Source organism: Culicoides brevitarsis, chromosome 1 (genome assembly GCF_036172545.1).
Source record: "Culicoides brevitarsis isolate CSIRO-B50_1 chromosome 1, AGI_CSIRO_Cbre_v1, whole genome shotgun sequence".
NCBI lineage: Eukaryota > Metazoa > Arthropoda > Insecta > Diptera > Ceratopogonidae > Culicoides > Culicoides brevitarsis.
The window spans coordinates 10,210,619-10,354,797 of record NC_087085.1 but is presented as its reverse complement, the minus strand read 5'-3'; the positions used below and the strand labels follow the sequence as shown (position 1 = coordinate 10,354,797).

Below are 144,179 nucleotides of genomic sequence, written 5' to 3'. Positions count from 1 at the left end.
GAAAATGGCAAATAAAAAAAAATAGAAAGAAAGAGATGAATGTGTCCGGAGATCGGGCACGTACACCGAAAAAAAAGCTACAACAGAATAACTAATGTACATCACAATTTTTGTACATTTTTTACACGCCATGCCAGCAAAATACCCCTATCTTGGCAGACGGCAAGACAATGTACAACGCTCGCTGCTTATCCTTGTGATTGGATTTGTATGAACAGACACGCAAGGATCTTATGTAACGAAATTTGCAAATGTATGCTAAAATCACTCGATTGAGTATAAATATTTAAAAAAGAGCCAAAGACGAGAAAAAAAAAGTTTATCAGACTCGACGTGAAGAAGACAATGGGAGTGACGTGAGTGCCAATGTGTTATTTCCTTCCTTCGGTTCTTCTTTTCTTCTTCTTTTGTCTCTTTTTCAAAGGAAATTTCCACGAAATTTGCACAAACGGACCCGGAGATATTTATGGGTGTTGCTGATTGATTGATTGGATAAAGTTGTGGGACAAATTAAAGTGCAAAAAGGAAAGAAAAGTGAAAATTTTATTGATTTTTCGTCTTTTCGAAAAAATGTCAATTTTTAATTTTTTTTTAATTAAAAAAAAATAGAATAAAAAATATATAAGTGTTGAAAATTGCAGAAAAACTCGAAAAAATATTATTTTTTATTTTAAAACTCATTAAAAAATTTAAAAAAATTAAACTAAAGAAGAAAATTGTGTTATTTAAAGAAAATTTAAAAAAAGTAAAATATTCAAAAAAAAAAAAAAAAAAACACATGAAATTATTTTATTTTTCAAATTTTAAAATTAAATTTTTAAAAAAATTCAAATTATAAAACTAAAATTATTAATTATTTTTATAAAATTATCTCAAAACTGCGAAGAAAAATTTAAATTAATTAATTGAAAATTTAATTTTAATTTAAAATTTATTTTTACGAACATTTATCAATTTATTAAATTTTTACAAAACAAAAAAAAATGAAAATTTGATAATATTTGTAAAAAATATTATTTTCTAAGATCAAAACAGTAAAATTTAATTAAATTAATCAATTAATTTAGTACTTTTTATTTTTTTTTAATATTTTTTCTATTTTTTTAAATTTATTTATTTTTTTCAATTTAAATTTTAAAAAATAATTTTAATTAAATTATTTTAATTTTTTGAATTTATTTTTTAATTAAATAAAAGTTAAATCAAAGAAATATTTAAAAAATTTGAAAATTCAATTATTTTGATTAAAACTCAATTTATGAAAAATTTTAAAATTAAAATTAATAATGTTACATAAAAAGCTGAAAAAATTAAATTTCCACGAAAAAATTCAAGTAATTAAAATAAAATCAAAAATAAAATAAAACATTCAAATCCTGTCCAGACAGACATCAAAAAATATGTCGCACTGCAACAAACTTTTTCCCAACAAAATTCAATTTTAAATCAGACAAGATGATGCTAAGCAAACACTCAAGACACACATTCAGCTGTTCTCTTGTAAAATGTGACAGATTGTGTAAAATCGATTTCTTTTTGTACATAATAAACTACCAGTAGCTGTTGTCGATCTTTTTTTCTTCCTCCTCCGCTTTATTTTCCTCCTCAGCTTATTTGTCATTTAGCTATAAATTTATACAAAATACCATCATTTTACAAATCCAATACACCTTTTATTGATCCTTTATTCACGAGAAACGAGAGATGGCAGAAAAAAGTATCGTGTTTAACATGCACGAATGACATTACAAAATAACTTTCTTTGTTTCATGCTCCATCATGAGCAGGAAGGCAGCAGCAGCAGCAGCTAATAATGTCGAAAGTTGTTCGAGAGAGAGAGAGAAAAACTGGATTTGCTTTGTCTTGTTTGTTGTGTGATTGATGAGCGAAATCTCGTCGTGCTTCCTGTCTAAAAATATCCCGTTCGCCCACGCGATAAATTTTTGCGATGAAATCGGGTTGTATGACGTTCGGATCATCATTCGGCAACGTCAGCAATGGAAACTCAGGGTGATTAATATTCAATGAGTGCGATGCAATTAGACATCAATTAGCCTGCAATATGTTGCATTTTATGGTCCAAATGATATAATTTAGCAATTGTGTCCACACTGCGTCTTGATACGTGTAATTTTCCGTTTATTTTACTGTCTCATAAACACCGAACCGACGATCGTCTCTTATTTATTGGGTCAAGCACTGCACACAACAATTACGGATATCTTTTGTATAATTATTGGAATGCTGCTTGTCGGATGTTTCAACACAAAAGACACAATTGAATTGCGTCAAGTTACGTGGGATGAGGTCAATATATCTAAATTATGTTTCCGCTTCTCTGGTTACTCCGAGATGGAAATGGTCGTTTTGACAATACACTGTCAAATAAATTAGGTTTCAATGATTTCCCGGTAACTTATATTTAAAGATATCCGACGTCGTCTTTGCTGTATAAAGGATTCCGAGAAATTGATAACTTCCTAGAAATGGCTTTTAACGAAAATAAATAAGACAAAAAATGTTTCTTAAAAATTTGTAATGGTAAAAATCTTGTGGTTTGAAAAGAAAGTAAATTGTACAAAATTAAAGGGTTAAATTTTTTTTAAAATTAATTTAAGGACTCGTTAATTTTCATGAAAATTATTTTTTTTTATTTTTCGATCTAATTTATTTTTTTTATCAAATATTTTATTTTATTTATTTTTTATTTTTATTTTTTTTAAGTTTATTTTAAATCAGATTTTTAAAAATTTATAAAAAAATAAAATTAATTTATTTAATATTTTAATTATTAATTTTTTTAAATTAATTTTTGTACGCGTGAAAAGTAAAATATTTTAAAATTTCATAAAAATTAAATTATTAATTTTTCGACTTGATTTAAACATTTTTCAAGTTAAATTTAATTTGAATAAAAATGTTAAATTTTAATAATTTTTTTCATGTTCAACTATTTGATTATTAAATATTTTATTCAATTTATAAAACAATTTATTTTATTTATAAAGATTTAAATAAATAAAATAAAATTTTTATTTAAAATAAAAATAATTTTTAAAAAATTAATATCTTTGAAAATTAATTTCTTTTTAATTATTTCTTTCGTTATGTCTTTCAAATAAAATTTTAATTCTTTAATTAAAAAAAATAAAAAAAAAAAAAATAAATATTTAAAAAATTAAAAAAATTAAAAAGTAAATTTAAAAATAATTTTTTAATAATTTAATAAATGATTTTATATTAAATATTAATTAATTAATTTTTTTTGTGTAAATAAATAATAGAAATTGACAAAAACATTTCTTTTTTGATTAAATATTATTAATTAACTTTTTTTTCAAATATTTTCTAAATTTTATAAATATTTAATATATTTATTAATTTTGACAAAGAAAAATTTTTCTAAAAAATTTCAACATGAATTTAAAAAAAAAAGCTAAAAAAAATATACAAAACTCATGAATTTTCGAACCACAGTGCAGAAAACAGCTACTTTTCTGACCCACATCAAAACGCATGTACTCAATGCCATATTTTATGTTGTCTGATTACATTATCGAAACACCTTTTTGTACAACTTTTTTCATCTTCATTCCGAGAAATGCGGCATCCAATCAACTAAAGCCCCCCGTTCGTCATTGACAAATATTAATAATAATTTTACCCATTTTTCTTTTCTTAATAAGAAAAACGAAACTTTTCATCACTTGTCATTTTCACAGAGAAAGAAATTTCGTTCTTTTATTCACATTTACACTTTTATTCCTAATAAGTTTTCTTTTTTTTTTCACAACGTGCCAATAAATCGAATTCTTACAATTTTCTGTTAAATTTTTCATTTTAATTAATTTTTTTATTTTTCTCTCATTTACTCACGAAATATTTTTTTTTAAAAAAAAGTCACTTCACAGTATTCGCTCAATTAATTTATTTCTGCATAAATATAAATTATTTTTACACAACCAACAAAAAAAGCAGTAAAATATTTTTTTTTTGCCTTTTTTATTACTTTATTTCGTTATTTACATTTGGTCGATTGGTTTTGATTTTTCTGCGAGTGTTTTTGCGCGATTTTGGCTCAACAACGGGAATTTGCACCGCATAAAAAGTAAATGTTGATTTACCTTTGTATCAATATAATAATATTTTTAATATCACCTGCGGTAAATTGTATTTCCAATCAATCGATGCGTGTGTTTGTCGAATGCTTTGAACCGTAAAGCGCGTTGTGTGACCGAAAAATGTTGACATATTTTTTCTGCTCACATTATATTATTCTTTGTTATCGACAACAACAACAGCATCATGCCAATAAAAATAACATAAATTTAGTCCATAATTAATATTCGGATGCAATAAATTTTTGTGTTGGCAGCGGTATTGTTGTGAAAATGTAACTTTTTTTTGCGGAATGACAAAAAAAAAATGCAAAAAATAAATAAAAATGTAGAAGAGGTAATTTTATATTAAATTATCCTCATTTAGCTGTTGTTCACTTGTCTCGCAATTTACCTGCTGGTTTATATTCCAAGTGAAGATGGTATCATTGTGATTATTTTTCTCTTCTTTATTTTTCCCACTTTTTAAAATTTTACAAGATTTCTTCGAGCAAACACACTCTTTTTTTGTCCGCATATAACTCTTCAACACAAAATGTGTACTTTTTTATTTATTTATCAAGGGAAAATTTTTTCTTGATTTTTCCCGGAAAAAATATTTTTCGCGTGCGTCTCGATGCAAAGTCCAGATACAACTGGATTTACAAGTAATTGTGGAGATTAGATGTAGTTTAAAGAACTGCCGTTCCAGCAGTAAAAAATTCAGGGGAGAAAATTTCATGCGAGATTTTTGAATTGAAATTTTCCCCGTGACGGTTGTTTTTGGAGCGCTTTCTGTGTGAGATTTGTCTTAATGTCCTCGTCGTTGGAAATGTAAAATGCCGATTCTGAGAGAGAAAATTAAAAAACATTGAGAGGACATGCGCAGAAGTGAGATAAATGAAAGATCCAACATATTTGTTTAGGGAAATTTTTCGATGGAAAGGAAATTTTTTCCCGATTAATTTCCCTTCTTATGCATGTCATCAACGTACACGAACGCCAAACATCCCATTTCGCAGGTAAATTAACAAATAATTGGTTCTTTCATTAAGTAAGCAGATTTTATCCAATTATTGTATCATTAAATTTGCCTTTATTGCCTTTTATTCAAGTCGAGAACGATCCTCACTTGACTACGAAATGAGAGTCTTCATTTTCTTACATTCAGGCCGTTACAATAGTTTTCTGTGAATCAAAAGAATAAATCAAGGAGGAAAAAATAATTGTAAAAATTATGACCAAAAGATCGAATTTCCGAGGTATTTAGCAATAAATAATTAAATTTTTCAATGTGTTTCAAAATAAAATAAAAGATTCATTAAGAAATCTAATCAAAAGTGTTAAATATCTCAAAAATTCGATAATTTTGGTCAAAATTTAAGAATTATAATTTTATTTTTTTTTCTTTAATTTAATTTAAAAAATTTTATTTTTTTTATTTTAATTGATTAATTTAATTTTTGTTTTTATTTATTTTTTTATTAAATTTATTCTTTTTAATTCAAAAAAAAAAAATAATTTTAAGAAGAAGATATTTTTTAATTTTATTTATTTTTTAATTTAAAATTAATTTAATTTAATTTAATTCTAATATGAATTTTTGTTTTTAATTTTTAAAAGCTTTTTTTCTGATTTTTTATTAAATATTTTAATTAAAAAAAAATATAGAAAATAGTCGTCTAAAGAACGACATACTATACCGCATTTCGATGTTATATATCTACGCTTTTTGTACTCCTCATTTTACAATTTCGTACTCCTCAAGTCACATTTTTGTACTCCTCATGACCCTTTAGAAATTTCATACACTTTCAAAACAAACCATGTCAAAGGATTTTTTTTTAAGTTTCAATTTTTGGAAGTTTTGAGTTAGAAAATGATTAAAAATGATAAATTAGAGCCCTCTGACAAATTTTTATTCATTTGGAGCAAGATTTGACAAAAATAGCTTTGACACGGTTTTTGACACAGTTTTTGACACAGTTTTTTTTGCTCTTGATTTAGTTTTCAAAACAAAACTATGTCAAAGAAAAAAATTTTTTTCAGTTTCAATTTTTTGGCAGTTTTGAGTTAAAAAATGATTAAAAATGATAAATTAGAGCCCTCTGACAAATTTTTATTCATTTGGAGCAAGATTTGACAAAAATAGCTTTGACACAGTTTTTGACACAGTTTTTTTGCTCTTGATTTAGTTTTCAAAACAAAACTATGTCAAAGAAAAAATTTTTTTTCAGTTTCAATTTTTTGGCAGTTTTGAGTTAGAAAATGATTAAAAATGATAAATTAGAGCCCTCTGACAAATTTTTACTCATTTGGAGCAAGATTTGACAAAAATAGCTTTGACACAGTTTTTGACACAGTTTTTTTTGCTCTTGATTTAGTTTTCAAAACAAAACTATGTCAAAGAAAAAATTTTGTTTCAGTTTCATGTTTTTTGCCAGTTTTGAGTTAGAAAATGATTAAAAATGATAAATTAGAGCCCTCTGACATATTTTTATCCATTTAGAGCAAGATTTGACAAAAATGGCTTTGACACAGTTTTTGACACAGTTTTTTTTGCTCTTGATTTAGTTTTCAAAACAAAACTATGTCAAAGAAAAAATTTTTTTTCAGTTTCAATTTTTTGGCAGTTTTGAGTTAGAAAATGATTAAAAATGATAAATTAGAGCCCTCTGACAAATTTTTAACCATTTGGAGCAAGATTTGACAAAAATGGCTTTGACACAGTTTTTGACACAGTTTTTTTTGCTCTTGATTTAGTTTTCAAAACAAAACTATGTCAAAGAAAAAATTTTTTTTCAGTTTCAATTTTTTGGCAGTTTTGAGTTATAAAATGATTAAAAATGATAAATTAGAGCCCTCTGACAAATTTTTAACCATTTGGAGCAAGATTTTACAAAAATGGCTTTGACACAGTTTTTGACACAGTTTTTTTTGCTCTTGATTTAGTTTTCAAAACAAAACTATGTCAAAGAAAAAATTTTTTTTCAGTTTCAATTTTTTTGCAGTTTTGAGTTATAAAATGATTAAAAATGATAAATTAGAGCCCTCTGACAAATTTTTAACCATTTGGAGCAAGATTTTACAAAAATGGCTTTGACACAGTTTTTGACACAGTTTTTTTTGCTCTTGATTTAGTTTTCAAAACAAAACTATGTCAAAGGATTTTTTTTCAATTTCATTTTTTTATGCCCAAAGACCCTTAGGGTACTCAAATAACTAAGAATTACTTACAAAAATTTTGGGGCACACCGGAACACACACAAACACGACAAGTCGAGTTTAATACCGCAATTTTTATTCTATCCATTTTTATTCTATCTATTTTATTCTTTTATTTTTATTCTATTTTTTTATTCTATCAGTTTTTTTTTAATTTGTTTATTTTTTTATTTAAGTTTAATATTTTAATTTAACTATTAAATTATAATTTAATAATATTTAAAATTAAATTTTAATTTCTAATTAGTTTTAATTTTATTAAAATATTTTTTTAATTTATAAAAATCTTTTTAAGGGAAGAAATATATTTTAATTTTTTTACGATTTTCACTAAATTTTATTTTTTTTATAATATTTTGCTTTTAAAAATTTTTGGATAAAAAAATTCATTTGGAATAGCTTTTCACAAGAAAGCCAAAAAAAAAAGAAATCAAATTTCCTGGCAAATCGTTCGATTGCTATCTTTCGTTTATTTCATGATTCGACGAAATTGATCGTATCTGGGAAATATTTATCTGAGTGTCGATGATGCGACATAAAACGACAAAATTTTTCAATGCATTCGAAAAGAGAGAGACTTTTGCTAAAATAATACTCGTCTACGGCAAAAGTGATCGAAAAATTTCTCGACTCAGTTCAGTTGATAGATTTTATTATTACTACCAGCAAGCATGGGGGACATATATTTTTGAGGAGAAAAGTATACGAGAAGAGTATCATGGGCAAAAACGTCTATTGGAGCGTATAAAATAACAATGTAAAGAGTTGACAAGACGACCTTTGTGATTTTAATGGATAGTGCATGTTATTTAACTGCCTATCTCACACAAAGTATTGAATTTAGAATATAAATTCTACCAACTTGGATCTCTCGAGATAAAAGCCACGGTTTGCTTCTCTTTCTCCCAAACACAGAGACAAAAAATTCTAACGAGACACTGCTCGGTCAGATGTGTGCTTTGATTTTAAACAGTATTTAATTTGTTCCTCGTTCCTCGAATGATCCGACATAAACAAAGTAACAAAGAGCACGAGAGTAAATGAATGCAAAAGTGTGTACCGCATGAACTTGTGACAAGTAAAATTAGGAAACACATTTCGGTCCTATCTATCCGTGTCTCTGCCATCAAATTGTCGTCATGCCATTTCGCTCGTTTCGTGTTTGTATCACTTTGGCAGCGTCTATTGTAGTGCAGTCAAGCGAGATGTTACCACTAGATAATATTTTATATCAAACCAGAATATCCGGAATAGAAATGTTCGTTTAAATGGCAAACCAATTTAGGATGCGATGCGATGTACGGAGCTGTGTGCTGAAAAAGAGACCAAAATCAAACATTTATTTCCTTTCCTTTTTTGGTAATTTAATTCTGCGTATTTTATTAAATGAATCGTTTTTACTTTTTTTTTTCGGCGAAATCTTTGAGAGCTTGCCTTGAGTACAATACGATGAGAGGTTTAAAAGAGAATAAAAAATCCCTTTTTAATTTGTTATGAGGAAAATTTGCTCACTTGTTTTGTCCTTGTGACTTTGTGGTTCATTAAAAAAATTACAAAATTAAATTTAAAAAAACAAAGTTAAAATTCGATTTAAAATCATATTGGTAAAATTTTCAAAAATTAGAAATTAATTGATTTTTTTCTGAATTCTAAAAAGTTTTTACTAAAAAATCGTTTGAGCGCATTTTGAAAAATATTTAAAATATTTGACTTAAAAATTTGAATTTAAGTTTATAAATCGAATTAATTAAAATATAAGAGAGTTTTACTTTTTAGAATATTTTACCATAGTTTTTAAAATTATTTTTTAAATTTTTATATCAAGTTATTTTTTTTCAAATTTTCTAAAGTATTTTGTTTAATTTTGTTTTTAGCAAATTTTTTAAAACTTTTTTGTAAAATTAATAAAATAATTTTATTTAGTCAATTTTTATTTACTATTAGGTTATAATTATTTATTTATTTATTTTTTTTATTTTAAAACATTTTTTAATAATTTTTTAAATTTTTATTTCTTTCTAAATTAATTTAATTTTATTTGAAAAGTAAAAAAATTTGAAATGAAAAAAAAAATAACATAAGATAAATAATTTAATTAATAATTTTAAAAACTGTGGTAAAAAATTCTAAAAAGTAAAATTCTCTTTAATTTTGATTAATTCGATATAAAAACTTAAATTGAAATTTTTATTTTGAATTTAAAAAAAAAAAAATTTTTTTTTTTTCAATCAAATTTTTTAAATTTAAGTTTAAGTCAAATATTTTAAAAATATTTAAATTAAAAATGCGCTCAAACGATTTTTTAGTAAAAACTTTTACAAAAAAAAATTCTTAAAGAGATCTTTTTAATGTTTGAAAGATTTCTTCGTAAATTGTTTAACAAAATAAACCCCTGACGATAAATATTTTGCAACAAAAACGAAGTATCCATCACAAGTGGGTTTCATCAGTTTCCAAGTATTTTTATTATTTATCAATAAGAATCAATTAAAGTATGAGGAGGGACCCTTTTCATATATATTTTCCATTTTTGCTCCATAAAAGAGACAAGTTTCACAAAAGAATTTCTCAAAAATTTCTGCTTGTTTATCTTTTCTTTACGAATATCAAAATAGTAACAATATTTGTAGTCACATTGTTATCATAAGTGATCCTGGTCTTTTGTTGAATATTTCATTCGCCTAAAAGGTATCTATTTCAATATATAATATGCCCGAAAAACACGAGGACATAAGCCTTCCTTTTTGTGCTTCATTTACAACCTGTTAAAATATTTAATTGAAGCCCACAACTTCACATAAAATAATCAAATAAATTATATTTTAGTCTCTTTTTCCCTCACATGCGATTTTTATTCTGTAAAGTGGCTCGCCTAAATATGTTGTAGGTTTCCATTAATAAAAAAAAAACCAGCAGCAGCAGAGGCAACGAACAAGAAAGAACTCCGTCGGTCGAGATAACCCACAAAATATTGTATGTTTGAACCAGATAACCCCAAAAGCATATATTTCAAATAAATTCAACTTACACAATCTGTTGCCCATCTTCATTCATTTATGCCCACACACACTCTCGAAAAGGCCGGCAGTATTTATGTGGTTAGTCGGAGTGCAACAGAGTGAAAATAATTCACTGATTATTTTCCATTTTTATGAGCATCGCATCACTCCCACGCCGCAGCAACGCCAGAAATAACAACACGAACCGCAAAAACTTTGATTTAATTAGTGTCTTATCCAAATCACATTAAAACTAACTCCGGGTCGGAATAAAAATGCCTAAACTACTTTCGTGTCACTCGGAGGATTAAATTTATTACGTTCCGTGTTTTCGGGTTGTGTTTAAACAATTTTCTCATGAATATATAATTAAAAAGATGACATGTTGCCACATACAGCTTGATGTTTTATTAAATTTCAATGCCATTAAAAGTCACTGAGATAATTTTAATAACTCAGGTGCAACGTTTCCTAAAAGTAAAAGTTTTGGATGAAACTTTTGGTTTAAAGAAAACATAAAATACTTACATGGTCTCGAGGATATTTTCAGTAAGGAAGCAAATCTTACCACTTCTTGCAACTTCCTTTTGTCCGGAAAATCCTGTTTAAATATGTGTAAAAATGTAAGTAAGCATCAGCAATCCGTTTAAAGTTGCCTTTTAGTAACGTAAACACACAAACTTTGAATACACTTTTACCGAAAATGAAATGAAGCGTCAACTTTTTCCTCTGTCTATGTGTTTTCTGTTATGGTTTTTGGATAAAAAGGGTCTCTTGTCTATACTACACTACCAAACGGGTGATATTGAGGATCATTATCGTTAAACAAAATTATGGTCGAAAAAATGATAAAATTACGTTACAGGAAAATTATCTTATTTGGGCAGTATGACAAGGGATGAAAAAATATATATTTAAATTGTTATTAAATTAGTTTTTGAAACTTATTTTTATTTTACATTAAATTTACGTTATCAGAAACATAGCGTACTATAATGAGGTTTTTCACAAAATTTTTAAAAAAATTGCAATTTTTTATTACATAACTTTTTATATTTTTTAATTATTTAACAAATTTTAATTTTTATACTTTTTATTTTTTTTTTTTAAAAAAAATTTAAAAATTATTTAAATTTTAAAAAAAAAAAATAAAATTAAAAATAAAAAATTTTTTTTTTTATTAAATTTATATTTAAAAAAAAAAACTAAAGTTTAAATTATAAATATAAAATTTGAAAAAAAATTATTTTACAAAAAAAATTAATTTTTGAGGTTTTTAATTATTTTTTTATTTCAATTTTTTAATTTAATAAATAATATTTTTTTTATTTTTTTTTTCATTTTATTTTTTTATTTTTTTTTGATAATTCAAGAAATCTTTACTTTATTTCTTTTTTAAATTATTATTTTAATAATTTAAACATTTTTTTTTATTTTATAACTTTATTAAATCTTACTTTCAAGCTTAATAAATAAAAATTTAATAACTTTTAGAAATTAATTTCTAAAAATTAAATAAAATTTTATTTATTTTTTTTTTATTTTTTTGAAAAAAAATCATTAATAAAAAAAACATAAATTTTTCAAATTTAAAAAAAAAAAATTTTTTTTTGTTATTTTCAAATAATTTTAAATAGGTACTATTTTTTTTTTTTTTTTTGAAAAACAAATTTTTCCATCAATTTTGTGAATTTTTATAAATTTTTCAAAATTTTAGTGATATTTTATACATTAACACACATTTCGTCTCCAATAATCGATTTTTAGCATTCATATTTTCTGCCCCTGGTTATGACGAAGGACAACTGAATAAATGATAATATGAATCAACAAAATGTAATGTAGTGAATTCTAATTTCCGTCTATACACATCATCGCATCGTTGATTGTTTTTTATGTTAGATCATCATTGCTGCTCATCCGTTTGCGTTATCATTGGCAAAATCTTCTCTGCCTTTTTTATGCTGTTTGCCCAAAAAGTTAATCTGTCCGCTGTCTCATCTACTTATGTAATAATGTGTCAAGATATGGTCACAAATACAAAGAAACGACGACGAAGACGAAGTATTCGTGACACAAAATCATCCCTCATCCCTCTCTGACCTACAGAAATGACTGGCTATATCTCAAAAATTATTATATTATGGCAGAAGGAAAAAAATGTACGCATCATCTTTGAGTTTTGTCGGTGTTCATCAGACAAACTAGGATGAAAGCACATGTCATTCAAGCTGTAATACTGTTTTCACACGAACGATTTCGAAGATGACTTTTTCTTATCAAAATTAATAGGATCAAAGCTATGCACATCACAGAGCCATGTCAAGGCGAGACGATGAGCTGAATTATTATTATTATGAAGCAGAAAATTGAGTCAATATCAAGATTTTTTGAGGAATATATATTGCAAATTTGCTTCTGTTCCATGCCAAAGCAGGTTTCCAATCAAAAATGATACTTGACAAAGTTATAAAATTAAGTCGTAAACGTCATTCATGCTTGAAAGTTATTTTACTTATCCACTTATTATGGATAACATTTTCTTGAAATAATGTACTAATAGCAGAATCTGCATAAAATCTACCTTCATTACGCCGTTCCTTCAAGTTTCTAATTAATTCCAAACTTTTTTCCTTTTTTTTAACAAAAAAAAAAACTGGAACGGAAATTTTTATCTCACGAGCGTATAAATTAACAAGGCCACTATTATAGCTTATCATTTTATTTAAAATACAGAAAGAAAAAAAATATCATCAAAACTTTTACTCTCTGTCTATGGTCTGGTTTGGTTACATCATGTTTATTTTAGAATTACAATCCAGTTTATAAATTGAAAAACTTTGTTTTATAAAATGATTTGTCAGCTGCACATTTTCACTTCGTACAGTTCCTCGTTTATTTTTTTTTTCAGGCAGAGGAAAACTAGGCAAAGAAGACAACAACAAAAAAAAAAAGCAGTATATAAAAAAATTTGTTTTATCGAATTAGTGGTTGAGGATTTCTTTGGAAAGTGCTATGATGAGGGATACAAACTTGACCTTGACCAGTTATGTCGTTCAAAATGTCGGCAGGAGTTCTCGATACGAGCTTAGGGTAAGTAAGTTTTGACCACATTTTAGTCAATGTGTACTTTGGAAATGCAACAACAGTGGCAGATTAGCAATAATTCCATGCATTTAACAGATAATCCGAGTTTTTACTTTTCATGCATTTCAGTTATGAAGCAGATGACATTTGAGAGGGTAGATGGATGTCTGTCTGTTTAAGGGACTTGAAATGAAAGTAAGTATTGAACGCCTGATTTAAAGCATTTTCTTATTTTAAACTACTAATCTATGTTATTTTTGAATTTTCCCATAATGGAAGCAGAAACAATAGAAATCTTTAAGCGAAGCCGAAAAATAACATGGGCTACCATCTCATAAGTGTGCTTCGGTTTGTTAGCAATGTTAAAAAGAAAAATACCGAGTAATGTCTCAAGAGCTATTTGGATGAAGAAATATACTTACTACTCAGAATTAATTCAGTTTACGCCTTAGTTTTGAAGTCCTTGAGCGATACTCGAAAAAAAAAAAACAAACGAAAAATCGGCTTAGATAAAGCATATGGTACTATTCTATTGGATTTCCAATTATAAACAAATTTAACTTACGATGATTTAAATGACATCATACCGAAATCTGACATATAAGGTCTAAAAAAGAATAACAAGCTCAAAAAATCAATGACAAATTTTACGACTTATAGTAAACTTTTGATCAAATTGAAATTGATAATCTGCACAAAAGAACCATTAATTTGTATACTACCGTCCTAAACTCATTCGTCTGGTAAATCAAAAAACTACAATATCTGCTCTATTGACATAAAATTACCGTTTAACATGATTTTTATCAAGAACAGGTTGTTAAACCTTCATTTTTTAAAAAATTATCTCATATAAACTGAAATTTTTAGAAAACACGCTCACGCCATCGACAATAAATAGTTTGACAAAAGGCTTTTCGCTGTGCATTTATTTATCAACCCATATACAAGCAATGCATAAAAACTTTTTTATATTTAAATAAATTTATGCCATGCAACTTTCGATGCACATCCCGACTTGCACATTTAACGCTTTTATATCTGATCTCATCGAAACTCGAAAGCTCTTAGCAGCGCAGTAAGTTGAAACTCTTGTTGTTACGATATGGCTTCCAATGTTTTTTCAATGCAAGAACAAAAAAGTGACGACAAGTTCCATGGCATGCACCGTAGAATCCATTCTTAATTCATTAATTTATATTTAAATTGACTTTATCTATGCACTATGGCATTTAATTTATTTACTTTTACACAAAAAAATTTGCATATATTTTAACATTTTTGTCATCGCCGAGTTGTTCGGAGTTGTGTGTAAACATACACATAAAATATGTATGAATATGAGTAAAAAGCTTTTTTAGTTTATTATTTAAAAACTGGAGCAAAATAAATTTTTGAGTGTGTGCTTATAAGCTTCGTTAAGTCACTCTTGCGCTCGCAAACTCGCAATCTAAACATGTGGATGGCATTTTGGCTGATAAAATGTGTATGTTGTTAAACAAAAATGTTACCGTTTTTATGCCATGCCATTGCTAGCGATAGCACGAACGACATTTGAGGAGCAACAATATTTTTGCGTAATATATTGAAAATGACTTTCTACGACGACGACAACGTATACGCTAATAATAATAATAAACTTAATATATAACATTCTAACTTGTGTGATATTTCATTAAATGCTTTACTTTTGCGTTCGTCGTGTTTAGTAACATATTTTTCGGGGAAAAAGAACGAAGCTGGCAAGAGAGATTGTAAGAGTCATAATAAATGTAATGAAGCATGCAACTAAAAGCAGATGTTTCGAGATTGTGCGCACATAAAAAAGTATCACGTTACACGAAATAAAGCACTACAAAAGATAGATTTCCAATTTGTCGAGAAAAGTCGAGAGCCAAGTGTTTCGGAGATCGACAGAAAGTCCTTTTTATCGTGATGTAAAAAATAATATATGAACAAAACATGTGCTCAAGATAAATGTCTCATCAGTACAATTTATATTCATCTCCTCACACACTGGAGAGTCATAGGTAGTAATATTTGATTTCAAACATCATCATGACAAAACATGTGCATTCCGTATTTCATCATTTTCTTATCTCTTTCTCCGTTATTTTATTCCCTTTATGCATGTGTTTGAGATAACTCCTCGAAGATTTATGCAACGAAGAATTAATGTCATCTGTGAGGATTTATTTGCAGATAGATAGCAACTTGCGTCGAGCGTAATGAATGTCAGATTAATTCCTCTGCAGTTCCACACATCACGCTCCTCCTCGTATGACTTGACAAGCTTTTATTGGTTTATTGTCCATTTGTTTCTATTTTGTTTATTGTCATTCGGAAAAATTTATTCATACGACTTGTTTAACGTTCCAGTCGTAAAATATAACATACGGTTGGCACACAAAAACTTTTAGTTTTCCTCTTTGTGCTTTTTTGTTATTAATCCAACAAGGTATAAAAACAACAACAACAACATAAGCTATGATAATAATAATAATAATAAGAGAATAGATTGCAAATCGATAAACACTTTTCATCCTAGATACGGCAAAATTCCATCTATGTAACATTTTTCATGCAAGTTCATACAGACACGTGGAAAAAATGTTGTTTGGTATATTTTCGCAGCCAAAAATCCGGTTTCATATTTAAATATGTGCAAAAATTTGTTATCTGAATCAATAAATGTCATAAACTGCCAGATGTGTCTCACTCTTTTTTTTAAGGATTGATTTAGTACATTTCACACAAAAAATATTTGTTGTGTTGAGTCCGTCAGATTTTTCTCTATTTTTGTTAAATTGATACAATTTACATTAAATTTTTGATTATTTTAATTTAAAAAAATTATACAAATAAAAAAAATTTAAAAAATATCTACAAAATTAAATTTGTTAAATTATTAATTATTATTTTTTTTTAATATTGTAAAAACATTGTTAAAAAAATTAATTAATTAGAAAAATATAAAAACAAAAAATATGAAGAAAATAAATATATTTTTGTAAAATTAATACAATTTAAATTTTATAAATTAAATTTAAATTTTGAATTTTTATATAATTTCATTTAAAAAAATTATACAAAAATTATTTTTTGTAATTTATAAAAAAAATATTGAAAAAAATCCACAAATTTGTTAAAGTAATAATAAATTTTTGTCAATTATTATCAAAAAAAAAAAAAATATATCGAATTAGAAAAATAATTAAAACTTAAATTAAACTTATAAATATAAAAAATTTAAGTTAATTAATTTTAATTTTCAATTTTATTTAATTGAAACAATTTTCAAATTATTAAATAATTAAAAATAAATTTATATTAATTAAATATAAATTTATTATTAAATTAGAAAAAATTAAAATAAATAAAAATTCACGGAAAATGTTTACGTTTTCATTAATAACTTAAATAAATTTTCTAATATTAAAAAAAAATAAAAATAAAATAAAATTTTTAATTCTCATTAAAAAAAATCATATTTTAAATAAATTTAATTTTTATTTAAATATTTAATAATTTTTTTTTTATATTAAGAAAACGAACTTAAAAAAATTTTTAATTTTTTAAAAAAATCTTCTAAAAAAAAAAATTAAAAATATATTTTATCACTTAAAAAAATGCGCTCAAGCCCAAAAAATAAAAAAAAAATCTCATATTTTTCTGTGTTGGTTGTCATAATAAATGTGAGTTTTCTTTTATTTTTTATCGTATATGACTTAGATTTTGTTTTATCTCGTAGGGTAGGTAAGTGTCGAAAATTTTTTGATGATGGAAGGAAATTCTATCAGATATCAGTCTGAAATGAGAGACGATTCCTAAAAGGAAATAGTTTTTACGTACCTTTTTTTTGTACCACACTTTCATTTAATTTTACAAATGCTCGGAAATTAATTCCATTTGGTTTGCTGGTTTGGTCCAAAAATTCATCCTAAAATAATATTAAATAAAAAAAATTTGTCAAAGGACATCCAGGTGTTTTTGGTAGTTTTATGATAGTTTTTTTTTGCATCACTTTGCAACACATTTAAACTTTTTTTTTTTTTTTGAGGAGACACATTAAATCCAACTTTTTATATTTTTTAATATTTTTTTTCTCGCTCGTCTTGCACTAATTTCATCCTCGCTTAAACAACAAACTTATTGCTACGTAAATTAAATTAAGTTCTTTATCTTGTCTCGCTCGCGCGGAATTTTCTTACTTCTTTCTTTACCATCAATTATGTTAATTTCCATGCAGAATTTAAAGTACACATAATGAAATAAAGATTTCTCTTTTTCTTTCTTTCTTCATTGTCGTTCTGTTGTTTGCAAGGACAAGGCAAATAATAGTGGCGCGTCGCTGTAAAATGTGTGAAAGAAGAAAAAATAAAGTAAACACTGAATTTTTCGTATTTTTAAGCCGCTCGCTAAATTTTGTATTTCAGCACTTGCAGCGGGATAAGACAACGAGATAAAGAAAATGTAACACCAAGCACTCATTAGCATATAAATTGGAACCAAATTAATATTCATTTAAATCAATGTGGTTGCGGTTGAGGATGTAATGACAAATAAACCCGAAAAAAAAGAGCCGAGAAAAAAGTTGCGATGAAAAAGATGAGATAATCAACCTTGATTTACTAAGTACATTGCAAATTTACATAAAACATAAAGACAAGCGAGATCTTAAACACAAATTGGAATGAGAAAACTTTTTTTTTCTCATTTTTTTCCATTTTTGTCGTCGTCGGAAAAGGTATACAAGAAACGTCTCACATAAAAATCCCATTAATATTTGTTTTGATGTTCTTAATCTGATGTTACGTAACTCAAAGTGGATTTGAAATTGCAACAGAGAGATCATTTTAAATGCAGATTATTTGTGTGAAAAGACGGAGCACGAGGAGAAATTATTATAAACATTAAAAAAATCTCTCTTGGTAAATGTATTTTATATTTTTTGTGTGAGCGACGATGCTGAACGACAAAGCGGATGATAAAAAAAAACTCGAGAAGAAATTGCTATAATTGTTTGTCGACTTCATCATTTTTCTTTATCGTTTCGTGGCTGCGATGAACTTTACGGAGGAAAAGTATTTATTTAGGATTAACGGAGCAGAGACACGTGTTTGTCGTTTACTTAGTACTTAGTAATTATTATGAGAGATTATCTTGCTTTTGCGGTTGGTGCAGTTAATGAACGAAATGATATTTCTTGAGGTAAGTTTGTTTGCCTTTTATGTCGATAAAGTTCGGTTTTGTTGCATGATTTATGAGAACAAACAAAAATTTCTTGTTAATCTGATGAAAGTTTATTGAAACTTTAATTTTTTCAAAGAAATTTTTCTCTTTATTCTCTTTATTCAATATGAACGTCATTTCAATTTCAGGAATTTAAAGAAACTTTTTTTTACAAATAAAAAATAATTTCTTTATAATTTATTGTTCAAATGACGTTCACATTGTTTTACAAAGAAATTTTTGACAAAGGACAAATTTCTGAAAAGAAACCCGTCTTTAGCAGTAATTTTCATTAAAAATTAAATTATAAAAATGCCACGTGGACATTCTCATTATACAATGATTTTTAAATGAATCATAAAATAACAAAAGGAAATGTAAAAAAAAAATTTTTTTCATTAAATAAATACATTCGTTTGAGCGCTTTTTAATTTTTTTTTTAAATCAAATTTTTATTAGTTTCAGTTTTAAATTAATTAATTAATAAAATTTAATTTAATTTTAATTAATTTAATTTAAATTAATAAAATATAAAAATAAATAAAATAAATTTAAATAATTTCAATTAAAAAAAATAAAATTAGGAATAAATTATTAATTTTTAAATTTTTTTTTATTATAAATTTAATTGAATTTTAAAAATTTAATTAAAATATTAAACGGTAAAACTGATGAAAAAATATTAATAAAATTATTTAATTTAATTCAATAAAATAAATTTAATTAAATATAAATTTGAATAAAATATATTTTTTGAAAAATTAAAAAAATAATTTTTAAATTAATTAAATTTTTTAAATATATTTTTTTAAATTTAAATAAATTTAAAATTAATTAAAAATTAAAAAGTTCTATAAATTATAATTTTTTAAATATTTTAAAAATAGTTAAATAATTTAATTTAATCAATTCAATATTTTTTAATTGAAATATTTAAAAAATTATAATTTATAAAACTAATTTATTTTTAATTAATTTTTAATTTATTTAAATTAAAAAAAATATTTGTAAATTTAAAAAATTAAAAATATAAATTACATTTTAAAAATATTTATGAAAAAATATAAAATAAAATTTAAAATTAAATAAATATTAAATTCAACAATTTAATATTTTTATTATTTAAATAAATAAATTTTTTAATATTATTTTTTTTAATATAAAATTTTAAAATATGGAAAAATATTTTTAACAAGTATTTTTTTTAATTCATATAAATTTCAGCAGAATACAGAATAAAATATTTAATTCACTGAACAAAAGAACACAACAAAAAAATTAATAATAATTTCACGCGTTTTTATCTTCATTATAATTTCCATAAATAGTCAAAGTTGTTCATTCAAAAATTCGGTTTCGCGGTCTCAACCTGAAATTTTTACTCTTTTCAAATAAACTTTTGTGTAAATTAATGAAAAACTTTTCCCTTTTTTGTTTTGAATTAAATATCGCCTTGCAACTCACACACACACACAACAACAACAAAGAAAAAAAAACAAAGCGCAAAAAAAAAAAAATAAAATATTATGACTATGCAAATTTCTTTCTTATTTATTTCGTCAATTGCCTTTTTGTTTATCATAATAAGCTAAAAAGATATCTCTCTACGGTATCCCCTGCAGAATTATGGCATTAGAAGAGAGAGGATGATATCTGATGGTAAGACAGCAATAAAAGAAAATGAAATTACTTTTGTCCGCAGCAACTACGGTGCAAAATCGAGCGGCGCTTCATAAAGGCGTAAAGTGAAGAAATTAACCAAAACCCATGAGAGACAAGAAAGAATGAAAGATTGAGACGAGAGATGTAGAAGAAACATACATTTGCGAGAAAAAAGGTTCAAACATTTTTATCTCTTTCTCCTTCTCCCGAGAAAGGAGAAATTTTTGCTACAATGCCTTTGCCCAGACATTGCCATAAATTTTATGTGTTTATAAAATAATGTGACAAACTTTTACAACCCCGAAAAACCTCTCTCTGGCACACTCCGGTCTCACACCCCAAAGACAATTATCTGAATTGTGAACCCTCATTATGTGAAACAATCTAGTATTTATTTAAATTAATTATAGCAAAAGGAGTAACAAACATTCTAACGAGATAAATTTGTTTATATTATCAGCACACAGCAAAAAAAAATATTCTCATGAGATAAATAATAATAAAATGAAATTTTCGGTGCTGCGATTTATTTTCTATACGTTGTAACGATAAAACTCAATTTAAACTTAATTTCCGTCTCTCATTATTTTTTTCCTTTTTTTAATTTTTTTTTTTAATTTTTTCGGGTATGCGAGAAAAGCAACATTTGGTGTCAATTTTTGCTAGTAACACGTGTTGAAAACTTTATTCTCAAGTTTTCTCCTTTTCATCGGAGATCAATTGTGGTTTGCAATCATTTTACGAAGAATATTTTAATTAAATTTGCCTTCAATTGAATTTTTGGGATGCGAATTAAAAGCCGGGCGTTTCCATGGAAAGACATGAGAATCACAAAATAAATGAATTTTGAGTGTTTTTCAGGAATTTATCCAATCCAAAATGGAAAATATGATAATAATTGACCAAATGTTTCGTATAAACAAATGAAAATATTGTGTGTGACCACAACAAACATTTAAATTTTAATATAAATAAAATGTCTATGCACTCCATATTCCGGAGTAACATACGAAACATTCAGCAGAATTCAAGAGATAAAATCTTTGTCTGTTCTTTACTTTTGTGTCATATTGACAAATATATATGAAACACATTTTAGCACTTTTGAAATTTTAATCTCACTCTGACTCGGCAAAAGTGTTGTTCAAGTGCATGGAAGAGTGCGTGCATTTAACTGACAATTTTTGGAAAGTTATTGATGGACTTGTTGTTTGCCTCGTTTATTGCTGAACTAAATAAAAAAATAATTTAATTTAATTAAATATATAATTTATTTATTATAAAAAACGTCAGAATGTGAAAATTTTAAAATTAGTAATTTTTTTAATTTTAAAATAAATGTTTAATTTTAATAAATTTTATAAAATAATGAAAAATTAAATAAAAAATTAAATTTTAAAATAAATAAATTTAATTTAATTTCATTAAAAATATAATTTTAAATTAACTAGAAATTCAATTTAATTAAAATTAATTTAATTAAATAAATTTAAGATTTTTTTAAATAAAATTAAATTTAATGAAAACAAAAAAAAATAATTAATTAATTAAAAAAAATAAAATTAAAATTAATTTAAAAAATGGGTTAATTACTTATTTAATTATTTACCTATTTAAATTAAATTAATTTATTAAATTTAAATTCAATTTTTATTTTTAAATTATTTTAAATTAAATTAAAAATAATTTAATTATAATTAATTTTTAATTTTGATTATTAATTTTTAAATAAATAATTATTTAAAAAATCAAATAAAACTTAAATTTATTTTTTTTAAATAAAAATACACATCCCAAAAATACAGAAAAAAATCTTAAAAGGAAGTAAAAACATTCTCGAGACACGTAAAATATTTATTTAACATTACAAATGTTTACACACTCTTTGAATAAATTACTAGTTACCTACACGAGCGAAAATTTGTTTCATCATCATCATAACCCTTCAAGATAAATTTTCCATGGAATAAATTTCAATTTGAATGCTACTTAATTTAATTATTTGAAAAAAAATATGAACTCGTGTTAATTATGTCAAAAATGAAAAAACGTCAGAAAAAAAATTTAATTGTGAATTTTTTTCATTTTTTTTTGTTTTTCTGTAAATATTCTGATGGTAATCAGTAAATAACTGATGGCTTTCGTTAATTAATTTCCTTTTTCTCGCCTTTTTATTTCCGTTTTTTACATCAATTTTTACATTTTATTTAATTTCACGTCGTGCCTCGACATTTTTTCCGCGAAATTCAACACCCGACAGCGTCAAAATTGTGATATTGGTGGACAATGATTGTGATTCCGTATCAACGTTCAAGTGAAAAAAAAAGGTTTTTGTGCTTTTGTTTGTCGAAAAATTAAAAACTTCTCAATTAAGCTTCTTTTGTCATGATATTTGCATTTGTGCGGGATCCTTTTTTTAGTTGAAGTGTGGCGGAATTGTGTAAATTTGATGAGTTTTTTTTTGTTAAACAGGAAATTGAATTGAAGAATAAATAATTAAAAGAAAAAACTTAGAGATCTAAAAAAAAAATGAATTAATATTTGGTTTTGTATGAATTTTGATAATTTTTGTTTAAAGTACTCATGATGGTTTAATTAATTTTTTTTTTAAATAAATAAAATTAAATAAATTAATTTAAATTAAAATAAATTTAAAATTTTAAATTAATTTAATTAAATTATTTTAATTACTTAACTAATTAATTATTTATTTAAATTAAATTTTTATCATTATCATAATAATTTTATTTTTCTAAAAATATTTTGATAAAAATTTAAAAAATTAATAAAATTAAAAAAAAAAAATCAATTATTTAACAAGAAAGAAAATATGAAATATTTTATTTAAAAATAAAAAAAAAATATCTAAAAATTAGCCAATTTGAAAACGAATTTTTAATTTATAAATAAATTTAATATTTTAATTAAAAAAATATATTTATTTTAATCAAAGTCAATGAAAAAAAATATTTTTTTAATCATTTAGTTTTTTTTTAGAATTTTTAGTCAAAAATAAAAAAAAATATTTAAATAGGTATGCATTATTAATTTTTAATTTTTAAAAATTTAAAACAGTAAAATCTCTTAAAATCAGTCAATATTTAGCAAATAATTATTACTTCCCCAATTATCCTCTTGTTTATTATTTTTTAAATGTATATTTCGACTAAATTTTAATGAGACTTAAATCTCAAGATTTCTCGAAATTTATTTTAAAATAATTTGCGGATTAATTTCAAAAACACTCGCATTTTGTTACAACGAACAAATATTTCAACCGCAATTATTGAGGATTAAACACTTAAATTTCAATTAATTTCACAAGCAAAACCATCATTACACAAAAATAAATATCGGATGAAATTTAATTCCATCATTTACAGCTGTACCAATTACAATTTCTGAGAAAAAAGTTTTTACGCAAAACATAAAAAAATATATCTAAACCAGTCTAGACATCGTTTCCAAGGTGAAAAATCTATTATTTTTAGATGTAAACTGATGCAACGTAACTGAAGTAACCTTATATTTATGAATCGAATGTCAGTCAAAATTTTCGTTGAATTGTTGGAGAATTTTTAGATGGTTACATAACAAAAATTCAAGTCGAGAAGCATTTCAATGAAAATTATTTTATATTTTTTAATTTAAAAAGGCGCTATTAAAAACTCTTTAACACCCGAATTTATTCATTATTTCATTCTTTCTCAATTTTTAAACACTAATCTCGCACTAAATTAGGATTACTTGAATTTTTGAGCATATTTTTGTTCGTCGTGTAACAAAAGAAAGGAGGAAAAAAATAATAACGACGCATAATTTAGTGTCCGAAAAAGAAAAAAAAAACATCTTTCGCTAAATTTTAAGAAGATAATTTCATGTAATATATTTTACTTTTATTCCTCTTCTCCTCGGGAATGTTTGCCCGTTTGCTCACTTTGCGCTAATTTGCTTGTGTATATATTTGCTTATACTTATTTTGACCAGTAATTTATATTTTTTTGTGTAAAAAAATAGCAACATCAGCCATTAAAGAGGGAGAGAAAAAAAAATAATAAAATAAAAAATTATCTACGTTAATAATTTAAGTTGAGCCATATAATAAAAATGTAATAAAAGGAATGTTTTGCTATTTTTTGCGTTCAGAACGGTTTTTTTTTGTTCTACAATTTCTATTGCTTCGCATTCTTTCCTGCTTTTGTACTGAAGGAGAAACATGGGCAATTAAAGCCTTAATGGTTGACGATTATTTAGTATTACAAACACACTCAACGTCGTCGACCATCGTCGGCACCGAGATAGATAGACTCGACGAGAAAAAGGCGCATGAGATGATAAATGCTTTGTACATTTTAATTCGCTGGAAAAAAGTGCATGTACCTCGGGACAAGTGAGTGAATGAGTTGAGACGGGAGGGTAATGTGGCATGATAATTGAAGGTCGTTTTATGTTGTGTTTGCCTCATTTTTCAATGCGGGACTCGAGAGTGATACATTGGAATTACTGGCAACGAAGAGAAAATTATAAATGACGTTGGAGTGCATTTGTTTTGCGATCTACGAGTGGTAAAGTGCTTGGATTTCATTTATCAAATTTAATTTAAAGTTAATTAAAATTGAGGTTTTAACTTGTCTGAGATGAATTTTTATTCACAAGAGAAAAAAAACATACGATAGATGGATGGAAATGTTTTTTTTTGAGAGAATTTAATTCCTCGGAAGGATTCATTTTAAATCAAAATTAGTTTTGAAAGTTTTCAGATTTATTTTGGATTTTTTTTTTAAATATTTTTATTAAAATAAATTTAAACTCATAAAAAACTATTTAATTAAAATTTATTTTACAAAAATTTTAGTAAATTTAAAAAAAATCAATTACATAAAATTTTAGTAAATTTTAAAAAAATCAATTAATTTATAAATAAATAAAATAAATAAAAATTTTTTTAGTAAATTAATTATAAAAAATTATTAAATTTAATTTTATTTATTTTTTTTTTTTCAAAATCAAATTTAATATTGTTTCTTAAAATAATTTTTTTAATATAAATTAATTTAAATAATAAATATAAATTTTTTTAAATAATAAATTAATAAAATAAGTAAAAAAAATAATATTAATTAAAAAATAATAAAGTTTAATTTTATTTATTTTTTTAATTTCAAATTTAACAATTTTTCTGAATTTTTAATGATTATTTTCGATCTTTTTTATAAATTAATTAAATGAAGGAATGAAAAAATTAATATTAATTAAATGAAATATATTCTTTTTTATATCATTAAAAAAAATTTAATCGATTTTTAATGAAATAAAAAGAAATAAAAAATAATGTTAAACTCTCCAAAAACGTTTCAAATTTAATTTAAAAAAAAATAAATAAAATAATAAAAAATAAATTACTAAAAAATTTTTCACACATAAATTTTGGTTTATTTTTTTATAAAAGTTTATTTGATATATTAAAATTATTTAATAAAAATTAATAACCAAACGTCAATTTTTTATTTAAAATAAATTAGGAATTTTAAGAAAATTCTTTTAAAATTATAAAATCTTTTTTAAATTAGAAAAAAATAATTTTTTAATGAATTTTATTATTTTTTTTTTATTTTTTGATGATTTAATTAAAAAATACTTCAATTCGAATAAAATAAAAAATTTTCATTTAAATTATTTTTTTTAAAAATACATTTGTCTTTCCTTTCTTCACATATATTTGACACGTGAAAAATAACATAAAAGCTTTTACAACAGCCATAAATTACTTTTCTCGTCGCATGCGATGATTATTCATGTTCGTGAAAGTTATTAAAAGTAACATAACATTCGCATTACAATTTTTAGTGCATTCGACGCAAGAAACATCAAGAATTCTGTCGGATTATTATTTGCATGTTCAAAATATTTTCGGCAAAACGATAATTACTTGCTCCCCTCTTCTTCAGCTTTTGTTTCAACCCGAAAAACGGAACGCTTAAGAAGAGCAATCAAAATATGATAAGAATAATTAAGCAAAATGGGGGCGAACAAACTCATCTTTTGTCTTATCTCGTTTTTCGTTTCGCGCGCGCAAATGCTCATTACGCAAATTGAAATAATGTACATCTTCATCGGCGTTGCGTTTTCGGGTACTTTTTCGGAATAATCATAATAATAAATAACAAAAACTAAGTTTCTTATCAAATATTTTCATGTCATCTCCGCTTCCAGTTATAATAAAAGATTTTGCTTGTTCATCATCATTAAGGAGCACAAATATTTACCGAGTTTATAGCATCACACATTCACAAAATTAAATGGATTTCGTGCACAACAAGCATATTTTATTTTAAAAAGACGAAGCATCCTCTCCTTCTGCCAGAAAAGAGAGAGATATGTTCGTGTTGTCAACTGTGAGCTACGTGGGAGCAGGTTTTCCCTTTGTTTGTTTGAAATATTTATTTTTAAATGAGTTTTCCTTATTTAATAATCATAATATGGAGAACAAATGTGGAGCATCATTGTTTGTATCCGGAACACGAAGTTTGTATGAAATTAATGGAAACAAATGATTTTTTGTGCATTTTGCATAATTTTAATGAGGTAAGGTGAGACTTTTATGCATTTCTTGATTCAATTTGATACAAAAATTAAATTTATTTTATTTTAAATAATTTTTGCAAAATTTTAAGAAAAATTGTTTTTTATATGCTTTTATGACTTATGTTCAATCTTTTTCTATTCAATTAAAAAAAAAATTTCAAAAATATAATATTTAAATTTTTATTTTGTAATTTTTATATTTTTGTGATATTTTAAATTAATTTAAAAAAAAATTACTTATGTTGAAAAAATAATTTAAAATAATATTTTTAAAAAATTTTTAGGAAAATAATTTTTTTGAAGAAATTTAATAATTTTTTTTTCTTTAAAAATATTAAATTAATATTTTTAGTTTTATTTGAAAAAATAAAATAATTAATAAAAAATAATATTGGAATAATAGCTGTCATTTTTATATTTTTTTTAATAAAATTAATTATTTTTTTTATCTTTTTCAAATTTAAAATAAATTTTTTTTTTTCAAATTTTGTAATTTAATTTTTATTTATTATTATTTTTTTATTTTTTTGATAAAAAAATTATTAAATTTACTAAAGTTTATATAATATTAAAAATAATTGCTATAAACAATAAAAATATGAATAAAAAATAATAATTAATTTTTAAATAATTATAAAATTTTAATTAAAAGTTAAATTTTTCCCATATCAATTTCCTTTAAAAATATTAAAAAGTTTCTTCAAAAATTCCTGTAATTAATTAATTCTCTCAGAAAAAAAGTTTCTTTCATTTCAAATTTTCCTATCCACTGATCTTTCCTCATTCACACACAAACACACACAAATTTCTCGTGTGTTTCACCGAATTTCCCACACCCACAGCGAAAACAATTAAACATCACACGCTCGACTTGAAGTGTGAAAATTGTGTATTGTTAGCTGAATCATTATTATTACAACTGTTGTTGTTCGGTTGGATAGATGGATGGATGGATGGTTGGCTTGCTCGCTTGCTTGTATGAACAATCGGAAATTACAAAGTAAACATTTCTCTTGAAACCTGTCATGTTTAAATAATAATGATGCCTTTGTCATTCGCACGACACACAGAATTGGAAAGTCTCCTTTGTTTGCGAACAAAAATGATTTTCGCCTGTGAAAGATCTCACCTGCCGATTGCAATGCGATACGAAAAAAAAATGAAAGAAAAATTACAAAAAAAAAAATCAAGTCGGAATTACTTGGTTCGATGACTTTGCAGAAAAAGCTTCGTTTTTGCCTCTTCATTTACCGCCTCGCAAAATTAAACCGTACCAACAAAATTTCATAATGACCGAGAAAGTTTTGTGTTTAGTGTTTTGTGTTCATTAAAATGATAAGAAAGAGGAAATTTTCTTCCATATCTAAATAATTCATTTGGAGAATGTGTGTGTGTGTGTGTGCTTGTTTGTACAAGTGCTCTTCAAGGCAGATTGTCTTATTATTATTTTTAGGGTATCGTTATTTTAAGAGGAAATTTTATGCAAACTAGTTTTGTTTTCAAGTTGTTGGAACACTTGAGAAACATAAGGAGAACGGCAAGAAGACGAACATGGAGCAGAGGAGTGTGTTGTGTTGATAATTAAAATGATTCTCGTATTTAGTTATAAAATTTACTGAAGCTCATTTGTGTTTTCTATTCACTGTAGCAAAAAGTTTGTGTCTCAAGAACTGAAAATATGAAAAGATTCATGCGAGTAAAATAAAATATTTAAAAAAAAAATATTAAAAATAAAAATTTTGTGAAAAATAAAAATTTGCTTAAAAATAAATCAAAAATAATTGATTTTAAACAAACGTTTTTTAAAAACTTTATTTATTTTATTTTTTTTTTTTTTTTGTATTATTTTCAATAAAATTTTTTAGGTACCTTGGTCAATAAATTCAAAGATTATATTAATTTGTTGAAAAATTTTAAAAATTCTGAAAAAAATGTTGAAAATTTTAATAAATAAATAAAAGTTTCTAATAAAAAAAAATACAAAAAGCAAGCTAAATCCTTAAAAATATTCACAAAGATTTTTTTTAATTTTTAGAATTTTAAATATTTTTAATCTTTTAACAATTTTTGTCAAAATTAAATCTAGTTTGAAAAAAAAAATTTTAAAAATTAAAAAAAAATAAATTAATTTAAGAATTTAGCTTGTTTTGTAAATTATTGAAAATAATAAAATTATTTTAATTTTTTAACCTTTATTTTATTTTATTTATTTATTTTTTTTTGTTTTTTGATTCAAATTGAATATTTAATATTTAAAACAATTAAAAAGCTTAGAAAATTAATATTAAAAAAAAGTTAAATTAATAAAACTCAAAATTTTTAATAATTTTTGAAAAAAATAAATTATTATAAGAAGCGTAAAATTGAACAAATTTTAATATTTTTATTTAAAAAATTGCAAAGAATTTTCACCAATTTTTTCTAATATTTTTTTTTTTTTTTAATTTTTTTAAAAAAATTTGCGAAACATTAGATTTTCACAGTTAAAGAAAAAAATTGTTAGTTGAATTTGCGGCTTGAATGAATGGCTTTCCAAATATTTTTTAACAATTTAACATTTTCAACGAAAACTTGATGCATTTAATTATTTTTTTTTTCTCTAAAACGAAAGTTGCTCGAATTCTCTGAAGCTCCATGGTCAATCTACTTCAAAATGTATCTTGGTAGCAATAACAATTCCTTTTTAGCTTATTTTTGCTCGTTAGTTTGTTGTTTGGGAGAAAAACAAACTTTTTCAAGTAAAGTACTTTGTTGAAGAATTTTTATTGCAATTTACCTGCCTTCTCAATGTTTTTTTTTCGACGTGCAACATTGCAGTCATAAAACATTAGAATAAACCGCTCTCAAAAAAAAAATAGCAAGACATGGAAACACACAGAGGAAAAGTTAAACACGTAAAGACCGATTTATTTATTTAGTTTTTCTTCGTTGTTGAGGACTTGGAATAAGAGAAAAGTCGTTTTGGTTGCCGTGACGTATCAAAAACCGTATTTAGATGTCCCATATGTCACTCAAGTAATATCATTTTTTCACATAATCTTTTCTTTGTTGCTTCACAATGGCATCCAATTTCAAACATTGTTCTTTTAGTCTTGTATTGTCTTTCTGTAGAGCCTCCAGCGTTGCATCTTTCTTCTCGATTGCCTTTTGAACTCTGTAAGAAGTATTTTTTTTGTGTATAAATAAATAGCAAAACACAAAAAAAAAAGCTCAGAGAGAGGAAAAAAAAAGGTAATTTATAAAGATAAGAGAAAAAAAGAACGGATAATGTTAAAAATCGTTTTCGAGTGTGGGTGTTGTATCGTTATAAAATATTGACTTAAGCAGACGGATTTGTATTTGAATTTAAGAAAACAAAAAAAAAATCGAACAAGAACAACAAAAAAATAATAATGAGCTGATGAGACAATTTATTTTACCTCGAGTATATCCGTTGAATTTCGGCATCTCGTCCTTCGCGCAGTGTTTTCAGCTCTTTTTCTATTTCCTTCCTGGCTTCGAGTCGAACATTTTCCTTTTCCTTCATGAAATCGTCGCACATCTGAATAAAAAAAACGAAGCAAAAGAGCATGTTTTACACTCACATTTGATTTGATGGCAGCAAAGATACCAAATATAAATCATTCGAATGAAAATGTGTTGATGAAAAGGAGCAATCGGAACCAGGGATGTATTAGAAGCTTAAGGCTTCAATTTTTTCAAGGATTATTTAAGGATATAATTAATTTTCTTATAAGATTTAAAAAAATATCTTCAAAATTTTACGTTTTTTTTAATATTTGTTTAAAAAAGTATTTTAAATCTTTTTTTTATTTAAATTAAATCTTTTTTTAATTATTTTTTTTTTATTTTAAATTATAATAAATAAATAAAATATGTTGAAATTCTTTTAAAAAATTATTAATTTTAAAAATTTAGACAAAAAATAAAGTTTTAATTTTACAAATATATTTTAATAAATATTTTTTACCCACTTTCATAAAAAATAAATTTAAATAAAATGAGAGAAAAAATTTTTTTAAAAAATCAGGCTTATTTAGGTAAATATTTAAAATATTTAGATAAATAAAAAATTTTTTAAAAAAAATTATAATAACTTAATAATTTTTGGATTTGCAAATATTCTTTAATTAAAGTAAGTTAAATTTTATGTTTTATAAGATTTTTCAAAACTTTAATTGTTTTTAAATTAAATTGATTTTGGTCGAAATACTAAAATATTAAAATACATAAAAAAAAATAAAAAAAAAAATAATATGAAAATTAAAATTATTTTTTTTCTTATCTCATAATATTTATTTTTTTTTTAATTTTTTTTTTTAAATATTTTAATTTTTTTTATTATTTTTTTTCAAAATTTTAATAATATTTTTTCCTCAAAAACTAAAAATATATTAATTTTTGAAAAAAAATCTAAAAAATTTAAGAAGTTTTTAAATGAAAGAAATTTCTCTGTCAGAAAATGCAATTATTGTGCCCCATTTCCTGCTTTTTCTTCCTCTTGTCACCCTGGCATGCCGTCAAAACACAAACTTTGCATGTTATGATATATCTATTGAAATTTTGGCTGACATCCAAATTGAAAACAGTATTATCTTTATGTATTCATGACAAAAGATTTATGATTTGTTCCTTTTGCTCCGACATCACCGCCCGACAAAACGGCAGGAAAATGCAACAGAATCGAAATATGTTGCACGTACACAAAAAAATCATCGATCGACCGAAAAAATTTTTTACCTTTTTGAAATGAGTTAATTGTGTGTCTAACTGCTTCACGGTCGCCTGCAAATTGGTGATATTCGCTTCACACTCCGCCAGACGTCCCTTACTCTCGATGTACTTTTCCTTCGTTTCGCTTTCCTGTTTTTCCAATTCTGCAATTTCCCGTTCGTACTTTTCCTTGACGCGACTGCGGAAGAATGAAACGAGATAAATGGGATGTAATTAAATAAAAATCAACAATACACGACGACGCGATGCGTGCAAAAGAGATGAGAGAATATAGTCATACTTCATTTTAATTTCAAACTCCTGCTGATTTTTTAATGCCTCGCCATCAACTTTCGCGATAATAGATTCAATTTGTCTGTCTCGCTCGGCTCTACTTTGTTGCCTGATATAATTCTCCCGTTCGCATTCACGCAATTTCATGCTTGTCTCGTACTCGCGTTTCCACACAGAAAAGTCTGTTTCAAATTGCTCCTCGAGTTTTTTCATATCGTTCTAAAAAAAAAAGAAAAAAAAATAAGTAAGAAAGACGACAAAAGAAAATGTGATAAAAATATCTTTTCTTAAAGAGGCGATTAAATTTAATATTTTCATTTTTTTATCACCCCCTCGTTTGGTATTTAAAATTATTAAAATTATTAAAATTATTAAAATTATTAAAATTATTAAAATTATTAAAATTATTAAAATTATTAAAATTATTAAAATTATTAAAATTATTAAAATTATTAAAATTATTAAAATTATTAAAATTATTAAAATTATTAAAATTATTAAAATTATTAAAATTATTAAAATTATTAAAATTATTAAAATTATTAAAATTATTAAAATTATTAAAATTATTAAAATTATTAAAATTATTAAAATTATTAAAATTATTAAAATTATTAAAATTATTAAAATTATTAAAATTATTAAAATTATTAAAATTATTAAAATTATTAAAATTATTAAAATTATTAAAATTATTAAAATTATTAAAATTATTAAAATTATTAAAATTATTAAAATTAAAAATTATTAAAATTATTAAAATTATTAAAATTATTAAAATTAAAAATTATTAAAATTATTAAAATTATTAAAATTATTAAAATTATTAAAATTATTAAAATTATTAAAATTATTAAAATTATTAAAATTATTAAAATTATTAAAATTATTAAAATTATTAAAATTATTAAAATTATTAAAATTATTAAAATTATTAAAATTATTAAAATTAAAAAATTAAAATTAAAATTAAAATTAAAATTAAAATTAAAATTAAAATTAAAATTAAAATTAAAATTAAAATTAAAATTAAAATTAAAATTAAAATTAAAATTAAAATTATATAAAAAAAATTCCCCTCCTCCTTTTCTTCATAAAATCCTTACCAAAAATGATAATATAAATTTTTTTCGCCTAAGGAAAAGAAACAATACACGAGAATTTTCTTAAAAATGCGTGAAACGTCGTTTCATAAACACCAAATTTAGGCAAACGAGAACGGCAAAAAAAAAATCTCAAGTCGCGCAAAGGGAAATTTAAATTTAATTAAGTTTAATAACCCATGACTGGTTGATTTCATTTCATATTTTCGCCAATTTAAATGAATTAAATTTGGCGTTGCTCTCGCGTGTTGTCGCCGCCGTTCTCGTTACAAACAAGTTAAAGACGCTTGTTATTGTTATGTTAAACATCTAAATGGGAAAAGATTTTAATTTATATAATAATGTGCCGTGATTTCCGTTTGCGCCTCGATGCTCCGCGCGCTCGCGACAAACAAAGGGGAATTAGCACGAAAAGAATTCGAATGTAAAATAATTGGGTCGTTCATTATCATTTTTTTTTTCGTGTGCGTTTCGTTACCTGATGTTTCAATTCTTTCTGCTTGAGCTTTTCCTTGAACTCGGCTTTGACGTGCTGGAGCAAATCCATGCTTTCGTTCTTCAATTTTTCACGACTCGCGTCATAATTGGACTTTTGCGTTTCGATGTCTTGCCCAATTTTTTGCTTCTCCTCTTCGAATTCTTTGATCAAACGGATTTTTTGTTGCTCGAATAATTTTCGCTCGTCCTCGAGTTGCTTTTCGAACCTTTTTCACGTGAAAAATTGTCTGTGATTTGCATGAAAATGGGAAAAAAGTGTAAATAACGTACCGTTCGACGATGGCGAGACGTTCTCGTTCAATAGCAGCTTCTCTGTCTTTGGCATAGGACTCTCGTATTTTCCGCTCTTCTTCGTCAAAACGTTGTTTCAGTTCGTCGGCCGAGTCAATGAGCTCCTTTTGATGCGTTTTCTTGAGATCAGCGATTTCCTTTTGGTGCTGCGTTTGCATTTTGTTGATTTCCATCTCCAATCCCTTCACTTTTTTTTTATTGCCGCACATTAAACAGAGATTGATAATTTTTTACGAGAATTACGGTCGAGGAATTTTAAATCGAAAAAAAAATGCTCCGTCTTACCTGTTAATTCCTTTATCTTCTTCGTATTGTCACGTACCCATCGTTCTCGACGTAACTTTTCGCCAGCCATTACCGTTTCCTTTGCACGTTCGATTTCGGTCTTTAGTTTGTGTTCCCACGCCTGATTCTGGCTATCCAAGCGACGTGTAGCCGCATTCACTTTCTCACAAAGGTTCGCCTTGTCTTTCAGCAGCTGCTCGATAAATGTTTGATGACGCTGCACAATGTCTTCATAATGCTTCTTTTGCTCGTTCAGGCGCTTTTGTGTGTTCTGCTTCTCGAGACGGACCGTTTTCATCTTTTCCGCACGAACATTCGACACGTGCTCCTTGCTCAGTTGTATTGCATTATTTAATTCATTTACTCGCAACGAGAGGTTAACTATTTTCCTGCATAATTGATGATTTGTTAGCATAAGTAGCTCGGAAACTCTGCGGAAAAACGAAAAAAAAAATGTGAAAGAAAATTACAAGTCATTGTCGAAAAAAGAAAAAAAAAATCAAATAATTTCTCAAAAGGCAACTTTAAATTTATTTTAAGTTTTTAATTTTATTTTTTTCCAAAAATTTTTATCTTATTTTTTAAAGGCAATAATACGAAAAATTTTTAACCAATTCGTTAAAATTTAACTATTTTTAATTAATTTAATTTTAAATCAATTATAATTTATTTAATTAAGAAAAAAAATAAATTTTCTTTATGTACCTTATTATAAATTTTTTAATTTCATAAAAAAAGTCAATATTATTTTTTAAAAAAATTAAATCATTTAATTTTAAAAATAAAAAAATAAACGAAAATTAAAAATAATAATTTAAAAATGAATAAAAGTTAATATTTTGAAAATTAATATTTTTTAACATAAACTAGTGATTTTTTAAAAATATTTTTAATTTTTTTTTTAAATTTTTTAAATAAAATAATTTTTTTAATAATTTTTAAAAAAATTCACTTCATAATTTTTTAATTGTTAATTTTATAAAAAAAATATATTAAATAATTCCAATATATATAAAAAAATATACATAACTTAAATTATTAAATAATTGAAAGAATTGTCAAAAACTTCAGAAAAATTTCAAAAATTAATCCTGATATTAACTTAATTTTAAAATAATTAATCAAAATTTTAAATTTATGAAAAAATAAATTAAATTATTTAAATTAATAAAAATTTAATTTAATTTAATTTTTTAATTAATTAATTAATTTTTAAAATAAAAAAAAATGTAAAATAAAATAAAAAAATATTAGACAAAAAATTTTTTTTAATTTTTAATATTTTGCCATTCAATTTATTTATTTATTTTTTTTTTTGAAGAACAAAAATTAAAATTTAAAAAGCCTTTTTTTTACATTTTTTTTTAAATTCAAAAAATGCGTTTAATTGAACAATGAATCGAAAAAAACACTTACTTTGGAATATCATCTGTTGAGTCAGGCTCAAAAATAAATTCCATCTCCGACGTGGCATCATCGCCCGTTATACGCCCATTTGACGTCTTCCGAATATTCTGCAACGTCTTTTCACATTTCGTATCTACCTCATCCAAGTAATGCAATATTTCGCTATGACATGGAAAAAATTTCAACTTTAATTTAAATTTGACGAGAAATTTTTTTTGTCATCGTCTCACCTCACTTTACTACTTTCCTTCGACGTGGTTGTCATTTTATCATCATCACTGATCATGGCACTATCTGGTGACTCGATTGTGTTCAAAATTGTATTCAATTTAAATTCGACATCTGTTTTCAGTGATTGGAATTCACCTGTGTGCAAAAAAAAAAATTAAATAACGTTCGCTTCAAGGAAAAAAAAATTGATAAATTTTACCTTTATTTCCTTTCTCATCTTCGATTTCCTTGATAACCGAGACAATTTCCTCGTAGGGCGAGTCCGTATCTAATCCGTCTTCGGTGCTGTAATTTCCCTCATCCTCCGATCGTCCCGTCGCTTTTTGCCACGCGTTCGTTCGTAAATTCAGGGATTTTGTGTCGCTCGTGTTGTTCGTGCCTCCGAGCAAACTTGCGGTATCGGAAAAGGCGTCGCTATCATGAATCGACATCCAACTCACCACTTTGTCGATTTCGAATTCGTCGATGCCCCGATCTTCCCGCAAGGCAGGCACAGATTTCGTCTTTCGCATCTTCGACGACGTCGAAATGGGGGCGGATTTAATTCGATTACTCGTCATTTTCGGCGGTTTTGTGTCTTTTTGCTTCTTTTTGTTGCTGCTCGTCGTTGTCCCGGTTTGCAGATCATTCAGTTTTTTCATCTGTTTCGGCGGCAAAAGTCGATTATCTTCGGCGGAATTTTTATTTTTGAGGTAATTTTTGAACGTAACGTTGTTCGTGGTCCCCGCAGAATCGGCGGCGTTACTGTTGGAATGCTTAATACTGAAGGCAGTGTTCGTTTTTATCGTATTTTCCTTCTCCCAGACGTTATTTAGACGCACAGCAAGCACTTTATTCGCATCGTCTTTCGGGATTGGCGAGTCGTTTGACGTGAGATCGTCCATTTTCGCATCGAGTTTCATGTCGTCGAACACGGGCCGCTTCGTGATTTCGTTATTCATGGACGACGATGTCTTCGAAACGCTCGAAATGGAGCTCGGGGAGTCTTTGCGCGTCGCATAAATGTCCGTTTTGTATGGCGAATCGGAAAAGTAGTCCCCAAAGTCGTCGCTGGCACGTGATTTTGTCGCGGAATACGGATTTTGCAGATGAATCGTTCGTAGTTCATGCAACTCCTTTTTATATTCTTCGACAATTTTATTGGCTTCTTCGCGTGCTTTCGACTCCATCCGAGCTTTTGCTAAATTTGAGTCGTATGTCAAGCTGCAACGCGACGAATTACAACATTTTGCATCAATTTCATCCGTTAGTGTCTCATCCGTGTCTATTTCTTCAACGCCCATCCCATGCAAATAATTTTCCGTCACCCTAGCCGTTACTGTTGAAGCAACACTCGAATACAAATCCCGATGCTGCAAATTATTCAGCGCTTGTGACGTCGCTGTTGACGGTCTTGGGGGCGCCGTCATTTTCGGCGAATCCGATAAACTTTTATCCGTGTCCTCGTAATCGCCGTCGCTGTAATCGACAATCTCGTAAACGTCATTCGTGCTGAACGAGACGCGACCCGGCAAATCCATGCTTTTGTTGTTGGGGGTTTTAATATTTTTCATTACCCACGATTGATACGACGATTGGTCCTTGTCGTCGGATTTTATTTCAGACTTTAAAATTCCTTTGTTTGTCGTAACAATTTTTGTTTCGTCACTTTTTGTGTTTTGTGATTTTTTCGCATATCGATTGTTGGTTAGTGATGAAGATGATGGCGATTCGGAAGATGTTTCACTTTCGTTGTGTTTTTCATTGCAACTTTTTATCAACGAGTGATTGTCATAATTGTCCTTTTTCACTTTGCTTTTGTTATCATCTTTTGTGGTAACAACACTCATTTTCGATTTAATGTTTTTCAGTTTTTTATCTATTCCACTTGATTTGCACTCAATGTCGGTCGTCGAGTCCCATTGATCGGTTGATTGATCTTCAGAACTCAATAAATTCAGGAGATTTGTTGATGTTGTGTATTTTTTCTGCGAAAATGTTAAATAAAAATTTCATTATTTTTGGTTGAATGGAGAAATTTAATGGAAATGTAGGACATTTTAATGATTTAAAGTGCTTTGAATTTTATTCTAAATAATTTTTAAAAAAAAAAACTTTTTCAATATAAAATTTTTAAAATTTTTCAAAAATTATAATTTTTATGAAAAATTTAATTAAAAGGTATCTTTAAAATTAATTATAATTTAAAATATATTATTTAATGTAAAAAAATTTGAATTAATTTTTAAAAAATAATTTTCTTCTAAATAATTTATTTAATATTTTTTTTTTTTATTTTTAAAATTAAAAATTTTAATTTAAGCTTAATTGATAAATATTTTTTTGTTTTCTCCCAAATATTTATTTTAAAATATTTTTTTTTTATTTTTTTTTAATAATTATTTTATTTAAAAAAGTGAAAATGAAGTATTAAAAAAGTTTCTTTTAAATTACAAAAATAATAATTTGACTTTCATTGAACAAATTTAGTAAAATTAAAATAAAAAATTAATTAATTTAATATAATTAATTAATTTTCAAAAAATATTTTTTTACTCATTTTTCTAAAATTTTTTTTTAAATAATAATTTTAATTAATTAATTCAATTATTTTTTTATTTTTTTTTTAAATATTTTTATTGAATATTTCGATTTTTTTTTAATTATTTTTTTAAAGGAATATTTAATATCGAGTATTTAAAATTTAAAAAAAAAGTTCAAATTTTAACAAAAAATATTAAAATGTTATTTTATCAAAATTAAAAATCAAAATTTTCTTACTTTTTCAGTATTTTTGTGCAAAATAATTAATTTAAATAATTTTTTTGAAGAAGAAAAAAAATTATTTCTCATAATTTTAATTATTTATGCTCAAAAATATGAAATTTTTTAAATATATTTTATTGAAAATTAAGTTTTCATAATTTTTTTAAAATTTTTTTCAAAATATTTTAAAATTTAATGAATTTCATAGCACTTTCAATTATTAAAAAAAAATCACAAAAATTACCTTTGTTGCTATTGTTGATCCACTCAAACTCGCAGAAGCGTCTTCAACTTTGCTATCTGCCGATAACGGTCTCTTTCCTTCGGTTTGTCGTCTTAAAAGCGAATTTTTCTTGTTTCTGCTGTGACTCCCGATGACATTCGCTGACCTCGGACGGTATTTACTGGATGCTCCCGCAGCGAGGTTTTGTTGTCGATTGCTGCCACAAATACTCGGTGGTTCGGAACGCGTTGCTAGGTTAATCTAAAAAGTCAAAACAAATTCGTTGGGGTAGTCAGGGTGCGTGTCTACCGTATTTCAGCACGTTTCATGGTGACGTGTATGCATGTGTTGTATGTGTGTGTGTGTGTGTTAAATGACGCGTAAATTACTTTTCAAACAAATCTCATTAAACAAAAAAAAATTCTTTTCGCGAAAAAAATTTTATAAAATTATTTTTGTGAATGAAATATTTTTTTGTGTGTGTTAAGAGGCTTACCTGCGAACCACGAAGACTCAAATTCATTTTTGGTAAATTATATTTTCCATTTGTGTGCTTTTTAATCCTTTAATTGTGAGTGGGTTTCACATTAATTTCATCTCTTTTTTTTGTTGGTTGCGTAATCCGTGCGTGGATTCAGAAATTTTTAATTGATGTCAACATGAGTTTCTTGCAATTAAATTTTATTTCAATTATTTTTTTTAATGATGTGAATATTCTCGAATTTCCGCTCGAATTTTTTTGTGTTCTTTAGTCTTTGATTGACGAATTACTAATGGAATAATTCTATGGGACGCGAAGGAGAAAGGAGTACCCTTATTTTATAACTTCGCATGTATATTTTATCGCATTTTTGCTTTTTTTGTGTGTACGAGTACTTGAGGCAACTATAATGTTAACTATTGGAGGTGTACGCATACGTTAAATAAATTTGTAGGAACAAAAGTAAGCTCCTTTGATTGAGTACTGGATAAAGTTCTTCGTGTGTAGTGTTTTGTAATAACAACGCACAGGTGTGGATCCCCCTTTTTTGAATTTTTCATTTTGTTTTGATACCACGTTCTTAGTCGAGGTTGATAGTTTTTGTGAGACGGTTCTCAAAGAACCAATTTTACGGTAACTAAAATAAAATAAAATTCAGAAAATTAAAAAAAATAATTTAGTAATTTAATTTAGGCCGTTCCAAATTTTTTCCGATGTTTTTGTCCCAAAACATTTTTTTCAAAATGGGGGGGGGGCAAAATAAAAAAAAAAGTTTTGAAATACTATTTCATACAAAATGACAAAATTTTAACAAATTTGGGCCCTGAATGAATATTTTAGTAGTTTTTGTGGTATTTACATTGAGATTTGATGATTTAAAATTGATCTGAAAGTATTTCAAGTTAAAAATTTTAACAAAAAAATTTCATAAAAATAACCGTCAAAAATTTTTGAAAAATAATTTTTAGGACATATTTTTAGAGAAGAAAATTCATGTAAAATTTCGATTTACAACACAAAAAATTTTAAAAAATGACAGTATTTTAAAAATTTTTTGAAAATTTCTTGAAAAAGTAAGGAAAATGACAAAAAAAGCTCAATTTTGATGAAATTTTTAACTTATTTTTTATTTTGCCCCATTGGATTTTCGGCTTTTGAAATGGGACAGGGGACAAAAACATAGAAAAAAATTTGGAGCGGCCTTAATATATTATTATTTAAAAAAAAATTATAAAATATTAAAAATAAAATTATTAAAAAAAATTATAATTTTTTTTTATTTTTTTATATTGTTATTTTTAATTTTAATAAAAATAATTTTATTTGTATCAAAAATTTGTATTTTGAATAAATTATCAATTTTATAAAAATTTTTATATAAAAAATTATTATTTTTAAATTTAATTAAAATTATAATTAATTGAAAGTAGGTATAATAAATTATTTTTGAAATTCAAGTTGAATAAAAAAATATTTTTTAATAATAAAAAATAATTAATTTTATTGTTTTGTAGTTAAAAAAAATTAAATTAATTAAAATAATTTTTAATTGATTCAATTATAATATGAAAATATAATTAAAATTATTAAAAATTTTTTTTGTTCATAGAATTATTTTTGAAATAATAAAATTTTTGAAATTATTTTAGAAGAATAATAAATAAATTTTTAAATTCAAAAAAAATTAGTGTTCAATAAATTTAAATTTATTTAATTAATTTAAATTATTTTTCAAACGTTTACTATATGAATAGCAAATTAAAAAATTAACATTAATAAATTATATAAAATTCATTGAAGTACAAAAATGAAAAATATTATAATTATTACGAATTAATAACGAATGATTGATTTATTAATTATGCTTGATAATTAAAGTTAATGATGTATTTATTGTTTATAATTATCAAGAATTTATATTAAACATCATAAGTCATAAATAATCATCATTTTAATTGATTTTTTATTCCCTGATAATTTTTTTTCAATAATTATTTATTTTTAATAACTAAAAATAATTTATTATTGTTAAAATTATTAATTCATTTATTTAATTCTTCAAAAAAAAATAAAATAATAAAAATAAATAATTAAATAAAACCGTTTAAAAAAATAAATTCAAGTAACCCTCAGTACCTTTCTCCAAATAGTGCAACTACAATGTTAAGCAAATGACGAACAGACGATGACGATTATTCGCGCGATTTCGATAAATAAAGGCCCGCGTCGATTTCGTGTAGTACTACTAACAGGAAAAACAACAACAACAACAAAAATGACGAACATTAATAATAAATTTAAAACTCCTCTTCATAAAATTTCACGTACGAACAATGTTGCTCCAAGTAAATGACTATAATGAGTTGTGTGAAAAATACAATTTATTTTCCCTACGTCACACACACACTCGCTTCAAAATGCATTTCAGTGTCGTAAAAAAGCGTATTAAAGTTGAAATTCCTCATAACTTCGTATCAAAGGATTATTTTTCACGTTTGCTCATTCACCTAGTCGCACACATATTTTTTTCATAATAAAAAAAAATATTCAATCGTAAAATGATTTTACACGCAACTTTTAGTGGAAAAACTATGCAATTGACGGCAAACGAAAAAAAAAGAATGTACGACACACAAAAACTCATTTAATGAATACGCAAACACCTTTTATTGCGATTGTTATTGTTATTATGAATGTTTTTTGTTTGCTACAATGTAGCAATGTCATGGCAAGAAAAAAAGTACGGAGGAGCTTTCGCATGTAGAAAGGACTTGATGTTCATGCTTAAATTAGGTACATTATGTTTTGGCGTTTGTTTTGTGTCGGTATTCCTTTTCCATGCTCAAACATACGTTTTTAGTATTTTTTTTTTGTATAATAAAAAGGGAGAAAATTTTTTGACGACGCGACGTGGCATGAAAATGAGACTCGTGCAGGGAGATTTTTTTTTGTTTTGTTTTGTGGAGTTAATAAATGATGCTTAATCTAGTTTTCTTAAGGGAAAATGAACTTTTTTTGTTTAAATTTTTTATTACGGACAGACAAAACAAAAATTTTAATTTTTAATTTATTTAAAGAAATGTTCAAAATAAATTTTCAAAACAAAAAATAATTTTAGAGGTGATTTATATTGCAAAAGGTTAAGGTAAAGGTCTTAAATGAATAAATTTTGTTAAAAATGTGTAAAAACTTAAAATATGGGAAAACAAAAGAAACATTGTGATAATTTTCGTTTTATGTGTTAATTTTTTATTTTCAAGATTTTTATTAAAATTCTTTTTAAAAAATAAAGAGGTATCTGAATATCCTTTTTTAACGAATTTTATCTAAAAAGTTCATTCAAATAAAAAAAAATTATTGGAAATTTAACATGGGATGGTATTCAAAATTTAAGGCGTTGCCTTATTTTAACGATTTTTAATGAAAAATGTAATTTTTGAGTAAATTAAGCTTTTTTCTGTAAAATTTTTAATAAATTATTTGTTTAAATAAATTTAAAATATAGATTTTTAAAAAATGTTTGATTTTTTTATACAAAAACTCCCATATTCACCTATAATTTGTCAATTTGTCACGATAAAAAAATAATTCATTAGAATAACATTTTAATTAAATAAAATTCAGCTAAATTTAATAAATAAAATCAAATTAAATTCGCTCAATTAATAAAAAAAAATTATTAAAAATAAGTAAAAAAAAAAAATTAAAAAAAAAATAAAAATTAATTTTAAATTTTATTTTTTTTTTTATAATTTAATTAATTATTTTTTTACAAATTTTTAAGGAAATATTTTTTTTTAATTTTAAAAATAAAAAATTAATTTTAAAAATAAATTTTAATTTTTTCGTAATTTACTAAAGTTACAAAAAACTTTAATAATTTTTTTTTTATTTGAAAAAAAAAAATAAATTTTGATTATCTTGAAAGCTCTTAAGTTTCATTTATTTATTATTAATATTTTTTTTTGTTAATTTATTTAATTGAATAATTCATAATAAAAATATTACCATAAATGAAAAATTATAAAATATTTTCCTTATTAAAAAAAAATAAATCCTAATTTATACTTACTTTTTTTCATAAAAATTAAAGAAAATTTTTAATATTTTTTAAGAAAAAGATAACTTTATTTTAGAGTAACTCCAAGTTTCGTTAATTAATTAATTAATTATTAAAAATATCTATATAATCAGTAACATTTTGTCTCTTTCGTTTTTTTGTGTGATTTGATTCTTAAAATTTTATTTTGTGCTTTTTTATTAGAAAAATACTGTTTTAGATACAAGATTCTTAATTTTTTTTTTTATTACAAAATTCGAATTTTAAAGGCGCTCTTTTTTTCTTACATCTAATAGCAGCGACAAAAATTAACAAAAAAAAGTCTAATCAGGTATAAAATTAACGTGCTGCCTTGAAACAGCGTCATCCTCCTCTTCGTAAGGATAATTAACGTAAAACGAGGCCGATCTAACATTCTGGTACAAGCTCGATCATAACTGAGTATCGCCGCCGCCTGCTGATTTGTCTTGTTGTTGTTGTTGTTGTTCAGCTGTCATATCGGCAGCCAAAGTATGGAGATTTTCCAGCAGCAAATCCGTGTCTAGCTGTTGTTCGGGATGCGGAATTGCGGGTTGCGTGCTGATTGTTCGCGCAAGTAACTCTTGTTGCCGCTCGAGACGTTCTTGTTCGCGCTTCGCTTTGAGTAACTCGAACTCGTCAACGGGCAAATTGTAGTCTAATTCTCCTCCTTCGCCTCGACTGTCGCCCTGATCGACATCTTTGTGCGACGGAACACTCGAGGGAACGCCCAAAAGAGCATCGACACCGCCTTTGGGCAGCATCGCTTCCATCGGGATGTTGTTGGAGACGGAACGAGTATATTCGACGGGAACTTCTGGCGGTGGCTGGAATATGCTTTGAACGTTGGGACGCGGTTCGTGTCCTTTTGTCGACGTAATTGTCATTTGTTCGTCAACTTCTTCGATTACTTGGTCGGTGATGCGAACACTTCCCGCTGGATGGGAGATTTGGCGATGCGTGAGACTCGCACTGCTTGCGGAGCCGGGCAGTTTTGTGGGAGCTTCGGGCGTTGTGACGTTCGTGCGACTTTCATCGCGACTCAGGAAACGTTTGAGGGCAGAAGCGACAGTATTGACGCGAGACATGGTGCCTGCGATGCTGTGCATGCTGTTGGAGGATCCGGAGGTTGTTCTGTGACGGGTCGCGGAGAAGTGAATGCCGCTCGTATTGTCATCCTGTGTTGGAAAAAAAGGAAAAAATTGTTAAACAATGAAGAATTTTTAGAGAAAAAGTTCAAAAACTACTTTGAAAAGTGATCAAAAATGTAAAGTTAAATTCTGAAGAAAATTTTTACTTAAAAAAATTTTATTGAAAGATTTATATAAAATTTCATCATGAATTTTTGACTTAAAAAAAATATTTAAACTTAAGTTTCATGATAATATGTAAAAATCAATTTAAGATTTTCTAATGTTTTAAATTAAGTATTGGGAAAATATCATAAATTATTTTTAAAAAAGTTATTCAATTTATTTTCTAATAAAATTTAATTAATTTAAATTCAATTAAATTTGACATTAATTGTTTAAAATTCTAAAAATTATTTTTTTCATATTTTTTGAAAAAATTTTCAAGAAAAAATTAAAATTTATTTTTATTTAAATAAATTTTAATTAATAAAATAAATTATTTAAAAAATTTAAATTATTTTTAAATTAAAATTTTAATAAATATTATTTTTAAAAATTAATAAAAAATTAAAAAAAAAAATTATTAATAAAGAAAATTAAAATTATTTTTTTTTATGTAAAAAAAGTTTTTTAATTAACATTAAAAAAAATTTATATTCAAATAAAATTATTTTTCAAATAAATTTTTTAAATTAAGAAAAATTAAAATTTAATATTTTTATTAAATTATTAAAATAAATTCTTATTGATTTTAACTTAATTTTTTTTCAGAATTGATAAATTTCTTTACATTTTTGCTCACTTTTGAACATTTAAAAAAGAAGTTAGTGACAGAAAAAGAAAGATTCAGTGTGTGTAGTTTGTGTGTTTCATAAAAAAAGTGCTAAATAGCTCCGAAAATTTTTTGCTAAATTTAGACAGAAAATTAATTAAATTTTCCTCCATCACCAATTAACCGTGATTTATTAGTCAATTCGAAAGCTTCCCGTTACCAAGCTTCAAGAGAGAGAAAAAAAACTGAAAAAATATTGACCTCCTCGCCCTTTTCATTGCCATCCACTATTTCTCCTTCTTTTTCTGGGAATCTGTAAATAACACTATTAGAAGTTTTACCGACCATATCTTCGAGGCGATTTGTTGATTGTGACACCGGAATAACCTCCGCCTGCTTCTTCTTCACTTCAATATTCGTGGTTGACGGTTGCGGTTCTTGCTCCTTATTTTGCACGGAAGCCACGGTATACGGCAGTTGCGTGGGGAAGACTTCGTCCCAATATTGATCCTTCAGCAGTTCGGGATGCTCGTGATGCATTTCATCAACAATTAAGTACGACACTTGCAAGTTACGATCGACCATCCAATTCACCTCGAAATCGTCGTCGTCTTCGCCGAAAGGATTGATCAGCTGCTCAGCCACTTTCAACCATCCCATGTAGAAGAAAAATTCAAGCGTTGTGAAAATCGGGAAGTAATTATCGACAATGTTGTAAACGCCTTCTTCGATTTTCTTGTTTTCGACCCATTGTTGCCCGAGAATTGATGTGACGAAATACGAGTAAATTGCGAGAGTTACTACTTGCGTGTAGACAAGAGGAACACTGATGGTATCGTAACTGATGAGTAAACCACATTGACCACGGAATTTATTTAATTCGTCAATTATTGTCTTTACAGCAAAATCATCTCTGAAAAAAAATATTTTTTCAATGAAATTTTTTAAAAAATAAAAATTAAAATTTTTTTTGTACCTTATTCTGCCTTCCTTTCGAGCGCGTGTTATGATACTTGCAGCCCACACAATTGGCAACCAATGCTTTGAGTGACGCGGAAATTTTTCATTCAAGTCATCCATGATACTTTTTTCGTTTTCATTGAGAAGACCGGCTTCTATCAGATGATCCAATGTTGGGAAACGTTTTTTCACGCGCGGTGAGATATTTGTGAAGACCATTGTGAGACAAAGGCAAACGTAGCGCATTACGGTACGACGCATCACACGTCCTCGTTCATCCTGAAAAAGAGAAAAAAATAATAAAATATTAATTTTAATAATTGAAAAAAAAATAAATAAAAAAAAACTAATTTAAAAATTTTAAATTTTTTTTAATTCGAGAAATTTTGAATGAAAATTTTTAAACATTTTCAATAAATATTTAGTAATTATTTTTAATTTTAATAATTTTTTAATCATAAAAAAATAATTTAAAAATATTTAATTTAGAATTTTCATGAATACTTGATTTTACTTTAAATTTTTTGTTAGAATAAAGTGATTTGAATTAATAAAAAAATTTTAAAAATTTAACTCTGAAGATTTTTTTAAATGGAAAAAATAGAATAAAATTTTTTTGAATAATTTAATTAATAACGTTTTATTTATTTAATTTTAATAAATTTAATGTATTTTTTTAAATATTTTAATTAATATTTATTAATTTAATTTTGAAAAATAAAAAAAAATATTTAAATATTAAAAAATTTAATTTATTTGACAATTTTATGAAAAAAAAAAATCATTTTTTTTATACCTAATTGAAAAAAAAAATAGGTATGATAAAATATGAAAAAATTTTCAAATTACATTGGTGAAACTAAAAAATCAAATTTTTTTCATTCAAAATGCTCACTGGGTCAAAAATTTAAAAATATGCAGCGGGTTGAAAATTAATTTTAAAAATTTCAATGAAATGAAAATTTTTAAAAATATTCATTGGGGCAAAATATTAAAATGTGTTCTCTGTCAAAAGAATCATTTTCTAATTTTACCCCAATGCACATTAAAAAATTCCATCCTAATGCAAATTTTGAAATTTTTCCGTATATTATTTTGAAATGTAATAAAAATTAAAGATCAAGTTCATCTCTCAAGTACGAAAGGCATGCAACAAGAACCAATGACACAAATAAATTATCCAATCATCATCATCTCAATAAAATTATGTAAGATGAAATGACATGACACGACAATCAGCAGCTTATAATCTTCTGAGAAATGTATTCAAACATGCTCGACACGAAAATAAACAGCGCGTTTCGTTAATATTTATTATTATTATATTACGGTGTGTGTATGGATGATGAATCAAACAAATCGTTTACGACAAAGGGGACATATCAAAAATTAACGTCTAGCCAATCTGGCACCGAAAGTGATTTTTTTTCGCTATTTCGTGAGTTGATTCTTTAACAAACGTATCGCAAATAATGAATTCCGCTCAAGAATGATAACAAATTGTCTGGCAGGCACGACACCTGTTTAACATTCTCACGCCAATTTCCATGAAAAAAAAATTGTTGGGGGTGAAAATTCTTGATAATTTCTTGAAATTTCATGTTTCGAGTTGAATGACCCAGTTGAACTATTAAATTATGATTTTTTTTCGGAAATGCCCCATTCATAAAAATTATTGCATACTTTCTCCTTTAATACTATATTTGCATCTGTTGTCAAGGTTCTTGGCAAAATTTCAAAAAATGAAAGAAAATTACAAGACAAACAAATTTTTAGCTTACTTGTCCGTGAATGTTTGTGCTCACAAAGACGGCAATCGGATCGGGCCACGGAATGCTCGTGTATTGACCCCACCAACGGTTCATCACAATGCTAACGTAGAAACCGAGCACGAAGGATAGCGGAATTTGGTTTGTATATACATGACAATATTTTACAATTGCCTCAAAGATTCTGAAAAAAAAATAATTTTTTAATTATTTTTTTTTAATTTAAAAAAATAATTACATATAAGAATAAAAATAATAATAAGAATTAATTAATAATTAAAATTATTTTAATTTAATATAAAAAATAATTTTAATAAAAATTAAAAATTAAATTTAAAATAATAAAATTTAAAAAGAGTTAAAAATTAAAATTCAATAAAAAAAAATTATTAAAAATTTAATAAAAATATTAAATTTTATTTTGAACAATATTTTTATTTAAATATAAAAAAATAATTAAAAAAATAAATTAAATTTAAATTTAATAAATTGAAATAAAACAATTAATAATTTAAAAAAATATTAAAAATTAATTATCAATAAAATAATAATATTCATTAAAATGATTAAAAAATTATTAAATAAAAATTTTAAATTATTAAATAATTTTTTTTATTAAAAAATTCAATTTAATTTAAAAAAACAATTTTATTTAAAAAAAAATAAATTTTTAACAAAAAAAAGTAAATACAAACCTTTTCTCATCAGGATTTAAAAATTTGTAGGTAATATTGAGGGAGTAATACAGAAACAGGAAGCAAGTTAAATCCAGCCATACTAATTTGTAAATGCTGCCACGCCATCTGAAAAAGAAAGAAAAAAATTATTTAAATTAATATTTTCTTTTAACTTTTTTATCTTATTAAAGACGAGATTGTCACTCACAATTCTATTAATAAACAAATTCACAACAATAAAATTATAAGCAAGGCATAATTTTTTCGCATCAACCATCAAATTAGCATTTCACGATACACATTTGTGCGGCAAGTAATGTGCGGTGTGAATAAATTTAATTCAACGACAGAGACGACGATCGATTTTTATGACTTGCCAGAAGTCCAAAACATGCAAAAAAAACTCGAGTTGAAGGTCACAAGTTTCAAAACAAAATTTCCACGAAAAAATGCTGAATAAGAGGGATTTCTAAAACAATAAATTACAAAAAGTTGGTTGAAAAAAGTATGAATGGAAAATAATTTGTTTGAGTATTTACTCAAGAGAATTTTAATTGGCAGACCTGACATTTAACAAGCAATGCTTGTCTGTAATGGTGTAATAATAATAAATAAGCATGTGAATATTAATAATAACGAACGATTTAATGTAATTAGAGGGCATTGACTAGACTAACTATTAATAAACATATGCACGACAATTTTCGTCAATCAAATTATTTTTTTATCGATAAGGGGCTTTCGAAGTAAGTTTTTATTTTTAGTTTTTTTTTCAGTATTAAAATGACAATAAAAAATAATAAAAATTAAAAAAATAAAATTAAAAATTAATATTTTTTTAATTTTTAATAATTTTTTATTAATTTTTTTTATTTTTTTTATTAACCCTAAAAATTAAATTAAATTAAATTATTTATTATAATTTATTTTTATTTTTTTTTATTTTAATTTATTATTATTTATTTTTTTAATTTTGTTAATTTAATATTAATCTTTTATTATTTTTTTATAATTTTTTTTATAAAATTAAAAATATTAAAAATTATTATTTTTTTAAAAATTATTTATTCAATTTTAAAATAACAATTACTTAAAGCTAATTAATATTTTTTAAATTTAAAAGAGATATTAATTTTTTTAAGCTAAATTTTGCAAAACGTAAAATGAAAATTTTTTAGTTAATTAGGTATAATTAATTATTTAATTTAATTTTTTATTGAATAATTAATCATTTTTAATTTTTTAATAATTTTTATCAATTTTACTTAATTTAAAGTGAAATTTTTAAATATTTTTTTTTATGAAAAATTTTTTCTTATAAATTTTTATTTTTTTTTCTTAATTTTTTATTTTATTTTTAAATTTTTTTTAATAAAAATTTAAATAAAATGGAGTAAGAAAAAAAAATATCTTAAACATGTTGTAAAAATTTCGAATTTTGTAAAAATCGTTCATTAAAATTATTTTCTTTGAAAAAAATTATTTCAGAAAACCCGTGTCAAATGCGTTGAAGTTGTCATAATTTCACAACAATTAATTTTCAACAACACGAGCGCCATAAAAACAAATCTAACGTCACCAAATCCAAATGCTAATAACGGAAGCTCTAACTTGGTAACATGTCTCTACGTTAATTTTTACTGCTTATTATTCCACTATTTACTCTCCTCAACCTGATTGTTTGACATTTTTGTACAAACACGCAAAATTGCTCCATTACACTCCTTCTCTATAATAATAAATAGCGCCAGCAATTATTTAATTTTTGTATTTTGGGGAAAACTGAAAGCAATGAACTCTGTCATCGTCATATATCATAAGCACACGGCGTATGAAGGTCAATGCCAAGCTGTTTAAGATAATTGATTTTGACGTGAGTTACACTCATGCTTGTACTTGTTTGTTTACACATGAAACAGTATCTTTAATATGATAATTTATTGACACATTTTGATATAATATACCTCCCTTCGTGATTTTTACACCGAAACTCGTAAATACTTTGGGATCAAATAGTGCTTGATAAGAGCTACTAACTCCATGCGGAAGTTTTTTGATATTAACATGAAACAGTATCTTTAATATGATAATTTATTGTCTTGTATGAAACCTGATTTTTTGATTCTTGAGCTTTAAATTGATTTTTCGCATGTTTTGAGTTGTTTAATCGAATTTACGTGTATGGAGTGTCTTACTGAAATTTTCTCAGCTTTCTGATGGTGCTATCGGTTTTACCGTAACTTTATGAGAATATCACTTCAGATTCAACGGAAATAATGTGAACTGAATTTTAATTTTTCGCTGAAATGATTCATTGATCTTTGCGACGACGACGGAACAATTGTCGCCATTCAGTTAATTACTTACATAAATGTCATTTGTCAGGGAAAAAAAACGAGAAAATGTGATAAAAATTAGCAGAATTATGAGTTTCATCGCTTCAATTAACAGAGAAACACGAAACCGGCCTTCAAGTAAACGAGTAAAACGAGCCCGTTTGTCACAGATAACAATAAATTTATTACAAGTCATGTGCACAAAAATCTTAAAACTGGAGAGTCTTGACATTAAATTTTTTTTTCAGTGATCGTTAAATTGACTTTTGAGATGCAACAACATAAAAACGACAATTAGGACACTTATGATGCACAAAAAAAGTCGAAGAGCTCCCATTTTTCTTTCTTCTTTCGTGGGCTTTGTAAGTCCAACTGCTGAACAATTCATTTGAGCTGATGATCGTACGAAAAAAGGCTCCAAAGAAATATATGGGTCAGAATGGAACTTTCGAAGAAATTGTCGAAGATTTTTCTTAACGTCTCCAAACTCATCCTGTAACTCGATCGAGTCGTTGCTAAAGATCATAAACGCATAGTCTGTTCCATACCACGAATGAATAAACCAAGCATTGTTACTAATGTTAAAAATCTCCACAGTACTACTTAATTTCGGAAAATCAATATTCAATAGGGAAATATAAACAGCGTGCTTAAGTTTGAAAGAACTCCAATGTTTCTCGCCATTTGATGAGTGACATGAAATTTCAACAGATTCTATTTTGTCATTAGCACAAGTTATGGAGGCTCTTAGTTGGTTCGCAGCTGCATTAATTCCAAATAAACTACCTTCATGGGCTCCTGAAGATTGAAAAGGACGTGAAGCGATGATTTTCCAAACAGGTGAGTTGCATGCCAAATCTTTTGATGTTGGGTTTTGGGCAAAAATAGAAGATACCAAAGTTAAGGCATAACATATTGATTTTTTCATGGATTTTGTTGTTATTTCGAAGAAAGTTGAATAATAACTGATGACATGTAGCGTAAAAAAGGCAATCATAGAGACTAATTTTGGATTAATGATTTTCTAACAGCTCTTTAACCCTTTTTGAGAGGCTTTGTAATTTATGTGTTACATTTTTCACAATTCTTGAGTATATCAGTATTGAATTTTATCATTTTGTCTTGAGTCTTTCTGATGTTTGGATTGTTTCTCACTTCATTTTTAAAAACCAAAAAGGGTTTTTTTTAGATTTTAGTAGGTTCATAGGAAATTTGATTATTTCTATTTATTTTATTAGTCTTCAAGAACCTTAATTCTATTCCAAAAACTAACTGCAATGTCTGCAAAGGGTTAAGTACTAACGATGTTTGAATATTAAAATTAACTATCAACATCGTTTTCATAACTTGAGTAAAAGAGGTTCCCCCCAATAAAATTAGGTCCTCCAATGAACTTTTAATTTTTTTTTGATATAAAAATTTTTTTGCTCTACTTTGCGTGACTTTAAACCATTCCGAGTTCTTTTTATAAAATCAGAGTGAGTTTCTTTTTGTTAGAAAATTGTGTTGCAACATCACTTTACTTTTACTGATAATTTGTAACAAAAGTTATTCAACTTTTCCTTAATAGCTCTCAGTCCTTTGAACTGTCTCGCTTGATATTTCAACTTCTCCTTCTCCAACTTTATTTCCTTTCTTTTTAATGCTTATAAAAGCTTTCACCACGCAAATGAAAATAAAAGCCACAATGAATGTTACCACTCCTATAATGACCTTGATTCCTAATTCAGATCTTTGCTTCTTCTCCCTTTCATCTGGTATTTTTGTTCCGACTGTTAATCTTTCAGCATCGCACTTATTAACTTGACCTCTTACCCTAAAGGATATGTAATCGACTCTACGTGAACTTGTACGTCTTTCTGCAATATCTGTCGAAATTTTGTTCAAAATTTGTTTGTTAATGGAATCTTCTTTGCTGAAAACAAGACATCCTCCGATAATTTCACCGTATAATACATACAGAAACCAATATTTGTCATTGATTTTTCCGAAATAAGCACCTTGATCGTTATCTGCTTGGTCGGTAATTTTCTTAAAACCTATATCAAAATCCATTGTCAATTGCTCAAAACGTACAAAGAAATCATTTTCATATTCTCCTATATGATCTCTGCAGTATATCTGTATTTTAGTTAAAGTTTTATTAACACAATCAGTTGCTACTGATAAACTACTTTTAGATGCATCAGTATCGAATATATTTTCTGGATACGGTGGATTATTTAACGGAATAGATGCCACTATTTTCCAAACTTGAGAACTACAGATGGTAATTGATATGTTGTTACTTTTAGCAAAAGTGCACAAAATTAAAGAGAATAAAATTATAAGAGATTTTTCCATTTTTTTGGTCAATTCGTGATGAAAACAGTTTAATAACTGACGAAATATGCCATTAAAAGTTTTGTTTTAATCAATTTTGTCTCATGCTATTGATTTGAAACTCCAACAGTGATTTCATTAAGCTTACGAAACTTTTTGAAAATGATGCAACCCACGACAAATAAACAAAAACTACTTAAAATTATTCCAATTGTCAATTTTACCAAAAATAACTTTCTTTGGGTTTCGTATTTAATTGAAGCTTTTGTACCTTTCGTCAAACCCACTTCATCACAATTTTTATTGCCTGGCTTTCGAACGAAAATTGGCTGGAGAAATTTTAAATTTTTACTGAAATCTTCCCTCAAGACTTGAAGAATTATTTTTTCAACATTTTGAACTTCTTCCTTTTTAATTGAAGTCTCATTTTTGAAGACGATCAATCCAATCTCGGAAGTATGCCAACAAAATAAATACCAGATGTTGTCATTTAACTGTCCAATGTAAGCTGGATTTGCTGAAGCTGTATGCTCAACGAATTTCAGATTTTGAATCACAATGGGATTCATTGATTGATTCAAAAAAATAAAATTTTCAGATAATGATCTACAGGAAATTTGAAGATGATTAATTTTCATATTTGAGCTATAAGAAGAACAATTCACGGTTGCCATTAAGTGATTCTTTTGCGCATCCAAGTCAAAAAAATTCATTGGATAATGATTTGAAATTGGATCATGGTCTTTTCCTGCAAATTTATCAAGAGTTGTGGATGCTACAATATTCCAACTTGGTTGACTGCAAGCAACGTTTAGCGCCTTTTGAATTCCTTCCAAGTTCAAAGTTTCTATTGAAATGATCAAACAAAGCATTAAGAAGAAGGCAGTTTTGAAAGTCATGATTCTGTCAAAGTTGCACGAAAACTGTGAAAATGTTCCATATTAAAGGTTGATGAGTAGCTTAATCTGTCTGAAAAGTTTTTCGAAAAATTTTTTAAACTATTCTTTGATTTGACTTTAATTGTTTCTCATTTCAATCGAGTTGTCTGTGTTCTCTTTGTTTCTTTTGATAATGTTTATATGAAAAAAACCATAAATAAAGACTCCCAAAATAAATGTTACAAATACTCCAACCACTATTAATGCGAAATTCCGTTTAGCTTTCCATACTTTTCCTTTTTTAGTTCCATACTTCAATGCAAATTCATCGCATTGTTGAGTGTCATTTTTTCTCGTCTTTAATATTTTTAAGGAGAACTTCATGTCACTTTTAATTTTATCTTGGATCATATCAAAATCGTATTGCGATTCCTTGCCAAAAACTAAAAGTCCTGTTGTATTGAAATCATGACCATACCAAAGTTCTTCGTTGATGTAACCAATGAAAAATTTATTTGAAACTTTAACCGTCTTCAATTCTACCAATAATGTATTATCCAAACGCATTTCAAAAGTATTCTTAAACATAGAGTTGCAATGAATTGTTATGTTCAACACAGTTCCATTAAAGCACTCAGTGATGGCTTTTAATGGACTAGCAGAAGCATCTAAATCAAAGATGAACTCTGGATAAGGTTTGATATTCAAAGGAAGCGAAGCTACAATATTCCATTCTGGCAAAGAACAAGCCAAGTTGAATACTTTTTGCGACAAAGTTTCAGCTTTAGTTGGACGAAACTTTAAAAAATTGTATAAAAATATTACTGAAAAATATTTTTTGATAGTTTTCAACTTGAAAATCATTTTTTTACTAATCGACTACGTTTGTTAATATTGTTGTTCAACTAATCAGTTGTAAAATTGAGGAGAAACGTAAGCAGTTTGAAAAGTTTTTGGATAAGCTATTAATACTCATCCTATAACTCGGCTTTGGTTGCTTCTCATCTCCATCGAGCTCACAGGCTTAATTTTCCTCTTTTTCAGACTTTTTATTAATCCATATAGCAAAATTACTATAGTTATAGCTAATATTATTCCAACCACTAAAACGACAAATTTCTTTTTGCTTTCTCTTTCTTTTAAAAATTTTCCAACTTTAGATCCATTTTTCAAAGCAAATTCATCACATTGATCTGTTCCATTTTTTCTAAATTTTAGATCCTTAGATATTTGTGAATTACCCAAACCTTTTTTTAAGTTCTCTGCGATCATTTTAACGTTATAATCCAATTTTTTGCCAAAAACTAAAATCATAACGATATCTGTATTATAATGTTCATATCCATACCAAATATCATTGTTAATTAAACCAACGGAGAACATATTAGTAGATTGAGGAAAGTTCTCGTTTGAAACTGTTAGATAGCGATTGTTATTATTTACGAAGCCAAAATGAAAGGTATTATTGTATTGCGAATTGCATTGAATTGTAATTTTTTGCAAGATTCCCAAGGAACATTCAACGATGGCCTTTAATTTACTATTAGAAGCATCCAAGTCAAAGATGTATTCGGGATAAGGTTTGATATCGAAGGGTCTTGAAGCTATGATGTTCCATTCTGATCTCCGATCGAAACAAATTATTTTGAAGGCTTTTTGCATTTCATTGGTTTTATCAATATAACCTGAAGAGATTTTGTAAAAATTAAATGAAAATGTTAATAAAATCCATTTTTTAAGTGTTTTTAGCTTGAAATTCATATTGTCACTGCTTAATATTTAACATTGCTTAGAATTTTGTCTGCGACTAATACTTTTTAAGTTTACTTAAGACAATTATTATTATTTTTTGTTTTTAGAAAATGGAATGGTTGATTTATTTTGTCTGTCTCGTGTCTGAAATTTCACTCATGAATGACTTTGACTTGTAAAAAAATGTCCATAGTTTTAAGAAAGAGCTTTGTTTTAAAGAAATTTAAAGTTTTAAAATTAATATTAATTTCAAAAACTAAAATTATGTGACAAAAATTCAATTAATTTTTTTTTCTCCTTTAATTTTTTCTCAAAAAATTTTTTAAAATAAATTCAAAAAAAATTAAAAAAATCTTATCTTCAACTTTTTTAAAAATCAACAGATAATTAATTCTATGAACAACAAAAGCTTGCATGTTCTTTAAAATTTTATTACAAAATAATCATCTGAATATTTTGTCTTTTCATACAAAAAACAACAAACTTGACTCTGATGCATTGCATAACGTTGAACAACAAAAATTACTGATAACGCGTGATAACAAAGAACTTTTTTTCTTCAGTAGAAACTGAACAGAACCATACATTTGAAAAGGTCACGTGCTTTGATAACATTCTTATATACAACGACTTTCTTAAACTTTAATAAGTAAATTATTATTTCTTATCTTAGACTTGTCTGCAATTAACTACTTGGGACTAAATTTTAGTACAATTTCGATCTTGAAATATTTTCTGATATGTAAAAGTGACTCATAAATTGATGATCAAAAACGCCGCCTACTAATCGCGCTACAAAATCTCGTTATCAACGTTAGATGATGATTCAAAAAATATGACGCTTGTTTGTTTACAAAACCATAAATCTATTCAATTAAGACCAATGTACGAAAAAATGAATCACTTACCTGAACAAAAGTTTTAAAAAGCATCCAAATCCTTTACAGGTTGCTACTTGTGCTGTGTATGTTATCGTCATTTTTTTTGTTTAATTTATTAAAAATATTTTTTTTTTTTATAAAAACTACCAATCACAATTTTCACAGGAATCGGTTTTAAAGCACTTTTTCATGACAAAAACACTTAAATTTTTATTTTTCAAGGACTTTTTTGGACACAATAAATTAAATAAAAATTGCTACGAAAATCATTGAATTTTTGTTATAACATTTAACGTCCTTTTAATGTCTTTTTGCACACCGAAAAATCGTTCGCAATGCAGATACTCCTTTTTGTATGTCACTGTTGTTGTTGCTGTTGTTGTACCTTTCATCAAACTATAAACACATAAAATACACAAAAAATTAAATCGATATTCATTTAACGAAATTCAAACGACGAATCCAAGAAAAAAGCATTCTAACTTCGGTTTCTCTTATCTCATGATTTTTATGTGTCTGTTTCACTAACAAAAGTCATCTTCTTTTTATTTTTTTTTCGTACAGGTTTCTATGGAATGTTCGAAAGAACATTAAAAAACTGGTTTTTATTCTTATATAATTGGATGCAACACGCCGAGTCAAAATTTATAATGGGTTAAAAAAATCAGAAAGTATAAAATTTTTGATACGAAACGCGAAAAAGGTATAAGAATGGAAAAAATTGAATCCCAAATAATTTTTGTACATTAAATGTACATTGAGGAAGTTCAAGGTTACTCAACCAGAAGACGGGGAATACCGATATTATGTTTCTTTTTCATTGACGTAAATTTTTTATAATTTTTTATGATTCACTAAATTTTCTTTTGGACAGTAAATTGAATGAATCACTTCAAATTTTGATTTATTTAAATAATTCACTCGATTTTTTATTAAATATTTATTTTTTAAACGCAAGACTTTTTTCCATTGTTTGTTTGTTATTATTTTATAAATATTTTATTTGTATGTTGGCGTTTTTTTTTCTTTTCAGGTACCGTTAGTTATATATAACTTATTATAATGATATACTTGGCTCTATATAACTAAAGAACTTTCGGTATCTTAAAGCGATTTTTGTTTAAACCGTAAATTATTGTTGAACATGAAGAACATTTTTGAAAAGTTATTGAGGTGAAACCTCTTTATTTGTATTTTTGTATTATTTCACATGTATAAAAATTCAAAAATTAACATATGCATGTCATTCTGTGCAACTTGTTCTACTTGAAATTCTTGAAAAATTGTAGAAATTTGCCTATAAATGCGATTTACTGCCTCCAAGTCGCGACATGTCGTGTCAATGTCGATTCCACGATGATGATATGTTGTTCTTAATGGCACCATATATAACATTAACAATAATTATAAAAATTATAAATGCTATATGTGGTGCTAAAAGTTACGATATCTCGTCATTTAATACTTTTTTTTTGTTTGTTCTGTCGTAATAACTCAATATTTGTATATCAATACACATCATGACTCTTTTTTTTATTTATATTTTTCAATTAATGTTCTTCATATTCATATATAATTTCAGTTTTATACAAGTTCTGTAGATTCTCTCGTTCATCTCTACCGAAGCGCGTTAGAATGCTTTTTTATACTCTTCTTGGATAATTTTATACAAACAAAATAAATATTAAATGTTTGAACGCACGTCTACTTCATTCAACTGAACATCGCGAACTGAAGAGTTACTTTAATACCATTGCAGATTGCGGTCGTGTCTCGTGTGTGAATCAGCTGTTGATTTAATTGTGTATGTTTTATTGTTTGTATTTTTTCATGTTTTGGTATTTATTTTTAATGATTTTTTTAACTTTATTTAAAATAATAAATTTTTCGATTTTTTTAATTAAATTATTTTTAACTTTTTAAATAAACTTTTATTTTTTTTTAATTTTTGGAAACAATTCACTTGGTAAACAAACAATTTGAGATGTTGCGGAAGAATTTTTGTATGTGTGTGTGTGTACATGTCAAATTTAGTTCAACTATTCTCCGCTAGATTTATGGCGATAATCATCAAGCATGTTACAAATTTTTAAATTTTTAAAATTTTTTAAATTTATTTACTTAAAATTTATTAAAAATTAATTTTATTAATTAACATTACATAACTTTATTTGTCAGAATTTTCATACAATCAATTCTTAATTAATTTAATTAATTAACATTTATTTAATTTATTTTAATTAATAAAATTTTATTAATTTTTTTTTTTAATATTTTTTTTTATTTTTTTTATATAATTAAATTTTTATTCATGAATTAATTAAAATATTAAATTAATTAATTAATTTTATTTTTAAACTAAGAAAAAAGGAAAAAAAATAAATTTTAAAAATAAATAAATTTAATAATTAATGATATAATACTATTTATTAATTAAATTATTTTTTAAAATTAAAAATTATGTTTTTTCTTAGTTTTAAAAATAAAATTAAAAAAAATAAAATAAAAAAATATTTTAATTTTTTTAAATTAAATTAATTAATTATTTTTTTAATTAAAAATAATTTTTTTCTTAATTTAAAAAATAAAATAAATTCAATTTTTTAATTGAATTAATAATTTATAAATTAAAATATTATTTTAGAATAATTTTCAACTTTTTATTGAATATTTAATTTTTTTCAGATTTAACGAAATTTGTTGAACGGGAAACCACTTTATTCACATCATTCATGAACGATCCCGCTGTCAAATGAAAAAATAACAACAAAACTTCATAACATGCATGTTTTGTAATTTTTCACTTTCAATCTTTCATTAAATTAAGCAACAAAAATGCTTTTCCGCCAACTTTTCAACATTTCAAAACAACTACCGACACTTGGTAAGTAAAAATTTCTCATTTTTTCTCAAAATTTTCTTTTAAAACTCAAAATATTCACCATTTTAGGTCGCTTTTCCGTCGTCACACGTACTTTTGCGACAGACAGCTCCGTCGTTACTCAAGATTTCACAAAACATGTCGAAGCCTCAAAAAAAGTCTTGAAAAACATCGAGACCCTAACCGCCAAGGAAAACGAAGGTCGCTTATTTGCCATCGTACATTTGCTTGGAAAACAATTTAAAGTGACTGACGGCGACATAATTCTGCTGGAAGGTTATTGGGCACCGAATATCGGGGACAAAATTCGCATCGATAAAGTTTTGTTGGCGGGCGGCAAGGATTTCACTCTTATTGGAACACCTTTAGTAAAACCCGGGTTGGTTGATGTACAGGCAACAGTTATCGAGAAGACCTTAACTCACACAAAAACGAATTTTAAGAAGAAAAAGACGCGACAATACATGAGAATAAATTTCGTGCGGAACCAAAATACGATGGTTCGGATTAACTCGATCACGCTAAAAGGTCAGATGGCGGATCTGGAGAAGGAAAGTCGGATTGAGAGGGTGTTCTAAAAAAAAAATCGGCGATTATTAATTAGATGCAAAATATAGAAAAATAGTAAAAAAAATGATTTTTTTTATTCAATGGAATGCTCGTGAATGGAAATCAATTTATTATTAATAACACAACCATATCCGTAAATGCACGGCATTCAATGCAAAAATTTCTGTTTATTTTATTATTTATTCAAATTAATACAGAAAGCATTAACGTGCGTACATTACTTGTCTCTGTCGAGAAACACCTTCCCACGCATCTTCCATTTAAGGTTTAAAACTTACAACAACTTTATTTTTTTCTTCTCCATCTAGGCATTCGATGAAAAAAAGAGAGAAAAACGTGTAAAGGCGTTATTTTTTTGCTAGTTTTTTATCGTTTTCGAACACCGTTTGGATTTATTTGGTTCACAATTTGGTGCCTAATGGCAGGCAATTCAAAGGTAAGTCGTCCAAAACGCTAATTCGGTAAAAAGTAACAAAATTTAGTTCAATATGGGCTTGAATAAATGGATGTGAATACATTAAAATATAATAAAATTAAAATTGTGTGCCTTATTAATACGTCGTTGTCCGAAAAAAAAACTATTTTAAAAAAATATTTCAATTTAGTGTTAAAGTTAAAAAAGGAAAAATATCATTTAAGTCTCTCTTTACGTGTCTTCAAGTCAAACGACACAGACAACTACTCTCAAAAGGTGGCATACTTGAAGGCTTCACATTTAAATCGTTTCGTGGGTGGATGTTTTTTTTACTCGCTCGCACAGGTTTTTATTTAGAATACGTGTTTCGCAATTAAAATAGATAATTGAGTGACATGCATTCCTTTTTTAAAATTATTTCAAGTCTCTTCCACGGATTTAACGGTTTTTTCGATCCACGTGGGGTAAAAAAATCTAAACTAACTTTTTTTTTCAATTTTTATGATAAAAAAATAAAATTGTTGTAAATAAAATGACATTTAGGCTTAAAAATCAATCGTCGGGTGTAATTAAGCGTAAAAAGTTGGTAGCCCACGCATGCAAGTTACGCTCAACTGAAAAAGTATTTCGTAAAATTTATTCAAGTACCTACCGATTTTGAACCACATTTGCAAATCCGTGTCTCTCTGTTATGGGCACAATCACATTTCTGCCTTTTATAATGCCAGATAAAAATGAAGAAAATAATAACAATGAACGAAAATGTATGGTATGTATAACTTACTTTTTTTTCCTTATTCATTCCAGTGTTTAATGCATGTTTAGAAGAAAAATGATTCAGTGTTTGTTGTTTTCAGTCGATAAATGGCAATGGTTAACCTATTAGTGCATGATGTTTTTTTAGTTAACCATTTATTTTATTTTTTATAAAAAATTAATTTTACAAGAATTAATAAATTTAATAAAAAAAAACTAAAAAATTTAATAAAATTAAAAAATAATAAAAAAAAAATAAAAAAATTTTAAAAAAATATTTAAATAATAATTTTTTAAATTAATAAATTTTTCTAAAAATTAAAAAGTTAATAAATGTTAAATTATTTTTTTTTAAGAAATTAAATAAAAAAAATTAATTAAAAAAATTTTAATAAAAAAAATAATTAAATTAATTATATTAAATTAATTAAATTAAATTAATTAAATTAAATTAATTAATTAAAAAAATTAAAATGTTAATAAATGTTTAATTATTTTTTTTAAATTGTCATGTTGTCATTGAAAAAATTATCATAAACAATTTTAAAAAATTCAATAAAATAAATTAAGTAAAAAAAATTGTAAAAAAAATTAAAAAATATTTTTTTTTAAATGATAAAAATAATTAAGAAATTCTGAAACCCGTTTTTATGAAATTTATTTAAATCAGATTTTCAATCTTACTTTATGAGGTAAAATTTGAATCAAAAATACACGTTTAAATAAATTTAAAAAAAAAAATCAAACTTTTTCATTTAAAATTTAAAAAAATATATATTTATTTATTGTGTTGTTATATTTTTAAATTTTTGAAAAATTCACTAAATAAAGTAAAAATAGATATAAATAAAAATAAAAAATTCACAAAATATGCTAAAATTTATTAGAAATTTCATTTAAAATTTAAATTAATATTAAATAAATATAATTATTTTAATAAAATATTTTATTTATTTAGTAAATTTATTTTATTTAAAAAAAATTAAAAATTTAAAATATTTAGTTTTTTTTATTAATTTTTAAAAACATACCTTTTAACATTTAGTAAATTTATTTTATTTAAAAAAAATTAAAAATTTAAAATATTTAGATTTTTTTATTAATTTTTAAAAACATACTTATCATTTATTTTTTTTTTGAAGTAAATTAAATTTTTAGAAAAATTATTCAATTTATTTTTTAAAAATTATTTTTGTTTTAAACTTTTTTTCGCATTAAACTCTTAAATCTCTTTCCATCAACAGGTTGACACAAAATTTTTGCGTAGATCATTATAACAAGTACACAGGTTACAACTTATACACTGTCAGCATTGCTTTATACGAAAAAAATATAACAACGTTAATAAAAAAGAATGTTCAAATAATATCGATACAAAAATATAAAAATGTTGAATGAATATGGTATAAAAGATGGCTAAAGGCATATTATTTGACACCAACGCACTCGTGTGCTGCTGTTGTTGTTTAAAAACCTCTTGTAGACAGCCACACGCGAATATGTGATTGTACCTTACATGCCGAGATAAATTTCTGAGACAGTCACCTTAACTAGTGTAATTTGAGGTTTCAGCTGATTAAGTCGCGAAAATTCAATAATGGACCGTGATTTTATTTTTTTTTACGTTAAACATTAAAATTAATAAAATTAATAAATAAAAAAATATTAAAGTCGTTCATGCCCCGCAGTCAGAACTAATTAAAAAATAATTTTTATTTAAATTTTCTGTGAAATATGATACGAATTTGAGAAATATATGTGATAAAATACGTCGAAAAAAAGACATTAAATCTGTGGATACAAAAAAAAAACAAAAAACGCATTTAAAACATTTCTGTTGCCGACTTAATGAGTAAGACAGTAAAAATGATGAAGTAACACCGCACTGCCAGTAATATAATTATTCCTAAAATAAATTTAAAATCAAGACATTTTTACGAGAACTGTTTACTTTGTAGTTGTAAAATTAAAAAAAAAAGAAAATAAAACAGTGAGAGACTTTTTGTGCCCTGAGAAAATTAATTTGGGTTATACTGCAATTACAACAACAACAACAAATAAAATAAAAAAAAAATATATAAAAAATAAAAAAGGATGGATAAACATAACTTACAGGTTAGTATAATGCTCAAAGCATGAACCGCGGCGGCGAACATGTTTCCGTTAATTAAAACACCTGTAACATAAAACAGTGGCGATTAATTTTTTTTAATGATCTCTTTTTATCACTTACTTACTTTTCAAAATTATTATTATACTTCTTGTGTTTCAAGACCTTTCAAAAAAAAAAAAGGGAAAGTTTTTTGCGATTATTCTGGATCGATGAATTTTATGAGAAAAGATAACCTTTTTTAAGAATACCGTAAAGTAGATAATTCTAATAGAAAAAAATCGTTTTATTAACGAAAATAAGTTTTAATTATTTTAGTAATTTTTAAATTAATTTAATTAATTAAAAAAACAAATAAAAATTAATAAAAAAATATATAAAAATTAATAAAAAATTAATTAAATTAAATTAAATATTTTAACTATTATTTTAAAAAATTTTAGTTTTTTTAACCAAATTATGATTTTTTTTTAAATATTTTCAATTATATAAAACTATTACAAAAATTTGTTCTAAATTTGCTAAATTTATTCTAAATATTTAAAAAAAATATTTAATTAATTAATTAATTTTATTTTATTTAATTACTGAAAAATTTTCAAAGAATAAATCGTAAAATAATAATTTCTATAATGATGATTTGTATAATTTTTTTAATGATAAAAAATAATAAAAAATTAAAAATAATTTTTTAATTTTTTTTAAAAATTTTTAATTTATTTAATTTAATTAATTAATTAAAATAATTAAATTTAATAATTTTCAAACCGAAAAATTTTCAAAGAATAAATCGTAAAACAATAATTTCTATAATGATGATTTGTATAATTTTTTTAATGATAAAAAATAAAAACAAATATAAAAAATTATAGAAAATAATTGTTTTAATTTTTTTTAAATTTTCGTTAATTAAAATAAAGTTAATTAATTAATTAAAATAATTAAATTTAATAATTTTAAATTTAATTTTAAAAAATAAATTTATGAAAAATAATAATTAATGGAGGTAACGGAAATTTTCCATTAGAATTATCTACATTACGGTAATTGCCAAGTTTTCCCGTTAGACTTTGATTAAATTACATTTTAATTGTCTTGGAGCGTCAAGTAATTTGTTAAAATAAGAAAAGTTGGTAAACTCCCAAACCACTTGACCAACAAAAAACTCTTGCCTGACCTTTTTTTGCAAATGTTCAAACAAAATTTTCTTACCAATTTCAAAGGATATAATTGATTGAATGCTCTTTTCCTTCCATTAACTCGTCGTGCACTGCTATTTATAACTTTCCTGAAAAAAAAAACTTTTTTTTTCACGTAAGATAATTTGCACGATGCCATGCCTTGTAGCGATGAATAATACATCAAAACATTTCCTTGCTACATTTCCATTTGAATTTACGTAAATTTTACACAAAAACGAAAATATCTCTCGATTGCTTTTTAAGTTGAATAAATAAATAAATCAACGACACACACAAGCACACAAATGGAAAAGTCTTTTGACCAAATTAGGCAATAATCTCATGTTTCTCTCATCATACACACGAACAGAAAAAAACAACAAAAATATTGTTTGTGCATGCGGCATATGTGAATTTTGTGTTCTGAAAAATTTCGTAGTAAGACAAAAATACACAAATTTTCAGGTTCCAAATTAAGAATTCAAAAAGTCATATCAACACACATGTCGAGACGTATTTTTGTGACTTTCGGTAGTAATAAAATGTTCACAAATATCTTCGAGTGTTTGCTCAAACAAAATGTATAAATTTCTCATCAACATCATCATCATCATGATCAACAAAAACTCATCTCAGGAGAGCGCCAAATACAGTGTAACACACGCGAGAAGTGAAAATTGAATTTTGCCTCGCGTCGTAGCGAGTATTTATAATTTAATCTCCCTAAAATACAATATCTCCAATGTGGGTGTTATGAGCCAGTTAGGTGTCTGTGTGCGGCAGAACGGCAGCCTATATTCAGATTTAAAAAAAGATTTTTCATGAAAATTTCTATGATGCAATACGTTGTTGTTTACAAGTGTGTGCGAGAAGGAAAAATTGAATGAAAACAATCGTTGAAGCGTCTTCTGCTTGTATAACACTTGACACTTTTGTGTAGCGTGCAGATGAGATAACAGCCGCTGAATGTGTAACAAGTGTGTGATTCGAGTGAATGAATATAAAAATCATGTATTTTTAATGAAGAGTTTATCCGTTCTTTGTCTTTGACTTGAATAGCGAGTTTCCAGGAAAAATCTCTTTGTACTATTTAGGTGCTAAAACATCAATGAATGCGAAGCATGAATTGCTGTGCGTCAAATTTCATTAAGCAGCAAACCGGGGGGAGGGAGGCTTTCCTTTGAAGACGACAGCAAATTCGTGCTGTGCCACGTCATTCGTTAATTTATTATGACAGTGCTAAAGCCCCATATCAAATGTTGTTATGAAACTTTTTGTTTATACATGATGGATGGCGAGATGCGACGAGATATGATATAATTGTGTTTTTGTAGTTTACTCATAGTTTGTGACATTGTAGGGTTGAGGTACGGTTAACCTGATGTACATATACGAGAAATTTATGCGGTGAGGAAATATCAACAATTTTGTGTACAAAACAAATATTTGAAGAATTTACAATCTTTCATCTATTATTCATACATTTTTATTAATTTTTTTACATATTTTTTAATTTACAGGAAATAAAAACAGAACATGTTCTTTAAATATTTCATTAACGAAACACATCTAAATTTATGGATCTGAACTTACTCAATATAAGAAAGCTTATTCTATCCTATGGACAACATTTCGTTTGGAAAATAGATGCAAGATATCCATGTTCTTTGTGCTAATCCTTCTCACATTGAATGGATGTTAAACTGAAAAACTTGTTAACCTATGGAAGAAAGTCTAAAGCAAAACTTCGTTTAATTAAAAAGTTAATAGAACATCATTGTTCTACCAATTGGTAAAAAAAAGATGTTCCAAAATCTAGCTGCAAGTATTTGATGCCAGAATTGACTATATGAAAACGAAGAAATTTTGAAAATAACGATAAATCATAACTGATGAAAAGATCAAATGAGAAATTATTTTGGATAATAGACATGTAACTTTATTTAAATCAAATGAGAGCCATACGATTCATGCAATAGTCGAAATATATTGGGGTTTTCTTATTATTAAATATCTTAACTTATGCATTTAAAATATATTTTAATGAAATTCAAAAATGATTTCAGAATTTTTTGCTAAATTTTATTTTTTTCTAAAGTTGATTAATTAAGTACAATTTAAAGTCTTATTAAAAATCTTAATATTTTTAAAAATATATTTTGATGATATTTTTTTTAAAAATAAAATTTTTCGATGAAATCTGATCACATATTAATGTAATATTTAAATTTTCAAATTTTTAGTGAAAAATCATCAATTTTTTAAAATATTCGAATCCAAAAGAGTTTTTTTTCAAATATTATACTTTATATCTTATGAACTATAACTCTAATTCATTTGGTTAACTCTCCCTTGACCCTAAACTACAAGATTTATTCTTAAAAACAGCAAAAAATCACACATCTACAATTTTTATCGCATGTATTTGTGTCGTTCCTCTGTTCATTCATATAAATGATAAAAAAAATATAACAAGATGGAAATCAATGCAGAGGTCTGCTGTGGTCTCGCAACAACAACAATAACAAGCAAATGATCCATAGACCCATACACACATGTTTTTTTCTCCGTTGTACGAATGTTGTTTCTCACACACTACGATTTTTGTTTTATTTTTATACTCAATATGTACGATCGCCGCCGCCGTACAAAATATTTTCTTCTCAAAAAACTAATTTTACTTTTAAAAGCCGTAGTTTCATTTAACAGTCGCCTTCTACGGGATACTCTTAAAAAAATTTTCATCTTATACACACTTTTCTCGCATCTTATATTACAAATATGATGATGATGATGAGCATTTACGGGAGGCAGTTCGCTACTGTACATTGGTCGCGCCGCGTTCTTGTCGTTTTGCGTAGCGCGAGATTAAGTAAAATTCACTAAACTAGTTCTAAATTATTTTTTTTTAGTCAAGAAAAGACCATCGTCTCGTTCGAACATTGTCTCCGCAACCGGGAACCGGGAACGGAACACGGAAAAAAAATTACGGACTTATTAAATAATCGGAACAAAAAAAAACGCATTTTAAATAAATAAAAAAAAATAAATTAAATAAGGAAAAAAATAAATAAATAATTAAACTACAATTTTTCCACAAAATAATAAATTAAAAATAAATGAATATAAAAATAAATGCATTTTAAAAGAACAGAAAATAAAGAAGAAACTTATGCTTCTAAATAATTCACAAATAATTTCAACAGAAGGAAAAGTGCAGTTGTTGAAAATTCCTTGCTGGAAGTAAAAAAAAACTTTAAAAAATTTATTAAAGAACAGCAAAGTTTATTTAGTCCTTATAACCCGTCCAATATCCGTTATAATGTTGCCTGAGCTGCTCTTTACCGGTAAGCACGAGTTTTCATGTGAATGTGAACAACAAGTTGAATGAATGAATATTTAAAGGCGATATTTTAAAATTAAATCGTACAAAAATTCAATGGAGTAGTCTGGTATCAAAAAATAATATCCGAAAGGAAAATGCACATTTTCTTTCAAGTTTCCACAATTTTCGGCCTATTATAAAATTTTATTTATGAGTCACACAGTCGCTACCCTAAATTTACGTCTACGAGCATCGTACGTGTGTGTGTTATATGAGCAGAACCCACTTTTTCTATTTTTGAATATTTATGTAAAATTTTGAATATAATTTTACAAAACAAAATCGTGTGTCGATACGTACGACACTATATGTGGAAAAGTAATGAATTTATGTTTTTTCGTTCTTTATTTTTTTTTTCACAAAACAACAAAATCGGAGGAGAAACTATAAAATTTGTACGGAACGTGTGTATGCGAGGAACTATTTACTGTTTATTTATAAAAATAGTATTATTAGATTACATGTCAGTCTTTTTTACAATGCACTTGCCACATGCAATGTTTATATTATGTGCCCATGTTCCGTACATTAAACGAGTAATTAGGTCAAATTCTTACATTACTAAAAAACAAGCCAAAAAAAAAATCATGAAGAAAATTTTTGACTTATGTTTATTTTATGATTTTTCTTATTTTTCTTTCACGTCGCATCAACAGTTGGCTCTAGCATGCAAGAATTTTCCAAAGATGACTACAGTTGTATATTGAATGGAGGCTGTGATAAAGAATCGACTCTCGCAAATACCGAAACCACGTTAGAGCGCATCAAGTTGTCAAAAACGCCCGATTTGGATGCAAATGCGGAAAATATCAAGGAAGATCCATATTCATGGCATTCGACGCATCATCGCACAGACATTGGCTCAAATTTGCTACGGAGCTCCGATGATCCGTTGATTTCTGGAGGCACGCATGGTAAGTTGAAAAGTTGATGGAATGAATTGCACATAAAAGTTTTTAGGTTAAAAAAATAAGCAAAAATTTTCCTTTACTCAATTTTTGATTTTTTTTTATATTTTTATGAGAAATATAATTTTTTATTTTCAATAATTTTGTATAAATATTAAAATTTTCTAAATTTTTTTTTAAATTTTTGAATCTACCTAATTTAATTTTAAAAATTATTTTCTTTATGAATAATTATAATTTTTATTAAAAAAAATTTTTTGTTAATTTTTAATTTTTATTTTTTTTAACAAAAAATTAATTTTTTTAAAATTGAATATAAAAAAGTTTGCAAAATGATATTTAAAAAAATATCAAAGAAAATTTTAAATATATATTGCCAGATACTTGATTAATTATTTCTTATTTTATTTTGTAAAAAAAAATTTTTTTTTTATTAAATATTTTTTTTTAAATTTTATAAAATAAAAATATAAAATAAAAATTATAAAAAATTAAAAATATTTTTTTATTAATTTATTAATTTTTTAATTTTGAAAAATATTTTTTAAATTTTTAAAATTAAAGTTCATAAAATATTAAATTTTCATAAATTTTAATTTTTTTAAAAAATTTAAAAAAAATTTAAATTAAATTTTTTTAAAAAATTTTTTCAAAATTATTTTTTATAAAAACAATTTCATGAAAATTTTAATTTTTTGTAGAAAAAAAAATAATATAAATTATGAAATTTTGTTTTGAAAATGTAAAAAAGTCATGAAATGAAAAAGAACTTTTTTGATTTTTTTAAAAACTTAAAATATTTTTTTTGTAACAATCGAAGAAATTATTTCTAAAAGTTGAAAAATATTAAAAATATGAAATTTTTTATCTCAACGTTTATTTTTATTTTTACAAATCAAAAAATTTTTCAAGAAAAAATAAAAATCAACTTTTATTTTTAAAATTTTTTATAATTTTTCTTAAAAATTTTAAATAAAAAAAATGTAAAAAAAAATATAAAAAAAATATTTTGTGCGATTTTTTCTTTTTAACATTAATTTTTTTAACAATTTTTCTTATTTTTTTCCGTAGATAACCAAAATGATACAGAATTCCCATCGATTCGTGTCATTTCAAAGTCACCGTCGATTATCATCCCGCCGCCATCTCCCACAAATATTCTCACACAACGTCCCAAAAAAGTCACGAGAACGCGCAAAAAACAACAATTCAAGCTGCGATTCCATCATCAAGCTTTACCGCCGGAATATCTCGACCATTATGAGGCATCGCAACACTCGCAGCAACGACGAGAACAAATGCAACAACAACAACAACTCCAACAAATGTCGACGGGCAAAAAACGCACAATGGAAACCGAACTCAACAACCGGAGTCAAATGACAAATGAATCCGTGAAAAATTGGCTGCAAAAAATCACGCAACTCCAGCAAGAGGGAAAAACCAAAGTCGAGGAACAAGATGCCGTCGCTGCACAAATGTCGCAAAAATCGACAAAAGTCGCCAGTTACAAGGATTTGCCGTACATGGGCGAGATGACGCTCGAAAACTCGAAGCCACGTCGTGGCAGGAAACCAAAGAAGGCGGATATTTGTCATTTAATTTACAAAAATTACGGAACAATTTTTCCCGATACGCCAAAGCAAATGCTCAAAGATGACGCGGAAACGCCCGAAAAGTCGACTACAAGCAAAAAATCACAAAATGAACCTTTGAATCTTTGTGTTCGAGATACAAGTGATCCGTTTGTCGTTTCAAGCAGCGACGATGACGAGGAAGAAGATGACGAAGATTCGCTCATGTCATCGGAACAAACGACGCCATTGATGTCTCCCACAGATATGACGATGGATTCGAGTCTGGCACTCAACATGAAGAATTCTTTGCAAAATATTCACTCTTTGATGAGTAATGAAGTGCCTCCGGTTACTCCGTCAACTGAAACTTCAATTAGCGAAGAGCCATCTCCAAAATCGGGAGATCCGGCGACTTTCGCTTGGCCTTCTTCGGGCACTTTTATCCATCCGATGGCACTTTATTACCAAAAAATGATGGATTCGGGCGTAAAAATTGATAAAAATTCAATGAGTCCTCCTCTAAAAGCTTCAAATAACTCCGAAACGCCTGAACTGAAACAACGATTAGTGCCGAAAAGCATCTCAAAATTGATGAAAGAGGAGCATCAAAGCAATTTAGATGCAACTTCGGTGTCAAGTAGCTCATCCAATACCCAATCTTCAACCTCCAAGAGCGGACAAAAGCGCAAAAGATCCGCAATTTTCATCCCGCCTCTTCCAGCGGAGCCCAAATCTCACGCCACGGAAGTCAGCATCTGCAAATTCAAGTTCACGGGAGGCGCCAAACCCTCGTTGCAGGAAAAGAAAATGCTCTCGGTCGATTCTGGCGGCAATTTCCGCTATTATTCGGGCACAGGCGACAAAAGTATGCGCGGTTATGAATTTTTCCCGCGCGAAAGTCTCGCTCTCAGTAGTTTAACTGCCAACACAACGACAAATGCCTTCCTGAACGCCACAAGTGAGAAAATTGACTTGCCCCCGCCATCCGCTGGACTGAGTAACGACGTGCTGCAAATACCTGAATTCCCGAGTACGAGTGTTGTTGCCCCCTTGCCAACTTCCCCCATAAAATTACATCCTCCGATGACCAGTAGACATCATCATCAACGTTTCCCATCGACTTCAAGTTGCTCAACGTCGTCATCGAGTGTGGATAAGAGGAGCAAACGGAAATCTAAGAGGTCCATGCAACGTGAAAAGCTGGAAAAGACTTTTAAAGAAAAGGGATTTTTGATTCAAACGCAACAATTGCAGTCAGCGGAGGGAGCAACGTACTGCAAATTTCGACAATTGAGGAAATTCACAAGATATCTCTTTAGAAGTTGGAAAGATCACTTGCCGGGAGATGTGCAAGGACAATTTGTCGATGCCAATGGTGTGCCGCATTGTACAATGACGGGAAATGGACCTGAAATACCATCAACGCTGTAAAAAAAAAAAGTTAAAATTAGTCGAAGTTTTAAATTTATTTTTAAATTTTGTCCTTTAATTTATTTAAAAAACAAAAAAAAAAATATTAAAAATTTAAATTGATTAAAAAATAAGAAAAATATAATTTTTTCAATTTAAAAAAAAAATAATTTAAATATTCAAAAAAAAATTCCTTTTTTATAAATTATCTTTTTTTAAATGAAAAAAATTAATTACTTTTTTTAAAATAAAAATATTAATTAATTTTTTTTATGAAAAAATTAATTTAATTAATTGTTAAAAATATTTTTTACTTAATGACTTACCTTGAAAGTTTTTTATATTTTTTTAATTTTTTTTTTTAATTTTAAAATTATTTTAAAAAGTTTTTAAATTCTGTGAATTTAATTTATATTTTTAAATTTTAATTGAAAAAAATAATAATATTTATCAAGACTTGTCTTAAGATCAGAAAATTTAAATTTAATTAAAAAATTATTTTGTTTAAAATAATTTAAAAAAAAATTATTTCAGGATCAATATTAAATAATTAATAAATTAAAATAAAAAATAAGTTAAGAAAATTTTATAAACAATTTTTTAATAAATAAAAAAAAAATAAATTATAAATATTTTAATTTATTAAATTTAAAATTCTTATTTCATATTTAATTAAAATTTTTAAAAAAATATTAAAATATTTTTAATTTATTTTTTTTTTATTAATTGTTTATAAAATTTTGTTTAATTATTTTTCATTTTAATTTATTTTTTAATTTTTTTTAAATTTTATTCTATTTTTTAATTTAAAAAATCTTTTTTTTATAATTTTTTAATAAATTTAAAGGACAAAATTTAGAAATAAATTTGAAACACCCTCACTTAGTCATATGTAAATAAAATTAATTTTAATGATTTAAGATTTATCAAGAGAAAATCTAGTCTTTAATTTAAATTAGAAAAAAAGAAAAAATATATTTTATAATGTTAGCAGAAGAAAAAAGAAAAAAATTGTATATAGAGATTTTAATAAACTAATTCGTATGATTTTTATTAAAACACATGGCTTTCAATTCCCCCTCCGCTCATTTTTAATGTCAGGAATAAATTTTCATTTGATACGTCGTCGTCGTCTCTTTCCGTCGCATGTGAAATTCAAAACGACTGCACTCCAATTTATCAGAAGGATTGCACGTACTTTCTCGTTCCGACAGCAAAAAAACGAGAACGATGCTAGATGTTATGGATTGATGAGTAAATTGAAACTGAATATTAAATAAAACACAAAGTTTATGATGATTGGTACCCAAGTGGAAATGACTTCTCCTAAAATTGAATGTGATGTGACGTGTACGGTAATCCTGCTAAAATATTCAGACGAATTTTATATTTACAGCATTGGACTTATAATAATCTTCAGCAACGTGAAAGTATATAATGTAACAAACTTTCAGGAATTTATCAAGTATTTACCTCATATCATATACAAAAATTTTGAATGACGCAAAAAGAGGATTATTTTATGGGGAGAAAAACACAAATTTAGTGTTTATGTAGTTTTTTTTTATTATTTATTTATAATCTTTATATTCATAATAATTATCAATAATTAATTATATAATTTTTAGACTATATAAATTTAAGTTTAATTTTTTTTAATCATAATATCAGATTCTATAATATAAAGATGTAATAATTAATAAATGTATAGATCTACAGAAGTAACTTTTTTTAGGCGCATTCATTTCTGTGACTTTTTTTTCTTAATTATTGATTACTTTTCAGTCAAAAGTCTGTGTTGTAAATCTTTTAATAAACTTTTGATACACCTGTATTCCTTGTTTTTTTAAAATTCCATTGTTTTTTTTTCACAAATCTAATTTAAATTAATGAAGAAATATTTTTTTTTTTAAATAAATTTTAATAAATAACAAATCTGTCTTTATTTTTGAGCAAATTTATTAGATAATAACAATGATTAGTACAAAAAATTAATAATAATAAATTTAAATTTCATTTTTAAAAAATGATCATGTGCTTGTTAATTTCTTCTCAAATTTAAAAAGGATACAGAAGGCAGTTAGAGAAGCGAAACAAATCTTGTGCTTCGAGAGATACAAAAATTTATATTATTATTATTAATTAATTTTTAACGGCATTAAAAATTTAATTTATTTACGAAAATTAGCGAATATATTTTTTTTTAGCGATCACAACTACCAGAAATAATTTTTTAATAAATTTTATGATATATATATCTATATAATATAATAATATATATTTTTATTAAAATTTTTAATTAATTATATTTTTTCTTCATATATGTTTTTTTTTCATTTTTTTTTATTTAAAAGCTTAAAATGTTAATATATATATAATTTTTTGTATCGTAATTACTTTTATGGAAGTCAAAAATTCAAAGCATATTCTAATCTAACTCTTAATAAACTTTACAAAGCGAGTGCAATCGAAAGTAAGCAATTATTCATATATATTATTTCATATATTTTCCCAAATTAGGCCATTTAAACTACAGATTCTTCATTTTTAAAAATTTTTCAATTAAATATAATAATATTATTTTCACTGTTAATAACAGCAGCGATTTATTTAATTTTTTTATGATATTTTCATTCTTTTTTTGTCATTTATAATTATTATATATGATAATAATAATAATATAATTATCTGAATTTTAAATGAATAAATTTTTTTATGACTTGAGGTTTATCTTTAATTATTTATATTATTATTATTTTTAATATTTATTATTATAATTATATATTTTATTGGTGCAACCACAAACGCAGTGTGTATAATGTTAAATTTTTGTGTATTTCTTTCTTTTATTATTTTTTTAGAAAATAGTTGCTTTTATTATACATATGATTGTGTAGCTATTGCTCGAGTAAACATTATTGTTATAAGATTTTTGATTTGTTTCAAGGATATTTGAGTTTCTTTATATTTTTTTCTTGAAAAAATTCAACAATAGAAGAGGAAACTAAAAATACAAGTATTGGTCGTGCTTATTCAATAACAATATATATGTTGATATGAAAAAAGAAGGAATTCACCGAGAGAGAGGATACTTGAATGTTGTAGGCAGAAATTGGACCCATTTATTAATATGTCAGTAAAAAGATTGACGATACCGTGTTAAATCCTGTTTCTTGGTTGTTGTTTGATATTTTGATTGAGTGATTACATGTCGGGACACGTTTGAGTATTTTTTTTTATTTATTACGGAACAAGAGGAAAATTAAAATATTTTATTTTTTTTACGATGACGATGATATCTACAAAGAACTACAATATCAATTATTTTTTTTATATATAATATATCATTATTATTATATATATTTATTTTTTTTATATATGAAACAACTTGATCACAGTTTTGTATGTCATGATTCCATTTTACGATTTTATGTACAATGTTATAGTAATTTTTTTAAGCTATTTCTTTTTTAATGACGTGTTGATTAAATTTTTCTTTTCTTTTTATTATGGTTTTGAATATTATTTTATTTTTTTATATATGTTATACTTTATAAAGTTGTTTCAAGCGAGATGAACATTTTATTATTTTTTTTATTATTGTTGTGCAACAGAGTTTGTGCAAACTACAAGATGTTGTTGTTTTTTTTTCATAACAATCATATTTTAATTAAACAAAAGTTTTTTTTACGAAGAAAAAAGAAAAATATCGCCTACCGTTAAAATACATGTACACCAAAGAGAGGCACAAGAGGACATTTTTTGCTTAATTTTTTTTATTCCTTTTTTATGTTGATTTTTTTTTAAATATCGCATAGACACTTTTAGTTTCAATAAATACTGTTAGGTGAAACAAGTTTGTCTCCTAAAGTATTAAATTGCTAAATAGTTGTACTTTTCATGTAAATTTATTAATTCATTTTTTTTTTGTTTAATATTTTTTTTTCAAGAGTAACACCAGTTTTTTTGTTAAAATTCTACTTTTTTTTTTAATTTAATATTTTTTTTATAGGCAGAAATTATTTTTTTTTTGTATTTTAGGACGAAATTAAATTTTCGTTGCTTAATCTGACGTTGACATTTTTTTTTTAAATTTTCCTTTAAAAAAAAGAATTTTTCGACACAGGACGTTGCAAACGTAATTTTTAACACTACTTTAGTTCAGTTCCATTTGTAAGAAGCCACTAGAGTATTATATATTTTATCATATATATATTATAACATTAATTTTAATAAATATATATCATTGTAGTAGAGAGAAATCGTATGATTTTTTGTTCTAGTTTAATCACCTTCTTTTTTCCTTGTTCTTTATATTTACAGTTTTTTTTATTAATTAATTAATTATTTTTAATTTAAATTATTTTTTTTATTTATTTATTATTTTTTGAGAGCACTACGATACTGATGACACACTATTAAAAAATTGATTTTTATTAATTTTATGAATATCATTATTTTTTTAAGTATTTTTTTTTATGGTAATTTTTTTTAATTATACACATTTGCGCTTACAGCTCACTTTTTTGGACCCTATTGACCCGAATTGTCCGGTTTTTAATTTTTTATAGAAGATTTTAATTTTTTTTTATAGAAAAATCGTTGTAGATATGCTTTTTTTTATTAATTTTTTAAAAAAAAAGGTCGACCACAATTTATTTATTAACAACGAAAATTTCCTGTTTTTTTAAAATAAATATAACAAACGTCTAAAAATAAACAATTATATATCAAATTTCGGGGAAAACAATGTACAACATTTTTCGCAGCTTCAGGCATTAAAAGTAATTCTGATATTTTGTAACACGAGTTCGAAAAAAAAAATTTTTTTTTTGTTATTTTTGGAAGACTAACGCTAAAGACGCAACAAAAAAGGATTTCGTTCTGAATAAAATTGTGTGAGAAGGAAATAACTTAAAAAGATCAAAAGATGGGAACAAAGACGAGATTAATGTTGTTGTTGTTGCTGAGTTCACGCTAAAGTTATTTTGTTTGTAAAAAGGTGCACGGTGGAAGATATCAAGGTGAGATTAAGGAAGTTTGGATTATTTTTCAGACACGAAAACAGACAGAATAAAAGGATTTTGTATTGTCTTCTTCAAGACGCGCAACACGATATGACATCAACCGCGCGGGTTTCGTGTGAGTTATGATTGCATTTTTTTTTTCAATGATTTATTTCTAAATAAAAAAAAGGTGAAAAAGGTTAAGGTTGCTTCGTGAGAAGGAATTGAGTGCTTAAATTTTGTATGAAGGCGAACCAAGGCGAAAATTTAATCAATTGTGATAAATAAAATAATAATTATGTTCGACGTTATTTATATATTGAGCAAACTAACTTCCGATCTGACACAGAAAGTAGTAGGCGTGCGTCAAAAATATGCTTGTCATGCCTTTGTGGTGCCTTGATAAGCAAAAAATAGCTTTCGATTTTTTTTTGTTGGTCAGCGAGACTAAATTGACTAACATTTTAATAATAAAAAAAAATTAATTATTTTTTTAATTAAAATTTTTATCAGCTATTATTCTATAGAATTATTTTTAATTAATTATTATTTATTTTTTTTAATTATTTTTTATTTTAATAAGTACCTAACGCGGATCAAAATCTGCTGAATTAAAATTTGCGATACGATTACAAGCGTTTTTTTTAAATTTTATCATTGTGCCATTTTTCATAATTAAATTTATTTTAATTATTTAATAATTAATTATTATATTTTTTTTAAGAGTAAAAAGCTTTTTCTTACACATCGTCCTCAATGGATGCCAGCGGAACGGGAGAATGTTGCTGCGAATTGCTCGGAACAGGTGGCAATTGCAACGGCGTCATATTACTTGCGGTACTAGATGAACTGGCGGCGCAACTAGCACTCTGTATTGTGTGTTGTTTCGGATGCGGAAGGTGCGCTATTTGGTTAAGCGTGTGAACCAGCTGGTCCAACTTCTTGTCCATCACAGAAAGTTGCTGTTCGACGCGATACAAACGCGCACCGACAGTCATTGGTTTGACGTTGCCAACGCGATCGATGCCTGCCAAGTAGCTGCCTGGCTTGCCGAGTGTTTGGTCTAAGCGACGTTGTAATTCCTGCATGCGAAGAGAGATAAGGAGAATGGGGAAATTTATGAAGTAAGAAATTTTTTTTAGAAAGTTTTCGTTAGAAAAATGATGAAGATGTCGCATTTTGGTTTAAAAATGTTATTTTAAAGCGTTTAAATTTTTTCGAAATGTGCATTGGGTTAAAAATTTAAAATGTTCATTGGGCCAAAAAAGTTAAATGTGCTTTGGGTCCAATTATTTTAATGTACTTTGGGCGAAATATTTTAACATTAACTGTGAAAAAAAATTCAAATAATTTAAAAATTTTCCCAATGCAAATTTAAATTTTTTTTTGCCTCAATGGTTTTTTGAGCAAAAATTTAAATGCAAACTGGGTCAAAAATTTACCAAATCTACATTTAAAAAATTTTCCCAATGCACATTCAAATATTTTGCCACAAAATATAATTTGGGACAAAATTTTTGAATCAAAATTGGATCTTAAACTATCCCAGTTTACATTTTAAAATTTTCCCATTGCATATTTTAAAATTTTGCTCCGATGGTTTTTTAGCAAAAATTTAAAATGCAAACTGGGTCAAAAATTTACCAAATCTACATTTAAAAAGTTTTCCCAATGCAAATTTCAATATTTTGCCCTATTGATTTTTTAGCAAAATTTTAGAATGCAAACTGGGTCAAAAATTTACCAAATCTACATTTCCCCAATGCAAAAATATTTTACCAATGCACATTTTGGAATGAAAATATTTAACCCAGTTTACATTTTGTAATTTCCCCAATGCACATTTTAATATTTTGACCCAATGAATATTTCGAAAAGTTTCTAAAAACCACAAAAAGGACAATTTTTGTCATTTTTTTCTTTGAAATGCGGTACAAAAAATTCAATAAATAATATTCATAACGCAGAAGATGTTCTCACCTTAATCCTAACCATCATATTTAGATGGCCCTGCGAATATTGTTCGATGACATCACGTACATCATATGGCTTACGAGCTTGTTGAAATTTTCTTCGTGCAACGAAATACTTTATTTTCCTAATAGCACGAATGGCATTTCGGTGTGCGTCGGTTAATCTACATAAGACACACGAAGAAAAAAAAATATAAAATAAAAAGATAGAAAAAATTGGGAGAAAGAGCAAAAAAGGACACGCACAAATTATTTTCAATCAATGGCAAGGCACACGTGTGGAATTACATTAGGAGCGATAAATTTTTCCTCTTTATGTTCCATGTACAAATTTCTTATTTTATTTTATTTTTTTTATTTTTATGCGAACATCAACTTACTGTGTTACTCGTGCTGGCTCAATTTCGTCGTCGGCTTCTTGTTCCGGCTCGACTTCGTCACTTGGGGCCTCCGTCACTGAACTATTTTGGCTGACAAAGCATCCACGGACTGTTTCGCCGCGTCGTGCACGATTGGGAGTTCCTGCGAAAAACAAAAAATCATAAAAAAATCAGTCGTTATCTTGATCTGGAAAATCATCAATTTGTTCAGTTAATCACAATTTGTTGTTGTTTAAAGTCGTGCAGTCGCGAGAAACGATAACAATATGCCTAATGACGATAATAATAATGACAATGAAATAACGGTGGCGTCCCCAAAGTGCATGAAAACCGATTACGGATTATTACCTACATAAAAAAATATCGATAATCATGCACAACGACGACGTAGCGCAGAAGAAGATAAATATCGCTTCTATTTACGACCAACAGGTCATTTATTTCCGTTTTAGTTGACAGAGTAAATATTCATGTTGTTGTCGCGAGTCTCGGCTCTACTTACGTCTTCCGTTTATTTGCGCATACTATAACGGTAACGCTATCAAGCAATTATTTATGATAATTTTCTATTTTAGTGACACGCTTTTTCAAAATTTATACAATCGATTTTTATTACAGTTTTACCCTTTTTTTCTTCATTTAGTCGTCTTCTTTGTTTTTTTCCTCCCTTAATCGAATCGAATGAATTTATAAACAAACTTTTGCCAATGTTTACATGTGTCTTCGAAACTTTTCCATAACTTTCTTCATGTCGTTTTGTGCCCGTTTGAAGGAAAAATAGGTAATTTAAGGCCTCTTGAGATTTTTAGTTTAATGTTAAAATGAATTTTTCTAATAAAAAATATTTTAAAAATTTTTAACTTAATACTTTAATAATACTTTTCTTAAAGGAAATTAAATTTTGAAATTTTTTTAACATAAAAAATAATTAATAATTTACTAAAAAATTTTTTTAATTTTAATTTTTTAAGAATTATTAAAAGATTTTTTTTTTTATTATTTTTTCAAACCTGAAAAAAAATTTAATATTTAATATAAATAATTTAATTATTTATTTTTTTTAGTTGAATATTTTTTTATTATTAAAATTTTGAAAAATTTGAATTTAATTATAATTAAATTAATTATATAATTTAATTATTGAAAATTGTAAATTAAAGAAAAATGTTGATTTTTGACGAGAAAAAAATATTTTTATTTATTTTTAAAATTTAATTTTAAATTTAAAATTTTTTAAAATAAAATTGTTATAATTTAATTAATTAAATAATAAAAATTATTTTGGATTTAATTAATTTATTAAATAAAAATATTTTTTTATTTAATATTAATAATTTTTAATTAAAGAAATTTTAATCAATTTAGTAAAAATTATTTTTTAAATTTTAGTTTGAATTAACAAGAAGGCGATTTTCAAATTTCAAATCGTAATTTTTTTTTAACTATTTAATATTTTCTAAATTTACTAATTTGTTAATATTTTTAAATTTTATTTAAATTACTTCAAAAGATTTGTTAAAATTCAGTTAAAAAAATTTTTGAAATAAAGGACTGAACTAAAAAATTAAAAAAAAAACTTAACCTTAAATTGTAAAATTCACCCCTTTTTCCATTAAAAGGCTTAAAATGAAAAAAAATATTTTGCTGTTTCAAAACGCATCAATACTGTTAGTTCTCGCTTTGTTGTTCTGTCTATTTAAACTTGACGATGAATATTTCAAAGAATTAATGAAATTTGAGAAAGGTATGGTTTTAATGGCTGACTGAATTTTTCACTCTGTTCACTCAAGGAAATGTTTGAAAAATTTATTCTTTCATAGAAAGTTTTTCCCCTTTCTTTCGTCAGAATAAAGAATGTTTTGGAAAAACTCACATCACATCACCTAACCTGACTTTTTGTACTTTTTCCCACTTAGTCACTACACATTAAAATCATTTTGTCCATTTTATTGTCTCGAATCACGAAAGCGAACAATTTTGGTATTCCGTAGTTACTTTTTATGTAGTTTTTTTTGCCCGAAATTTCCTCCCTCTTTTTCCTGACTTTACTTTCCTCGCAGACTTTCGATGCATGCGATGAATTCCAAATTCATTTCCCATGAATTTCATTAGAAGCAATGCGATTTCCAGCCAATATTTTCGTTGGTATTTGGGAATTTCTAAGGATTTAATATTGGAGTGCATGCTCGGTTGGTTATTTCATGCATTTATAATCAAATTTAATACGGAGTAACTGAATGGTTGTGAAGAGAGAGCAACAACAACAGAACGAATGGTGCGAGAAAAAAAATATACAGTTTATAATAATAAGCCATAAAAATGGAAATTTTTGACAGGTACGAGTATCTTCTGCCCTATATTTATGCATTGGCGGTGCGGAAGGCGAGGTCAAACGAATATGTGAACGTTCAATCCTTTTTCATGTCTCACTGAATAATAGAGGATTGTAATCGTTAAATGAATTTTTATTAAAGCGTATTTTACATTAAAATGGATTATTTTTAATTTTAATTTATTTTTAAAATAAATAAATTTGAATTAAAAAATAAATAATAATTACTCAAAATTTTATTTAAATAAATTAAAAGAAAAATATAAATAATTATAAATTCGTAAAAAATCATAAAATTTTAAATAAAAAAAAATATTAATAAAAATATCCTTGAAAATTACATATTAGTTATTTTAATATTAATTTTTTTAAAATTATTTTAATAAATTTTTATTAATTTTATTTTAATTAAAAATTTTTAAATTTCTTAAATTTAATTTCATCTTTAATATTTTTAAATTAATTTTAAATTATTTTTAATTTAAAACTATTAAAGATGAAATTAAATTTAAGAAATTTCAAAATTTTTAATCAATAATAAATTTAATTATAATTTATTAAAATATTAATAAAATTAAAATAATTTTAAAAAATAAATATTATAAAAAAATAATAATTTTCAAGAATATTTTTATTAATATTTTTTTATTTTAAATTTTATTGTTTTTACCGATAAAATTAAAATAAATGTAAAATTTATTTAAAATTTATAAAAACTAATTTAACATATAAAATTTTGATTTTTTAATTTAATTTAATTAATTTTAATTTAAAAAATTTTTTTTTAAATTTAATTTTTGTGTTTTAAACTAATCTATTAAATTTATTTTTAATATTTTTTAATTTTAAATATTTAATTAAATTTTAATTAAATTAATTTTTTATCTGAATGTACTTTATTTTAATTATTAAAAATTTGTGAAAATTTAATTTCATTTTAAAAATTTTGGTATATAACTATTTTTAAAAGGATCTATTATTAAATAGATTTTTCAGAAAAATCTAATGTTTTTTTTTTAAAATATAAAATTTCCTTTAAAAAATCCTCAACAGACCTCATATCGTTAAAAAATCCTTTTTTACCTTTTAAATGAATTCAAAAAGTAAAAATATGCGCATATTTTAACCAAAAGTGCTCCTTCATTACCAGTCGGCCCCATTTCCTATTCTTTTCTCTATACACCCGCAAAAACAATAGAATTTCAAAGAAACACTGCAATCTTACTAAAAGTCTGCATATTTTCCTGTCTATTAGTCGAGCTCGACGAAAGAAGTTTTTTTTCTTTTTTTCTTCAAGTCTAAAGAATAGAATAAAAGAAAGTTCTTCTGCTAACTAACTGAAAAAAAAAAATTATAAAGGAATAATCCAAATGATGGATTTTCTTTTTAAAGTTAGGCGTAATTTAGTTAAAAGAAGTAAGCAGCAACTTTATTTAAATTAGTTCGTGTCTAACTTTGTGAAAGGTGTTTCATTTTAATTTTTCTTTTATTTTTTATGAAAAATTAAAAAAAAAATTTTCCTCGTCATATATTATTAAAATTTTTGCAAAAGTCGCTTATCTTAATTTTGCGTGTCTTTGAAATTTTTTGCGATTTAATTTCAATTAATTTCATGTATAGTTTATTTTTATGCTAGTTAAAGCGTTAAAGCCAGTTTAATTATCATATTTGTCGTTAATTTTTTTTCTTCGTGTCATTCACTTTTTTTTTGGTACTTTTCGTGTGTAACGAAGTAGAAAAAAAAGTCTCATAAAAATAAATGTCAAAGCATTTTAGCATCAAGTGGATTAATAATAATACGACCGGACTATTAAAAGTTAGTCATTTGTAGGTTATTGCGGAATATATTAAGGATATTCGATTAGCTTGGAGGTGTTTTTTTGTTCGTCGCAATAAAAAGTACACATTAATGCGGGGCGGAGATTGACCTAACAACGACAACAACAACAAATTAACTGTTCTTTTTCATGTGAGCAAAAAATAAAATCTAACAAAAAAAAGGTAACTTACCAGCTCTCGGCTCCTCCATATAAAACACCACATCGCCATCCGACTCGCTTTTACTGATTTGCGATTCGACGGTATTTGGCGTGTTGGGTGTTTGTTGCGTATTTTCAGCTGATGTCGCTGCCGCCCCAGGTGCCGTTGTCGTCGATGGTCGTTCCATACGATTTCGGGATTTTCGGCGTTTTAGCACAGATGCTCCGCGTTTCGCCACAAAGCCGCCAACCTGTACCATTAGGTTCTGAGAACCCAATTGTTTCAACAGAACGACAACATCAAACATTGAACATCGAGCGGTACAACAAAAAACAAATAAAAATAATGAAAAGAAAGAAAAAAACGAAAGTAACGAGAAAATAGAAAGGAGAGAGAGAGAGAAAATGAAGGGAGAATTCATGCCCCAGAAAAAAATTAAAGTTTCAAGGAGAAAATAGTAATTCGAGTACACAATTCGACCATTGAGATAAAAAAAAGTTAAGAAGAAAAAAAAATCGTTTGCAAAATTAAATGGGATTTAAAACAAAAAAAAAAACAAGAAAAATTTGAAAAAAAATTCAAGAAGGAAAAAAATTGGAATAAAAAAGCCTAGAAAGCATTTTTTAAAAACAATGGAAAGTTTGGCATGCAAGTAATTATCAACAGCAGCCTTGCAACGAGCAACACTCTTCAATTTATTTACAAAAAAAAAGTGCAAAAAAAAATGCAAACAAACAACTTGTTATTCGGTCCATGTACCGCTTTTTACAACTTTTGTGTTTCTAATTTATTTTTTTCAATCTAGTTAAATTTCATTTCGATCGTTGTTTTGATGCTTCTTCTCTGTTCAAACAATAAATTTGATTGGAAAAGCTGTGTGAAAGAGTGTTTGTTGCAAGGATGATGGTCAAACTTTGTGAAATTTTTATCTAAATTATAAAAAGGAAAACATCTATTTTTATCGAGGAAAATCCGATTGAACGAGATTTGGGTCAATAGAGGATGAAAATTGCTTTATTGGGCGATTTAAGTGTTCAAAAAGGATTAAATTTCTGAGAATTTAAGCTTTTGGCTTTGTTTTTATATTTTGGCGGGAAAATTGTAAAATGTGGATTGGGATGAGATTAGTAACGAATGGAAAGTAGTGATGTCAAAATTGTATTTTTTTTTGCTAATTTGAGTATTTGATAAAATTTGAAATAAATTGATTTTTAATTAAAAAGCTGAAAATTGTATAAAATATATTTTAAGTTTTTTTTTTCTAAAATAAAATATTTTTTAATTTTGAATGTTCAACTTGTATATTAAACATTAAAAATATTCAAAATTGTCAAATATTTCAAGTTAATGTATTCATATATTTTTTTTCTTATTTTAAATTATTCACTAATTACATTATTTAAAATTTAAAAATTTTAATTTTTTTAAAATTTAAATTTAATAAATGTATTTATTTTTTAATTATATAAAATATTTTTAAAAATAAAATTAAAAATATTAATTAATATTTAAAATTTTTAAAAATTTACTGAAATTTTAAATTAATGAATTCATATTCTTAAGTTAAATTTTTTATTTGTTTTATTTTTACTTATTTAAAACTATTCTTATTAATTTTTCAAATTAATAAATAATTTAATTAATATTTTTAAAAATTTTAAAATGAAATTTTTCATTAACAAATTTAAATTGTATTTTTAAAATATAATAAAAATTATTTTGTTTGTTAAATAACTTTAATTTTTTAAATTTGAATTTAATTTAAAAATATTTTAAAATTTGAAAATTTTAATTTTTAATATTTTTGTACAAAATTTTTAAATTTTTTGTATGTAAAACTTTAAAAAAATCACAAATTGATGAATTTAAATTTTTTTTCTTTTCTTATGTAAAAATTTTCATTAATTTATTAATACCTATACTTTATTTATTTGGTTATTTATTTAAAAAATGAAATTATTCTTATTAAAACGAATATTCGTTTTTGACATCCCTATCCATAAATGATCACATCCCAGTTGACATTTTAATTTTTCCCGCCATTTTTACAAATGATGCAAAAAATCACAGAAACGCGTCGCTGCTATGCAAAACAATCGATTTTTGCTGGAGGAAGGCAGTGAATTTTATATTCCATTTAACGTTAAATGCTCTATAAACGCTCCGGGTGTAATATGTTATTAAACGACTTGAGACTATTTAATCACACCTATCGGCAGGGCGCACATTTTTTCATCGTTCATCGTCATTTCCCCGGAAAACAGAATGTTTTTCTTGCTCTAGCAGAATGAAACTAGAGTAGAGTAGGTATTTTTTTCGGAAACAGAATGCATAAAATAAATACGACAGAAAATGCATAAAATTCGATGATAGCAATCAACACAACTAGAATATTTAACTAAAAATTCTTAAATAATTTATAAAACAGAATGTAGTAATGGTGTACTGAACAAACAAACGACAATCACAAAACTATTCACGTCGCACAAATGTACTGGGAAGTGAATACCAAACCTTGTGAGCAACAAAAATAAAAAAGTTTCAGTTTTATTTTTGTTGGTTCGTTTGTCGTTTCGGACCGAAATAAAAAAAAATTGGGGAGAGAGGTAAAAGAGTTTAAGTTGCAGCAAAGGAAGTTCAAAAGTAAACAACAAACATAAATATAAGAAATCTTTGAGGTATTCAATTCTCAGTAGCATTTTAAGATCCTTCTTGGGTTGTCGGAATGCGTGTGAATAGTGTGAGTCACAGTGCACATCAAAGCAAGATTTTCAAAAAAAAAATTTTTTTTTTCACAAAAAAGTCTCGAGAGTACTAACCTTTCCGAGTTGCGCCGGCAGCATCATCGAAGAAGTGTTGTTGCCACGTCCTTCCTCGTCGTCCCGCAAATAAATGCTCCACGTTGCATCGCTGTGAAAGCCCTTGTCCGCCGCATAGCATCGCCACAAACACTGAATCAACATCGCTGCTGCCGGTATTTGTCGATTGAAATGCTTTTGTCGCTGTTTCTGCTGTACCTTTAGTGCGAAGCCCGAACCAAGTATTCCCTAATTTGTGAATAAATTTTCTTTTTAGTGAGTTGTCGTCGTCGTTTTTCATGATGGCATGAAAAATAAAAAAACAGAACAACCACGCGCGACGGCATCATCAACGCCATGAATAATGCAAATATTTTTCAGTTAATTAAAAAATGTACATTGCAGAATGTTGCGATGATAATAATAAAACAACAACAAAAGTAGGTACATTTTATAATGAAGTGTATATAAATATGTCAGGGCAATAAAAAAAAATACGAGACGCACGAAAAAAACAAAATTATTCGTCATACGTACCGCTGGCAAAGCGAAAAATGATATCGCAAACACGCTAAAACATGACGCGACAATTTTCCCCAGCCACGTTTGCGGGACAATGTCGCCGTAACCGATTGTGGTGACAGTAATTACGCCCCACCACAGAGCGTCGGCATAACTTTTAAACCCTTCTCGGCCTGCTGGGACTTCGGCATCCTTTTCCGCTAGATACACGAAGTAGGAACTGAAGATAAGACCCAAAAAGCCGATGTAGAGGGTAGTTATAAGTTCCTGAAATTGAGGTAAGAAATTTTAATATTTTTTTTCGAAATATTTTTTAAGGATTGGAAAATTTATTTTTTTTAGGAAATTAAAATAATTTTTTAAAACTTCATATTTTTTTTAATATTTATATTTTTTTTTATAAAAAATTGATAAAAATTATTTAAGAATAATTTTTTTTTAATTCATTAAATTATTTTTTAAGAATTGGAAAATTATTTTATATCGAGATTTAAATCAATTTTTAAATTTTATTTAATTTTATTTTAATTTATTTTAATTTTTAAATTTAATTCACTTTTATTTAAATTTATCAATTTTTCAGTTCAATTATTAAATTAAACTTAAAAAAATTGTTAGATTTTTTTTACACGGAATTTAAAATTATTCTTCACATTATTTTTTTATTTTGATTTTTTTTTTTTTTGTAAATTGATGAAAATTTTTAATCCAACTTATTTTAATTTTTAATTTAATTTAATTTTTTATTTGCAATTAATTTTTTAATTAAAGTTAATCACATTCTTTAATTCAGAAAATTTTTTTATTTTTTTAAAATATTTCGAAAAAAAATTAGTTTCTTAAAAAAAGTTAGAAAATTTATAAGTATTAATTAAAGTTCATTAAATTAATTAAAAATAAAATTTAAAAAAAATTATATTTGAATTTTTTTAAATTTTAATAAATTATTTTTGATTAATAAAAATTAAAAATATATTTTTTAATTAATATTTAAAAAAATTTTTATTTCAATTAATTTATTTTAATTCAATTTTAATTAAACAGTTAAATTAATAATTTAAAATATTTTAATTAAATAATTTTGAATAAATTAAATTTTCAAAAAATTTAAAAAATATTTTTTTTTTATGAAAATTTTCCGAAAACAAAATTTTCCAATCCATATTTTTAGTCATTTTAAATATTTTCACACATTTTGCAATTTGCAAGTGTCACGTAATAAGCAAAAATTAGTCTCAATTAAAAAATCAGCTTAATTAATGAGCTTTTGAACAATATAAATTATAAGCAAAAAAAATAATAATGTTTAAAAATATTCAAAATGTCAAAAAAATTGTTTAAAAAAGTATTTAAAAAAATAATTTTTACTTGTCTGTGTATGAAGACTACGGATCCAAGGAGACGCCAGGTACCTCCCTGCCGATCAACATGCAGCATCCGCAATATTTGTAGGAAACGTATACCTCTGATGGCACTTGTTGCGAAAACTTGTCCATTTGAGCCGACAGACAGCACAACCATTGATGCGACAACCACAATTAAATCTGAAAATCGAAAGCAACCGAAGCAAAAGTTGAAAATTTGCATCGCAAAAAAAAAAAATTCAATCTGCTTACCAATAATACAAATGGGTTTTCGGACAAATCTCATCCTGCCCCAGAATCCCATGTACTTTGAACGACATCCGGCAGACCACAGTCGTATGCAATATTCCACGCCGAAAAATACAACCAAACAGATTTCCATCCAGAAAAGCGTTTCATTCGCAAAATTCATGTATTGTTCTATCGTCGAAAGCACACTAAAGATGAGACAAACTAATACCAGCATAAACCTGAAAACAGGAAAAAAAATGTCGGATGAGAATTTTGCTCGTGTGCGTTGACAGGGATGTCATTTCGCCAAAAAGAAAAGTGTCTCTCAGAAGAAAAGCTTGTCTCGAGAAATGATTGACTGCTAATTAGTCACAATGGAGCTCCGGCATCCCTGTGGAAACGAGCAAACTTCACACAAGTTTTTAATCTGTCTGAAACAATCTCTTCTTGTCGGCTTTTGTTGTTACACGCAGGATATCAAAAATCCCTTTGAGTGCCTTGTAAACTCATTCAAAGAATCTTGTGAATGTGCGTTAACGAAATTTTACTCTCGAACCTTTTCTCCATCATCTATTTATAAATTTGCGAGACGTTTGCAAATAAAGGCCCAACTTAATCTGCATTTATTACGTGAACGAAATCGATTTACATTTGAATAGCCAAACGGAGCTACATATACGGGACGCATTGATAAATCGAATTAATTGTTCAATTCCAAAACTTCATTGTACAATTTTCGGAACAATATTGACTCAATTTGAAGTCCTTTTGTGCCAATGCGAGCGTGTGCAAATACGGCTTTTGTTGGGCTTTTGTGCCCTAAATTGATGTGTGATTGAGCGCACATAACGTAACGAGAGAAAATTAGCTGTAAGTATTTGTGGCGGTCATGCGAATTAATTGATTGATCGTTAAATTGTGATTCTAAAAATTCGTTTGTCGGAAGATTCGAGTTTCTTTATTAAGTTTAATTTTTTTAAATGTTTTTTTTTTGCTTTTTATTTGAACTTAATAAATTATTTTTTTAAGTTTTAAAAAAAAAAATATTAAAGTTTAAAATTTTTTACTCAAGTGTCAAAATTTTGTATAGAATTTTAAAAAAATATTAAAAAAAATTTTTTAATTTTTTGTCTATTATTTTTCATAAAAAAAATTAAATAATAATTTAACTTTTATTTCTGAATATATTTTAATGAAAATTTTGATCATTATGAAAAAAAAACTATTAACAAAAAAATTACTAAAGTTTTATTTTTTTTCTATTTAGATACTCTATATTGGATACTCTTCCTCAAAAATAAAAAAAATATGTTGAAAGAAACCGAAAATATTTAGGTAAGTTTTGATTTCAATAAATTTTGATAATTCTTTTAAAATTCTTAAAAAATTAAAAACACTTATCAAGTTTCAAAATTAAGTTTGAATAATTATTTGGTTAAAAGTTAATTTTTTTTTTATTAATTTTAATAATTTAATTTAATTTTTAATTTATATTTTTTTTTTAATTAAATTTTTTTAAATTTTAATTTAAAATTTTAAAATTTTTTTTTAAATTTTTAATTTTTTTTAGTCAAATTTTTCATTTTTTTTTAATTTTAATTTTATTATTTTATTTTATTTAATTGTTAATTGATTAATTAATTTTTTTTAAATATTAATTTTCTAAATTTATTAAAGTAAAAATAGAGAGATTAAAATTTTTTATTAAAATATTTCAACTTTTGAATATTTTTCACAAAATATTCTTAAAATTAAAAATATTTATAATCAAATTTTTAAAATTAATTATAATTTAAAAATAAATGTATTTTTAAAAATTAAAAAAAAATAATATGTAATTTTTAAAAAATATTTAAAAATTTATTTTAAAATTTAATTAAATTTTAATAATAATTATTATTAATTAAATGAAATTTTAATTTCAAATAAAAAAAAGTTTTTTATTTTTAAATTATTTATTTTTTTAATTTTAAATAATTAATTAATAATTTAAAAAAAAAAATTAAAAAATTCACTTAAAAAATTTTTTGAATCAAATGATTTTTTATTCAAAAAATTTTAAATCTCAAAAAAAAAAAAATTAAATCTTTCTATTTTAATTAACTTAAAGTTTGTTCTCGAGATTTGATGTGCGAAATTATTTAATCACGAGCACTAATCAATCAAACTCGAGCATTAGCATCACTTTTACCATGAAACACTCAAGTCTCAATAGAGAATTGTATGATTGATTTTGAAAGTATGTGTGTTTGCAAAGCGCAATTGCCTGTAACTAAAACGTTTTTACTTACACCAGAATGTGATAAATGAAGCAAATCCATCCGACGGGATGTTCCAGAAAAACATACAGTCGTTCCTGAAACGTGCGTCCTCGTTTGTGATGAAACGCGTACTTTGTCTTGTACTGCTGGTCAATGGGAAGTGCAATGGGATAATAAGGATCCGGAATCCCCAAGGGCTCCTTTTGCGTATTTGTGTCTGAAGGCCCGTCTTCGCTGATGCCCAAATCATCGGGATCTGCTGCAACCGAGACGCCATCTAAAATATCCTTGGATTTGCTCCGACTGCAACCCTTGCGACGAAGAGGCGTCGTTGATATGTGTCTGTGATGATGATGCGGATGATGATGCGACAATGTGTCAGCCTTTTGTGCACGATTTGAGCGGAAACGCTTGAAAAAGTTCAGAGCGCGCGGCGAATTTGATTGTGACCTATCTAACTTGGTGACTTCGATGGCGGATTCGACGTCGACTAACTCGTCTTCGGAGTTTTGCAACGAGAGGTAGTCGGGAGGCGGGCGTTCGGGACTGAGATGATGCGAATGCGGCGGCTCATCGTCGTTCTCGTGCTGCGTACAAAGTGTCGCTGACGGAGCATTTGTGGCAGATGACGTGCCAGTGCCACGCAACGGGCTTTTGAGGACACTCAGGACGAAGTTTTCGCGCACAAAGGGCTGACTTTGCTCCGCTTCCGAACATGACTTGGAGTTGCCCGCTTTCATATGTGTGTTTAGTTGGTGTATGTTGCCGTAGGAATGGTGCCGATTGTGCACTCCAGACAGCTTGCGCTGCTGCCCGCCGACAATTTCTTGTTGTGCCTTTGCGTCAGTTAGCAGTCTCAAGTTACGTGACTGCCGGTAGAGAGTCTCCTGCTCTCCTCGATTCATTGTTATTGTTGTCGCGCTAAGCACAACCGACAACATTTGGATGTAGAGACTACCTCCACGTCATTTACTCTACTTTTGCACAAAACGTTCACGGCAAAAATGCAACGTTCGCTTATAATTGCAGCAAGGACAACGACGACATCGCAGGCATTAGCATTACGAAAGTTTGAGCAAACAAAATTAGTAGGAAAATACTCTTCACTGTCACCTACGAAATGCATCAAGGTAGACTTTTTCCACTTTTTACTCCTTCTTATCTCTGTTTTGACACACTTTTATAACAATTTCTTGTGTTTCTTTAAGTTTCTTTTATTTTTATTATTTTCACAAACGAGTCTTTTCTACTTTTTCAATGCCTTTTAACATTTTTTTTTCTAAAAAAAAAATTTTTTTTCTTTACCAACTCAATGAATCGAAAAAAATAATTTAATATTTTGCAAATATAGATAATTTTTCTAAATCATTTAAATTAATTAGGTAATTAAATTTTAAAAAAATGAATTAATTTTTTAATAATTAAAAAATTTTTAAAAATTATCTATTTTGAATTAAAATTATTTTCAATTTAATAGTTTAAGAAAAATTAATTTGAAATTAATTTTGTTAAATTAAAAAAATCTTAATTAATTTAATATTTTTAAAAATAATTAAGAAAAATTAATTTGTTGAAATTTAAAAATTTTACATAAAATTTTATTTTATGTTTTATTTAACGACATTATTTTGATTAAAAATAAATTTGTTAAAATAAAATAAAAAAATAATTTTCTAATAAATTAATTTTATTTTTAAAAATAATTAAATTTTCATCGAATTTTGTTAAAAAATAAATCATTTATTTTGAAATATTTTAAAAATTTAAATTAAATTTAAATTTTTTATTTATATTTTACTTTTATTTAACGAAATTAATTTAACTAAAAATAAAACAAAAATAAATTGAATTGAAATAAAAATAAAAAAGTTATTTTCTGATAAATCAATTTTTATTTTAAAAATTAAAAAAAAAATATTTATTAATTTATTTTTTAAAAAAATAATTATATTTTTATCGAATTGTAAGATATTATTATTAAAAATAATTTATTTAAATAAAATTTTAATTTTTTTTTAATTTTTTAATAAAAAATAATTTAAAATTAATTATTTAAAAAAAATTAATCAAATAATAAGTTAAATAAAATAATATAAAAATTATTTCAAAATTACATTTAACGATTTTTAGTTTATTTTCATTTTTTTAAATTTATTAATTTAAAAATTTAATTTATTATAAAATTTATTTTAATTTTTAATAAATCAAATAAATTAATTTTTAACTTTTAAATTAAATATATATATTTTTTTATATAAAATTAAATTATTCTTTTTCGATTCATTGAGCCCAAAACAAAGAAAAACTTTGCAAAAAACGTCAGATAAATAAAACAAAAATTTGCCACAGACAACGTCACACCTTAACTTTGAAAACTTTTGGACAGACACATAAAGCAAAAGTTAATCTTAAATTAAAAAAAAGAAGAAAAAAAAACTTTTTTGTCTTTCGCTCAAATCAACTTTCCACTCAGGTCACACACGTACACGAAAATTACGAGGCAAAATCATGTAGAATTATGATTAATTTAATTCCGTTACACGAAACTTTTTCCTTTTTTTTTTGTTGTTTGGCAGTTTTTCGGCTTACGGTTTATGAATCTGAAGTGCATTAAATAATGTTCAAAAAGTTTCTTCAGGCAATTTATGAAAACATCCAAGTAAACAAGCACAGACACGCCGCACAGTCAAAGTAAGTTAATACTTTGTAAACACACACAGACAAAAATCTGGGACTATTCACGAATAACAAAAAAACCCGCATTTTTTTCGTTTTCTTCATTCTTTACCGCAAATTCTTCTCTTTCTTTTTTTGTAGGGCGTTATCGTCCATCAAGGAATCAACAGGCAATTTTTCAAATGAGTGCTCTCGTTATTGAGATAATTTGCTGTAATGCAACAGGGTCCATGATGGTAAATTGCGTTAGATTATTCATGAGACGCGAATTTCTGGGTGAGTTTTTTACTCGAAATTCCATTTTGTGCAGAATTCCAGCGAAAGAAGCCCCACCCTTGCTTAAAAATTTAATAATCGTGCATGAAAGAGAAGCTTTTGAACAAAAAAATGGAAAAAAAATATGAAAACCGCGCTCTTATCTTGAATTAAGGCGGTAGATATGTATGGCACAAATACCATCGACTTTCACAAAACAACATACTAAACCATTAAAACTTTCCCTTTACAATTTTTTTCTTTATTTTTTACTTTTTTCGACATTTTTTGTTCTTGTTCAACCAGACTAGAACGTTGAATCCCTTTTACGGCGTTTTTTCTGTGTCTTTTGTTATCATGGGAAACAAGACGGCTTCTTTAAAAAAAAAATTTTTTATGTTCATGCCAACCAAGGCTAATACGAATTTTACAATATATGTCGTGGATGGATAAAGTCTGAAGTAGATGACCATTATAATAATAATTTTTTTCATATTTTATTTATAACTTTCGCTTGAAAAGCAGCAAAAAACACAAGAAAGTACTTTAAAACGATATTAGTTTCACTTAGTGAGGCAAAACAAACCGCAGTCAGTCGTCGCGCGTTTGTTTATGAATTATAGGTTCCTTTTCGTCTCTCATTTTTTATTTTATTATATTTTTAGAAAAGGTACCGCTTTTATTTTTACATCATAGATCATTAAAAGAATTTTTTTTAGGGACATTGTCTCGCAGTTGACGATGAAAAATGTGTCCTTTTGTTATTTATTTCCCGAAACAAAAAAAAAACAAAAAAAAAACTCTTGGCGTCATTCACCTTTATGAGCCTTTTTTACTGCCGAACACAAAAAAAATAATAAAAAAAAGAGAAACAACTTGATTCAAGTAATCACTTATATAAAACAATTTATCTTATCATAATTATTGAGGCGTAAGGGAAACGGTCAAAAGTAATCAAAAAATGTGTCAATTCAGAGTTTTAAAAAAATACGCCGAGCAGGTCAGAAACAGAAGTTTAAATGATGAATTAATAATGCTTTTTAATAATAAATTTTATTTTAGAATGACACTCAGCAAAAAAAAACTTGTTGAAGGGAAGGTAAAAAAAATGAATTATTGTAGAAAAAAATTAAATTACAAAAAAAAAGAAAAATTTTTTAGCAAGAATTGGATTATCCAGTTTGTAATTAAAATATAAAAAGTTTTGAAAAAGGTACAAAAAGGTAAAAATTAAGCAAAAATTTTGTTTTTAAAAATATGAAAAAAATTCCATCGAAGCAGCGTAAAGTTCGTTTAAGCACCCTTTGCTTAAAAGGTAAAAATATTAAAAAAATTATAAAGAATTTACAAGAAACATATTTTTAAAGAAATTTTTCACCTTTCTGAAAGTTATTTGATTCTGATATTTATTTTTTTATATTGTAAAAATTCTTACATTTCCGATATTTTTTAATTTTTTTTTTGTATTCTTCATTTAAAAAATTTATTTTTTTAATTTTTTTTGGTTAGATTTTTTTTTTAATGAAATGATTAATTTTTTTCATTTCTTAAAAAAAAAATTAAAAAATTAATTTTTTTTTTTATTTTTTTTTTTCAATATTTATTTTTTATTTTTAATAATTTTAAAATTTTTTTAAATTAAAAAATTTATTAAAATTAAATAAAAAAATTATTTTTTAATTCTTTTGGTTAATTTTTTAATAAAAAATATTTATTTTTTTTTTTTTATTATTAATAAAATAAAAAAAAATGTTATTTTTTTAATAATTTTTTTTAATTAAAAAATATTAAATTTTTTATAATTTTAAAATTTTTTTAAATAATTTTATTAAAATTAAAATATTTTTTATATTTTTAATTTTAATCAAATATTTTTTTTTATTTTATTATTTTTTTTTTTAAATAAAAAAAAATATTTTTTTTTAATAATTTATTTAATTTTATTAATTTTTTTTAATTTTTTTTATTTTTAATATTTTTAATTTTGACATAAAAAAAAATTAAATATTTAATAAACGAAAGAATTTTAATTTATAAATTATTTAAATAAAATTTTAATTATTAAAAAATAAATGCATTCATATAACGTCGATTATTTTTTAAATTTGATATTCGATTTTTCATAATTTTTCATAAACCTCATTTCTTTACTTTCACATATCAGTAAAATTAATTTCGACACATGCTTTTTTAATTACGGATTTTCAGTCAACTTTAATATAAAATGAATTTTTATTAAATTTTATGCCTTCTAGCATGTTCAACTGAATATTTTATGAGCTCATTTATTCTTATTTCAATAATTTTTCCCTCCTTTCATCAGAAATTATTCACTTTTAACCCTTTTATTAAAAAAAAAATTATATGAAAACATTTTATTCACATTACGAGTTAAAAAAATATCAAAAACATTTAATCATCATCAACAATCTGTACAGAAATCTCTGCGGACATCAAACAATCATCATCATCATCAAATCAATAATTGCGATCTTTAACGCCTGTCTATCATTATCATCCCCCGTGTTTGCGCACAAAACTCGGAATGAGTATGCATTAAATGTCAAAATCAATTGGCATCATTTATCCTGACGGGCAGTAAATATTTTGCAATGTGAAACAATGACCACAGGCAGTCTCTCTCTCTCTCTGCATGAGACTGACTGCAAAAATATCTTTTGTTCTTTTTTTTTGCACAAAGTATTTACATAAGCATTACATTATATAATGTCGAACAAGCTGCAAGTCACTGGGGAAATATTAGCCACACATTCGAGGAAATAATGCCGCCTTTAATTTCCTCTTTCTTCTTCCAATTTTATCGAACGAACGATTTTTCGATTTTTTTTTTTTTTTCGTCGTCAGCTTGTTCGTTAATTGCATGCCGCAACATTTACATGTTTTCGTCAAATTATAATCTGTTGATACCCATTTAAGTTTTTAATCATAATAAAATGCCAGTAGCCATTTGATAAAATTTTGCGTGCTAATTGTTTACATTATCTCTTTCGCTTGGGATAATTGTTTTTTCCGTTGCAGATAATTGATAATATCATCGTCATTAACATTGGTAAAAAAAATATGATCAGTTCGAAAACAAATATTTAATGAGAATATGCGGTTCTTTCAATTATTTTATTTACTTGTTTTTTCAAATATTTTTAATTGAATTTTTGTTTTTAACTTTTTTGAGTTTCACCTTATAAAAAATTTTCTTTTGATAATTTTTTTAAATAAATTAAACATAACATAAAAAAATAAAAATTATTAAAAAAAATTTCTTAAAAAAAATTAAATTTAAAAATTTTAATAAATTTTTAATTGTATTTATCAATTAAATAAATATTTTAATTTTTTTTTAGTAAATTATACTTAAATTTTTAAAAATTAAAAAAAAAATCAAAATAATTATAATTAATTATGAAACTTATTTTTTTTTTTTTGAAAAAATAATAATAATATTTTATTTGATAAAAAATTATATTTTAATAAAAAAATTTATATAAAAAATATAAAATTTGTAATAAAAAAATAAAAATTGATAAAATATTTAATTAATGACTTATTAAAATTTAATAGATTATTAATTAAAAAAATATAAATTTTTTAAAATTTATAAAAAAAATAATTTTTAAAATTATAAATAATTGACAAAATAATAAAATTCTTCTCGGAGCTAAAATTTAATTTTTATTTTTTTTTAATATTTTTTTTGCTATTTAATTTTTTAAATTTATTTGATAATTAAAATTAAAATTATTGATTTTTAAAAAAATAATCAAAAATTAATAAATCTTTTCAGTGAAAAATTTGTCTTTCTATAAGAACTAAATTTAATTTAAAAAATAAATAAATTTAAAAAAATTCAATCAATTTATTCATCCAAAAAATTATTTAATCCTAAATATCGGTTCTGTCTGCAGCAAGAGACTAACCGTCGACTGATCCAAATTGAATGGAGGAACAACAGCATATTTTATTGTCATTCGATATATTGAATCGAATATAAATACCAAAAATTTTACGTCTATTTTTAGCTCTTTTTTCTGTTTCTCTTGTTGTGGATGTGTGAACTGAAGTGAATGTAAGTGCACATTCATGTATCAGGGAAAACATACCTCAACTGGGCTTTTTTTTTTTTTTTTAAAAAAAAGAGAATCCTCTCTTGTGTCGACATTTATTATTTATCAAAAGAAGACAAAAAAAAATGCGAAACGGAAATAGGTCGTTTCATTCTTGATGTGCTTTTTTGTGTGCGAAAAACTAAATAAGTTTTTTTTATGAAAAAAAAAATTGAAAAGAAAGAAAAATCATCAGCATCGAAGGTTGTTTAGCTCGCTCGCGTCTAAAACGTGATAGTGTCGAAAGGTATTATTATTGATTTTCATACAATAATTTTTTTTTGTAGTTTCACGGTGTGGCTTAAATTTCTTATACAATGAGCAGTACAAAAAATTTTCATTACGTTCTCCTTTTTACTTTTTTTTTCATTGTAGTTTTATTTTTGTTTGATGTGGAAACCTACACTTTGTGTGTCAGACTCTGAGGCAGTTATAGGTATTCTTTAATGTGCTCGATATGTGTGTATTTTCTTTTATTATTATTTTAATATTTCCACAGGCGAGCTGCGAGTGCGAGCGACGGAATGAGCGTGTGGATTGGCAAGAGCGAAAAAAAATGAAAGAACCTGCTTGCTTGCATACTTTAACCAAATGCCATGCCATGCCAGAGGTATGTTTTTAAACAATTTTCCAAGAATTTGTACCCCTTTCACGCTAATATTTGCTTTTCATTTACCTCACATCCTCAACGTTGATCGCGCTGATAATAATGTGGAAAATGACAAAAAAAAACCCTAAGAGTGGATTAAATTAGGGCAATTCAAATTTGTTTTACATTTTCAGTCGTTTGGTATATAAAAATTAGTTAAAAATTCAATGCGATGAAAAGAGTTAAAAATTTTATCAAAAATTAATTAATTTAATTCAATTAAAATTAATTTAATTTTTATCAATAATAATTTAATATTAAATTTAATTTAATTAAAATTAATTAATTAATTTAATACTAAAATTAATTAATATTAAATTTAATATGTCAATAAAAAATAAATAATTTCTCAAGATTTTTTTAAAAATATACCTACAAAAAAATTTTGTTTCATAATTTGTATTTAATTTAAATTAAATTAAAATCAATATTTTATTTAATTTGAGTTATTAATTTAATTTATTAATTTAAATTTAAAATATTAATTTTCCAACAATTTATCAAAATAATTAATTTTTAAGTAATTTTACTAATTGAATTAGTTTTTTAAAATTTTTTTTTAGGTTTTCTGGTTCTCGCATTTTTTCATAATGTTTTTACTCTCTAATTTTTTTTTTTTAATTTATTTATTTTTTTTAAAATTAATTTAATTAAATTAATAAATTTTTAACTTATTTTTGAAATTTTTTCGAAAGATTACATTTTATGAATTTTAATTTTTAAATTTTATCAGGTTTTAATTTAATTAAATTTTGTAATATGTAAAATTAAATTTTTAAAAATTTTAGATAATAAATTAAAATATAAAATTAATTTTAAAAAATAAATTAAATTAAAATAAAAAAAATTTAAATATTTTTGTAGAAACAAAAAACTATTTTTTTTCTATAAAAATTATTTTATTTTATTTTTTTTTTTGCTTTTATTAAAATTATTTTAAAAATTTATATTTTCAGACAAAAAAAGTAAAACAAATTTGAATCAGCCTCACTTAAAACTTCATGTATAATCAAAAATTTTCGTGAAAATCAATTTAGCAACCGCAGATACGGCAAAAAAACAACAACAACTCGAGTTGATTGAGTAGAAAATTGAAAATTCTATTAATCTCATTTTAAAATTTTAACATCAATCTCTTTGCCTTCCCGTGTATGGCACACGCTCGAAACCTGAACAAACAATACTCGGCAACGACGACGTCGAGCGACAGCAGCAAGAGTAGCAAAAATATGACATAATAAGATTATCTCTTCGAAAAACCGAAAGACATGCCACCGTCATGCATTGAACGGCATAAAAGACACATTTGTACGTCATGTTCACCGGAGGTTCTCGTAGCAGCAAGGCTAAATATATCGTACCTTCGTTTAGAAAATTGCTTGCAAATTTTATGCATATTATTTGATGTTTTATGAAATTATGTTTTTTTTCTCTCTTTCTTCTTCATGTCGAAGCGGATTGTCGAACATTTCTACTTTTTTTTTTCATTGTAGCAAAGTCGGTGTCTGTTTAAAACTGTGACTGACTGACATGAATACTTTTCTCCGCAGAAACTCGAGAAAATATGAAGTAGTAATAATGGAAGTGCAGAATTGTGACTGCAAGAGTAAGTGAGTGTAACTTGAATGGGTTTTAATGTCAATAATAAAAATTGAAAGTAATGTAACGTTGAATGGGGGTGATTTTAATGCTCATGCCTTATGGTGCAAGTTACCGCTTCAGCGATTTCTTTTTTATTTTTTGTTGTTGGTGCAATGGACAGGATGTCAATGACGACGCGCAGAAGATTGCTCTCCATTAACAAGTCACGACCTGAAAGCTGCTAGAAAATTATATCGTTGCAAAATCACAGAGAGAACGAGTTTGCATGCCTGAAACTATTTTTAGAATTGCATTCATTTAAAAATGAAACAACAAAAAAACTTTTTTTTATATTTTTCTTGAATGGCATTAGATGAAATTATTAATGAAGATACTCTTTAAAAAGTTTTTAAACAAAAAATTTTAATAAAAAAAAGGAAAATTTTAAAGTTTTTGTTTAAGTTTGGGTGAAAGTTGATACGAAAATCTGTTTTAAATTCTTATTTTTGTTTTTTACGAATATTAAAGAATATTTATTTAAAATTTCTCAAGAAGTGCCTTTTAATGTTTTCCGTTGAAATCTTTCATGTTTTCATTAAATTAACAAAGTAAATGACTCATTTTTTTATTTTGTTGATGAAAATTTTTCTGAATTTTATTTTTATTTTTTTTTATTAATTTTATTTAAATTATTTATTTAAATAAATTTAAATTAAAAAAAAATAATAATTAAAAAATTATCAAATTTAAATTAAATTTTTAACTTAAATAAATAATAAAAATTATTTTAAAGAAAAATATAAGTTAATTAATATTTTAATAATAAAAGTTATTTAATAAATTATTAAAAATTAATTTAATCAAATAAAACAAAATCTAATTAAAATATGTATTACTCATAAGAAAAAAAAGGTTAAAAAATATTTTTTCGAAAAGATTCTCGAATTTTCTTTTTTAATATAATTTTTATATATTTTTTAATAGATTTAGTTAATTTTAATTATTTATTTTTTTATCTATCTTCAATAATTTTTTTTTAAATTTATTTTGTACCTACATATTTTGAATTTTTTAAAATAAAAATTTAAGAAAAATAATTAATAAAATATAAAGAATTAAGTAGTATAATTAATAATTAAAAAATAATTAAAATTAAAAAAAATATATTTTAATATTTTTTTTTCAATTATTATTATTTTTAAAAAATTCAAAAGAAATTTAAAATTTTCTTATTTTTATTTTTTTATACCTATTAATTATTAAGTTTATTTTTTAATTTATTTTTTTAAATTTTTTTTATTTTTTAAATTTAATTAATTTTGAAATTAAAAAAATCATTTATTTAATTTAATTTAATTAATTAATAAAAAAATATATTTTAGAAAGAAAAATGTTATGTCTTTTGAAGACTTATTTTTTTATAAATTTATAAAAAAATTTTAAATTTTTTTTCGTATTGACTTTAAAAAATTTTCATACGTCTCAATCTTAAACATACAACTGAAATAACGACAAAAACTCTTCAAAATATAAAATTTACAATTTTTTTTTCATCTCCGTTTCATTCTTCTTATCATTCAACTCTCACATTATCTCTCGCAAAAAAAAAACTATTTTTATCCTGAAATAGTGACGCATTAGCCTTCCTCCTTCCTCTTTTCCATGCACGACATCCTACAGCAAATAATGGAACATGAACTGATAAAACTTGGATAAAACTATACATTTCGTAATAAAAATAGAAAAAAAGAATTATCCTGGATCCTTGCTTCATCAATTCCTATCAAGCGTTAAAAGAGAAAAAATAAAAAAAAATAAACTAAAATGCGACTTTTAATGTAAAACTTCAGATAAGACAAAATATAAGGAAAATTGATTTTTTTCCCTTTTTTTCTTATTCAGAACTCGATAACTCGACATTGTATCCCCAAGTTTGTTTTGCTTCACATTTGACTGAGCTTCATTACGACGTGCAAAAATATTGTCTTTTCTTTAGATTTTCAGTTGGATTGATGCCGGAGTCGTCGTCGTCGTTACGGAGTTGAATAAAAGTTTTTTCTTTTTTTTCTCTTTTTTTTTTGAAATGCAAATTCAAACCTATATTCATGTGTTGTTTGACTTTCACATAAAATTATGTTTATTTTTTGCAGTGTTTCTGCGTCGTTATCATCGTTAAGGAGCATCCCATCGGATGAAAACTAAACAATTCCTCCGTATAAGTTTACAAGTTTCGCAGAGCGGCATAAAAATTTGATTCCTCTGGGCTGTCTTTTTATAATCAGTCATGCATAAAAGTCTCTCCAACCCGACTTTCGTTACGTAAAAATAAACTAAAATAAAATCAACTCAGCAAAAATCGAATAATTTAAGCAAAAAACCTTTTTTATCGTCGTTTCAACATTTTTTTTCTCTTTAGACTCGACTCTTGCTTAGTGAAACGAATAAAAAACCATTAATTAAACAAACACATCATCGTGCATCATTAATCATCTGTCTTCTATTTCTTCGTTTTCGACGTGTTTCTTGTAGTTGTCACCTTCTTCGTCGAGTCGTGACATTCGGCTGCGGACACTTTCGGTGATTTAATGTCCTTGTCGCGCACATTGGAAGAGAGAGCTCTCAAAAATTGATGGCGCAACAAGTGGAAACCCATTAATAATTCAAACAAAATTTACGCCCAGTTGTCAATCCGGTGAATATATGTTTGAGATTTTTTTTCGGGTGCCGAGTTTATTTAAGCGAAAAAATATTTGATATGTTAATTTTTGCTCTTTTTTTATTAACGCGGTACTTGTGATGATTTTTGTTTGATGAGTCTGTTGTAGCCAAATTATTACGTGTGTTAAATGAGCAAATTTTGGCAAATTTCTCGGTAAAGCATTTGTGAAATTGGGCGTGCAAAATTGGTTTTTTGTTTCATCTGTTTGATGAAATGGAAAATTTTAGAAATTGCTCATGAGGGAGTCGTTTTATTGGAAAAAAAAAGTAATCTATGAATTATTTTTTATTTCAAGGACTTGACTTTTTTCATAAAAGGGATTTTTTGCCAAGGTAGAAAATTTAATTTTATTTTTTTTTTAATTTATGATTTTTATTATTTTTTTTTTTTTAAATTTAAAATATATATTTTAAAAAAAATAACTTTAACAGAAATCGATGGTTTTCTTAACAAAAATTAAATTTTTTCACTACAAAGTCAAGAAATATGGTCAATTCTTTGTTTACGATCATCAAAAGGGATTCCTTTTTGCCTGATTTAAAAATTAATGCCTTGCAAGCATTGTATTGAGATTTTATTTTATTTTGTCTGACCCAAACATTTATCTTTTTTGATCAAAGCCAATCAATGTAATTTCTTCTTTGAACTTTAATTTTCTAATTTTATTTCCAAAAAAATCTTGATTATTTTAATTTTTAATTTAATTTAATTTAACAAAATATTTGTCAAAACTAATAAAAAAAATTAAATAAAAATTTAAAAAAAACCAAATTTTATTTTAAAAAATGAATTTAATTTATTTATTTTAATTTTTTTTTAAATTTTATTCTATCTAATTTTAAAAATTAAATTTTCTTATTTTAAACAGACAAAAAGTCAATTTATTCAGTACAAAAGTTTTTGATGTCCTTTAAATTTAGAAAAATAAATTAAAAATAATATTCAAAACTTAAATAATTTTTTTTTGACGACACCTTTAATAATGTAGAAATTAATTTTTAAAATTGAGTAGAATTTAATTTTTTTAAATAAAATTTTAAATTTTATTAAATAAAATAAAATTAAATTTTATTTAAAAAAAATAAATTAAATTTTATTAAACAATGTTAAATTAAAATTTATTAAATAATAAAATTTATGGTTATAAAAAATCCAAAATAAAAATATTTATTTTTTTGATTATTTTAATTTGTTTTAATAAAAAAATTTTTTCCATAGAAAAAAGTTAAAAAAATTTTTAAATAAATTTATAAAAATTTATTTTGAAACTTTATAATTTTAATTTTTTATCTATTTTTTTTTGCGTAAAATAAAAATTTTTTCGTAGATTCTCAATTTATTATTATTTAATCTTTCAACTTGATGACTTTATTAACATCATTCTAAAAATAAATTTATTATCGACCTTAATAACATTAATAGACACGTGCTCATAAATTATGCATCTATTGACAACCCGAAAAAATTAGGTCAATTAAAAAAAGGGACAACATATGATAATAAAAGGACCGCCAATCAACACTTTAAACAAAAAGTAAACATCAAAGAACAAAAATTCCTTTAAAACCTAAAAATTTAATATTAAAAAAAATTAAAAAATTTCTAACTTAAATAAAAATCAATGCAATGCACCCAACTAATCAATAAATATCAGATGTTATTGAAAAAATACCTATTAGTTACTTTTCAACATGTAATTACCATACATGACTTCTAATGCACCAAAGCTGTGTACTATCCTTTTAAATCAATTTTCCATCCAACAAATCTCTTGTAAAACATTTTACTTTATTTTTTTTATTGTTCGAATTTCATCTTTTTTTTTCAATTTTCATCCAAACCGCACATGAAAAAAAAAAAAGAAAAAGTCATACACACACAAAAAATTCCCAAGTCGACTCATCATACAAGCAATTTATTTCAGTATTCAGTGGAAAAAATAATTTAAATCATTTTTTTTGTAATCTTGTCAAAACCAGTTAAATCCAGTAGGTAGCAACCTGCCGAACATTTTTTCTTTAGTATTTAACATTTAAATCCTCGTATTTTTTGAAACGCATTTATTTTATTTTAATGATCCACAAAATGTATTTTTTTCTTCTTTGTGTGAAAAAAAAAAAAAATACTTATAAATCAACGCACGGGCAAATTTTTATTTTATTTTTTTTTTTTTGCAAAGATTTTTTTTTTATAAGAGGTAAAAATAAAATTTTGTCACAACATTTATTACATAAATTTTTTTTGTTACTTTTTAAATTAATTTCAGCTTCTGATTCACTTTAAATTTTTTTTCGTAGTCGAAACTTCTGTTCAACACATGTTTTATTTTTATTTATTATATATGTTTTTGTTACAAAAAAAAATCTACTGATCAGCAAATATTTGATATAATTTCTTTTTTGTTTAATTTTTTATTGTGATTTTTATTATTAGGTATTTTTTTTATTTGAAGCTCGCACGCAAACCTGATGTATTTTATGTTTAATTTTTGTTGTTGTGGTCGGTTTTGTGCTTTTAACAAGATTTAAAGTTAGTTGTGACACTAATATATTTGCTTTTGTACACTGACGGTCATTAGTTGGCTTTTCACATTTTTTTTAAAGGTTTCTTATGCTTATAAAATCACTTCTTTTGCTGTAATATAATAATAATAATTAATAATTTTATTTGTTTTCACTCATTTCTTCGCATTATTTTATTACATTAATTATTATTGCTTGTTTTCGACACTTGGATATTTTTTTTTATCCTTTTATAGCACTAATTTATCGCGTCTAGTGTTTGATTACTCGTTGCAATTATCATTATTAAGTATTTTTTGGTTACTTTTTGTATTATTTCATTAGCATTATGCCGCATTTCCATTCATGACGTTTACTTTTTTCCATTCAGTGTCGTAATGAATTATTGATACAATAATGATTGCTGCGCTCGCTACAGAGCTCTATGTCTCTCGTTTCGTATTTATTTGTGGTATCATTATGTAGTATAAACACACATTTTACTTGTGCAAGCATACGAATGGGAGCACCATAAATAGTTTTACTTTTTTTTTTACACCAACAAATAAAGCGCTAAATCAATATACCAAGAAACGATGATGTCGACAACGACAAGGGACGACCAAATAATCCTGGTTCAGGCTATTATAATGTTTCGGCTCACCGATTCAATGTACATAATATTTTTATTTTATTTTTTTTTCTATAGATTAGTATCACAGAATGAATGGATTGAGAACCAGTAAGAACCTTTATGTAGGAATAACAGGTATTATAAGCAGATAAATATCGCTCTTTTTATAAATCTTTTATTTTTTATGTTGTAAGTAAGTTAAATAAGTATCTTTCTTGACGCTATTTTTTTTTCGCAAATATGATAAATTATTTAATGCAACATTTTTTTGTATTTTACGGTGCAAACAGGAAACTTGTAGTCGAGTTATTTTTTTTTTTATAAAAAATACACTCGAGTCATATCACAACACAGCGAAAAGAAAATAAAAGTTGGTACTGTCGATTTTTTTTATTATTTTATTACTTCACTTGACATTTTTATCAACAATTTATTTTATTTTTTTTTATCTAAATCTGCATCAATTTCTTTGTTATAATTTTTTTTTATTTTTTTTATCAGTAATTGTCGACACTTTATTATTTTTTTTTGTGTTAATAACCCAGAAATTTTATTTTTTTTTGCGTTTTTAATTTTTTTTCTTGTCAGCAAATTTTTTACATGCAGGAAAAAATATTAATCATTTTTTTATGCTCTTGTTATTTTTTTTTATAGTAATTATTTGCTTAATTATACACCACAAATATGTTTTAAAAACATTAAATATATATTTATGGTATTTTTTTTTGTTTGCCGTCTTTTTTCGCGTTGTTAGCAAAACCACTGTACATGATAAATGTCTACGACCAACTGTTGGTCGTATAAATTTTCCATATCGTTGTACCTTGTTTTGTCTGATAAATATTTCCAAGCGACGACGAAGCGACGTGCAATCAAACAGATGTGTCGTATATGCATACAAATAAAAAGTGTATATGAAGGCAGTTGTGTATAGTTTGCGAAATTCCCCTCTTTTTTTCGCGTATGTGTTTGGAGTGTTGGGGAGTTTAGTTCCCCTTTGAAGATGTACACTGTTAAAAATTGGAGTTATGGAGAAGTTTTTAATTAAATTTAGAGTTTTATTGGATTTTTCATGAGAAATTTCAATTAAAATTAAAAAAAAATTAAATTATTTTTTAATTTAAAAATAAAAATTTTAAATTATAATTTTTGTGAATTTTTTTTGAAAGCGAAAAAAAAATTTTTTAAATAAAAAATATTTATGTCTTTGTTTTAAAAATAAAATAAAATTAATTTTTATCAGAAATTTTTCTTATTCAAGCCAATTTTTTTATTAAAATAATATAATTAATTAATAAAATAATTAAAAAATTTAATTAAATTAAATTATTTAATTAATTTTTTTATGTTTTAATTTAAATTTAAAAAAAAATGTTAGAAATTCTTAATTTTTATTTAAAAGATTATTTAATTGTATAAAATATTTATGTTTTAATTAATCATAATGAATCATAAAAAAATAAATTAAATTATAATTATAATTATTTAAAATTAATTAATTATTAGAGTATTTTATTTTAAATTTATTTAATTATTTTAATTTTCTTTATTAAGATTATATTTGAATTTTTTTAATGAAAAATTATTTTATTAATTAAACTATATTTTTTTCTAAAAAAAAAATTGATTTTAAAATAAATTAAAATATTTAAAAATTTAAAATATGATATACTTTAGATATTAAAAATTAAAGAAAAAAAAAATAATTAAATATTTTTTGTTAATTTTTACAATCAAAATTGTTTTTTAAAAAAATGTATTTACATTCGTAAAAGAAATTAATTTTATTAATTGATCAATAAAAGATTTTTTTTGAAATAAAATTTAAATAAATTTTACTATTTAATGAAAAAATATTAATTTTAATGAAAAAAAAATCAAAATTTTTCTGCATTTTTTTTTAATTTTTCTATAAAGTAAATTAAATAAATTAAAATAAATTATATGTATTTTTTAAAAAATATTTAAAAAAAAAAATATAAATGGACACAAAATTGAATATCTCCGCATGCCTTCAAAAAAATTCTGATAATATTGATAAGTAATTCACAATTTAAATTTTAATACAGTTTAATCAGATAAGATCATTTCATTCATAAAAATTTCATTTATTCGCAGTTTGTTATTGTTATTGAAACAAAAAAAAACTTCGTTAGACAACAAATAACGAAATGTTATAACGACTCACCCGATTTTTGCCGAACGATTTAATTTTTTTTTTGTGTTAGAGCAATTTAAATTATTTAATTAACAAAAAATGTTCGATATTTCTACACGAATGATTCTTACGTACAGAAGATTAAGTCATACATCGCACAACTCAAGTACAAAACGAGCTCAAAGGCCGCTTTAGGTCGTCTAACGCATACAGATTTGGCGTTATCGTACAAAACCTCAACTTCATAAATTGACTAAATTTGTCGTTTTGTGCTTTATTTGAAGTTCAATCGTCAAAATGAGCGCAGCAACGTCAATTGTTTCAACGAATTCGGGTCCCGTGATGGGAATTTCGAAGAAAACGGATTTAGGAAAGGAATTTTTCTCGTTCCAGCATATCCCGTATGCGCAACCCCCGCTTGGAGAATTACGTTTTCGTGATCCGAAGCCTGTTAAGAGTTGGAGTGAAGTTGTCGATTGCACGAAAGAGGGTTCAGCAGCGACGAATATCGATATTTTTCTGCCCGATGGACCAAAATTAGTTGGATCTGAGGATTGTTTGGGATTGAATGTCTTCACGCCTGATGTGAGATTTCATAAAAAATTGATTTTTATCAAAAATTAATGATTTTTCTTCCGTAGTTGAAGCCATCGAAGCCCCTGCCAGTTTTTGTTTGGATCCACGGAGGCGGATTTCTATGGGGAAGTAGCAGCACGTACTTTTACGGACCAGATTTGGTAGTTGAGAAAGACGTCATCTTCGTTTCCATCAATTATCGTCTCAATATTTTCGGATTTCTCTCGTTGAAAGATCCAAAAGTCGGAATTCCCGGAAATGCAGGCTTGAAAGATCAATCGATGGCTTTGAAATGGATCAAAGAGAACATTTCTCATTTTGGAGGCGATCCAAATAACATCACAATAGCAGGCGAAAGTGCCGGCGGAGCTTCTGTCAATTATCATCTTATCTCTCCCTTATCTCGGGGATTGTTTACTCGTGCAATCGCCATGTCTGGCTCGCCTTTAACGCCATGGGCAACCGCAAATCGAGATTATAACAAATATCTGAAGAAATTTGTAAAAAATCTCGGATTAACTGGCGACGAGGATGACATGACGATCTTTAATGCGATCAATTCAAAAAGTGCCGAGGAGTTATCTCGTATTAATGCGAGTTTAATTGATCCGCAAGACATGTTGGTGAATACGGAGCTTATGGCAGTTTTTGTGCCGCAAGTTGAACCGTATGTCAGTGAAATGTGTTTCTTGCCAAAATCGCCTCTCGAATTGGGACGCGATCCGTGGAGTAAAGATGTTGATGTCATTTTTGGCGGCGTTTCTGATGAAGGATTGTTTTGTTATTATTTTGATAATAACAACATGTTGGATTTTATGGCGCAAGATCATCGTTTTGTGATGTTGCCGGAAATGAGAGAAGGATTAACTGTTGAAGAAGCGCGAAAAAATGGAGATAAGTTGTATGAATTGTACTTTGCGAATGAAGCTGATCGAGTTGCTGGATTTGCTAACGTGAGTAAATTAATTTTTTTTTATATTTTGAAAATTAATTGAGTTAATTTCGAGTTAAATTTGATAAATTTCTTCAAACATATCTAACATATTGTTTTTTTTTTTAATAATTAAATTTAAAACGCTTAATTTTTCTCCGCTTTAAATAAAAAAAAATTTAAAAAATTTCTTTTTCAATAAAAATAATATTAATTTTTTTTAATAAAAATAATATTTAATAAAATTAATTGAGATATTAAATAAAAAAATAAAAAAAAATAAATATAAAAAAATTAATAAATTAAATTAATTAAAATTATTAAAATAAATTAAAATTCAAGTTTTTTAGACTAAAATTAAAAATAATAAAGAAAAATTTAAAATAAAATTTTTCTTGACAAAAAATTCAAAATATTATTCAAAAATCATTTTTTTTTAATTATTCAACACAATATAAATTTTTTAAAATTTTTTAAAAAAGTTAAAAAATTGACAAATAAAACAGATTTTTACAAAAAAAAAATTCTTAAACCTTTTTTAAAAATTATGAATAATTTTTTTTACAAATAAAAATATTAAAATTATGTAAATTTAACTATTGAACGGAAAATAAAAAGCAACATAAAAAAAAATATTTTTATAAAATTTATTAAAAAAAAATTATTTAAAAAAAATATTTTTTTAAATTTTATAAAAAAGAAAATTTTTAAATTTCATTAAAAAAATATTTTTTAAAAAATCGAAATTTTTTATTTTTTTAAAAATTATATCGGAGAATTTCGCAAAAAAAAATTAATATTTTTTTGATAATTAATCGCATATTTTTCTCCTACAGCTCGAAACTGATCGTCAATTCTGGCATGCAATCCATCGTTCGATCATGCAACGACGTCTCCATCCAACTGGATCTGGCAAAACTTATCTCTACAACTTGGTTTTGGACCCCTCGTCTGACGCTCCCGAATACTACAACTTTTTACGGAAGCTCTGTAAAATTCCTCATCGCAAAGGAACTTGTCACACCGAAGATTTCCCTCTGATTTTCAAGACTTTTGCTCCTCGTCTCATGCCGGGTCACGACAACTACGAAGCCCAACAAACTTTCTTGAATTATTTCATGAGTTTTTGTCACAATGGAAGTCTCAATGCGTGGCCTGCTCTCGTCAAAGGAACCACTGAGGACGTTCAATGTCTCGAATTCACTCGAAATGGCTCCGAAATGAAAGAATTACCAAACATTCACAAGCTTCGTATCTGGGATTCGCTCTACAAAGCAAAGGATTTGATATAATTTTCCCCTTGCACAAAAAAAAATTCAAGAGGGAGATGGAAAGGAATGACGTCATTTGCGGCGCAAGCGTAAAACGAGCGAAATTATGTTCTTACACAAAAATGCATACAAATAAATATATTTCGGTCTGCCCCACAAAACAATGACAATTCTCTTGTTTTCTTTATTTAAGCGATTGCTGGTTGTTTTTATTGTTGTATTGTTATGTCGTTTGTACAACATTCCAGTTTCAGCAATACACGAAGTAACAATGTGATAACAACGAGATTATATGCGGCGACAAAAGGAGTCTTTCACGGCATGTTCTATAAATATCACTAAATTCTCGGGAAAAATACACCTAAATTTATGCCAAATTTAAATTATTTGCAGATACAGCGCGCGCCGTAATCAAATCATAATTAATTATGCTGTTTTGTTTATTTTCTAGCATAGAACACAATTTATTCATGAAATTCACCAAACTCAGATAGAGAGATAAATAATCATCATTATAAAGCATGATGATGCGGTGTGTTTGCACGGAAATTCTTCCATTAAAATTTACAAAATTAAGAGATTTGTTAGGCACAGGGACGAAAAAAATATTTAAAAAATAATAATTTAAATAATTATTTTTTTTTTTTACTTTATTTAATTAATTAATTTATTTATTTTAATATTTATTAAAATTATTTATTTCAAATATTTAAATAAATATTAAAATTAAACTTTAAATTAGCTATTTTATAAAATTTTATCTTTTTTTAAGTCAAAAAAAATTAAATTATTTCAATAAGATTTAAAAAAAACCTTTAAAATATTTTTAAAAATTTAGCTGAAAAAATTTTATTTTTAATTTATTTATTTTAATATTTAAATATTTTAAGAAAATTAAATTTAAAAATAATTTAAATTTTTATAATAAAATAATTAAATATTATTATTAATTAATTAATTTTTTTTTTCAATAAGATTTTTGAAAATTATTTTTTAATTTTATAAAAAACGAAATTTTTTAAATGTTTTAAAAAAGACTGTTGAATTGTGTTTATTTTTTTTTAATTTTTGACATTTTCGAACAATTTAAAAAAAATTCGTAAAATTTTTTTTAAAAATAAAAAAAAGAACAAAATTATTTTCAGGTTAATATTTATTATTTTTTATCAATTATTAAAAAATTAAAAATTAATTAATTATTAAATAAAATAATTAATTATTAAAAAAATTAATTAATTAATTAAAATTTAATTATTATCATAAATAATACAAATAATTTTAAAAATATATTTTTCGTCCCTGATTTAGGTTTAATGGAAAGATACAACTCTCCTATCTCTGTCCATTGCGACGTTGCCAACTTTGGGCATGCAACAAGGCGTGATGATGCGATTAAGTAAGTTAACATTGTCATTAAAAATGTAATTTGTTTTTTCGTCTTTCTCCCCGTTTCTCGTTGTCTTTGCTGTCGACGATGTAAAATGCCCAAATAGCTTTGTAAATGGCGCAAATTTTCGTTTCAACAAAGGATGGTAATTAAAAATTGTTGCAAATTTGATGAACAAAGCAAAATTGTCTGTGCAAGACAAAAAAAAACTAAATTTTATGAAAGAAAATTATTATCATCATTATCCTTGCGAAAATGAATTGGAACGTGTAATTTTTGCTTAATGGTGATAGATATTTAATAGTTGTGCTAAATAACCGCAGAAAGAAGACTGAAAATTTAATTGCTGCAAAGTCTTTGCTAATTAATTTATTTAAATCGCTTTTAAGATGCTTAGGTGATTCTCTTTGTGAGTTAAATGGCATCCCAGATCGATGCTGGGTTATTTTGCGGCAAGCGGTTAGACGGCGGGGTTAATTAAACGTAATATTTATTGATATCATTGGAGGCAAACGACGATAGGGATCGTATTTCCAGCAATTGATACGGAGAAAAGTCAAATAGACAATTTAATGAATTGATTGTTAGGGTGAAACGTGAGCCACAGATTTATGTTTGTTCAAGGAATATTTGCTCGGATTGTTTCAATGGATTTATTGAGGCAGGTTTTGATTGAAAATTTATGTAATTTAGAAAATTTCGAATTTTTATAGTAAAAAGTATAATAATTTTAAAAATTTTATAAAAAATATATAATAATAATAATTATAGAAATTTACAATAATTTAAAAAAAAATAAATTTTGTCGTATTTCAAGAAATTTAATTGAAAAAAAATTAAAATAAAATATAAATATTAAGAATAAAATTTTATTATTAATATTTATGAAAATTATTATTTTTGACGTTTTCATTTAATATTATATTAAATTAATTATATTTTTTTAAAAAAAAAAAAAATAAATATAAAAATAAATAAATAATAATTTTCATAAAAAATTGATAGCTACCTAAATTTTATTTTTAATATTTAAATTTTTAAATTATTATTTAAATAGTATTTTAGAAAAAATAATTTTAAATTAATGTATGAATACATTTTTAATAATTAATTTTATAAAACAATAATAAATTAATTTATTTTTAATTTTATTTATTTATTTATTTTTTTTTAATTTTTATAACATAAAATTTTTTAATAATTTAATTTAATTAATTTTTTTACATTTTAAATTTTTTTTTAAATTTTTATAATTTAAAAAAAATATATTAAAATATTTAAACATAAAAAACTCTTTTTATTATTTTTTTTTAATGAATTTAAAAATTTTACAAAAAAAATATTTTTTACGAAACTCTTTTTTACTTTTTTTACTTTTAATAAAAGTTTAGGAAACTTCTAAAGAAATTATACCTCAAGGGAAAAGATTATTAAAATGTAAAAAGTTTATTGAACTCAAGATATTTTTTTTCAATTATCAATATTTAACATACATTCAAAAGATATTCCACAAATTAAAAAAAAAATAAGAGAAAACGACAAAAAATTGCTTGAAAAAATATTTAATTTAATGAATTATTCAAAACTTCTGCGACACCGTAATTGTACAGCCACACAAAAATTGTCAACATTAACGGAATAATAATACGTATACAAATAATATCGCATTAATTCGTGAAAAGAAGACTCTATAGCGGTAAATTTAAATGATATTCATTGTAAAACATGGCATAAATACCTGTCACAGCAATTTAAATTTTTCCATAAACTTATTACGAAAAAGCGACTTCAAAAGTTATCAATTTGCGTATTCAGCAATTATTTATGCGGAAGGCTAATAACGACTAAAATATCAACATAACATTATACCGCAAAAACATTTCCAATTAAAATTAATTTTTATATTAGAGCAAATTCAATTTAACATAATCACATTACAAGCTCGACCTCTAAATTCGTTCCGAATTATATTCAATCAACGAAAAATACGGAAAAAAATAATAAATACCTGGATGCTTATAAAAACACAAAAAAAAATATAACCACAAATTATCCTTTTTATTGTGCAGCTGAAATATAAAACAATAATAATAATGACACACGTTTTTATTGTTATTGCTCCCCTTATTTTATTTTTTTGACTAATTATACAAAAATACATAATTTTTGTGTTGTTTCGTATTGTCAAAAAATAATAAAATACAAGGCAGCTCCATTACCCACAGCGAAATTTGATTATCATTATGACTCGTAGAGAAACAAACGTTTGGCTTGTTATTGTTTCTCGTTCGCTCTTTCTCTTTGGGCTTTTAATAAATAACTTGAATAACCGAGGATTCCTGCTTTGTTGTTTTCCCTGTCATTATTGCCGTTGCTGCTATTGTTATTGTCGTTCATTAGCATACATCATTATTTTGACGATGGAGAATGCAAGAGGCAACTTATGAATATTAAATTGAATATCTCTCTCTCTTAATGTATTGATTTTGAAAGTTTGTGACAAGGTATATTGAATATTGTGAAATTTTTGTGTGTCGCAAATTTTGAAAATTTATATATCTTATTGAGACTAAATTTTTATAGAAAATATTTAAAATTATTTTAAAAATTAAAATTTAATTTAATAATTATTATAAATATTTTTTAAAAATAATTTAAAATATTTTAAGTTTAAAATTTTAATTAAATTATATTTAAAAAAATAATTGAAGTAAATAAATTAAAACAAATTATTTTTTAAATAATATTATTTTTACGTAATTATTCATTTAAATTTAATTTAAACATATAAAAGTTCCAAATTTTTTCCGATGTTTTTGTCCCAAAACATTTTTTTCAAAATTAAAAAATTTAAAAAAAAGTTTTGAAATTTTTTAAAAATGAAAAATTTTTAGCAAATTTGGCCCCTTAATTTATTTTATTAGTTTTTGTATTTACATTAAGATTTATTTAAAATTGATTGAAAGTATTTCAAGTTAAAAATTTAAAAAAAAATTTCATAAAAATAACCGTCAAAAATTTTTGAAAAATATTTTTTAGAAAATATTTTTATAGAAATTAATTAAAATTTCGATTTAAACACAAAAAATTTTAAAAATCGAAAATATTTTTTAAAAAATTTTGAAAATTTCTTGAAAAAATATGGAGAAATACCAAAAAATGGTAAATTTTTATGACATTTTATTTTTTTTTATTTTGCCTCATTGGATTTTCGGCTTTTGAAATTAGAAAAAAACATAAAAAAAATTAAATTTAACTTTAATAATTTTTTAAATATTTTTTTAATTTAAAATTTTTTTAATTGAGGGAATTTCGAGGCAAGAATTATTTAAAAGTTATTCAATTTAAAATTAAATCATTTTATTATTAAATTTATATTAATTATTCCTTTTATTTAAAAAAAATTAATTTACCTACTTAAAAAAAATAATAATTTTATAAATAAAATAAAAACTTATTTTAAATTATTATTAATTTTTTTTAAATTCGAAAAAATCGAAATAAAATTAAATAAATTAAATTACATATTTTAATGAAATGAATTTAAATTCAGAAATATTAATATTTAATATATTTCATAATTTTTTTTTAAATTTTTTTCTAAATTTTCTTCAGAAGTTATGATTATTTTTTATAAAAAAAAATAGTTAAATTTGGTTTGAATATTAATATTAATATGAATATTAATTTAAAAAATATTTTAAATTCGTAAGAAAATATTAAATATGTCGAAAAATTAAAATTAAAATTAATTCGAAAAATTAATTTTTTTTTACGTAGTGAATTTAATTTAATTTTTTTTTTTTGATATATTATATTGGAAATTAAAATAAATTAATTATTTATTTTATTTTTTTTATTAATTTAATATTTATTTATTTTTTTATTTTTTCTACTTGCAGGAAAATATTCGCACAGCGTCTTAATATATATTTCTGACTTCGAGACACAAAATCTTCATACCGAAAGAAAACAACTCAATTTCATGTTCAAGTATGGCACATCAAGAACAGTTTTCTGTGCATGAAGACTTAATTGCGCTTCAACAAGATATTTGCGGTTGTACGAATGTGTGTTTATATAATTCGGTAAATTAAAGACATACTCGGCAAATTCATGGGCAAACGAATAATTTTGGCATGATCGATTAGTCGAATATTCATTGTCGTCATTTTCGTTGCGCACAAGATTCTTTGATGAGACCACCTCACACAAATTATTATTTAATGAAGATTATAAGAGGAAAAGTTTGTGCTACTTACACGACAAAGTGATAGAGGAAACATCGAATTCCCGTTGGTCGTTCTGCAAAAAACACGTGGCGAGGAAGAAGAAAAAACATAATTTTCCATTTTAATATTTATGAAGAAATATGCTAATGAATTTTTGTGTAAAGCACTCACCTAAAAAATTGTAAATTTTGCCTTGAAACGTTGCTCTGCCAGCATGACGTCTTTGTTGTGCCTTCACGAAACTCCGTGTCGCCTCACCCCATTCGTGCAATCCCTTATCCATGGACAATTGGATGCCTGTACAAAACAAAATTCATCTCAAAAACACAAGAAAATGGCAGAAAATCGAATTCTTACCTGTTGAATTGACTGTCGTGTTATTTTCCGAGTACGGCGATGGCGAAGTGCCTTCGAGCGGGGTCAAAAGAGGTATCGCTACCTTGTCTGTGGGCGTCGTCATCTCGACAATTGTGACAGCGGGATTTATGAGACGTCGATTGATGCTTGTTTCCGGCAGATGTGAGCCATTTTTGCGCCGATCACGTCTTTCGCTGACAATTTCGCCGACAACGCACGCCTCGCATCCCTCCTCGAGCAGCGTGTCGGACTCGTCGATAGACATAATTTCCGGCGGCATTGAGCGATGCGGACTGTGAGTTAGGTAACTGATGCGCGGATGAGGTTTATTGTCTTTGCCACCTATTCTATTGTGTTTGGACATCTCTCTGGGTTGGCGCACGGGATGACGAGAGAAATCGATGTGACGGCAGATAATTTGTTACTTTTTAACGGTAAATGTTGTGTTGTTGTTGATGCGTTGATTTTACGAGGTTGAAGTTCAAAAATGATGATTTTAGCAATTTTCATCATGTTTGAGACGGTGATTGATACTAAACATTTTCACTCTCATGACGCCGCACGGCTTGAATGCTGCAAAGATAGAGAAACAAACAGAAATCGTTAGTTAAGGTATTTACATAAAATTAATTTTTGACATTACGTCAGAATAATGTTAATGACTTGGTATGAATTATTTATTGATATATTTTTATTAATTTTTTTTTTTTTGAAGAATTAATTTTGTGAAATTATTAAAGTTTTTCGCTAACTTTTTATTTTTGGCTAAATAAAATAAAAATAAATAAAAAAAATTTAAATTATCTTATTTATCAAAATTTAATTATAATTTTTTTAATTTTCCTTATTTTACATGTAAAAAAATATTTTAAATTTTTCCAGTAATTTGTTTTCTAAATTTAAATAAATTTGCATTCATTAAAAATTTAAAGAATTTTTTTATTTTATTAAATTAAATTAATTTTAATTAATTTATTTTTATTTTTTATTTGGTATATTTTTTTTTATATATTTATATTTTTTGTTTCTTTTATAGTTTGTTTATTTTCATTTATTTAATTTTAAATTATTTTATAAATTTCGATTTATAAAAGCTTTTTTTTTTTATTTTTTTTTTTTTTATTAAAATTTTTGGAATTTTAAAGTTACGAAAAAAATTTTTTTTTTATTTATTTATTTTTTTGTATTTTTTTTCAAATATTAAAATATTTTTTTTTTTATTTTTTTTTAAAATTTTTTTTAAAATTTTTTATTTTTTATAAGTATTTTAATATTTTTTTTTTAAAAAAATTTTTTTTTTAAAATTTTTTTTAAAATTTTAGTGCTATTTTTTTTTTTAAAAAATTTTTATTTTTTAAAAATTAAGGCGGCGCGCTTAAAACATAATTTATTTTTTGGCTCCCAAAAGCTAAATAAAATTTTGGAAATTTTTAAATTTGGTATGAAATTTTTTTAAAATAAAATCTAAAAAATTTAATAAAATTTTTTTAATAAATTCAATTAAAAAAAATTTTTATTTTGAAAATAAAAATTTTTAAATTTCAAATTTTTGATATTTTAAAATTAAATTCAAAAAAAAAAAAAATTGGTAAAATTATTTTAAAAAATTTTAAAAATTTGATTTCGCTTTTAAAATATTAAAAAATTATTTCGATAAAAAAAAATATTAAAAATTATTTAAATGAAAAAATTTTAATTAAATTTTATTATTTATTAAAATAAAACCTTAAAAATTAGCAAAATTTTTGCTAAAATAAATTCTTGAAAAAAATTTTTTTGAATTAAAAAAATTTATCTCTTAATAAAAAATTATTTTTTTAAGGTCTTTAAAGCTTTAACATTTAATTATACCAATAAAATCCCGTTTTTGTCTATTTTTTAATCCTCCAACAAAATAAAAATCTATAAAATATTTTACCTGCCTACATTTAACGATTTAACGATACCTTTAACATTTACTCGAAACATTTCCTATCAATTACAGAAAAATATCATCTCTTCGCTACGTGACGAGATTTCGCAAAAAAAAAAATCGCACTAATAAAAATCTTCTTTGCCCTGAATATAAATGACCGTCTGAACATTAAATTTGCACGACAAAGTATTCCGTCACGCATTAACTGCCTTTAACGGTCTGTCGGCATGCCCGGCTTGAGTTGCGCATGTCCTGAATATTTGAATTTTTTTATAGCACGTCATGTGACCTTTGGCTTTTCGTTACGAGGGGGAGTTTCTCACGCTGTTTTAATGGCCTTTTAAGATCGTTGGTTGCAGCAAATGACATTTTTTAACGACTATCGCTTTTTGCGAAATTATTTACGATGACAAAAGCTGAGTTTCTTCGCTCGAGTTATAAATGCAGAAAAAAAAAATAGCGAATGACGACAAAAGAGACCGAACAATGCCCTTACTGATGCTATCAGTTCTTTTCAAACAAACTTTTACTGGCTATTTGGAGAATGGAAAATGATGATGATGGAGGCGCCTGGTTGATTTTTTCGCAAAATAGATGGAAATTTAAAATAGAACTTGATTCGTGGTAATGAAGTAATAATAACTGTCAAGGTAGGTCTGTTTCTGGCATTTTTACACCTTTGTCAATTATTCATCATATCGAAGGGCATATGGTCGATATTTGTTCTGTAAGCCAAAAATAATATACAAAAGCATCTAAAAATGGTCTGGAATCCCCATTTGACGTCGTTTATTCGCAATCGTCCCAAAATAACTTATTGCATGTATTTTTATTTAATTCCATATTGTTTCATTTGACGGACATGATTCATTATATTTCAGCGGTAAGTTCAGGTTGGACATATATTTTTTTGTTTATTACTCTGTTTACAATTTGCTGAATTATAGATGTTGTAGCATCTGTTTTCAACATGATTCACCATCATCATCGGCAAACAGATTGCAAACAAAACATAAATTTTTAATCTACTTTCGGTTAAAATTGAAATGCAATTTCACAAAAATTATATATTTTTATCGGGTTGTTGTATATTTTTTTTTGTACCTATACTTATTGACATGATCGCAGAGTCACTGATATTTTTTTTTGTGTGTCTCTGTAATAACTACAGTCAAAGGCATATAATCGGCATAATCGAATTTCCCCACGGAATTGCCGTTTTGTTTTACTTTTATGCCTCGTGTTGTTGTTGTTGTGTGGAAAATTTCAAAGTTCAGAATTTCCTTTATGATAAGTTTTGTACACAACAAGAACAGCAAGAAAGACACATAAGCGGTAAAGGCAAACACGAGAACAGGAAACGACAGTTAAAAATGATTAAAATTGATTTTTCTTCCGTTCTTTTGCTTTTTATGGTTGTGTTGTTGCTTCGTCGTGAGACACAAATGTGCGGTATAGTTTTCTTATAAATTTTTCAAGTTTTGCACTTGACACTTGGTTGGAGTGTTTTGGCGATAAAATGTGAGGTTATTGCACAGAAGGTGTCTTTACCAGATTTTTTTAAAAAGAGGTATAAAAAAAATTTTAAATTTGCTGAATATGAAATAGTTGCTGAATATCTCTTCTTTTTCTTTTACTTTGACATTTATTTATAAAAATTATCTACAATTAAATATAAAATTTTTCCCGATTTTGACATACGGATTAGCGAAAAACGCTGCTGAATATAAACTATAATAAATTTTATAGTTTGCTGAATATGAATATATTAGTTGAAACTCAAAATTTGCTGAATATAAATAAAATTTACGATTTGCTGAAAACATTTACTATTTAAATTTTTACGATATTCAGCAACTATTTTTTTTCATATTCAGCAAGTTATATTCAGCATATTTTTAACTAAATTAGCTGAATATGATTTATTTTTCAAATTTACAGTATTTTGAAAGTTGCTGAATGACAGGAAATATTCAAAAGTTTCATAAATTTTGCAAAAAGTCAAAAAATCCTGAAGAGCAAATGAAAATATAAAGTTGCTGAATATGATTTTTTTTGCAAAATAATTGCTGAATGAAAAAAAAAATTATAAATTTGTAAAATATAAAGAGATTCTGGAGAACAAAAATAAATCCAGAGTTGCTGAATATAATTTTTTTTCAAATTACGAAAGTAAAGCACAAAATTTGCTGAACAACAAGAAAATTTCAAAATTGCTGAATATCAAGAATTTTTCAAATATTTATGAACTGGTTCAAATATTGCTGAAAATCATTTAAAATAAATAAATCTTGAATAGCGAAAAAACAAGAGTTGCTGAATATGAAGAATCTTTCAAAATTGAAAATCATGCAAAAATTGCTGAATAACAAAAAAGAATTAAAGAGTTTCTAATTGAAAAAAAATTAAAGCATGCTGTATAAAAAAAAAGTATATTTAAAGCATTTTTATAATTCTGCTGAATATTTAATTTTTTTAATAAATCCAAAATTTGCTGAATATCGTTGATGAATAAAAATATTCCGATTTTGAAGACTGACGAAATATTTAAAATTTAAATATAGTAGTTTGAAAATCTGCTGAATATCAAATTTAGTTAAAAATTTGCTGAATATAACTTGCTGAATATGATAAAAAAAAATAACTGCTGAATATCATAAAAATTCAAATAATTTAAAAAATACGATCAAATTACTTGTTCATGTTTCAAATGATAACTCTTTCCAATCTTTTTTTATGTGCAAGATGATGCTGGCGTAACTAATGTTGCAACTAAGTGAAAAATTGCGGATCTTTTTACCGTTAAATGAACGCTATCTTGGGAGTCCCTCGAATAATAATAATAATTATGTGTCAGAAAATTGTCGCATATGAGCTTGCCACGAGTGTTTTCGTCCCTTATCAAGTGTATTATTAATATAAATTGTGTGATAAAGGGAAACGTCGTTCTCTTCGTCATTTTTTTTTACAAAAAACAATAAACCAACAAAAAGTTGAGGTGACAAAAAATAATAATAAACATTAAAAGGTGTTCTGTTATTTTTTTGAAAGACGTTTTTTTTTGTCTCTCGGGAGTAACTAAGAAAAGTGTCTTGGATCCTAACTCAAAGATTAAAAAGTTTTCTTTTCTTTATTGATGTTTTGACTGTCAAAAGAACGACCTTTGCTTGCACACTTGTGCTTACTGTGACATTTTTTTTTGCAAAAGATGAAAGGAAAAGTAAGAAGTCGAAACACTTTCAGGTATTTTATTTTTATTTGAGTAAACAATGACAGCCCTCGGGGTGTTTGCTCCCCCTTTTTTCTTTGCCGAAGAATTTTTTCTCGAAGGAATGCAGCAGCAGCAGCCCGAGCTAAAGAGACACTAACGATAAAAAAGAATTCGAAAAGAGATAAGAATCACACACAAAATGCTTACGTCGCTAATCCACTTGTCAAATTGAAGCAATTTCCTCGTTCTTTTTTTTGTGCACAAAGTTCGCATAAAGCGACGAAATGAGGCATTTACACAATATGTTGTCACTCAACCTCATGTAAGTAGCGTAAATGGCATGCTGAGTGACACTGATTTGCTTTTTACATGAAAAAGACTGCGGAGAATGAAGATATTCAACGTTTATGAACTTTTGACATAGAACATTCCGGGGTTTGTCGATTTAAAGTAGTTTGTACAAATTTTTCTATCAAAATTTATTTAATCTATGAATGTTCAATTTTTAAAAAAAATCAAGAAAAATTTATTTCAAAGAAATATGAATGAAAATTCCTAAAAATTGAATTTTAGAAATAAATAAAAAATTTTAAATACATAATTTTTTATTTTTTTTATTAAAATTAATTTAAATAAAATTTTAAAAATTAAATATTTATTTTGAATTATTTTTTATTTAATTTTTTTTTAGATGATTCATATTATTTTTTTAAATAAAATTTTAATTTTATAATTTAATTAAAAAAAAAATTAAATTATATTAAAATTAAAAAAAATATTATAAAAGAAAAAAAAATAAAATTTAAAAATATTAGGAAAATATACTAAATTTTAATTGTTTTAATTTAATTTAATTTAATTTTAATTTTTTTTTAATTTTAAATTATATTTTAATTTAAAAAAAATTAATAAATAGTGATGACTTTTTTAAATTAAAAAAAATTGGATAAAAAGTAATTAATTGCAAAAAAAATTGTTGATAAAGTTCTCACAAAACTTAAAATTAAATTAAACGTTTCTCGAATGCAGTGAAAAACTTACAAAAAAAAAATCGCCCAACTTTCCATTAGCAAAAACTCTGTTGCAAGAATAATCACGAAACATCATTATAAATTAAAACTTTCTCACAGCCGAAGTAAAAAAGTGAAAAAATATCGAATCAGTTTATTATTTTTCCATGATTGCATCGCACCAAGCCAACCAATCAATATTTAATCGCATGAAAAATGAATAATCAAAAAAAAATCCAAATTTTACGTAAAAACAGCTTTTGCGATATGGAAAAAGGGAGAAACGAACATTTTGTGCGGGATAAGTAGCAATTTTCATGTTCATTGCTTCAATATTCCCTCAAAGTTTTATTTATAAATGTAACAAAGTAGCTGCAAAAAAGCACTGAACAAAGAAATATAATGTTATTTATTTTTTTCATAATAATCTCATTCAACACGTTATGGCATGAATTGCAATATCAAACAACAAAAAATATGAAAGGAAATGGGCAGGGCAGCAAAAAACCCAAACAAATGATTTTTCTTTATTTTATTTTTGTTAAGTGTAGTTTTTTTTTTGTATATTCATTTTGCGGCGTAGTATGGTAAATACGAAAATTCTGCGAAAAAACCTTTTGCTCACCTCATAATTATTTATTTAATTCGTGCATTAATCGCTGATTGTGTTAATCTTTTTTCCAGAGAGTCACAACGGTTTGTTGGTCGCGTCAATGTGTAACTTGTTGTGGTTGATGGACTGTTTGGGGAAATTTTGTGTCTCGCATGAATTAAATTAACATAAAATTTTTGGGTTGAACATTTTTGAATTTTGATACAAAAAATTTCATGTTGAAAAAAAAAAAAAAATTTAATTAATTATTTTTTTCTATTTTTTAAATATTTTTTTTTTATTTTAAAATTTGACTTTATTTTTTTTTTCTTGCTAAAATATTTAAATAATTAATCAAATTAAGATTTTTAATTTAATTTTTTTATTTAAATTTTTTTAAATTTAACTTAAAAATTTTAATTAATTTGAATTAACAATTAAATAAAAATTTGTAAAATAAAAAAAAAAATATAAATAATTTAGATTTGATCTAAAAAAAATTCTAATAAAAATTTTAATAAATTTATAATTATTAGATTATTTTTAGCTCACACCTAAATATTTATTTTATTAATTAATTTAATTAATTATTAAATTATTATTATTTTAAATTTAAATAAAAATTCGTTAAATTAAGAAAAATTTTAAATAATAATTTTTTAATAAAAATCGATAAAAAATATTAATTTTTAGAATTCAAAACGTTTAAAAAAATTCTTGAAAGAAAAAAATTATTTTCAGAATAAAATAATTTTTATAATTTTTTTTTAATTTTTTTTTAATTATTTTTGTTTAAAAAAGTTTCATTTAAAAAAAATATTTATATTCTCAAAATTTATTTTTTTAATAAAATTTCAAAAATTCTCATATATAAAAAATAATTAAAATTTTTAATTTATTTTAATTTTTTTTTTTTTTTTTTTTTTTAATTTTAAAATTATTTTTAAAATTTTTTCAATACAAAAGAAATATTTATTTAATTTAAATAAATTAATAGAAATTTTGTGAAAACTCGCATCATATTTTTTTAAAAAAATTTTCAGTAGGAGAAACGTCAATTTTTGTCAGTTAATGAAATAAAAATTAAATATTTATGAAACACGAGAAAATTACATATTTATCGCGGAAAAAGCGACATTTTTTTCAAGAATTTACGGGGAGCATTGAACAAAAAAAAAACAAGCCATAAATATTCAATGAATTTTATTATACAGAAATTAATTGGCTAATCTAAAATTCGCATGTGAAATCATACTTTAGCAGCTTGATGTGTGTTTGCCACTAACTGAGCAATAATTATAAACTTCTTGCTCCTTGGCGCGTCGTGATTAGTAGCTGTTAGTGTCACACATAACATTTAGCACTCTCGACAAATTGTGACGCAAAAAAAGAAAACCTTCCTCCGGAGTGCACTGAGTTTTATTTTATGGAAGTCGGGCAAAGTAAAAGGTGCTCCAAAAGCTCACGTACATCACGACGACGGCATAACAAGCAAAAGTTTTAATTTACCCTTGGGTCAATTATAGCTAATAATACGAACAACAAGGAGTGCGCGCGCGAGACTTTCCATTATAATGTTCTACCTAATTTCATTTTATAATCCTGTCACGTTTGATGTTGCGGCATTCGTTCGAAAAACACACAGAAAACACTGCCAGTATATTTTATTAATGCAACAAGTTTCCAGTTCGCTGTTCACACAACATTGTCTTATTTCAGCTTTTCATTTGTGTGTGTTTTGTTTTTGTTTTAAGTACAACAAACAAAAGTTATCGAAGAACATGGCACATAAATATAATTTGCACAAAACCACATTATAAGCCGTTTATTGCATTTTGTGAGTTTATTTACACACAAAAACAACGGAAAGAGATTTAAAAGTGCCTTTTTCACTTCGAAAAGTGTGATTTTGACGTGAAGTACTTAATTTGGCAGTATCGCACTTGAACGTGTCTAAATTTGAATAAATTTTCAAAATGCCTTCGAGTTAAACGCAAATTTGCATTGAATTTATGCGACAATTAATTAATCAAAGACACGAAATGACATTGACATAAAAATATCCGGCGATGACATTTTCTCGATTACCTGCGAATTCCTCGGGGACTAATACTCGCGCACAAAACACGTATTTTATGTCCTTGCACGCTTGGCACGTGTTACACTTATGATTTTATCTGAGAAATTATTGGAAGGAATTTTTGTTGAGCAAAGGGAAAATTTTGCGAGTATATTAAAAATATTTTATTGAATCTTTTTGACAATTTTATGAAAAAAAAAAATATTTATTTTTTATTTTTATTATGAGAATCTTAAATTTAAAAATTAATTAAAATTAAAAAAAATTGAGCTAAATTATTTTTATTTATAAACACATATTTTTTAAAGAAATTTTTAATTTAAATCTCAAAAAAATTAATTTCCTTTGTTTTTATTCAATTTTAAAATTGAAATTAAAAAAAACTCTCCAATATAGTCATAAAATTATAGGTTAGTTTATTATTTTTATTTAAATAAATTCTTCTGTGTACTTATTACAATTAAGTTGATATTTGTTTCGACAGAAAAACAGATTTTTTTAAATATTCAACATTAAAAGAAATAATAAAAATTTAAAAAAAAAATATTTTTTATAATAAAAAAATTTTTCATCTTTAAAATAATTTTTAAATAGTTTATTTTAATTTTTTAAATTATTTTGATAAATTGATAAAAAAAAAATTAGAAATACAAAACTTTAAATTTTAATGATATTTTTATTGTTAAATTTTAAAGAATATTATTAAAATTTAAATTAAAAATTAATTTTAATTTAAAATTTTTAAAAATTTAAAAATTTATTAAGATTTAAATAATATTTCTTAAATTAAAGTTAAATATTAGAAAAAAATTAAATTAATTTTTTAAGCATTAGTTGAAAGATTTTTTTTTAAATTCAAAAAAATAAAGTTTTATTAAAATTAATTTAAATTAAATAAAGTTATATCATTAAATAAATAATAAACTTATTTAAAACTGTTTTTTTTTAATAAAAAAAAATTATGATTTAAATTGCTTTAAATTTATAAAATTATTAGTTTTTGTTTTAAATTGAATAATTTAAGAAATATCATTTTATGGAAAAAAATTAACAATTTTTGTCAAAAAAAAAAAATTAAATTTTATTATTTAAATTTTTAATTCATTTTAGCACTTTATCATTTAAAAAAAATTCAACACTTATTTTATTAATATTTGCACTTGAAATCCTTCGAGATATAAATTTTTCAAACAGAGAGGTAACACTTTCTTTTTTTGTCACCATTTTCATGCCTCGCCTCGCTGACAAAAAAACTTTTCTCAACTTTACAAATACAAACACTTATTTATTAATAACTTACGGGGGAGAAGTAACTTATTGCCGCACGTACACACAATTTTAATTGCACATTAAATATTAAAAATTACTTTGGGATAACCACCGGATACTAATAGAATAATAATAAACGATAATTGATTAGTCCCACATCACACATAAACTTTAAGACATTGATGACATTTTAAGAGAGCTATTATCGGTTCGAAGCCTTGTTGTTGTTGTTGTCGTTGCGGTTAATCAAATTATCGGTTTTCTTCCGATATGAAATTGTTTTTTGAGGCTTTTTTGGTTGACTGGCTGGTTGAAGTTTCATTGTTTTGCTTAGATAATAAAAATAACATTAAAGTTTCACGAGGAAGTCGTTGGCGGCGATTTTCTCGAAGGAACGAAAAAAAATCATGTATTAATGAAATGAAGCTCCTGAAAATTATAATATGTAAAACTATTCAGCTCGACGTGCTTGCAGACTGAAAATTATTTTTTTTTATTTCGCTGCTCGTTCATGCAAGAAATGCGTTGTTGTTGCCGTGAAATGAATACATAAAATATTTGACATGCCGTTTTTTCACATCTTAATATTTAATGAGTGGTGTAGAAAGTTGTTGTTTCGTTTCTTTCGCTTTGCCGCGTTCGTTTCGCTCGTTTCACATGTTAATAGAAATGAAAATGTTAAAGGATACGAAAAGGAAATTTTTGAATATTATAACACAAAAAAAAAAGTTTTTTTTTTATTTTTTTTACAACATAAAAAAATTACTCAAGAGAAAGAGGAGTGGATGCAAAGAATGTCGGACTATTTATTTTAATTTAGCTGTGTCAGCGTATTTTTCCTCTGTGAGTGTGGTGTGTGTTTGCTAATAAAAAGGAGGAGGTTCACATTCTTAATTCACAATTCATGCCATTTTCAGTCTATTCAAGTATTTATAAAACTACCTTTTTTAGTATTAATAACCTCATTTCAGAAATTGTTTATCGCATGCCCTTTATTAGCATCGCACTCGCTCACATGCGGCAAGCATATGTTCAAAGTAAACTAATATAAAATTTTGCCATGCCGATGTGTGTTCTTCTTAATGTATCCTGTACCGGAGGAAATATTTTTTTTTTATCCATATGCCTTTTTTTAGCGTTCATTATAAAACGCATATAGAATGTGGTAAACCTGCCATGGAGCTAAAGAAAAAAAAAAGTTTCGTGTTGTTGTTAAACAAAAAAAAAAAAAATGTGAGGTTAGAACACTTTTTGTTCGTCAACGGCGCGATGTTAATGGAAAGGAACATTAACAATATGAAGTTTTTTTTTGTACATTTCACTTTCATTAAAATCATAGTTGGGGTTAATTTGAATATAAAAGTTATGAAGATATTTATTTTAAGGTTGAACCAAGTTTGTCGAAAAAGTGTTAAAGTTGACAGATTTTTATCTGTGGTCTAGACTAGATTTTGTTATTTGGAGAGGATTGGGTAAGAAAATTTATTAATTGTTGATTTTTTTTTTTGTAAAATTTAAATTTTATATCGGTCATTTTGGGTTATTTATTTTTATTGTTCTTAGTTGACCTTAATAAATTTTAAAATTTTTGCATTCAAAAAATTAAAATGAAATAAATTTTTATTTTTATTTATATTATAATTTTTTTTTAATTTGAAAAAAATAATAAAAAAATATTTTTTTAATTAAAAAAAAATAATTAAAAAATATTTTCTTTAAATAATAATAAATAAAAAAATAATAAAAATAAATATTTAATTTAAAAAATCAATTAGGTACCTATAAAAGTTATTTTCAAAAAATATTAAAAATTAAATAAAAAAATTTTAAAAATTATTTATTTTTAATTTAACTTAATATCAAGGATTTTTCAATACTTTTTAATTTTTTTTTTCGAAATAATTTTTGAAAAAATTTCATAATATTTTTTGGTAAATTTTTTTTTATCATTTTGTCGAATATCAAAGAAAATTAACAAATCGACCAAAAATAATTAAACATTTACTCAAACTACTAATTCCTTTGTTCGATTCAAATCAAATGTTTACAACACGTGTTAATTCATTGCAGTCAGAATGTGTTGAAATGTTGATCATCATTAATTATTTGGTCCACTTGTATTGTTGTTGACATCAGATTTGTTAGTGTGGAATAAATCTACTCGATTGTCAATTTGAAATACATTTTAAATCTATTGATTGCATGAAAATTATTTTTTTTTCATTTATTTTAATGAAATAAATTATTAATAATTAGAAATTTTAATTGTTTATAAAGAATGAATAAATTAATTAATTGATGATAGAAATTTGAAAAAAAAAATTAATTGCTGTTATTTAATAATAATTAAATATTTTATAATTAAAAATGATTTTCTTATTGAAAATAAAAATCTGTTTTTTAATTTTTAAATAAATTCTAAAATTTTAAAAAAATCTATATTTTTATTTAAATTAATAGAAATATGCAAAAATTCTAAAAAAAAAAATTTTTTTAAATATTTTTAATTCAAAAAAATAATTTTTTATTATATAAATAATTAACTTTAAATTAAATTAATTTTTTTAAATTTTATATTTATATTTTTTTGAAATAATTTTTAAAAAAATAATTATAATTTAAATATTTTAATTTTTTTAATATTTTTTTATTCAACGATTTAATTTAAATAAATTATAATTTAAAAATATAAATCAAATTTTAATGTGTTGATTTTTAAAAAATCAATTCCGCATACATTTTTTTACAATTATTAATTAACATTGTTAGCAACCTGTTTATTTTTCTATTAGTAAGCCTATCATATCATTAGCCTCCTTTTTCCTTGTGCAATACAATACAATCGTGTTCATTTATTAATTTATGGATTTTATTGATCTCCTGCAAGCTGCATTTTTTATTGTAATTGAAGGTCGAGCAGCAGGGAATTATTCCGAACGGAACATTAACTAATAATAATATAAAAAAATCAAAACGATCAAGACACCCACTGATTTGTAACATATCCTGCATCGCCCACAAAATTAAAATAATTGAACAATCGTCACATTAGGTGAGCATCCAATAGTAAAACTACACACCGAAAAAAAAATTGATTCAAATCGCTCGATAAATAATTGATAATAAATGCTTGACGAGTTCATATATGTTCACTGACGACGACGACGCGGCGTATCATCATCATCAAGTAGCGAAGCAACAAGTAGAAACAACTTTTTTTCGTGTAAAAATAAATGTAAGTGCTTAGAAATACATTCCATCATCCAAACGCCCGCCCCATTCGCTCGTCAGTATGATTGATGGTCCGTTCTCCGCTGATTAGGTGTTTGTGTGTGTGAGTTGTTGTCTGACTGGAGGCTCGAAACAACAACCACCAAAGTGTTGATACGCATGTATAAATAATTTCATTCATTCCCAAAACTCTTTATGATAATTTATTTCATATTTTTTTTTCGTTTTCGTTTCGTGTCTGTCAAAAAAAAAATAAATAAATACAATGAAATTAAATATTTCGTGTACCAGGCGTCTCCATTTGGCAAGCTTCGACTGCTTTTTTCATTATTATTTACACAATCATAAACCGCGCCGCAGAAATGATAAATGCTCTGTTTTCCAAGGATTAAAATGTTTTTTAATTAAAATACAATAAAATTTAGCTTTCGGTTTACGCTCAACGCGACGTTTGTTGTTATTTATTCATTCACGTTGCCTCATAATCATTTCGACGAGCGTTTTTATTATTTTGTATTCTGATTGCTGCTGTTGGCGAAAAACTGTGGATTTATGATTGTTTTTATGTTCACTCATTTGAATTAAATGTCATCACCTCGCTCTACTTCACGTTTCGTCTTGTGTTCCGAGCAACTTTTTTTATGCGACAGAGAAGTTGTCAGTAAAGTACGAGAAAAAAAATCGATGGTATAGTCAACTAAATTGACTTTTATGAATGAATGAATGAATGGATGAATTGAAAAACGCGAAAAGGAGGAAGTGAAAAGGAGAAGCACGTGCACGCATTTAATTTTCCATCTTTCATAAGTTTTTTGGGAATGAAAACAGGGATGGAAAAACTTTTGACGTTAACTTAAAAAAAAATATGAGTCTTACGCCAAAAAAATCTTTTAAGTCATAACTTAAGCTTAAGTTTTGACTTAAGTTAAAAAATAAGTTTTGTTTTTTTTTTTTTTAGAATTTTAACAAAAAATTTCGGAAAGTCAACCCCTAATTAGCTTAAGTTGACTTATTCTTAATTTTAAGCTTAAGTCAAAAGATATTTTTCTTTTACCGTAACTTAAGCTTAAGTCACAAAACTTTTTCTTAAGTTAAAGTTATGATCAAGTCAAAATATTTCTGAAACTTTTAGTTAAGCCGAAAAAACTTTTGACTTGAATGCTTGAACTTAAGAATTTTTTGTGACTTAAGCTTAAACTTAGATAAAAGAAAAATATCGTTTGACTTAAGCAGTATGTTAAGTTAAAGTCATTTGAAGTAAATTAGGTTTTAAATTGTTGATCATTTTTATTAAAAATTTCTGTTTATTTTGAAAATTAGAAAATTGCAAATTAAGTTTATGTACTTGACTTAATATGATTAATTCTCAAACTTAAGTCAAAACTTAAACTTAAGTTTTTGAATTTTTGCCCAATATTTTCTGAAAATTTTAATTTTGCTGTAGAATTCTTACATTTAAGGAAAAAGTCAATAAATTTTGACTTTTGAAAAAAAATTTGTTTAACCCTGAACAAAAATTAATTCCGCGAATGAATGAAAAATTGAAAACTGGGTTGAAATAAAAGTTCCGAAAAAAATGAAGCGAACGCGAAGGCCTGACCTAAAACATTTCCGTTAACATGGAATAAATTTACATGAATAAATAATAATTGAAAATGAAAAAAAAAATTAGGTAAAGAAAGCGACTTGAATGTGCATTCACCCAAGCAACGTTATTAATATTGTTGTTTGAACTGAGTCATCGAAAAATCGATTTTTATATTGCTTAACTTATTTTTAGCAAAACAAAACAAAAAAAGTACAACGAAGAAAAATTCAATTTTATTTTTAGAACATTTTACTTGATTAAAATTGCTTTAAAATTAGACATGAGTTAGAATTAATTAATTTTTGATTGACACTTTGTGATATCGTTGTGTTCTTATCAGTAACTTGTCTGGACAAAGTTTTATCGAAATTCAACGGAAATATTCACTTAATGGAGTTTAATAAAGTTTACCTCAGGTAAGTCGATAACCATTCAATTCTGAAGTTGTATTCGAAGAATTTACATTTGCAGGAAAGTTAATACCCGATAAGTATAATAATCAAATAAAAGAAGTCAAACAAGTGGCGTTCAGACAAAAACGTAGCTTTATCGTGTTGCAAAGAGACCGCCCCCCTTCATGTAACGAACAATGCTCGTGTCCTACTTACAATTCTTATCCATTAGAATGCGAAATGCTAAAGAGCACTAAATGCCTACCTTACCTCGTTGTCAACATTGTTCCTTATTATTCATATCTCTCTCTTATTGTTCACACACAGCATAATTCGCTTTTTGTCCTTTTATTATTATTTCTTGTTATTTCCTTAGACTTGAAGGTGAGCTCATACATATTTATTTAACACACAAACTTTGTGACATTTAAAGTTTTGGATAAATTTATTTTAGCGCAAACGTCGTCCCGTGTTTGTCACAAAAAAGAGCATTTCATTTTTCGCATTCACAAAACAAACAGAAGGCATCTCATTGCATACTAATACATTAATGATGATGATGATAATAACGCAGAGCCAGATGAAAAACGTCAAGCGAATTATCATTATACGACACGCGCAACTTGACAAATGATTGTGAAAACAGGAGTCAAAGAACGTGTTCAGAAATTTTTAATGGCAAAAGGTTAAGCGAAACTGCATCTAAAAAAAGTGGTCATTAAAGCACTTTTGAAAAAAACGAAACAAAAAACGGGTTCAGCGTGTTTTATGATGCGAGATTTTTTTGTAAAGAACGAATATATTGCAGTTGTTTTCAAGTAATTTTTTTATTCAGAAGTAGTAAGCAGAGAGAAAGACAGGTGTTTTCTATTACAAAATTTTTCGTTCATGCAAATGCACTTGAAGTAAGTATTCATAGACTAAAGAGTTAAGTTTAGTTGGAAAAAAATGAACAGAAAATTATAACACCCATGTGAGAGATATATATCCACTTATTTTTACAGACTGACGTTCTTTTTCACATAATTTACTGAAATAGTAGCGAACGTATATAGTTGCTACCTCTTCAATGGTTTTTACACGCAAAGAAATCTTTATACCGAAAAATTTAAGAAAATTTAACAAAAAAATTTAAAAGTAAGATATCTTTCAGAATTAAAGGTAAGAATTTTTGATCAGAAAAATTTAATTTTTTTATTATATTTTATTAATTAATATTTTCTATTAACTATCTTTGTTGAATATTTTTATTTTTTTTTTAATTTAGGAGGATCAACGGATAGATGACATCATTATAAGATGGTACAAGAAAAAACTGCAACACTATCATGTATAAACTTATTATATTAGCTTTTTTATACAGCACTGAGAATCCTCTTAACATGAGGATAAGCTAAAAACAATTTAAAGAATCAGTTGTATTCATCACAAATGGATATTCCATGCAACATGCCACGGTAAAGGAGCAAACTACTGCACAGAAGACTCTTGTAGATTTTTTCAGTTTTTGAAGAAAATTGTATAAACAACATTTCGGATTAAGCATGAGTACCTTTATTAGCAACATTAATAATGCTTGACTTAGAAGAAAAAATGAAAAAAAAGACAAGAATTTCTCAAAAAAAATCTGGCACTGCTGCGTGGATGAGTTTTTGGTCTTACTTATTCAAGACAACTCTAACTAACAACAATAACTCAATTGTTCAATTTCTCGTCCCAAAAAGTTTATTTGGAACCATATTATCATTATTTGTTATTCTTCGTTTTTTTAAATAGCGAACAATCGTTGTAAACGCTCTATCTATTACACGCCAAATTTTTATATCAATATAACACGCATTTATCCAATATTTTTAAATATCGAATAGAACTTGTAGACAAGACTATAATAGTACTAACTCATACTATTGTGCGAAAAAATAATGATTGGAAGAGTGAATCATCATATTATTGCTGAAACAGAAGAAATATTTACCATAAACTAATGATTTGTTGATTCGACATAAAAATATTTACATTACTTTAGTACATTAGTGAAATTAGTCTCAAAGGTCAAAAATAACCAAAAGCCTGATATTTTGTTTTCGTGTTTGCTTTTATAAAGTCAAGAATATTTTCAAAAAATATTTGCTTTTTTAACAGTAAAAATATTTCTTCGCGTGTACCATTCTTAAAGTAATGCACAAAATTCGTATTTTACCCTTTATTACTATGATGTACGATTAGTTGGGATAATTTTCAAATACTTGTAAGTTTTAAAATGCAATTTCTTATAATTACGCCTTTTGCTCCTTTTCTTATCTCTTCGTATCTCTGTTCCATTATATTTTCATGTAAATCACTATAGCTAACAGTATCTCGTGATCGTGCAGAATTTCCGGAAACACGTGAAATAATGTTAGTTATCATATCACTTACAATTTTCATTCCCAACTTGTAATTTCACTCGCATGAATTTACGAGAGGGATCACGAGAGAATACTCGTGCTGCTTGTTGATAAAGGATTACTCGTTATTACAAAATTTAAAAGTAAAATAAATTAGGATCCGTGTTGTTGTTTACTTGTTGTTGATAGATTATCCCGTTGTCGAAGTACAAAACTTTTCGAAAACTGATCCCTATTTGTTTGAGTAACAAAAGTTTGGCGAAAATAAACCAAACAAACACCCAACTTTTTGCTCCTGTTTCGTCATTTGATTCACACAGTTGAATAAAATACAAATAAAAATTAAATGTTTATTGCTTACAGGTCCGAAAATTAATTTCATTACTCTTTTATTTGTTTTCGATTACTGTTTTGGTCTAATAGTAGAAGGTGCACAGTCTGCGTTATGTTAGGTAGTACATCGAATGACATTAAACATTAATGGGTGTTGCAATGATCGTGTACATTCGGAAAAACAACTAGAAAAATACATGTTGCAATAAAACACCTGTGCAATAAAAATAGAAAATAACAGATTAACTTATATAACAACACTGGAAAATTGCGTTCCGTATTCTATCCTAGTTTTTGTGCCATGCCTCGTTGAGCTATTTATATGCAGCAGCAGCAGATATAATGATACGTTATGCCAATCCAGGTGTTGTCGGTTGGTAGTTTGATTTTATGCTTCATATGGCTTACCTCTTTCTGAATAAAACACAGAGATAATCAACACAATCTCTAATTTACTGGACATAATAGCATGCGTGTGTGTGTGTGTGCCTTACCGCGCCGTTAACGGCTTGACAGTAATCAATAAATTAATTGGCATTGGAGCATGTTTTTTTGTCGGGTAAAGCTCCGCTCTATTTCGCCATTAATATACCTTCATGTGTCACTCAGCTAGCCAAAAAAGTGACAAAAAGCACACACTTATTGAATAATGTATCGTTCGGAAACAGTTTCTTTCGCTTTTTTGTTGGATCAAACATTGACAAAAACTCATGCATATTTATTATGTATGAGGAAGGAGGCGAGGAAAAACTACAAACGTGACAAAATTTATCTATATTCCTTTCTTATGGGGAATTTCCGTATAACCGGCAACGGATCGTGTTAAATTATGTGTGAATGAAAGGTGACCGAGGGAAAATCGTGTGGCAATAAGTAGTTAAATGTGTCGTTACTGCCGAAAAAAGATATCGAGGAATATCCCGCTTCTAAATCTGCAAAATTGATAACGCAAAATCAATTATTTAGTGGGTCATTTTTTAATAGAGCGGAAACAAATTTATTGAATGTGGTCTTTTTTTGCAAGTTTTATCGACGAAACGTGTAACGACTTTTTGTCTCATTTACAATTCAAATGGAGACGACTGGTAGGTTTTGCAAGTCAATAGTTTTGGAAGAGCAAAAAATTCAATTGAAAACCAAAACTTTTGATTTATTGCATAAAGAGTCTGGTTCAAGTGAAATTTCTTTCAAGCTCATGTATTATTTATAAAACTTCAAATGGTCTTTTGGTATCAGATTTAAAATTCAATGTTTGTGTTTACTTTAAAAATGCAATCTAACCTTCCTATACCAACATGTAAAAGTTGTCGTGAAATTGATATCTTTGCTATTTTTTTTATCAAAGGGATTTTTTTCAATTTTTATTAAGTTAAAAAAAATTAAAAGCATTTTTTGAATTACAACAGTACAAGAATAAAAAAAATAAATTTAAAAAAATTAAAAAATTATTCAAGATTTTATAATTAAAAAAATAAAATAGTAAAATATATTAAAAAAATTAAAAATTTAAAATTAATAATTTTAAATTAAAAAAATTAATTAATTTTTAAAATTAAAAAAAAAAATAAAAAAAAAAAAATTAATTAAATTTAAAAAAAATTATTTTGAATTTGATAAAAAAAAATATTTTTTAATTAAAAAAAAATTATTCGAAATAAAAATTATAAAATTATTTTTAAAAAATTATTAAAATAAATAGTACAAAAATTAATTTTTAAAATTTTTAGAAGTTAAAAATATTAAGAAAAATTTTAACAAAATTTTTAAAATTTAATTATTTAAAAAAAATCTAATTTTTAATTTTTTTTTATATTTAATTAAAAAATGGATAGCCCATAAAATGTATTTTTTCTGAAAATCCTTAAAAATGCGTTTAAAAACCCCGACTCGCATGGATGACTCGAATGTGCTTTTTTTTTTAAATAGAAACAACTCAATAAAAAATGTACATATATTTTTTCACAAGAAACGTAATACGAGGAAATCCCTTGTCGCTGTTGAAGAGTAATCCAAAAACGAATCGACTTAATGAAATTATAATAAAGGAAAGAGCAAAATTCAATTTGAATCGATTTTTTATGATTTGTTGTTCCTTTCCTCACAGACAAAAATAAATCTAAATTTGATTAAAAAATAGACAAATTCAAAATAAATCCATCGAGACCGAATCGAGACAAAACGCTAGTTAAGCTAATAATAAATTGTTATACAAAAATTATTTTTTTTTTAAATTATTTGTGCAAACAGCAATAAATATTGTTAAATCGATGAATCTGTTTCTCTCTAAATATTTCCTCAAAATTTTATTTTCTTCTATCACGTCAAGCTTAAAGAAAAACAAAGCTTGAACCTAATTTAAAACGTAAACGTTCTTTATTTTAATATTTATTGTTGTCATTAAATTACAATTTTCTTATACGATATTTTCCTCAACAATTGTTTTTGTTATACGATTACGAGCAAAGATTGTGTATTTTTAAGGAAAATGAAAAGAAAAAACAAAACATTATTTTTTCAGTGTGTCTACGTCGCTGCTGCACAGATATTTTAAGAGTGCCATTATTTTATTATTAATATTATCGTTATATTATTAAATTCCGATTTGATTTTGCAGGCACGAGCTCCGACGATAGACACTACAAATTCAATCAAAAATAAAACAAAATTGATTGACATTGATTGTATTTTCTCTTTTTTAAAGTCTCAATGGAGGGAATTGAATAGAAAACGTATTGAATGAAGTTTTGTTTAAAAATATCCAATTTCACGAATGCATTTTTTCGTTAATTGACTGAAAAGTGCTCCGAGCGACAAGAAAATATTTTGTAAAGTTAATTTTAATATTTTTTTAGATTAAAAGAGTGGCTGCGGTTCTTTCAGGGACTCTCTGCGGTTTTGTCCCTTGATAACAATAATCTTTAACATTTTCAAGTAAATAAAGAAATGTTAAGAAAGTTGCATGAAAAAGAAGAAAACAAAACAGCAGGTGCTGAAAAAGGGATTAAGATTTATTTTTCACCGAGAAATTGCGAAGAAAAAATACCAAGAAAGTAAGACCACAGCAAAAGAAATTCAACAACAGTGAATTATTATGATTATCACTTTGTTTCTTGGAAGAAAAAAAACTAGCATAGAATTTTATGAAGAATTTCTTTCTAAAGAATTGTTTTTTGTTTTAAAGTAGAAAAAAATATTTCGCAGAAAAAAACGGAAGTTTATAAAAAATTTTAGTAAAAAGAATTAATCATTTTATGGGAGGATCAAGAAATTTTACAAAAGAAAAATGACTCAGATTTTTACTAAAGGAATATTTTAATAAGCATTGATTTTTTTTATTTTTCATTTTTATTGAGAAATTATTTTTTTTAAAAAATCAATAAGACGTTAAATTTTTAATTTTTTTTCTAAAAAATCTTTTATGGAGTTTTTATTTAATTTAAAAATTAAAGTTGTTAAATTTTTAAAAAATTTTCTTTTGAAATTTTCAAAAAAAAAAAAATCAAATAAAAATTAAAAAAAATTTTTATTTTGTGGAATTTTGTAAAAATAAATTTAAATTAAAATAAAATAAAATAAAATTAAAAAAAATAATAAAAAATAAAAAAACGTAAAAAATTACAAAATTATAAAAAATTCAAAAATAATTTTTTTATTTCCCTTAATTAAAAATAAAAAAATAAAATTTAAAATTTAAATTAAATAAATTAAATAAAATTCAATTAAATTAAATAAAAAAATTAAAATAAAATAAAATTAAATAAAAAAAAAATAATTAAATTTTAATAAAAAATATTTTTTTAAATTAAATTTTTTATTAAATTTTATTTAATTTTTTTTGCTATATATAAATATAAAAAAAAATTAAACAATTATTTTTACCGAGAACTAAAAATAAGACAAAATTTCCTCAATATTTTAAAAGTCCTTTGAATGCAATCAAAAACTTGTAGGTAAACATAATTTTCTTTCAAAAAACAAAACAAACAAAAAACTTTTCAAATCATTTTTTAATCACGCACGTACCTTTATTCGGAACAACTTTTACTAACACGATAAATAAATATTCTCCTTTAAATACTCTTCTTGTCTTATTTCTTAAAATAAAAGGGCTAAAATTTTCTCTTTAAAAATAAAATAAAATTATAAAGCAGGGGTACATTTCGCACCAAATAAAAATCTCACCAGAGGAAATTAAAATTCGTCACATTACGAAATAAATAAAATAAAAAAAAATTATGTAAATAAAATAAAATTTATTGTGCAAAAGTCGGTTTGGCAAAATGTAAAAGCGAAATCTTTATTAAAAAATAAAAATAAATTTAATAATGTCTTAACAATAAAGGTTAAGGAGTTTGTTCGTGTAATAAAATATAAAATGGAATTTAAACTTATTTTTTCTCTCTCTTTTCGTTTCGTTTCGTGCTTTACATATACAAACAACATTCATCTATTCAATTTATTAATTTATCCATTTTATTACGTTTTCATGCTCGTTTAACATACACACCTCACGTTAATTTTTTTCCTTTCTAATATCTTTATTTATTTTTTTTTTGTGAAAATATTATTCCGGATACCAAACTATACCGTTAATTTTTTTGAGAACTAAAAATAAGACAAAATTTCCTCAATTTTTCAAAAGTCCTTTGAATGCAATCAAAAACTTGTAAGTAAACATAATTTTCTTTCAAAAACAAAACAAACAAAAAACTTTTCAAATCATTTTTTAATCACGCACGTGCTTGTACCTTTATTCGGAACAACTTTTACTAACACGATAATCTCCATAAATATTCTCCTTTATAATACTCTTCTTGTCTTATAAACATTCTAAATAAAGAAAAGGGCTTGTACAAATTTTCTCTTTATTCCCTTAATAATAATCCCAGTTCCCTACCATCCTCCGCAGCTAATTATAAAGCAGGGGTACATTTCGCACCAAATAAAAATCTCACCAGAGGAAATTAAGTCGGAAATTCGTCACATTACGAAATAAAGTGCCAAAAAAGGGACATAAAGCCATAAAAACCGCAAAAAAATTATGTAAATGCGCCTTTGCCGCTACCTTTCGCGCGTTTTAGCGGTTATTTATTGTGCAAAAGTCGGTTTGGCAGAACGATTCATGTATAAAGCGATTTTTTGACATCTTTATTAAAAAATAAAAATATATTTATTTATCGACCTGCTTGTGGCATGTCTTAACAAATGGAAGGTTAAGGAGTTTGTTCGTGTAATAAAATATAAAATGGATTTTAAACTGATTTTTTCTCTCTCGTTTCGTTTCGTTTCGTGCTTTACATATACAAACAACATTCATCTATTCATTCGGTGATTTATTACATTTATCCATGATTTATTACGTTAATTCATGCTCGTTTAACATACACACCTCACGTACTCTCGCACACAGGTAAAAAGAGTCTTTACTTCCTCTTCTAATATCTTTATTTATTTTTTTTTTTGTGAATAATATTATTCCGGATACCAAACTATACCTTTTATAGTAAAAAATAAAGAAATAAAAGTTTTCCTAGCAACCAATTTTTTTGCTTGATCATTTATTTATTATATATTAGACTAAATAAGGATCTTATAATTTATTTGTGCCCATACGATACTCACCTAGTTCTCGTTGTTGCAATAATAATCGTTACAGTTGTATATGGAACCATTACTCAAGCATGCAGCAGCGCCCCACTAAAGTTAATCAATATTAAAATATCGATAGAACTATTTTTTCGTTTTTTTTTGTTATTCCTTTTAATGCTATTCCTATTTTAAGCGAATTGTGTACTACATATGTATTGCATAGAGGCTTGTCTGACTGTCATTACCATTCGATGTGTAGCAATTATTTATGTTCTTGTATCGCGACTCGCCACTGTAATCATATTTATGTCTAAGCAATATTAGCGTTCGTCATTGAGTTGAGACACCTTTATGTGAAAAATAGGGTCGAAAAAATTTTTTGACTTAAATTTTAACTTAAGAAAAATTTGTGAGACTTAAGCTTAAGTTAATGACTTAAGATTTAAGTCAAAAAAAATTAATGACTTTAAGTTAAACTTAATTAAATTTCGATTAATATTTTTTTTTTGAAAATTATTTATTTTAACAAAATATGATAAAAATATACAAAAATATTTGAGCTTTGAATTATTCTTAAGTTTTTAAGTCAAAATATCTTAAATTAATTTTCTTAAGTTTGAGATAAGTCTTTGAGTAAATATTTTAAGTCTTAAGTTTTTTTCGATCCTGATGAAAAAATTTAAAACAATAAAAACTTAAGACTTAAACTTCAAAAAATTAAGAATTCAACTTAAGAAAAAATAAGAGAATATTTTGACTAAACAGCTTAAGTCTTCTTAAATTTAAAATAAGTCAAAATTCAATTAGTTTTTGGCTTTTTAACCAACAAAGTTTTTGTTTTGGAAATTTAAAAAAAAAATAATTAAAAAATTTTTTTAAGTTTAAGTTAAATTTTGACTTAAGCTAAATTTTAAGTTTTTTTTTTGAAAAAAAAAATTTTTTTTTTTTTTTTAAGAAATGTTTAATTAAGACAAATTAAAAAAAAAATTAATTTGTATTTTTAAAATTTTTCTTATTAAAATTAATTTAAATTATTTGCCAAAATATTTTTGAAAAATAAAAATTAATTGAAATTTAAGTTATTTTTAAACTTAAGCTTAAGTCAATTTTATTTTAATTTTAAATTTAATTAATTTTTTTTTTATAATTTTTTTTTTCTTAAGTTAAAGATTTTAAAATTTTAAGTCAAAAAGTTTTTTCGGCCCTAATGAAAAGCTTTTACTTTTTTTCATCATCAAATCAGAGACACTTTTGTCGTTGTTGTTGTTGTTATAAATACGTTTCGCTAGTAGTAATGATATTTGTTGGAAATGAAAACACACACACACACACGTGTAGAATACATTTTTACCTAATAATAAAAAAAAACTGTAACATATTTTTTATTTTTTTTTTCTAGCTTGTGAACGTAACTTGGCAATTCATGAAAGCACTCAATGCGATGTTCGTTGAAAGGCGATTCGGTAATAAAACACGGACAACGGTCTTTCGTAATAAAGGGAATTACATGTGTAGACATGGCAACATTTATCGAGCCAGATAGATATAGTGTCAAGGTTTTGATGCGCCGTAAAGTGCGATTGAGTTAGTAGCTCGTCTTTAATTTGTTTTTTGTTTTGTTTTTAGGGGGCAATTATGGAGCAGCAAAAACAGACAATACTTAAGTTAATGGCAGAAATTATTGCCTGGAATTTGCTCGTGATACAATATTATAACAAAAGAAGAAAGAAAAAGAGTAACAGAAGAGTTGAACACAAATGTGGAGTATAAGAAAGTTGATTACTTTATTTTCTACGAAGGCACGTGTCTGGTTGGAATGCAAGAAAAGACCATGCGTTTCCACTTAAAGTTGATTGAAGATTTTTTTTTATTTAGTTTTTGTAATTTTTTGTTTTCAAGTTGATAATTTGTAAGAAAAAAATCAAAGTTTTTTTTAAATTGAATAAAAAAAATTAATTAAAAATTAATTTTTAAATGACAAGATAAAGTTCATACTGGAAAAGTTTTAATATACATATAATAATATTAAAATATAATCAAATTATATAAAACTTTCTCTGAATAATTAAAATCTTAATGAAGCTAAAATAGAATAAAAATAAAATTATTTTTAAAATATTTTTAAGTATTATTAAAATTGACAAATTTATTTTTAGAAGAATAAAAAAAAAATAAATTAAATAAAATAAAATAAAATTAAATAAAAAATAATTTAAAAGAAAAAAATAATTTTTCAACTTTGTAAATAATAAAATATCCATAGAAAATTATTTTTTTTTTAATATTTATATTTTTTAAAATTAATATTAAATAATAAAAAACTTAGATTATGTTTTAAATTAAAAAAAAAATAAAATAAAAATTTGATAAAAATATTAAAAATTAAAGAAAAAATTTAAATTATGAAATTTCAATTATATTGTATGAAGTATCATATAAAAAATTCAAAAAAATAATATTTAAAAAAAAATATTATATGAAAAAATTTATGAAAGTACTTTTTAATATTTTTTAAAAAATAATTAAATAATAATTTAAAATAATTAATTAAAATTAATAATTAATAATTTTAAAAAAATTCTAAAAATTATTAAAAAATGTTTAAAAATAAAAATGCTATAAAAAATATTTCCTTTCATAAAATCCTTACTAATGAAAATGTCAACATTAATATTTTGACCCTATCATAACTTTTTTAACAACTTCCTGAAACATAATAATAATTGCAAAAATAATTTTTCGTAATATTTCCTCCATTTAAGTTGTCAGTTCGTCGAAAAATTCAGTTAACTTGTCATTCACGCCCAACACAAAATTTTCCGTATTCCATCAACAAACTCCCGAACGAGACTTATGTGTGTCACTCATACATGAAACATCTAATTTATTTTCCGTTATCGTGCCTAATTGTAATTAACATTTAAAATCTCTAATCAACTCTTTAATTAAAACAATAATAATAATGAAACAAAATGCAAAACATGAGCCATTAAAAAGTTCCAACCTTTTATTTATTTATTTATCATCAAAAAAACGTGTGTTGACGTCTTATCATTATTTCCTTTCATCAGACACGTTATTAAATTATGTGTCGTCTACCAACCGAAAGGAATGAATGAAATTTATTGACGTTTTTTTTTCCTCGAATCGCTTACCAGTTGCTTTAAATTTATTATTCGCCAAATAAAATCAATGTTTTTTCCTTCATTCCATTAATGTCAATCACATTAGTGTTGATTTTAGCATCACTTTCAGGCTTAAGTAGCGGTATATCTCGTTCGTCGTTCAATTTGTCAATATTTGCTTATCAATATGTGCTCGAGTCTTCTCTCGCTTGTCAACCACAATCGAATTTTGCGCGCAGAATTGAAAAATAATATTCATAAAAAGACGGGGAAAAAAATGAACAGGATGGGATAATATCGCGCACACATCACTCTGCCAAAAACAATGAAGATATATTTTTTATTGTTTTATTTTCCTTTTTTTTTTTTTGTTATTATCTCGTTGCACGTTTTGTGACAATGTCATAAAATTAAATGGAAGTCTGTACGATTTTTTTTTGTTTTTATTTTTCAAGCACACCGGTATTGATTCGCATCAAAAAAGTGACAAATGGCGTAATTTTCCAGGGAAAAATAATAATGAACTTCTGACAGCGTGAGAGAAAAATCAGCTGTCGCATGTCATGGTCATGTCTACATTTCTTTGTATAAATGTTGCATCAGGTGATTTTGAACTTTAGTTACTGGGGCAATTTATTTCCGATGAATCCTTT

General features: G+C 25.0%; 7 protein-coding genes across 11 annotated transcripts; 3 read left to right on the top strand and 4 right to left on the bottom strand.

The window, feature by feature from the left end:
- Window positions 1-29,795: 29,795 nt before the first annotated feature.
- On the bottom strand, window positions 29,796-39,200 carry LOC134837249 (centrosomal protein of 131 kDa). The gene is made up of 12 exons (XM_063852616.1): window positions 39,174-39,200; window positions 38,699-38,938; window positions 35,909-37,676; window positions 35,709-35,844; window positions 35,488-35,640; window positions 34,072-34,502; window positions 33,766-33,973; window positions 33,476-33,701; window positions 31,902-32,113; window positions 31,628-31,799; window positions 30,307-30,428; window positions 29,796-30,041 (listed from the first exon to the last, which is right to left on the bottom strand). Exons 1-12 carry the CDS (start codon window positions 39,198-39,200, stop codon window positions 29,909-29,911), a joined length of 3,828 nt encoding a protein of 1,275 aa, XP_063708686.1. The 3' UTR covers window positions 29,796-29,908.
- Window positions 39,201-43,305: 4,105 nt separating this feature from the next.
- LOC134826890 (bestrophin-4) lies at window positions 43,306-58,526 on the bottom strand. 5 transcript variants are annotated; one of them, XM_063843272.1, is made up of 7 exons: window positions 58,419-58,526; window positions 56,744-57,112; window positions 48,566-48,673; window positions 47,883-48,054; window positions 46,118-46,380; window positions 45,403-46,054; window positions 43,306-44,414 (listed from the first exon to the last, which is right to left on the bottom strand). In XM_063843272.1, the coding sequence occupies exons 2-7, from the start codon at window positions 56,812-56,814 to the stop codon at window positions 43,650-43,652; spliced, it is 2,031 nt and encodes a 676-aa protein (XP_063699342.1). In that variant the 5' UTR covers window positions 56,815-57,112; window positions 58,419-58,526; the 3' UTR covers window positions 43,306-43,649. The 5 variants fall into 5 exon arrangements, with proteins under 5 accessions (XP_063699342.1, XP_063695461.1, XP_063707208.1 ...); XM_063839391.1 differs by having other exon boundaries at window positions 45,487-46,054; XM_063851138.1 differs by having other exon boundaries at window positions 58,387-58,434.
- Window positions 58,527-59,473: 947 nt separating this feature from the next.
- On the top strand, window positions 59,474-60,266 carry LOC134836982 (large ribosomal subunit protein bL21m). Its single transcript, XM_063852283.1, has 2 exons — window positions 59,474-59,600; window positions 59,667-60,266. Exons 1-2 carry the CDS (start codon window positions 59,552-59,554, stop codon window positions 60,173-60,175), a joined length of 558 nt encoding a protein of 185 aa, XP_063708353.1. The 5' UTR covers window positions 59,474-59,551; the 3' UTR covers window positions 60,176-60,266.
- Window positions 60,267-67,951: 7,685 nt separating this feature from the next.
- On the top strand, window positions 67,952-71,988 carry LOC134837248 (uncharacterized). Its single transcript, XM_063852615.1, has 3 exons — window positions 67,952-67,976; window positions 68,671-68,928; window positions 69,994-71,988. The coding sequence occupies exons 1-3, from the start codon at window positions 67,952-67,954 to the stop codon at window positions 71,928-71,930; spliced, it is 2,220 nt and encodes a 739-aa protein (XP_063708685.1). The 3' UTR covers window positions 71,931-71,988.
- Window positions 71,989-77,581: 5,593 nt separating this feature from the next.
- On the bottom strand, window positions 77,582-91,697 carry LOC134836438 (potassium voltage-gated channel subfamily KQT member 1). The gene is made up of 9 exons (XM_063851646.1): window positions 90,787-91,697; window positions 88,517-88,734; window positions 88,269-88,444; window positions 86,916-87,167; window positions 86,400-86,627; window positions 83,611-83,845; window positions 79,269-79,410; window positions 78,896-79,052; window positions 77,582-77,997 (listed from the first exon to the last, which is right to left on the bottom strand). Exons 1-9 carry the CDS (start codon window positions 91,695-91,697, stop codon window positions 77,656-77,658), a joined length of 2,661 nt encoding a protein of 886 aa, XP_063707716.1. The 3' UTR covers window positions 77,582-77,655.
- Window positions 91,698-108,344: 16,647 nt separating this feature from the next.
- LOC134836916 (esterase B1-like) lies at window positions 108,345-110,988 on the top strand. Its single transcript, XM_063852199.1, has 3 exons — window positions 108,345-108,635; window positions 108,692-109,579; window positions 110,394-110,988. Exons 1-3 carry the CDS (start codon window positions 108,348-108,350, stop codon window positions 110,847-110,849), a joined length of 1,632 nt encoding a protein of 543 aa, XP_063708269.1. The 5' UTR covers window positions 108,345-108,347; the 3' UTR covers window positions 110,850-110,988.
- A 5,339-nt stretch (window positions 110,989-116,327) lies between these two features.
- Window positions 116,328-140,574, bottom strand: LOC134836449 (uncharacterized). The gene is made up of 4 exons (XM_063851653.1): window positions 140,435-140,574; window positions 116,805-117,377; window positions 116,619-116,744; window positions 116,328-116,520 (listed from the first exon to the last, which is right to left on the bottom strand). Exons 2-4 carry the CDS (start codon window positions 117,166-117,168, stop codon window positions 116,474-116,476), a joined length of 537 nt encoding a protein of 178 aa, XP_063707723.1. The 5' UTR covers window positions 117,169-117,377; window positions 140,435-140,574; the 3' UTR covers window positions 116,328-116,473.
- Between the last annotated feature and the right edge of the window lie 3,605 nt (window positions 140,575-144,179).

Excerpts from the sequence above, each read along its gene's own strand:
- LOC134836449 (XM_063851653.1), bottom strand. The coding sequence starts at position 117,168 with ATGTCCAAACACAATAGAATAGGTGGCAAAGACAATAAACCTCATCCG. Across the intron at positions 116,745-116,804 it reads CACGACAGTCAATTCAACAG|GCATCCAATTGTCCATGGAT; the intron begins GTAAGAATTCGA and ends TGTTTTGTACAG. Across the intron at positions 116,521-116,618 it reads CAAAATTTACAATTTTTTAG|AACGACCAACGGGAATTCGA; the intron begins GTGAGTGCTTTA and ends TGTTTTTTGCAG.
- LOC134836916 (XM_063852199.1), top strand. The coding sequence starts at position 108,348 with ATGAGCGCAGCAACGTCAATTGTTTCAACGAATTCGGGTCCCGTGATG. Across the intron at positions 108,636-108,691 it reads TGAATGTCTTCACGCCTGAT|TTGAAGCCATCGAAGCCCCT; the intron begins GTGAGATTTCAT and ends TTTCTTCCGTAG. Across the intron at positions 109,580-110,393 it reads GAGTTGCTGGATTTGCTAAC|CTCGAAACTGATCGTCAATT; the intron begins GTGAGTAAATTA and ends TTTCTCCTACAG.
- LOC134837248 (XM_063852615.1), top strand. The coding sequence starts at position 67,952 with ATGTTGCCTGAGCTGCTCTTTACCG. Across the intron at positions 67,977-68,670 it reads GCCTGAGCTGCTCTTTACCG|TTGGCTCTAGCATGCAAGAA; the intron begins GTAAGCACGAGT and ends TCGCATCAACAG. Across the intron at positions 68,929-69,993 it reads GATTTCTGGAGGCACGCATG|ATAACCAAAATGATACAGAA; the intron begins GTAAGTTGAAAA and ends TTTTTTCCGTAG.
- LOC134836438 (XM_063851646.1), bottom strand. The coding sequence starts at position 91,697 with ATGTTGTCGGTTGTGCTTAGCGCGACAACAATAACAATGAATCGAGGA. Across the intron at positions 79,411-83,610 it reads TATGGAGGAGCCGAGAGCTG|GAACTCCCAATCGTGCACGA; the intron begins GTAAGTTACCTT and ends TGTTTTTCGCAG. Across the intron at positions 77,998-78,895 it reads ATATGATGGTTAGGATTAAG|GAATTACAACGTCGCTTAGA; the intron begins GTGAGAACATCT and ends CTTCGCATGCAG.
- LOC134826890 (XM_063843272.1), bottom strand. The coding sequence starts at position 56,814 with ATGACGATAACATACACAGCACAAGTAGCAACCTGTAAAGGATTTGGA. Across the intron at positions 48,674-56,743 it reads TTTTTAAAACTTTTGTTCAG|ATGGCGTGGCAGCATTTACA; the intron begins GTAAGTGATTCA and ends TTTCTTTTTCAG. Across the intron at positions 46,381-47,882 it reads GCACAAACATTCACGGACAA|GATGAACGAGGACGTGTGAT; the intron begins GTAAGCTAAAAA and ends TCTCTTTTTCAG.
- LOC134836982 (XM_063852283.1), top strand. The coding sequence starts at position 59,552 with ATGCTTTTCCGCCAACTTTTCAACATTTCAAAACAACTACCGACACTT. Across the intron at positions 59,601-59,666 it reads AAAACAACTACCGACACTTG|GTCGCTTTTCCGTCGTCACA; the intron begins GTAAGTAAAAAT and ends TCACCATTTTAG.
- LOC134837249 (XM_063852616.1), bottom strand. The coding sequence starts at position 39,200 with ATGAATTTGAGTCTTCGTGGTTCGCAG. Across the intron at positions 33,702-33,765 it reads CGTCTCGCCATCGTCGAACG|GTTCGAAAAGCAACTCGAGG; the intron begins GTACGTTATTTA and ends CACGTGAAAAAG. Across the intron at positions 32,114-33,475 it reads AGAAAGAATTGAAACATCAG|AACGATATGAAAAAACTCGA; the intron begins GTAACGAAACGC and ends TTTTTTTTTTAG.